The sequence below is a fragment of the Lathyrus oleraceus genome, chromosome 1 (assembly GCF_024323335.1).
Source record: "Lathyrus oleraceus cultivar Zhongwan6 chromosome 1, CAAS_Psat_ZW6_1.0, whole genome shotgun sequence".
NCBI lineage: Eukaryota > Viridiplantae > Streptophyta > Magnoliopsida > Fabales > Fabaceae > Lathyrus > Lathyrus oleraceus.
This window is the reverse complement of record NC_066579.1, coordinates 178482761-178626939: the sequence shown is the minus strand read 5'-3', so window position 1 is coordinate 178626939 and position 144179 is coordinate 178482761. Positions and strand designations below refer to the sequence as shown.

At 39.4% G+C, this 144179-nt stretch overlaps 4 protein-coding genes and 1 non-coding gene across 5 annotated transcripts; 2 read left to right on the top strand and 3 right to left on the bottom strand.

The window, feature by feature from the left end:
• Nucleotides 1-12181: 12181 nt before the first annotated feature.
• Nucleotides 12182-12288, top strand: LOC127116010 (small nucleolar RNA R71). Its single transcript, XR_007801001.1, has one exon. It is a non-coding gene; the product is annotated as a small nucleolar RNA R71 (small nucleolar RNA).
• A 28627-nt stretch (nucleotides 12289-40915) lies between these two features.
• Nucleotides 40916-89275, top strand: LOC127098109 (uncharacterized). Its single transcript, XM_051036616.1, has 3 exons — nucleotides 40916-40982; nucleotides 88536-88712; nucleotides 89028-89275. Exons 1-3 carry the CDS (start codon nucleotides 40916-40918, stop codon nucleotides 89273-89275), a joined length of 492 nt encoding a protein of 163 aa, XP_050892573.1.
• Nucleotides 89276-91221: 1946 nt separating this feature from the next.
• On the bottom strand, nucleotides 91222-93870 carry LOC127098101 (uncharacterized). The gene is made up of 4 exons (XM_051036606.1): nucleotides 93822-93870; nucleotides 93406-93776; nucleotides 92755-93345; nucleotides 91222-91407 (listed from the first exon to the last, which is right to left on the bottom strand). The coding sequence occupies exons 1-4, from the start codon at nucleotides 93868-93870 to the stop codon at nucleotides 91222-91224; spliced, it is 1197 nt and encodes a 398-aa protein (XP_050892563.1).
• A 3494-nt stretch (nucleotides 93871-97364) lies between these two features.
• Nucleotides 97365-98911, bottom strand: LOC127125977 (protein NDH-DEPENDENT CYCLIC ELECTRON FLOW 5). Its single transcript, XM_051054840.1, has 3 exons — nucleotides 98278-98911; nucleotides 97739-98197; nucleotides 97365-97635 (listed from the first exon to the last, which is right to left on the bottom strand). The coding sequence occupies exons 1-3, from the start codon at nucleotides 98794-98796 to the stop codon at nucleotides 97438-97440; spliced, it is 1176 nt and encodes a 391-aa protein (XP_050910797.1). The 5' UTR covers nucleotides 98797-98911; the 3' UTR covers nucleotides 97365-97437.
• Nucleotides 98912-99319: 408 nt separating this feature from the next.
• Nucleotides 99320-105746, bottom strand: LOC127125968 (T-complex protein 1 subunit theta). Its single transcript, XM_051054833.1, has 13 exons — nucleotides 105419-105746; nucleotides 104439-104701; nucleotides 104037-104183; nucleotides 103775-103936; nucleotides 102414-102491; nucleotides 101160-101293; nucleotides 100991-101063; nucleotides 100833-100910; nucleotides 100568-100690; nucleotides 100265-100359; nucleotides 99896-100105; nucleotides 99752-99809; nucleotides 99320-99637 (listed from the first exon to the last, which is right to left on the bottom strand). The coding sequence occupies exons 1-13, from the start codon at nucleotides 105552-105554 to the stop codon at nucleotides 99569-99571; spliced, it is 1626 nt and encodes a 541-aa protein (XP_050910790.1). The 5' UTR covers nucleotides 105555-105746; the 3' UTR covers nucleotides 99320-99568.
• Between the last annotated feature and the right edge of the window lie 38433 nt (nucleotides 105747-144179).

The following is a 144179-nucleotide window of genomic DNA, read 5'->3' as shown; positions in this document are numbered from 1 at the left end:
GAAGGTGCTCGGACCTGCCTGTACGCTCTGCTCTGCTCGGAGAGGCTCGTACCCAATGCCGAATTTGTCTTCTTTCACTGGCAAGTCAACCATCTTGCCCCAGCCTTCAACTTTACCAGAGTCCACCACCTCCTTGGCCTGCTTGTACGATGACATCGAAGCACCAGGCTTCCTCTGCTCAGCACAAGCTACCCCTTCAAGCGCCACAGTCTCAAATGCCTGGCACAGGGTTTCGTGGATCTCGCCATCTACCTCAACATACTTGAATGAGGAGAGATGACTCACCAGAATTTCCTCCTCGCCACACACGGTCACAATCTGACCGTTCCAGACATACTTGAGTTTTTGGTGGAGAGTCGACGAGACTGCCCCAGCGGCGTGAATCCATGGACGTCCCAACAGGCAGCTATAAGCAGGCTGAATATCCATCACATAGAACACGATGTCGAACACCTCCGGACCTATCTTTACCGGCAAAGTGACTTCACCAAACACAGACCGTTTGGATCCGTCGAATGCACGCACAATCAGGTCACTGGGAGTGAGCACGACTCCCTCGACATCGATCTTCTTCAATATCTGCTTCGGCAGGACATTCAGGGACGACCCGGTGTCTACCAGTACGTGAGATAAAACAGCACCTTTGCACTCCATAGTGATGTGCAAAGCTTTGTTATGATTGCGACCTTCAGGCGTTAGGTCTAGGTCAGTGAAACCTACACCGTGCCTGGTACTCACATTGGCTAGTACACCCTCCAGCTGGTTGACTGATATCTCTTGCGGGACGTATGCCATGTTCAGCATCTTCAGCAAAGCGTCCCGATGTGCCTCAGAACACATCAGCAAAGAGAGTATCGAAATCTTTGACGGAGTCTGATTGAGCTGATCTACAATCTTGTAGTCACTCTTCTTGATTATTTTCATAAACTCCTCAACATCTTTTTGAAAAGAACCCTCAGCCTCCTTCTGAGCCGGTTCTTCGTCAACCACTGCTTGTTTGCCTTTAGCTCTTGCGGATGCTTCAGCATTAGCATCCCTCAAAGGCTGAGGAGCAAACAGTCGTCCACTCCTAGTGAAACCTCCTGGCCCTCCAACATTGTCCACCACCGGACTTGCGACCACAGGAGTCCTCACAGGAGCACTGATGGTAACAGGTGCTTGCACAGCTGGTCTTGTCTGGTTACCAGCCCTTCTATCACGGCGATAGTCATTGTCATATCTCCACGGCACAGCATTACGGTTGGCAACCCTTCTGACCGGAGCAACAATGGTAGTCGGTGCACTGATGGTTACCGGAGCTGGAATGGTAACCGGAGTATTACTTGTTGTGGGTGCACTGACAGTCCCTCTTCCTCGTCCCTCAGACGGCTTGTAAAATATGGTGACAGTAGACACTGCCCCATCACCCTTAACGGCCCGGCTGAACTGGAGACAGCCCTCATCGATCAATCTCTGAATACCAGCCTTCAGCTGGTCACAACCATTATCATCTCTTGAACAGCCCGCACAATCTTCATTACAGCCCGGGTCAACACCCCCCTTCAACAAACGGCCCTTCACTACCAACAAAGAAGTCTGAACATCTTCCACATTGTCAATCAAATCTTCAGCTTCTCCTCTTTCAATATTGTTAACCCTATGCCCACCATGCTGAGGCATAGGATTGTTCACTACATTTGGCACTGGAGAGAAATTGATTGCCTTAGCATCAATCAGATCTTGAACCTTATGCTGCAAAGCCCGACATCTTTCAGTATGGTGGCCTGGTGCCCCAGAATGAAAATCGCATCGGACGTTTGCATCATAACCCGGAGGCAGCACTGTAGGAGTAGCCATTGTACGTAGCTCTATAAACCCTAACCGGAGTAGTTCGGGCAGTAGCTCTGCGTAAGTCATAGGCAGAGGGTCAAATCTTCTATCAGGATTCAACCTTTGCCTCTGCTGATAAGGACGTTGCTGCTGTTGCTGCTGTTGTTGCGGTTGTTGTTGAACTCTCTGTTGTTGTTGTGGACGAGGTTGAGGTGCAGGAATGGTCACTGCAGCCACTGGACGATATTGTTCTCTGTTTGCATTTGCTCTGTACACACCCCCTCTGTGCTGTACAGCATTAGTTTCTCCTTCTCTACGGCGAGGTGCCCCAGAGAAGGGTTTCTTGGATGAAGATGAGGAACCTGCATCATGGATCCTCCCAGCCTTGATTAGACTCTCTGTTCTTTCGCCGCAGATAACGACGTCAGAAAAACTTCCGAATGGGCAGCTCCCCATCCGGTCCATATAAACACCCTGAAGAGTACTGATGAACATATCAGTCAACTCCCTTTCCAGCATAGGGGGTTGAACTCTTGCAGCTAATTCGCGCCACCTCTGGGCGTACTCTTTGAAGCTCTCGTTGTTTTTCTGGCAAAGACTCTGCAGCTGAGTCCTGGTTGGAGCCATGTCCATGTTATGCTTATACTGCCTGAGGAACGCCTCACCCAAGTCTCTCCAGCATCTGATGGAATCCCGCTTCAACTCCATATACCAATCCAAAGACGCCCCAGATAGGCTGTCTTGGAAGAAATACATCCACATCTTCTCATCATCAGTGTATGCGGATATCTTTCTGTAGTATGCCTGCACATGGGTGCGAGGGCAGGAGGTACCGTTGTATTTGTCGAATGACGGTGCCTTGAATTTGTGCGGGATTCTCAGTCCTTCAACCAATCCCATGTTTGTAACATCAAAACCGAGGGAGTTTTGACATTCTATTGCCCTGATCTTCTCAGCAAGGGCCTCGACTTTGCGATCTCTCGCATCATTTCTGCCCAAAATGTCGTCGTCTTCGCTGAGCATAGTGAACAAATCCTCTTGTCTGTCAACAATCGGAATTCTGTTACGGGCTGGAACATGAATGACTCTGGCACTAGCAGCGTCTGGAGCAATCGGTTGACCGTCGATTCGGATACCCCTCAACTCTTCACCTACAGCATAATTGTTGACGGGAATAGCAGCAGCAGGAGTGTCAGGAACTGGATTTCCTTCTGGCAGAGCCTGGTTAGGCGGTGGAATAACAGCTTCTTGCCTCTGAACCAGTGCTCGGAGTTCTTCTTGTCCTTGCGCAACCCCTTGCATCATGTGCATGAACTGGGCCATGTTAGCCCTCATCTCAGCTAACTCGGCTTGTACTTGGTCCATGTTGCGTTGATGGTTGAGCCTCGTTGAGTAGCGGTGCGGCCTTTGATCAGCTATCCTGTCTGGACACAGGAATCAAAGTGAGAAGACGGCCTGAGAACACCTGCTTATGCAAAGATGATGCATGCAATGCTTGTGCAAATGCTTTGTTTTCAAGGAACCCTTAGGGTATTATTTGCAATATTTTGAATATTTAAACATTTTAATTGCTCATGGAAATATTTCATTCAATATATTGAGACAAAGAAGTACAGCATTTTTGATTCATTACAAAGAGAAAAGGTAAATGACATCCTATGGATCCCTAGAAGCTCGGGATGCTGGAAGACGAGAAGTGCACAACTTCTTGATCTCCCTCTCATAGGCAGCCTCCATGTCAGCTTTCTCTTTTGCAAGTCGCTCATACTTCCTCTTCCAGAATTTGGATGACTGAGGAAGCAAAGAAGTCCAAGTGTCGTTCGGATCGTCGATCACTCGGTGCTCGAGAAATTCAATCATAGCGTCCTTCTCCTTGAGCTGCTGCAGCAATTCCTCTCTTTCACGGATCCAAGCACGCGAAAGGTCTTCTTCTCTCAACTCCTCTACACGTTGGGTAGGGAGGGTTGAAGGTCCAGCCATATCCAACGGTGTAGGTCTTGGATGATCATACGGCATCAGGTAGGTGGCAGCTCTCTGTCTGACCCAAGAGGTGTAGGGCTCCAAAGCAATGCAGTTCTTTGGACCCAATTCATTCCTACTCTTCTTGTGAATACTGCGCCAAGCACGGACAAATCTGGCTTTCAGGCCTTGGGGATCTTTACCCTCCTGAAAGAACACACGTTCTAACAGAATGTTATTAGGTTTATCCTTCAGGGGGAACCCAAGCTGACGACGTGCAAGAATAGGATTGTAGGTAATCCCACCACATGTGCCAAGAAGAGGCACATTCGGGAATTCCCCACAATAGTCGATGATCTGAACGGTATCATACACGCGATCATACCAGGTGATATCATCATTGGTGAGAGACATGAGTCTCTGAGACCACCGTAGACATCCCTTGTTCTCCTTGAAAGCAACTGTCTGCGGCAAGTGCGAAATAAACCACTTGTACAGCAGGGGTAGACAGCAGACAATGACTCCTCCATTCTTCATATTCCTTAGGTGCATGGAGACATATGCATCACCCAACAAGGTCGGAACTGGATTAAGGACTGCAAAGATCCTAATGGCGTTCATGTCCACGAACTTGTCGAAGTTGGGAAATAGCACCAATCCATAGATGAGCAGCACAAATAGAGCCTCAAAGGCATCCTCACTCATGGCCTTCCCATAGAAAGTGGCTTGGGCAATGAGGAACTCGGAAGGAAAACCCTGAATTCCGCCTTTGGTAGTCAGATTAGCTCTAATCAGATCTTCATCTATGTGCAACAAGCTTGCAATCTCTCGAGCAGATGGAATACTCTCTAAGCCACTGAACGGCACTTGATCCAGAATTGGAATCCCAATGAGGTGAGAATATTCCTCCAAAGTCGGCAATAGCTGGAAGTCCGGAAATAAGAAGCAATGATGCAAGGGATCATAGAACTGAGCCAAGGTACTCATCAATCCTTCGTCAACCTGGGTGGTGAGCAGAGGCAGAAGCTTCCCATAACGAGCTTTGAAACCCAAGGGATCTAATACATACGATGTCAGATTCCTTAACTCTTTTACATCGGGCTGCCTGAAGCTGTACTTCTTTGTATGCCTCTTTGGTCTTTCCATGTCTGAAAATTTTGCAAAATAACCCTTTAAGTTCCTTGAAAATTTCTTTTTCTGATGATGACATGTATGCGGATGAATGCGTGAATGCATGAATGCAACAAGCACACTCAAGGATCAAGCAAGGCACACCAAACAAAGGTCGTGGGAAAGCTCTATGTATCCCTAATATCAATCATCCATTTTGGTGGATTTAGGTTTTCACCTTATCGACACCCAAGTTCCATTGATATTAACGGTACATGAACCGGTTCAGACATTCTTAATATCAACCAGCCGCTTTGATGGATTTTAGGTTTTACACCGGATCCGGGATCCATTGATATTAACAATGTTTGAACGACTCAACCACGAATCATGGGTTTGTTGAGAGTCACGAGCATGGAGTCTCGGTTAAGAACCACCCAAAAGGAGTGTACTAGGGTTTAAACCTGCCAGACATGTTCTATCAGAGGTTCCCATAATCATCGTTCCATCTTTCGAATATTATCGGAGGAACGAATACTCGTATTCCAAGAATATTCTCAAGAGAAACTCTTATGAGTGTAGTATCGCGTGACAATCGTATCAGAACTGACATCTGAACGACTTCCGCACTACGATCCTAAAAATAGGCCAAGATGGGTTTGGTAAACTAAGGTCCTTGGCTTCTGCGGCACATGATTGAAAGAATAATGCCTAACCACAAATAACTTGTGTGACATTATTAGTTCAACATGACCTCCACCAAGTGAATGGACTCGCAAGTCAACTGGCTAAGGAATACTCCACACCAGTCAACATGACTATGCCATTCTCCTATCCTAGAGTGCACTCGAGTTCGGGTACAGAACTCATCTCACAGATCACCAAAGCAAACAGCAATTGTATATCAAGCAATTCACACATTACAATCAATACAGTGATCCCAAATTGTACAAGAATATGTCGAATAACAAATAACAATATAGCACAACAAAGGTGAAAAGTAGGCACTACCGCCAAGGATATGTTGATCCCCAGCAGAGTCGCCACTTTTCTGTAGCGGTGTATTCGTCGCTATATGATTTATCGATTAAACCATAAGCAAAGCATACAATGAAATTTCGAGTCGCCACCGCACTTTTATTTATCCAAAGGATGGGCTAAAAAGCGAACAAAAGCCTAAGAAGTTTTACACGTAGAAAACTAATAAAAGATCAGAGAGTCTGGGTAAGGGGTAAATTACGCAATGGGAAGGTGTTAGGCACCCACTACGTCCTAGGTACTCCTAGGGAGCCCTTTTCACACTTGTTGTATAAGATTGTTATTTGTTGTGACATAAGTATTGTGCAAACATGATTGGGATGATGAGAAAAGAATGTACAAGTTAGTTATTTTTGTGTTTGAACGGATGAACCCGTTGCCTACGTACCTTCCATCAAAGGTAAGGATCAAAACGCCGTAGTTCGGCTAAAAGATTTCCAAAAAGTTGGTGGATTCAATTTTAAACACAAGCACTGAGGCTTTTCATTATCAATGGGAGAAAACTCGACCAAGACCAACATCCACCATGTGAGGATAGCTTCGACGCACTAGAGGGGTTAACCCTGTTTTCAGTACGGAAGTCTTACTGTCGACTCACTAAGGATAGGTAAGATTTACATCAACCACAATGATAATTGAAACCTATGGCTAATGCATGAGAAGATTAACAATGGACAAGGCCAAAACAATTGAATGGGTGAAGTTAATTGATTGTGATTGTGAAAGTAGAGTCAAGGTATGATTAAGATTAATTCAAAAGAAGTATTATGAAATGGAGTTTGAAAAAGTCAAGGACTTGGGGTCCAGGTTTTTAGCTTGGAAAACATGAAGATGTTTGCACAATATCTATGTTAAGTTTGAAATCAAAGTGTGAAAAGGTTTAGGACACAATGAGAGGTGAATGAATGAAGATGGAAAGTAAAACTTCTCAGGAGGTCCACTTCTTGAACTCATATGGAGGATGATTCAAGTGTGTCCTTTGGAATGGGCAATTAAGTAATGATAAAATAAGCAAACAAATGATACCGGATGCCACTCAATGGTCTTACTCCAATCTCACAAACAAAAGCGGATATCGGATACCAATAGCTGGATTTACACCAATCTCCTAAAACAGAAATGGACATCAGAGGCCACTCAATGGTCTTACACTAATCTCCTCAAAAGAAAACAAGAATGAAACATGGAAATTAACTGCCAATCTATCTGGACTTAGGTTAACTCCACATATGATCATAGGAAAGCAAATGCCAACTTGCGGGACTTACAATTGCATCTTCTCATAAACAAAGAAAGCAAAACAAGGATGTCAGATAACAATCTGTCTGGGCTTACTCTAACATACACAGTATGATCCTAGGAAAACAAATGCCAACTTGTGGGACTTACAATTGCATCCTCATATACAAACAATGCAACAAGCAAAGATAAGATGAGTGGCCAATGTGATGGTCTTATACTCACTTCCATATCATAGGAACAAATGCCAAAGCAATGGACTTACAATTGTCCTCAATGGGTAAACAACAATGACAATGTCACACAGACAAAAGAGATGATCAAGCATTAATGGCAATTGATGATGATAAATTCATAACATACAAGCAAACAGGTGCATATGAAGCAATCAATCAATCAATGAGAATCAAACAGCACACTCTATAGCCAAACAAGGGGGCTCACACAAGAGGGTTTGACTATGAAAGTCCACTGTAATAGGTAAATGTCGCTCTTAACCTTGCCATTGAGAGGCTAAGGTGAAGCAGATGAAAGGAGATGAGGGGTGTGCCTCATTGCTTCTATCCCTAATCAGGGAGAGCATGTAAATATAAGAATGTGGGGGAGTTCAGAAAGATGGAACTCTCTCCCCATTATTGACTCGATAGATCTTGGGTTTTTATCTCAATGCTTCAACCATGTAATGGGAGCAAGGAGAAGACTCACTGAATAGTGGGGGATAGGCTACTTATCCCTTATATCCACCAATTGCCTTACTTGAAGGACTTTTCCTGCTTGGGACAATTTTAAACACACACAAGCATGGCCTCTTAAGGAGGACTTCAGACAGTTTGCCCGGCCAAATAACGGGCCGGGTCTCCAGACTACATGAAGAGAGAGTAATTATACCTCAAAAGAAAATTGCTAAATAGCAAAGCAAGCAAATAAAGCAACTAAAGAGTACCTGAAAAAGTCAAACTTATCAGTAAACAGTTCAACAGTTTAAATCAGAAAGAAAGGGATCAAACAGTTAGATCAATAAACAGAAGTGCAAAAGCACAAGATCCAACTATATGAATCATACCACCTACAAAATAAAGGTTAGCACATGATATATAATCAAACTCAACCAAATTTGTATGGTTTCTTTGAAGCATTGATGCTTAACCTGAAACAATGAACTCAACATAAGTCTAAAAGACCACTAGGACAAGCCTAGGGTCAAAAACAAAAGGGAAAGTCAAAACAGCAAACAAATAGTCAAGCAAAGTCAAGTTCAAGCATTTAAGAAGCAAGCACAATTGGATCCAAACTCATATCATGCATCATTATCATCTTATAGACCAAAGAAGGCAAGGCATGGCAAATGAAAGCACACAAAAGGTCAACAGCAAGACCAAGCTCAAAAGCAAACATAATCAATTCCAAAAATTATGAAATAATTCATACTCAATCACAATCCATAACATAGCATGCATATGAAATTTCAGCTCAATTGGATCATGGGAAGATAGTCAATTAAAATCAGGAAGTCAACACAATTTCAAGTGTGCACAAAGAAGTCAACAACATATGTGTCATCTTCAAAAAATCACAACTAAATGAAAACAGATGAGAAAATGGATGGGATCAACACCAATGCAAAGCTCAAGATGTCTAGTATGCACATGTAAAAATTCATGATCATACAATAAAGCATGAGAATTTCCCAAATGAAATGGCAAGACGTGTCATATAAAGTCAACAATTGACTAGGAAGGGAAGAAAAGTCACAAACAAATAGGAAATGGCACAATTAATTTCAGGAAAATTCACACACATACTAGACATATAAGAGATAGATCATGCAAAATTTCACATTATTTGAAGGTCAGAAGGCATGTCAACAAAAATCATGAACTTGCATATCATTGGTGTGACACAAATTGTCACACCCTACTTCAAAAATTTATATCTCACAAACCACATATGATAAATGCACAAACTTTACATCAAAATGAACATGAATGAGTGTAGATTAACCACAAAAAATTTCAGGGTCATTGGATGCATCATCATTATTTCACAAAAGAAATGGAAAAAGGTACAAATTAAGCATACATGTCAAGAAACCTAGAGCTATTTAAAATCCAGCCAACCAAAAATTCAGAAAAAATCATGATAAAATACTAGACATTCAATAGGACATGATGCAAAAAATTCCATGATTTTTGGAGTTGAAACGAGTGAGAAATGAATTTTAGAAGTTGAGTGATCAAATTGGAATAACATGAATACATAGCATGGTATGGCAAGTCAAAGGTGGTTGACCGAATGGCACAAAGGTAATTAAGCGCATCACTAATCTAAACGCATCGTTTAGGGCAAGGCAACCAAATGTTTTCATTGGTTGATGGCTTAATGAAACAGTAACAAGGCCAATCGATGTTCATGTTTTCTGGGTTCAAAACCCTTAGGGTTTATGCAACAGCAACTCAACTTCATGTTATCACCAACATCAAAAACAAAATTCAAACAAAATGCATCAGCAGCATGGCAGTAGAAATGGTGATATCATGCAACAAAAACAACAACAGTAGCCAACACACATGCATACGTGAAACTGGATTTCTGGAAAAATATTAGGGTTTCAACAGCATAGCAGTAACAGCTTCATCACCTTCAGCAAATCGAATTTTTCAACATGCTCAGAAACAGAAATTGCTTACACCATCGTGATCATCAAACAGCACACATACATATTCCATCATTCATTTACATTATAACACTCTAGATAGCATGAATCAAGCAAAAACCATCATGAGCATGAAACTTTGAAGTCAAAAATCTCTCAGCACAAGCAAGCAAAATATACGATTCAAAGCACACAATACTCAGCAATGCAAGGACTACACATGGCATGGCAAAGTTTTGAGAAAAGGATTGGTCGAAACCTTACTTGATTTGGAAGAAAAATGTGAAATCGTTGTTGTTCTGATGATGTTGGCTCGAACAGATGTCCACAATGCTTGATAATGATGGATAGTTGGAGAGGCATTCAAATCCAGCTTAAATCAAGTTTGGCCATTGGAGATGCTTGAAGAAAACAGAACATGAAATGAAGTTACAGCTAAGGTTCGATGCTTGAAAAAGCTTCCCAATGGTGACCAGGTGATGAAGAAATCAGTGAATGCTCGGGCTCTCTTGAGTTTTAACAGAAAAATGCAAGTATGTCAAAATGCAAAATGAGTGAGCAAGAGAGTTTCTGTGCGATGGAGGCTGCTACTAGGGTTAGAATTTGCTGAAAATGTCTTTATATTCATCTGTTTAAGGTTGGTAATGAAGGTGTTAATCTTGTTTAACTTATTTGAACCAATTTGCTAATTTTGCATTTTTGACCAAATGGTGGTATGTGGTAGCAAGCTGCACGAATTTTGGGCCTTGGCAAGTCTCAAATGACATTCTAAATCAATTCCAAATGGCCAAATGTGCTGAAAACAATTAATTCAAAAAGTCAACCTTTGGTCCACTTGAATTTAAATGAGACAAGTCAAAAAACGCCATTTTGATTGGCAAGGTTTCGGTACATGATGTTTATATTTTTGGAAAGAGGAGATGAAATGTGGTTTGTAGGAAAAAACCCCACTAAATTTGGCCTTTTGGTTCATGAGATATGGCTTGTTGAAGTTCAAAAAAATGTGAAAATGAATTGATCATATCTTGCAAACCATTCATGGGATTTGGGTGTTCTTGGACTTTTTGAAAATGGGAGAACAAGATCTTCAACTTTCATGTTGGGAAAAAATTCATTTGAAGCTTGTATCATGATGTAAGTTTGGGATCAAGAAGTTTCCAATTTTGGCAGTTAAAATTACAGGTCCAGTTTCTATTTTTGGAAATTTTCTGATTGGCTTCAAATTCTTCAATGATGTTGATTGCCATGATATATGAGGCCTATTGGGACATGAATAAACTCTCTCAAACCATTTCCATCCATCAAAACCAAAAAATCAACCACAGTTGACCAACTTTGACTTTCTAGGGTTTTTGACTGTCTGTGCATGAACTGATGGCTTCTGAACATCCAACCCTTGACTTAAACACTTAAAATGGACCTCCAAGACATGTGAACATGTTGGACAAACCCTAGGGCCTTGGCTCTTTGAGAAACACCCTTGCTTGATTGGTTGACTGATCTCCTGATCAGTTTGACCTAATTTCTTGACTGGCTTGCACTTGAGGCAACTGGGACAATGCAATGCTATGCAGTGGACCATGATATGCTATGACCTAATATGAGAATGTATGTACAATGATAGGTGCAAATTTGAGGTGCTACAGCGTTTCCAGCATTTTGTTATGGGTAGCCAGGGCATCTACTTTACTTGCTAGTTGTTTAATTTGTTCGCCAGTGTGTACATTCTGGTTTAAGAAATCTTTATTGGTTTGCTGTTGAGAAGCTATGAAGTTCTCCATCATGATTTCCAAGTTGGATTTCCTAGGAACGTTATTGTTAGGCGTAGATGGGATCGGCTTTTGATATCCCGGAGGTATAGCTGGGGCTTGATTCGGAGATTGTCCAGGTGCGTATAAAGCATTATTACTCTTATATGAAAAATTAGGATGATTCTTCCAATTTGAGTTATAGGTATGCGAGTAGGGGCTTCCTTGAGCATAGTTTACTTGCTCCGCTTGGATTCCTGTTAGGAGTTGACAATATGCAGGAGTGTGACCTTGGATTCCACAGACTTTGCAATTCTGAGTTAGGGCAACCACGGTGGCTGGAGGTGATACATTTAAACTTTCAATTTTCTGGACCAGAGCATCCACTTTTGTGTTAACATGATCAAGGTTACTTATCTCGTACATGCCAGTTTTAGTTTGAGGTTTTTCTACCATTGTTCGTTCGCTTCCCCATTGATAGTGGTTTTGGGCCATGCTTTCGATAAGTTGGTAAGCATCAGCATAAGGTTTGTTCATTAGTGCACCACCTGCGGCGGCGTATATTGTTAACCTCGTGTTGTACAAGAGACCATTATAGAAGGTATGAATTACTAACCAGTCCTCTAAACCATGGTGTGGACAAAGTCTCATCATGTCTTTGTATCTTTCCCATGCTTCGAAAAGAGACTCGTTATCTTTCTGTTTAAATCCATTTATCTGGGCTCTTAACATAGCTGTTTTGCTCGGCGGAAAATATCGGGCAAGAAAGACTTTCTTTAACTCGTTCCATGTGGTGACTGAGTTGGAAGGAAGAGACTGGAGCCATCTTCTAGCGCTATCTCTTAACGAGAAAGGAAAAAGACGAAGTCGAATTGCCTCTGAAGTGACACCGTTAGCTTTAACAGTATCAGCGTATTGGACAAATACGGATAAATGAAGGTTTGGATCCTCGGTAGGATTTCCAGAGAATTGGTTCTGTTGTACTGCCTGCAACAGTGAAGGTTTAAGTTCGAAGTTGTTTGCTTTGATTGTGGGTGGAGCAATACTCGAATGCGGCTCATCTTGCGATGGAGCGGCGTAATCTCGAAGAGCACGAGCTGGTTCTGCCATCTCGGGTATCGGCGAAGGAAGAAGATTTTTGAGATCAGGAAGTTCGACAGGAGGGAGATTGTTCGCAGCACGGTATTCCCGAATTCGTCGTAAGACTCGGAGATATAGTTCGATATGGTTGATTCGTAAGTAGAACGGCTCGCCTTGTGAGCGAGTATGTGGCATACAAATCAACGAAAGAAAGAAAAGAAAAGAAAAATAAGCCTTAGTCTCTACAGCGTAACAGAAGAGTTACGATATCGACTAAATAAAAGTCCCCGGCAACGACGCCAAAAACTTGATCGCGACTTAATGAGTCGAATTTGGGGTACAAACTGCAAGTGCACAGTTCTATCGCGTAGTTTTAAAAGATATTGATCCCACAGGGACTTATGAATCGATATACCGTTTTCTAAGGTTACTTCGTAAAGCTAAGGCGGATAATACTTTGATTGTTTGGGGGAAAAGTTAAAACTAAAATAAGATCTAAATTAAATATTAATTAAGCGGATATCGGTGTGTAGTTCGTCGTAATTAGGGAATCAATTCTTCGTTGGTTTCTTGGTTTTAAAACAAATCCTTTCAGTAGACACTATTGATTAAAAGTCTTATCTCAAACTCTCGCTCTGTTGAATAAACTATGATTTTATATTAACGTAGCTGTCACTTATTAGTTAAGTCCAAAATCACTTTTTGAAAACAATAGAATCCGTAGAAACTCTTTTTAAGAAAACACTAAACGTTTAAACATCCTTGTCTCAAACTCTCGCTCTGTTGACTTAGATTATATAATTAAATTCAAATGCTTAACTCTCGTCCTCACATTCAACCTTTAAAAATACTTTTTGAAAAAGATTAGAATTTAATTAACTCTAAAAATTGCTTTCGCCCTGATCTAGAATTAATGTCCAATTTACACTGTCCAGTTAAAAACTTAAACTCTCGTTCTATTGATTTCAACTTCTTTATGTCTTTTACTTTCGTACAAAACCTTGTTATTAAACTTGTAAATTGAGACCGTAAAAAGAGTGATTTTATTTTTAAATGTAATTAAACCAACTTAGTTTTGATTCCTTCATTCCGCTTACTCTACATACCGATACCTAAATAAATTAGCCAGACATGCTTAACAGATCTAAATAATCAGCATGCATAAATAATTCCATCTTAGGCAAATAATATAAATAAACAGTAAAGCAGATCATATATAAATTTAAACAATAATTAAAGAACCTGAATAATTTATAGCAATCTTGAACACTCCACCACAGACCGGTTGGATTTGTTCTTGAATTCTTCAATCGGACAGGAAAATAAAAGTGAAGGAATAAAAATCTAGGGTCTAACGTAAGGTTAGATCTAGTAAAAGATACACAATAGTTTCCGGTGTAGAAACTATTGTGCGAAAAATTAATTAAGTGCTGAAAGATTAACTAAAAAGGAAAGTAAAAATAAGAATTGCAATTAAAAGCAAAAACAGTAAAGGAAAAATAATGGTATGCTTGCACGGCTGGAAGAAGAAAATTGAACGAAGCGGAGTCTCTCGCAGGGTTTTCCAAAAGCTACTATTTATATTGGTCACTTGTTGTAACTGTTTCCAAAGGTCTTCCGTGTAAAGAGTCTTCACGTTGCAAATGGTCAAGCGTAACAATAGGCCTCAACGTCTTTGTTACGCTTCTGAAGCCAAAAATATAGGGGAATGGTGTGATGTCTGTCACACCATGTGTTACGCTCGTAACACAAGTAGGTAGGGCGTGACGCTCGTCACAGCTTGTGTGACACTCGTCACGGGCGCAACGCCTTGCTTTTGGGCTGGGCTTTGGCTTGGTGGAATTTGCTTCTTTTCATTTCTTTTTGCACCTCCTTTTCTTCCTTTTTCACTTGTGCTTCAAATAAGCTACCTGAGATAAATAGAAAGAAAATATCGAGTAATATCGAATAAAATGAAGTAAATTGAAGTATATAATAATATAATTTAATTAAATCGAGTCCTAGAATGTGATATTATTTCATGTTATCATCTGCCAGTGCCCACTTCGCGCCAACTGCTATGCCAGCCGGGTTTCCCTAGGGGATGCCCGCAAACTTTGTTCCTGAGGGTCTCGCCCCAACGTTTGGTTTTCTGCCGGCATCTAGCCCGGTCCTCGCCGTTCCACCTCCGGTCGTGCATACTATGCCAAGAGTAGACGACACCATCTACCACTCTGAGCTGTCTGAGGGCCCAGACGTATATGAAAAGATGGATGCAATGAACGATCAGTTTCTTGAGCTCCGCAAGGAACTCAAAACTCTCAGAGGAAAGGACCTCTTTGGAAAGTCTGCTGCTAAACTCTGCCTGGTTCCGAACGTCAAAATCCTTGTAAAGTTCAAAGTACCTGACTTTGAAAAGTACAAGGGAAATACTTGCCCTCTCAGCCACTTAGTTATGTATGCGAGGAAGATGTCGACTCAGACCGACAATGATCAGCTCCTCATTCATTATTTCCAGGACAGTCTGTCCGGTGCTGCCCTGAGATGGTACATGGGCTTGGACAGTGCGAACATCCGATCCTTCAATGAACTTGGCGAAGATTTCGTCAAGCAATACAAGTATAACGTGGATATGGCTCCCGATAGGGATCAATTGAGAGCCATGTCCCAGAAGGACAAGGAGACTTTGAAAGAGTACGCCCAGAGGTGGCGAGAACTAGTTGCACAGATTGTGCCTCCGCTGGAAGAAAAAGAAATGACCAAGATCTTCCTGAAGACCTTGAGCTTATTTTATTATGAGCGGATGATTGCCAGTGCTCCTTCTGATTTCACCGAGATGGTGAACATGGGGATGCGTTTGGAGGAAGGAGTCAGGGAAGGGCGCCTGACTAGAGAAGAAGGCTCTTCTGCCAAACGATATGGGGCATTTGGAAAGAAGAAAGATGGTAAGGCACATGTTGTGACCTCCCATGTCAAACCCAGAAGATCCTCTGTGAGGAGGAACACCATGCGTCCCGCCGGTAATCAGCATCAGGTGGCTCACATAGCACCTGTTTTCAGAGAAAACCAACACTATCAGCATAATAATAACCAACAACAGCAACATCAACAATATCAACAACAACAACATCGTCCTCAACAGCAGGCCTACCAGCCTCGAAACAATAATCAGACCAGTACAAGCTATGAGAGGAAAATGGTCACTTTTGATCCTATTCCCATGACCTATGCAGAGCTATATCCCTCTTTGATAGAGAGGAAACTGATCACTCCACATGACCCACCGGCTATACCTACCAACCCTCAGTGGTGGTATAAGCCCGAGCTACATTGTGTCTATCATTCCGGTGCCCCCGGACATGACGTGGAAAATTGCTACCCGCTGAAGACCAAGGTTCAAGACCTTGTGAGAAGTGGTATCTTGTGTTTCAAGGACGTAGGTCCCAACGTCAAGAAGAACCCATTGCCAGAGCATGGGAAATCTACTGTCAACATGGTCCAGGGCTGCTCTGGTAAATATAAGGTCAAATATGTCAGCCATATTCGACAATCATTGGTCGAGATGCACAGACTGTTGTGTGAATACAGTCACTATGAGCACGACCATGACAGATGTCGTGTCTGCACTATCAATCAGAGGGGATGTCACCAAGTCCGTAAAGACATCCAAGAAATGCTGGATGAAGGTGTAATTGAAATACTTCAGAATCGCGATGGTGATGATGAAGTCAATGTGATATCACCAGTGTTTCGGATCCCAGAGTCTGTTGTCATTTGATATGATGGCATCAAATAGAAGGCTTCTCCCTCTTTGATAATTAAACCAGCTGGCCCTGTGCCATATTCTTCTGATAAGGATGTCCCATATCGTTACAATGTTGTGGCATTGGAAGATGGGAAGGAGGTGCCCCTGCCCTCTACCTTTGTTGTTAACATCGCTGATGTCAGCGGCCTGACCCGTAGTGGTCGTGTTTTCTCGGCTCCGCCGAAACCCCAAGCTGACATCAGAAGGGATGATATTGCTGATTGTGATGTGCGTCCGATTGGAAATGCTGTTGTTGCTCCGAATCCGACACTTGTTGCTAATAAACCTACAACCACTGTAAGAACTCCTGTCTCTGCTGGCCAGAATGGCACAATGAAAGAAGAATGTGATGAGATGCTGAGGCTTATCAAGAGGAGTGAATACAACGTCGTAGATCAGCTTCTACGAACACCGTCAAAGATCTATGTGCTATCTTTGTTAATGAATTCAGAATCACACCGTGAAGCTCTGTAGAAGGTGTTGGATGTGGCGTATGTAGACCATGATGTCACAATAGAACAATTCGATAGTATTGTTGCAAACATTACTGCTTATAACAATCTGAGTTTTTGTGATGCTGATCTCCCCGAGGAGGGAAGAGACCATAATTTGGCACTTCACATGTCTATGAGCTGCAAGGATGATGCCATGTCTAACGTGCTTGTAGACACTGGATCATCACTAAATGTGTTGCCAAAATCAACTATAGTTAGATTATCATACCAGGGGCCTCCCATGAGGCAGAGTAGGGTGGTGGTAAAAGCTTTTGATGGATCCCACAAAACGGTGATTGGTGAGGTTGAGCTCCCAGTCAAGATTGGACCAAGTGATTTCCAGATCACTTTTCAGGTCATGGATATCCACCCATCATATAGTTGCCTGTTAGGCAGACCATGGATTCACGAGGCAGGCGCCGTGACATCCACCCTACACCAGAAATTGAAATTTGTCAAGAACAAAAAGCTGGTGGTGGTAGGGGGAGAGAAGGCTCTCCTGATTAGCCATTTGTCTTCCTTTTCTTATATAGACGCTGAGGATGAAGTTGGGACGCCGTTCCAAGCTTTATCTATTGCTGAGCCTTCTAAGAAAGGAACTTCTTCATTTGCATCATACAATGATGCTAAGTTGGCCATTGAGCATGGCACAACTACCGGTTTAGGACAAATGATCAAGATAGAAGACAATAAATCTCGGGCTGGCATAGGGTATTCTTCAGGCACCTTCAACAAGCATGGGCTGTTTCAGAGTGGTGGGTTCATCCACACGGTTAAAGATCAGGAAGCTGCTGCTGTTGTGGAAGAGGATGCAGAGGAAGATTCTGGCGACTTTGTCATCTCTAGAGGGGTCTGCAATAACTGGGTCGTTGTTGATGTTCCAACAGTTGTCCATAAGTCAATGTAATGTTCATTGTTTGTTTAAAAACGCTTCTCCCATGCCAAAGGAAGGAGTGTTGACATTGTTGGCTCATAAATACAATGATATTCATTCAATAATTCATGTTAAATGTTTGTTTTTCCAATTATTTTCACTTTTTGCTTTTTGCATGAAATTGGTGATCACATAAAACCCTAAAAATAGAATAAAATCAATCTTTTCATCTGCATAATGATTTGCCTTGTTTGAATTCTAAAATCTCTTTATATCCAAAATCATTATGCAGGTTGATCAAACTCATTGAACATAATGATCCAACACCATCTCCCAACTTTGAGTTCCCTGTATTTGAGGCCGAAAAAGATGATGTTGAAGAGATTCCTGACGAGATTACCCGTCTACTTGAGCACGAAGAGAAGATCATTCAGCCACATCCTGAGAATCTGGAAACAGTTAACTTGGGGTCTGAGGATTGTGTTCGTGAGGTGAAGATTGAGGCACTCTTGGAAGAATCTGTAAAGAAGGGGTTGATTGAGTTGCTACGAGAATACGTCGACGTCTTTGTCTGGTCATATGAAGACATTCCTGGTCTGGATACTGATATCGTGCAACATTTCCTACCGTTGAAGCCTGAATATGTGCCTGTGAAGCAGAAGCTCAGAAGAACTCATCCTGATATGGCAGTGAAGATCAAAGAAGAAGTTCAGAAGCAAATTGATGTTGGGTTTCTGGTGACTTCTACATATCCTTAATGGGTGGCCAATATTGTGCCCGTGCCTAAAAAAGATGGAAAAGTCCGAATGTGTGTGCATTATAGAGACTTGAATAAAGCTAGTCCGAAAGATGATTTTCCTCTACCACATATTGATATGTTGGTAGATAATACAGCTAAATTCAATGTCTTCTCATTTATGGACGGATTTTACGGATATAACCAAATTAAAATGGCACCCGAGGATATGGAGAAGACAACATTCATCACACCCTGGGGAACATTCTGTTATCGAGTGATGCCCTTCGGTTTGAAGAACGCCGGAGCCACGTATCAACGAGCTATGACTGCCTTGTTTCACGATATGATGCACAAGGAGATCGAGGTGTATGTTGACGATATGATTGCGAAATCAAGAACGGAAGTTGAACATGTAGAGCACTTGTTAAAGCTTTTTTCAGCGTTTGAGGAAGTACAAACTTCGTCTGAATCCTAACAAATGTACATTTGGAGTCCATTCCGGCAAGTTATTGGGCTTTATTATCAGCGAGAGAGGTATTGAAGTTGATCCTTCCAAGGTGAAAGCAATACAAGAGATGCCTGCACCCAAAACTGAGAAGCAAGTCCGAGGTTTTCTTGGCCGCTTGAATTATATTTCCAGATTTATATCCCACATGACTGCCACATGTGCACCGATATTCAAGCTCCTCCGGAAAGATCAACGTCATGATTGGACCGAGGATTGCCAAAAAGCCTTCGACAGTATTAAAGAGTATCTGTCCTAGCCTCCGATTCTGTCTCCGTCTGTGGAAGAGAGACCCTTGATTATGTATCTGACTGTCCTTGAAGACTCTATGGGTTGTGTCCTTGGTCAGCAAGACGAATCAGGGAAGAAAGAGTATGCTATCTACTACCTGAGTAAGAAGTTCACTGATTGCGAGTCTCGATACTCAATGCTTGAGAAAACATGATGTGCTTTGGCTTGGGCCGCTAAGCGCTTACGCCAGTATATGTTAAATCATACGACTTGGTTGATATCCAAAATGGATCCAATCAAGTATATCTTCGAGAAGCCTGCTTTAACTGGGAGGATTTCCCGTTGGCAGATGCTGTTGTCTGAGTATGATATTGAGTATCGAGCTCAGAAAGCTATTAAAGGTAGTATCTTGGCTGACCACTTGGCACATCAACCAATTGAAGATTATCAGTCAGTTCAGTACGACTTCCCAGATGAGGAGATTCTGTATTTGAAAATGAAAGATTGCGATGAGCCTACGCTTGTTGAAGGGCCAGAGCCTGGTTCCTGATGGAGTATGGTATTTGATGGTGCTGTAAATCAATATGGAAATGGTATTGGGGCAGTGATTATTACTCCTCAGGGCACACATATTCCTTTTACAGCAAGGCTAACTTTCAAATGCACGAATAACATAGCGGAATATGAGGCCTGTATTATGGGTTTAGAAGAGTGTATTGATCTTAGGATCAAGCATCTTGATGTTTATGGTGATTCGTCCCTTGTTGTTAATCAAATTAAGGGTGAATGGGAGACGAATCAGCCTGGCCTCATCACATATAGAGACTATGCGAGGAGGATTTTAACGTTCTTTACTGAAGTTGACTTCCATCATATCCCTCGAGATGAGAATCGGACGGCAGATGCACTTGCTACACTTGCTTCGATGATCGTGGTGAGACTCTGGAATGAGGTTCCCAATATCAATGTGATGCGCTTGGGCAGACCAGCTCATGTATTTGCAGTAGAAGAAGTGAAGGATGATAAGCCATGGTATTATGACATCAAGTGTTTTCTTCAAAGTCAGATTTACCCGCCTGGGGCATCTGTGAAGGATAGAAAGACTTTGAGAAGATTATCTGGCAGTTTCTACCTCAATGGCGATGTGCTTTACAAGAGGAACCTTGACATGGTTCTGCTCAGATGCGTGGATAGACACGAAGCAGACCTGTTAATGATTTAGGTTCATGAGGGTTCATTTGGTACTCATTCCAATGGACATGTCATGGCTAGGAAGATGTTGAGAGCAGGCTACTATTGGCTGACAATGGAGTCTGATTGTTGCAAATATGTGTAGAAATGCCACAAGTGTCAGATTTATACGGACAAGATTCATATTCCCCCGACACTTCTGAATGTGATTTCATCCCCATGGCCCTTCTCCATGTGGGGAATTGATATGATTGGGATGATTGAGCCCAAAGCTTTGAATGGACATCATTTCATTTTAGTGGCAATTGACTACTTCACCAAGTGGGTTGAAGCGGCATCTTATGCAAACGTGACCAGGCAGGTGGTTGTGAAGTTTATCAAGAATCAACTCATATGCTGTTATGGTGTGCCAGATAAGATCGTTACTGATAATGGATCTAACTTGAACAACAAGATGATGAAATAGTTGTGCAGCGAGCTCAAGATAGCACATCATAATTCTTCTCCTTATAGACCCAAGATGAATGGGGCTGTTGAAGCTGCTAATAAGAATATTAAGAAGATTATCCAGAAGATGGTTGTTATGTACAAAGATTAGCATGAGATGTTGCCATTTGCTTTGTAGGGATATCTTACATCTGTTCGCACTTCAACAGGGGCAACCCCTTTCTCTCTTGTTTATGGCATGGAGGTTGTTCTCCCAGTAGAGGTGGAGATCCCATCAATGAGAGTCTTGATGGAAGCCAAGTTGACTGATGCTGAATGGGTTCAGAGTCAGTTATATCAGCAAAGGATGAAGAAAGCCTTTGATAAGAAGGTCAAACCTCGCGTGTTTCGAGAAGGTGACCTCGTGCTCAAGAAAGTTTTGTCTTTCGCGCCCGATTCCAGGGGCAAGTGGACTCCAAACTATGAAGGTCCATATGTTAAGAGATCCTTTTCAGGAGGTGCTTTGATACTTACAACTATGGATGGGGAGGATTTCACTCGTCTTGTGAATTCATATGCAATCAAGAAATACTTCGCCTAAAAGAAAAACAGAATAGCTCGCTAAGTTGAAAACCCGAAAGGGCGGCTTAGGCAAAAATGAGCATCTCGGTGGATTAAAAAACCGAAAGGGCGATCCAGGCAAAAGTTAGAGACATAAAAAATGAATATATATATCCCGCTAGATTGAGTACCCCACCCTGGGGCAATCTAGGCAAAAGTTAGGGATTTGGCAAGTAACTGCATCCTGACGAGACTTTGTTCTACAACCATCTTCTGTCAAGGAATTTCGCTCGGTCATCGTCAACTAAAGCTTCAAATACATTGGATTCAGAGTTGGTGGAGAAATGGTCATTATGTTCAATGTAGCCCTTTTCCAACATATATCACCAATTTCAAATTTGTAAAGATCCATGGAGTCTTGCCATTTGCAGACTACCATTCCATCAAATAAATTTGAGCCTTTATCCAATTCTTTGCACTCTTATTTGTTTCTATTCAACAAATATTTTGCATATTTTAATTGATAAATATCATTGTTTTAAATAAATAAAATTTTCATAAATTGTTTTTAAAACAAAGTGAACATTCACAATGAAAAAGGATAGTTGGGACGCCTTCAGTGCTCCCCCAAGGATAGTATGATCTCCAAAAGGGTAAGACATTTGTTCATATTCCCAGCATACTTGTATCCTCTTCGTTATCTTTCAGGTTGTCTCCTCCGCGAGCGTAGAAGAAAATTAAGCCCCACCAAACCCCCAGAGAGTCTGGAGTTTGGTCTCAGTTTTCTAACTCCCCAGTTGAGGTTGGATCTAGCATATGTCTTATCAATTATATGGTTGTCATCCCTTGACCGGATTGACCGAAAATCCCTTATAAATTGATAAATTGAATATGCTAATCTTTTCGAAGAAGTTGGTATTTCCCTCACTTCAAGTTAGAAATCTCTCCGCCAGAGTGAGCAGGAAATCCCCAGCATGAGCGGAATTCTCATCAAGTTTGGTTTGCTCCTCGACCATCCTCAGCAGGGTTGATCCCACTTTTACTCTTTAGTACAGACGTCAGCAGTGTTTCCCCAGTGGAGTTGTCTGATCAGAGCCTGTTTGTTATCTTCCTCCTGAGCAGAGCGGGTGTTGAAAATGTTTATCTTTCCATCCCCGGCGGAGTAGTGTTCTCTTCTTCTCGGCAGATATGATTTATTCAGCAGTACGAGGAAATGTGTTGGTGTTGGAACTTTTTGATTGGTTGTTGTTCCCCACAAAGTTTCATCCTTCCCCTGGATAATTTCCCCAGTAGAATGGCTTTCTATGATGGATCGTATCCATGTTCAGTTCCCCAGCCAAGATTTTGCCTGATTTCAGAGTGGCGTTGGAACTTCTGAGGAAGATGTGTTGATTCCTTCCCAGTGGAACGATTGGCTCTCCTTCCCCTGCAAAGATCATTGTTTCCTGGTATCTGTTACCCCCATCAGATTGGATGTTCTCCGGTGGGCCTGGCTTTCTCTTTCGAGATGTAGTACCGGATGTTTATCCATCGATTTTTGGACCAATTTGTGTTAGATATGTTTGTTTGTCAGCATTCATCATACATAAACCGCGCATATACATGCATAATTATAACATTCAAATATTCACGTTGCATTGCTTTGCCATATATCTTTGTTTGTTATCCCTTGCTATTTGGTGATATATATTTCCCCAAAGCAGATATTTGTGTCTGATCTCTCCATATAGAGTTAGCCCCATAGGCAGAAAGTACTTATCCTTTCTTCCATATTCCCCACTGAGTTATGCCCTCGTGGATGATTATTATTTAAGTTTCTCCCCTAAACATGTATTGGGATGGAATTTCTCCCCTGAGTTATATCCTCATTGGGTTGAGTCTTGTTTCATTGTGACTCTCTAGTTTGTTCCTAGATTGACTACTCTTGTTATTTCCCCCGCACTTCCCCGTAGTTTAGATGAATGATTGCTCAGTAACCAGTAATTGTCCATCTTTTCCCCGGTGGAGTATCTTTGTGGCCCTCTACCCAGTAACTGGTAGTTGTAAGTCCTATCTCTGTGGTTTTCTACCCTCATACTGGTAGTTGTAAACCCCATTTTATCCCCTTGCAGAGTTAACCTTATTTTGTTCATCCTAACCGATGACGGTTACTCTCTTCTGTGGTTTTCTACCCAGTACCCGGTAGATGTAATCCCCTCTTTGTCGGTTATCTTTATCCAATATTCGGTATTGATATTCCTTCATTTTTGAGTATACCACCCAGTAACCGGTGATATATCTCCCGGATGATTGCTCTGATAAAGCAATTTATCCCCAGCGAGTAATCTTTCATTTACCCTTGTTTGGTAATGATTGTTTCTCCCCTTTTGATTGGTCATCATTTTATACTGAGTAGTCGGTATCCCGATGTCTTTTCTTTTTGGTTGATCTATCCATTATCAACCCAGTAACCGGTTGTGGATAATCTTTCATGCGAGTATGTTATCTAAGTTCTGACGGTAATAGATAATATATCTCATGCGCTCTTCAGTCGAAGTCTTTTTCTTCCCCAGTCGAGTAAGATTTGTATTTCCTTATGGAATCGGATGTCCATCCTATAATCGAGTTTGCTTTTTCAGCCCTCTTTTCGGATGATGAGTGTCTTGGAAATATTCCCCAATTCACGCCTTGGTTGGTCACCTATTATATGCCCAGTAACCGGTATCCCTGGTGTTCCTTCCTTTCTGCTCCCTATTATGACTTTTGGTCCCCTGTGGAGTCAGATTTCCTGAGTTGAAATATACCTTTTTAGGTCTTCCTCAGATGTTGTGGATGTTTGATATCTCTCACCCTTATACCGGTCTTAGATACTCATTCTTCCTGAGCGTGTTGTTCTCTCACCTTCATATCGGTGTTTTGATCACATTGTAATACCTCAAATTTTCCCCCCTCATTCATGCATTCATTTTTAGGTCATTTAACATTTCATATTGCATTTCATCATGTCAATCAGAATTAGATCCAAGAAGCTTGAATATCATCCAAGACACTTTATGGGTCCTATCTGGGTGATCAGTCAACACAAGGGAATGGCTTGGGATACTTCCAACATGTTCAAATGGGGTCAATTCATCAGTCAAAACGTTAATCTTGAAGGAGCAAAAGTTTGTTCATGAACTGTCATGCTCGCTAGGCGAAGCCCACGCGTTTTGAAAAAAAAAGAAAAATAAAAGAAAAATAAATAAATAAATAAATAAAAGAAAAATCTTGGACTTGGACCTCTCTCTTTTGAGCCCACAAAGTCACAAAAATCAGGTTATAAATTCTAGACTTCCATCTCCCAAAAAACCCTAGGGAAAAAGATAGTGAGAGAAGAGCTAACAGAGTTCAGAGCAGCCTCCGAACACTGAAAGGAACTCATCTGCAAAGAACCTACTCTACCTCATATAAACCCTCAGATTGCTTTGCAAACCCAACCGGACAATTCAATTTCATTCGATCTCTCCAATCAGGTTTGCCCTATTTCCATTACTCTATGCTTTCAATTTGAATGCTCTGAATGTATGAGGTATTATGGGTGAATTTGGAAGAGTGGGTATCGTTAGGTTTTGCATGTGGGCACATGTTTTAGTCTGTATATCATGTCTTGATGTGTGGATCCTTGCCCCCTGAATTTGAATTTTGATACCCTTTTGATGCATGTGTTTGACAAGAGGTTTAGGCCTCTTACACTTGGTTGCTTTTTGTGAGCTCTTTTTGTGAATTTTAATGGCATGATTCATGTGGTTACATTTTTATTTGGGGAAACTCTTGATTGCGCCCCATCTTGTTACTCTAACCTGTTTGTTGAGTTTTTTGTGAGGGCTCACATGACTCCTGAAAGGATAGCTTGCTTGGCATTCCACTTTATTTGTGGGATACCACCTGGAGGTTTATTTCGATTACCTGTACTGACTCGTTTTCTTTGATGGTGCTAGCTTGAGAGATCTCTGGGTTTCTTGCTTCTTTAGCTGTTATTACTTCGGATCTTTATCCGTGTGGTAGATCTCTTGATCCCTTTACCTTTCCCGCATTTTACCGCTTTCTTAGCTGGAAGACCTCAATAGGAGGCAATGTTTTCTTTTGTTTGTTTACTTTTGTGCCCAAAGACCTCCAACAAGAGGCATCAGTGCTAAAGACCTCCCTGAAGAGGCAATTGACGGATAAAAGGGATTAGTAATCAATCCCCCGTTACTCAGTGCGTCGTTCTTTAAGATCACACTACGTGTCGATGCTTCAGAACAAAAGCCCAAGATCTTTTGTCCGGTCAGTCAGTGGAGAGGGTTCCACCTTTCTGAATCCCCACTTTTTGTCATGAGCTCACCCTGGCCAGGGTTAAGAGCTATGAGGTCTTATCCTCATTACCCTTTTGATCTGCTCACCCTGACGTTCAATGTCAGTGGTTAAGAGCCCATTTGATTACCTATTCCATGGCTTGTTTGTCGAGGTTGATATGACCCCTCTTGACTAAAGCCCTACCCATGTATGTTTAAGCCCCCTTGTTGGCATTTTACTTTATGCATGTTTGTTTTGTATAGTGTGATCGTCTCCTCATAGGATTGTTAGGCTTCGTATAGTCTCTCGTCTGCATGTCAATTAAGGTAGCACTGTTCCTTCGTCCAGGACTTTCTTTTTTGCATAATCATTCCTAAAACACAAGCAAACTCATTGATTTTTCTTCTCCTAAGAACACGTTAACTCCTTCTACTACAGGTGAGTAAGTCTCCAAAGGTCGAGCATCCGGTAGATTGCGCAGTAACGTCGTTCACCCATAACCCTTAACCCGTAGGTAGCCGAACTACGGCTTGCTCTGATTCTCATTCCAGATGAGATACATAGGCATAAGACGTGATGTCTTAGCGAGCACACTCCTCTTTAACCCCTAGGTAGTCGAGCTACGAAGACTCTGATTCTCATATTCAGATGAGATACGTATCCAATGGATGCAACATCCGTGCGAGTCATTTTCTTTTGACCCCTCTTTTAGTAAATAGTACATTAGATAAACCCACACCCTTTAGACAAGAACAGCAAGAGTGGATCCCGTAGAGTACTACGGATGCGTAGGGGTGCTAATACCTTCCCTTCGCATAATCGGCTCCCGAACCCAAGATTTTGTTGCGAGACCTTGTCTTTTCCTTTCCTTTCTCCCAGGTTTACTTCGAGCGTTTCCTTTCCCTCCTTTGGGATAAATAACGCACGGTGGCGACTCTTCTGTCATTTCTTTCTCGCCAGTTATTTTTTCGCATCTCCTTTTTCAGGTTGCGACACACATGTCCCTTTGAGATTATTACCCAGTAATCCGTAATACCTCATTTTGTTGTTCCCTCAGCTGAGTCCTCTTTGGACATTCCCCATCGGAGTCCCTCGCTGGATTTTTCTCAGCCTAAGTCCGGATTTTTATCCGAGGTATCCTTTATGGATAGTTTTGCTGTATTGGCTTATTCCCCAATACACGCATCTTTGCGTCAGCTCGAGTTTTTCCATTGATTTATTTTCATGGAATTCCTTCGTGTCTCTCAGCAAATTTAAAGTCATGACCTGCTCGTGCATTTTATCCCCTTTATTCCCCAGTAAAGTCCCCCAGAGTCTCTGTTCCATTTATGAGTGTATTACTCATATGGGTTTTCGGTTTCTCTTGATTTCTTTCTCTTTGTGGACATATATCCCCACAGAGCATTAACTTTTGCATACATACATTTGCATCATTAGGTCTCGTAGGGACCAAAATTCGTCTCTTTGTTATTATTTTAGCCCATTCTACCTCGTCGAGACGAAGATTTTAACCTTCATATCTCCGGCTAGAATGACCTTAAATAGGGGCATCTGTAAGACCCCAATTTTGACCCTAAGATCCCTCATGGTATCATAACATTGCATTTGCATTTGCCTCAAGGATCATAGCATCTTGGCTCCTAACCTTTGGGTGGGAACACTTGTGAGTTGGTTTGAGATCACCAAGCATGCTTAAATTGTATATTATTGCTTTTCTTACTTTTTTTACTAACCAAAAGCACAAAAATATGTCACTAACTCTTTTTGTTGTGAAGCTCAAGTGATCATGTGTGCCCTTGCTCTTATGAGGCTCCTATGCTCATTGAAATGACCAGGTGAAGGTGAAAGCAAGAATGACAATGGTTCACAAAGCTCTCATTCATCATATATGCCTCCCAAGTATCTCAATTCATCATTTTGATCAAAGCAAACCAAAGGGCTTGAGGCTTGTTTCCCAAGGAAACCCTAATTCATCTGTGTATCAACTGTGCCTTGCTCATGAAGCAACCTCAACCCATGATCAAATACAATCAAGGGAAGTGCTTCCATTAATATTTTCATGCATATTTGAGCTTATTTGAGTTTCCTCAATCATCAATTCATTAAGATTTGAGGCATGGACTTGAGAAGTTGATCAGTCAATTCATCTGACTATTTTGAAGTACACTGAGACCTAACTTTTGATTGGTTTATCAAATGGAGATGACCCCAAGAGAAAACATGTTCTTAAGAACCATATTAACAACTTTCATGTTCATCAAAAATTTATTTGAAGCTTGGAAGGTTATCATCCATTTCAAAACATTATATGTCATTTTGACTAAAACCCTAATTTTGGGTCAACTTCCCAAGAACATAACTCATACATTTTTTATGATTTTGAGGTGGGATCAAATGCATTGGAAATTTTAATATGTATAATTCATTTGTTACGTTGGACGAATTTTCATAATCCTAAAAGAAATACATGTGATAATGCAAAACATTATAGGTCACTTTGGACCAAAAGCGTTGAAATGTGAAAAAGTCCAACTTCAAGTGCCCATAACTTTCTCATCAAAAATACAAATGATGCAAACTTTAAGTAAACATTGATTGTCTTGAAAATATCTACAACTTTTATGTTTAAGGTTTTGTAATTTGGAACTTGCATCTGTAACACCTCAAAATTTGCCCTCCTCTCTTGGGACTAGCTTAACATATTGCATATCATTTTTTAGGTCATTAGCCATTGCATATTGCATATCATGTGGCTACATTGAGCAAGTCATCCTCCTAGGTCTTGATCAGAAGATAAAGAGGTTAAGGTGCAAGCTAAGGTTTCATGGACTGACCATTAATCATCTGAGGATGTGTGATTCAAATTAGGGTTTCTTGGTTGTCAAGGAGATTGGGCTTCATCTTGGTTGAAATGATACATCATCATCATCATGGTCTTGTCATCACCAAGAGATTCCTTATGCTTGATCAGATGCTTTGAGATTAGGGTTTTGACCTCTGGTCAATCCTAATCATCTACATTGGTGCCAATCAGGGCTTGTGAAGAAGATGAGGTTTTCAATGGATATGGGGATCATCATATGATTATATTGAGCTTATGGAAGCTAGGGTTTCATCATTGAGCCATGGCATCAGGAGTTTGAGCCTCAAGTTCATCAGTCAAGCTGAAATTCATCTATCAGTCAGAAGAAGTCAATTGTGGTCAACTGTGCCTGAAATGATGGATTTGGAGGAGGGAGAGGGTTAGAGACACTTCATTCATGTCTAAACAAGTTTCATTTGACATTTCAAACATCAAGAATGAAGAAAATAAAGTCAGATGAAAACTTTCCAAAAATAGAAAGTGACTTGTAATTGAAAATTGCTAAAAATGGAAAGTTTTTCTCCTCAAAATTACGTGTCCAAAAATGCTTCAAATGAAAATTTTTTCAACATGAAAGTTGTAGATCTTGCTCTCACCTTTCCAAAAAGTCCAAGAACATGAATTTCTCATTTGTGGTTGGCAAGTTATGGATTGATCATTGTCCAAAAAAAGTTGAATTTCAAAGTGGCATAACTTTTGATTCACAAGGCCAAATGGAGTGAGGTTTCTTTGAGCAAAATTCTTTTGATGTCCTCTATCCAAAACAAGAATTACATGTCATGAAAACTCATCACATAAAAAGTCCATTTTTCAAGTGAACCAATTTTGAAAAGTGGAGGGAAAAAGGTGTTTTTGAGAAATAAGCCTTGTTTTCACATGATTCCACTTGCAATAGCTCACCAATACCATTTGAAACTTGCTGCAACAAAAAAATTCTACTGTTACATTGCATTGCATAAGTGAGGGTGGATTGACTAATTGGCATTTAGCATGAAAACTTGCATTTTCACTAATCATGTGCATTTTCACTAATTAGGATTAGAAACATCATTAACCTCACATATATAAACATAATTGTAACTATTTTCATCTTAATCATAACAGAATTTCAGATCTAGATCCAAAATTGCACAATTCTCTCAACTTTTCATCTTCACTTTTCTTGCAATTTCTTCACAAACCTAGCCAAATTCTTCATTGCTTCATCATCTACAATCATTGAAGAAGCTTTTGGAAGCAAAATCTTGAAGAATTCAAGCAAAATCAAGGACTACTAAAGTGAGGTGCAACAATGGCAAATGGAGATTTCATCAAGAACGTGCGTTATTGAGCCAAGGCCTTGCATCCATTCACTTCTACTAGCATCATAGAACATCTCTTTTTGCTTTTGGAAGCCTGAAACACGCAAATTCGCAACTGTTCTCAAATTAAGGTACATTAGTTGCTATAGTTCCTTGTGAACTTGCTTGTGTTGTTGCTTGGTTGTGTTAACCAATTGAGGTAGAATTTCTTTTCTCCATGTAGTCTGGAAGACCTGGCCTGTTACTTGGCCAGGCACCTGTCTGAAGTCCTCCTTAAGAGGCAATGTTTGTGCTTGTTTATTTTTGTCCCCAAGCAGGAAAAGACCTTTGTTAAGGCAATTGGCAGACACAAGAGGTGTGTAGTCCACCTCCTGCTAATCTGTTGAGTCGTCCCTTGGCTCACATCACATGTTGATGCCTTGTGGACATTAACCCAAGATCCATGTACAGTTGTACAGTTGAGTCAGTGTCATAAGTGTAGAAGGGTTCCCACTTTCTGGACCCACACTTCTTTGTCTGAAGCTCTCCCTGGCCAGGGATAAGAGCTGTGAGGCACACCCCTCACTCCCATTTCATCTGGCTTCACCTTGACTATCAATGTCAAGGTTATGAGCTAACATCACCCTGATACAGTTGACTTGCTTTGGCAGTCTAACCCTTGTTTGAGCCACCTCTGATTGGATATAGTGTGTGCTTTTTGTGATTGTTTGCTTTGATTGCTTTGCCTGTTTAGGATTAGCTTGCTGCTTGTGCAAGTTAGGATAGAAACCATAACATAGGGCAATGATGCATGATAACATCTAGGCTCGAGTCCAGCTCCCTAGTAGTGTGTCTCCCTTTGTATCTGGTTAGAATTTCTTTCCCGTTCAGGGGAACTACGTCGCCCTGATCCTCATACCAGATGAGGTACGTAGGCAGGAGGCCGTGCGAGGTCTCTCCGGGCACTTTTTTTCTTTTTGTGTGCGTTTGCTTGACAGTTGCTAGGCTCGAGTGCCTGACTCCTTAGTAACTTGTTTGCTTGTTTGTTCTTGTGTGTCAGGATATGGATGTAAGACCAGCGATTGGCTGTCCATATCCTGAGTGTGTTTGTTTGGTTCGGAAGCCGATGTAAGTCCAGCGATTGGCGTTCGGGTTCCAAGTTTGCCTGTGTTTGTGTGTGTCTTGTTTGGCGTGCGTGAGCCGAACTACGGCAGCTCTGATTCTCGTTCCAGACGAGATACGTAGGCATAGGATGCGATATCCTAGCGAGCCCTCTCCCCTCTTTCCCCATCTGTGTTGTCTTCAGTGTGTGTGTATGATGTTTGTTTTAGCAACCTTTTTCTATCTTTTGAGTGTGGATCCCGTCGAGTACGACGGATGCGTAGGGGTGCTAATACCTTCCCTTCGCATAACCGACTCCCGATCCCATTCTCTTTGGTCGCGAAACCAAGTTCTTTCCAGGTTTACTTCGAGCGTTTCCTTTCCCTCCTTTGGGATAAATAACGCACGGTGGCGGCTCTGTGTTGTTTTTGTTTCAGCCCGCCGGTTGTTTTTCGCGGATGCGACAGCATCATTGAAACAGAAGGGCTTGAAGTTGGGCCATTTTGGAAATTCTCACATGTACATGTTTTGCACCTTTCACTTTATGATCAATTTTCACCAATTTCCCAATTCCAAATGAAGTTTTGACCAATATAACAATTGATCCTCATGCCAAGAGCTTTCCAACCATTACCCATAAGGCTATGTTTCATTTTTGGAAATGTCATTTTCGAAGAGGAGAAAGTTTTAGTGCATTTTTGGAAAATTATTGAAAACACATTGCATGAGCTCATTACATTACTTCTGCATGTCCACTTTAATTCCATATGATACCAGCATTCATTTCCAATCAGAATTGGGCCCTACATGCGCCTGTACAGGCCCATGCATGGAGGCCCTCTTCATCCATGCACATGCTTTGTTCATGCTTCTACCTTACCAATTGCTATATATAGGAGTGCATAGCTTCACATTTACACAACCTGAAGGCACCTGTTATGCTGCAAGAATCTCTCCATAGCCTCACTTAAAGGAACTCTCTCTTTCTATTCAAAAATTCAGATCTAAATTTCAACTACAATTGGTTGATTTCTAGATCTATAGTTCCTAAACCTTGCTCATCTTCATCACTAGACTACACTGCAAGCAAGAGCTTTGAAGAATCGTGCTCTCAAGATCCACATTTCAGAGGTGGACATCAGAACTTATTTTCTTCGAAACTCTTTATTCATAGCTTGTTTCTTGCATTTACTGGGTTGTCTGAAGTCCTCTCATCAGAGGCAATTGTTTTGTGCTTTGAAATTTGAAATTCCATCAAGTTTCAGTTGAACACCATTTTTTTCAAGCTCTGATTCCTCTCTCCGTGGAAGTCTAGAGTGGAAATAGATGGCACAGGGGTGATGTACATCACCCTAGCTTTCCATTGCTATATAGATCGTGACATTTGGTTGAGGTTGCCATGTCTGCAACTCTCACCGGAGCCGGAGGTCTCGCCGGAGAAGACGGTGGTGTACACCACCGTTCCAACTCCAGATCAAATCTGGACCGTGTAATCTTGTTTCCAGATCTAATCTGGATCATTCCTTGTTATGACTTAATTAATGGTTGCATGTGTCGCCTCAAGTTTTCTCTTATTTTTATTTTCTGATTTTTATTTCTATTTTATTTCTTTTATTCTATTTTATTTCAAAAAATCATATCTCACTCATTATTGGTCCAAAAAATGTGAGGCCAATTGCATTATTTCTCTTTTAATTTCTAGTTTCTACAAAATGATTTTTAATATTTTTTATTTCATCATTTGATATTTTTTATGAATTTTCTCTTTTCTGGTTATTTTTAATTCATTTTTAATAGTTTTTGATATTCAAAAAATACAAAAATATTTTCCCAACCTCTTTGAATGATGATGGATCTATGAAAAATATTCTCATCAATTTATTAATTGATTTGAGAGTTTAATTCAATTAGGTTATTTTTATGCATTTTTAATTGATTAAAAATTGTTTCTGGTTTCTAAAAATGCTGAAATTTTTTGTCAAACTTTGTTTGACCTTGTTGAACTTAGGATGATCCATTTGGACTTTTCAAAGTTGATTTGAAATGGATTTGAAGTTTGACCTTTAATTGTTTATTTTAATTCAAGTATTATTTTAATTTTGAAAAATACCAAAAATATTTTATTTGTTTTTTGACTTCTAATCTTCATCTTGCTTCTGTTTACTAATGTTTGACCTTGATTCCATCTATCGTTGGTCAATGTATGTTGATTACCTCATTTGATTTCCATTTAATGCACTTTCTTATTCATCATCTTCTTCTTCTTTTTCTTTTTTGATCAATGAGTTAAGGAATGGTGGTTAGCCTTGATACATGGGAGGTTTAACCTTCCTTGATTCAAATCTAATTCATCTTGATCATAGATCAAGTGAATGGCTTTGCATTAAGGATATGTTGCTTCCTAATTAAGCAAAGAACCTAAATCAATACAAGATCATTTCTCATCTTCTTTTGGCATGACAAGTTGTAGGAGCTTGATTCACTAATCAAGATCTCTAACTTGTGTTTGTTGCCTATATTTTATTGACCGGCCTCAAATAGGTGTGACTACTACATTAGTCCACTTACGATTGCTTAACATAGCGCTAAATTGCCTTATGGCACACTAACACTAACCATTAACTATTAACATTTAATTCTTGCACTTTACATTTATGCAATTTACTATTCTTGTACATATTATTCATTTGTTTTTTCCCTTTGCTCATTTGAGCACATGTTTATGTTAATGCAATTTGCCTTTTCCTCACTTGAGCACATAATTGTGTATATATTATTGTGCTTGTGTTTTGTTTTGATTGTTGTGAACCAAATGCAAAAATGGACAAAAAGGACTTAGATTTCTAAGACATTCCCTATGCAAAAATGGAGTAAAAAAGGCCTTAATCTTGAAGATGAATTGGAAGGACCAAATCTCTAAGCTCATTCTTGTCCATTCTTTGTTTGACATTATAGAACTTTTTGATGTGTGTGTTCTTGTGCTAGGGGATTCCTATTTGAGCCAAAGTGAAGAACCATTGTCATGTGCATCTAAAGTGAGAGATACAAGAGCCATTGGAAGGTTCCTAAGAGCTTTGCTTGATTGATTGATTGCTTGAGTATACACTTATTTGCTTGCTATTTCCAAAGGATGGGAGCTACTTGGATCATCAATATGATCTCAAGAAGGGAACTCCATGTGTGGTCTTATTTCTTCTCCTTCATCTTTGTATGTTTAGGACTTAGCCATTCTTCTTCTTCCCTCCACTCTAACCCAAGCCAAAACTTTTGTGCAAACATTAACATTTGTTTTCAAACATTAGAAACCTAAGCATTATGCTTTTGATTTTCAAACTTTCTTTTCATAACACTTATTTTGAATTGAATCTTTAAGTCAACTTTGACCATATTTTGTAAATACTTTTCATTGGTAAATATAACTCATTCAAATGCTTTTGTGGTTTCAATGGCCACTTTCTTATCAAAACTTTTCATAACCATTAGCTATTAGGTTTGAGTTATCCTTGAGGTAGATATAATACTCACCTATATCCTTAGTGATGGACAATGAGTCTTCCATGCTTATTATAGGGTTAACCCCTCACTAGCATGTTGAAGTTATCCTCACATGGTGGATTTGTGGTTTTAGGTTGAGTTTTCTCCCTTGGATAATAAAATACCTTAAGGCTTTTGGACCAATCAATCCACCAACTTGTTTTGAGATTTTTACCCCGAACTACGAGGTTTTGATCCTAATGTTTTTTAAGATGGTACGTAGGCAATGGGTTTATCCATTCAAACACAAAAATTGTAAATAATTTGTACACTCTTCTCTCATCTCCCCAATCATGTTTGCACAAACAAATTTTCACAAAATACCAACCTACCTTACAACAATTGTGAAAAGGGCTCCCTAGGAGTACCTAGGATGTTTTGGGTGCTTAAAACCTTCCCATTGCATAACCAATCCCCTTACCCTGATCTCTGACATTTTTATTAGTTTTTGATTCGATAAAACTTCTCGGTTTTAGTTCGCTTTCTAACCTTTCCTTTGGATAAATAGAAGTGAGGTGGCGACTCGACTTGTATGGTTTACTTTTGATTTAGTCAATAAATCTAAAGGTAACGAATACCCCGCTACAGTGGGCATTGGATGTGATTGTAGAAATAAAACCAGCTTCGACGAAACAACAGAGGTATGTTTTGGTCGGTATCGACTATTTCACAAAATGGGTCGAAGTCGTAGCATTGACAAATGTAGATCAAGAGGCTGTGATAGACTTTGTCCAAAGTCACATCATCTGCAAATTTGGTATCCCATAAACAATTAAAACCGACCAAGGGTCAGTCTTTACTGGTCGAAAAGTTCAAGATTTTACAAAAGAGATGGGAATCAAATTACTGACTTCCACCCCATATTACGCACAGGCAAATGGCCAAGTCGAAGCGGCCAATAAAGTGATCATTAGCCTAATAAAGAAACATGTAGGCAAGAAGCCAAGAAATTGGCATAAGACGTTAGATCAAGCTTTGTGGGCATGTCGAACGTCGCCAAAAGAAGCAACCGGAACAACTCCATTTCGACTGGTATATGGGCACGATGCAGTGTTACCAATAGAGATTCAGGTTCATGCAGTCAGAACCCAAAGGCAATACGAAATACCTTCTGAAGATTATTGGAGCATGATGGCAGACGAACTGGTCGATTTAGATGAGGAGAGAATGTTAGCCTTGGATTCACTACAAAGGCAGAAAGAAAAAGTCGCCAGAGCCTACAATAAGAAGGTGAAAGGAAATTATGTTTACTGCCGACGATTTAGTTTGGAGAGTGATCTTGCCTATGGATAGAAATGATAGAGTTTTGGGTAAATGGTCCCCAAATTGGGAAGGACTGTTTAAGGTTTTGCAGGTTTTCTCCAATAACGCCTACGAGGTCGAAGAGTTGGCACCAGATAGGCGAATCTTGAGGGTAAATCGAAAATACTTAAAAAAGTATAGGCCTCTCCTTCAAGAGGTCAAGATTTTGACAGACTCAATGGCTGTCGAATAAACTAGGTTGGAGAAAACTATGTTTGAAACCAGCTATAAAAGTACAGAAAATTAAATGTACACAGTGCTGAAAAATAAAATAATAACATGAAAAATTGGAAAAAAAGCCATTGTTCAAATATTACATAAAAATAAAACCGGTCAAAGTTGGCCGAATCTAGATTGAAAGGATTGAAGCTCAAGGTTGTAGTGGAGAGACGTAGGTTCCAAGTTGTCGGCCTGGACTTTAAGCTGTTCAAGCTTCTTTTCAACGTTGGAAAGTTCTTCAGCTACATCCAAGGCATCGTTGGTGGTCTGCTCCACAGTGTCTTGGGCAGGCTTTATAACCTTGTCAACAATACTCGACTCCTCCTCAGTAATTGACTCCAACTCACTGTCCAAGGCAACAATTTGACGCCGAAGGTTATCAATTTGCTGGCGTATCTCAGCAGTTCTTGTTTGTTTTGAGGCCAATTCCTTTTTCTTCTCCTTAATCATCCCCATCAATTTGGTGACCTCTGCGTCGGCATTCATCACCAATTCCCATCTCTCCTTCACAAAGGCCTCAGTAGTCACAATCTGGTGTTCATTTTCCCTAACGCTGTCGAGATGACGCAGCATGGGAACCATAAGTTTTTCTAAAGAGGCCATTGCACATTTAGCATACTCTGAAAGCTGAAGTTCTTTGAGTTGGGAAAGCACATGCAAGATTTCTGGGCCGGCAGCAGGTTCACTCATAAGCACATGGGGAAGATCTGGATTCAAGGCGTGAAAACGAACCTTGTCCATTAGAGATTTGATTTTCGTCGCTTCAGAACCCATCTTACCAGAGTGGTGAAGCTGCTCAGAATCGGAAGAAGCATCACGTGATCTTACTAGGCTATGAAGCCTAGCAATTGCTTCTAGAGTAGAAGGCTTTATTGTCAGCCCTTGGGAAGATGAAGGAGAAGTAGTTGATAGAGGAGTAGTTTGAGAAGATTGGTTTTTCGTGGTGCCAACATCCCCTGGTCCCCTTGAATCCTGCAAAGGCAAGGAAGCTGAAGAAAGACAAGAGTCAGAACTAGTCGAACTGGAATCCGTGTGCGTTGCAGGTCTAGTGACTAAATCAGAGTCACTATCACTAATCTGGACAGGGAAGCCAATGAACTCACCAGCAGTGTCGACAGAGGGTGCTTGGTGAGATGGAGAAGAAGCCGGTGACGAGGGAGTATAGTCGGCGACATGGTGAGATGGCTCACCAGAAGCATCAGCCTGTTGTAAGAGCAAAAGATGTTTGTAAGAAAGTCCAGTAATTCAAGGGAAAAGATAGTAAAACAAGTGAATACCTGTGTCGGTGTAGGGAGAACGACATCCGGATTTTCTTCCCCCAAGACAACAGTAACGGGGGTGTTGGTCGACTACGAAGCCCCTAAAGCTGGATCAGGGGCTTTATTAAGGATAAACGTGTCGACCACAATAGGGTCGGCGTCTAGAGAAGGAACCTCTGGAGTGAGCACTTTGTGAAATTTCTTCTTCTTGGCTCCACCACTCCTAGAGGGAGAATCATGTTTCTTCCTTTTATGGCCCTGGTGGCCTTTGGATTTGTGGGAATGCTGGGAAGATGGCTGAGTCGGCTGTGAAGTCGGCTGAAGACATGAAAAAAGGTTATAAGCAGATATTCTAGTCAGAAGATCAGACAAGCCAACAAGAAATACCTCAGGTCCTGTGGCAGCAGAGCGTTTATGTTTTTTGGATTTCTTGGAGTAAGAAGAGACAAGTGGGTCTGTCGAACATGGTTGACCCTGCACATAAGTAAGAAGTTAGAGATCACGTATTATTTCCCTTAGAGAAATCACAAGGTTGAGTGAGATTGCTTCATATAGGTGCATACCGAAGAACAGGGTTTTTTTAAAACTTGGGCAATAGGCCACTCATCATCATCAGAGGACTTCTCAGGAGCAACCTGCAAGAAGGGAAATGACGGTTAAGAATAAAAACCGAGGCAAAAGAAAACGGAAAATTAGCCAGAGTCGAACCTGAGTCTCTTGTGTCGAAAGGATAGGTTCATTGGCAGGAACGTGATCCACATGGTCTATGGGGATTGCTGTAAAGAAACATAAAAAAGCAAGTAAGCAACGAAATCCAACTAAAAAGAGGTGTTAGCTTTCTAGAAAAGTGTTACCAATTTGTGTGGAATCGAGCACTCTAACATATTGAGGATCAATATGAAGTGGCCCTAAGTAGTAGGGCAGATAATGCTTCGTCGGTACCACTCTGTTGGCCTTTTTCTTATAAGAATTTTGCACGTCTGAAAAAGGACAATAATACCAATCTGGAATTGAATTGCCAAAGGCCAAAGCCAACGGGCTAGATGGCAAAGGAGGAAATTTGATGTTTCCAAAATGAAGGGCGTAAAGATACTTGTCTTTCGCGTAACCAGGGATTTTAAGTTTTGGGAGCCTGTCGGTTACCTTCTCCTGTAATTCGTACGCGGCCTCAGAGATGGTCCGACGAAGATTATCAGGTCGATACACAACTCGGAAATAGTTCTGAAAAGCGCGAATTTGTTTGGCATGGAGAGCCTTACACTTGGTCGATTTTGCCTGCAAATAAACAAGAGCCTAAGTTAGTTCAGATAATTTGGCCTCAGGAGCACCAACGTAAACAACAAGATACGACTGCCACCAATCATCAAACTCTTTGGTGCAGAAGAAGGCTGATTGAAAGGAGATGGAATGGAGCTTTGGTCGGTTTCCCCAAAGGGTCTCAAGATCTTCTTGGATCATACTCCAGGGTTGATCACAAAGGATGTTTGTGAGTATGTCGAGAGAAGAATACAGGGATTTGGGGATAAACTGACAAAGGCCAAATTGTCTGGCTACCAAGTTGGGTTGGTAAGCAACTAGGCCAGGATTGGTGCCGGAGGTTACAACCGACAGAAATTGGGGAACCAGAAAACGTCTCCAGATGACAAAGGTTTCAGTCTTATGCTCATCTTCAGTCGAGGGAAAAGCCCTGGTGAATCATTCAGGACCTTCAGTTCGACTGCTGAAAGGAGCCATAGAAGGGTGAAAGTCGGCGTGAGTCAGGATGATGGTAAACAAGAGGCGAAACACCTTGACGTCAGGAAAAGTTTTGTTGATGGGCGTCAAAGGGATCAGACGCTTCCAAAGAAGGTGTCGTTCTTCTGGGGGACACGCAACCCTTCTCATCCCATATGATGCTATGTCTTTAGAAAAAGTGGCGTTGAGCCACAGTTGTAAGAACCAAAAAGGGCCGTGGACCAAAACATTATTCTTCTTTGAGTTCTCAGGGTCAAAGAGTTTGATTTGGCAGACAACTTCAGATAGAGATTCATAAAGAGAGGCCAGGATTAATTGGCCCAGAGCGATGTCACGCTCTTGGTGTAGCTGGGTTTCCAGAAGAGCAAAATGTTTGGCTATCTGCATGGATCTAGAGAAGAAAACAAAACGAGACAGCCAAAGAGTCAGGAAGGCCACATGTTCTTCAGTGGTCACAGGGCCTGAAGAGGTGGCATGGTGATAAATAAAATTGTTGTATGTTGGCTTGCGAGAGTCACCAACGTCAAACCTCAGAGAGATTGGTGCTACGGCTTCACAGTCGAAGACTTCGCCAGTCGGTTTTAAGCCTGTGATGGCAGTGATATCCAAGAGTGTCGGTGTAACCATGCCACACTTGGTATGAAAAGAATTGGTCGAACTATCCCAAAATTTGAGGGCAGCCAGTAACATGCCACAAGATTGAGGGGGGCCACAACGGGCAATCTGCAGAAGGGTATAGATACATGTCCATTTCCAATGGTTGATTTTCTTTGTTTCTAAGCGATCCATCCAGGCGCAAAACTTAGGACAGTTCTTGGGAGGAGCAGTCCTAAAATTCCTGTCGACATAATGGAGGGAGAAAGGTTTTTGGGAATAAACCAAAGGTTCAGAGAGATGACTGGTGGGGAAAAAGTAATTTGTCTTGGTTATCTCAGGACGAAGATCTTCTGGAAGTGGACCTAAGAACGCTAAAGGTTTATCATCCAGGGAGAAAGGGATTAATACCTGGGAATGCCAGATTTTTGCTTTCTCTTCAATAAATAGAGGTTCAGGAATGTAATCATTGCCATCAATGGTGAGCGGTTGTGTGAGCTTCGCAGCGGAGGGAAATGTTTTGCTTTTGCTTGAGCTAGCCATGGAAGAAGGTGAAAGTTTGGAGAAGAAAGGTTTTGTTTACTAAAACAGAATGTCGGTTGTTTCGTCTACTGAAGCAAAGGGCGAAAAAAGGAAAGAAGAAGAAGAAACAAGGGTTTTATAAGAGTTAAACCTTAAGAAAAGGAAGAGTGAACGTTTGATTTTCTTTTTCGACACGTGTACTCATGTTCCCACGTCTGCAGACACGTGGAGGCGAAAAGGCAGTTATGGTGATAACCATGTTTCCATCATAAATACGTGAAGTGATGGAGACGTGATTTTGTGTGTCTCGAGGAAAAAGGGAGATGTTTGTCATGATTAGATGATGTCAGCAGCGTGGGACAAACAGGTGTACCATTAAGTAGAAGTGGAAGCGGTGAGGAGCAAGTCGACATCTCAAAGATGCCATTATCTCACAAAAAGTCGACATTCGAAAATGGCATCTCTGGGGGGCATTTTATTACCACAAGAAATCTATAAGGCATGTTGAAGGCGTAATCAATGAAAGTGCCTTATGAATTTTAGGTTTATACCCCACCAAGGGGTAGTTTGAAAGAAAGATGTGCCTAAGATAAGCAAGAGTTGAGAAAAACATAAGTCACCAGGAGATGAAACCGACAGACGAATCATGTTTGGTCGAAACCCATTTCGTCGACTGAAATGAATACTGGGACTTAAGGAATTTCTGGTTGCGCCAAACACATAGGAGACAGGGTCGACCTAAATACCTGGGCGGGAGAAGTTTGAAATTTGAAATGGCTAGCAGTTACAAGGAGAATAAGCGCCAGAATATGGAGCAGTTTGCAGAACGTGTATGGAGCAGTTAGTAGATCGTGTGGCACGACGTCTGTTATTTTTTATAAGTTTTTGGCCTATAGGCAGTTTCTTTAGTTTATTATAAATAGGATATCTCACGAGGGGCTCGGGGTGTTCACTTTGTACCAAAATCACTTGTCAAAAACTTCTCATTCCCAGCACGAGGAAGTAAGAGTTTTTAAGAGTGCTATGCACGTGAATCACCATATTTATTTCAATGCAACTTCCTTATTTTTCAATTGTTCCCGTTGAACACTTTATTTTAATTTCATTTACTTTTGAGTTATCACTTTACGTTGTCGTCTACGCTGTCGAGACTGATTCTATTATGATAATAGAATTCACCAAAAACGTGTTCATCGTGTACGTCTTTTGAATGTTGTAGTGTTGTCGGTCATGAGTCACCCATAGGCTATAGCATCATTATCATTTCGTGTGGAAAAAACCTGTGCTTGTTCAATACTTTGTCATGATCAGTTTCTCACAAAGCTAATTATTTGTCGAATTGAATAAGTCACACACTATCACACTAGCACATGTCTTAGGATCAACTGGTCGATCCTGCAAGTAACTGTAAGAACCCAATTTTGACCCTAAGATCCCTCATGGCATCATAACATTTCATCTGCATAGCCTCAAGGATCATAAGCATCTCGGTTCCCTTTGCCTGTGGGTGGAATCTCTTGTGAGTGGTTTGAGATCACCAAGCATGCTTGAATTATATATCATTTATTTTCTCATTTTATTTACTAACCAAAAGCACAAAAATATGTCACTAACATCTTTTGTTTGTAGCTTGAGCAATCACAAGATCTAAAAGCTTCTAGGTGATCCTTTGTGCAATGATATGGCCAAGAGAAGATGAAGGCAAGCATGACAATGGTTCCCAAAGCTCTCATCCATCAAATATGCCTCCCTAGTGTCTCAATTTATCATTTTGATCAAATCAAGTCAAAGGGTTTGAAGTTTGTGTCCCAAAGAGCCCTAATTCATCTGTATATCACAATGCCTTGTTAATGAAGCAACCTCAGCCCATGGTCAAATACAATCAAGGGAAGTTCTTTAATTCATCCTTTCATGCATATTTGAGCTTATTTTAGTGTCCTCAATCATCAATTAATCAAGATATGAGTTGCGGACTTGAGAAGTTGATCAGTTAATTCATCTGACTATTTTGAAATGCACTGAGACCTAACGTTTTATGTGTTGGTCAAATGGAGATGATCCCAAAAGAAAAAATGTTCTTATGGACATCATGAACAACTTTCATGTTCATCAAAAATTTATTTGAAGCTTGGAAGGTCATCTCCCATTCCAAGACATTATAGGTCATTTTGACTGAAACCCTAATTTTGGGTCAACTTCCCAAGAACATAACTCATTCATTTTTTATGGTTTTGAGGTGGGATCAAATGCATTGGAAATATTAAGATGTCTACTTCAAATGTTATGTTGAACAAAATTCCAAAATCTCAAAATAAATACATGTGATAATGCAAAACATTATAGGTCACTTTGGGCCAAATGCATTGAAATGAAAAAAAGTCCAACTTCAAGTGCCCATAACTTCTTCATAAAAAATCGAAATGATGCAAAAGTTAAGTCCATATTGATTGCCTTGAAAAGATCTACAATGTTCATGTTGGAGGTGTTTCCATTTGAGGCTTTCATCATCAAAACAGAAGGGCTTGAAGTTGTTTCATTTTGACAAAATTCTCAAAGGCATGTTTTGCACTATGAACTTCATGGCCTGTTTTCATAAATTTACACACTTCAAATGAGTTTTTACTCAACATAACATTTGTTCCTTATGTCAAGACCTTTCCAACCATTACCCACATGCTTATGTTTGGATTTTCTAATTGGCATTTTCGAAGAGATGAAGTTTTAGGCACAATTATGCAATTCATGATGAAACTTCATGCACAAGCCTTTGCCTTACCATTTGCACGTCCAAAACTCATTCATTTGTGTTCAGCATGCAAAACTAATTGAGTTTGGGCCTCACATGCGCCTGTACAGGCCCATGCATGGAGGACCCAAGCTCATGCACACACGAGTTTTCCACCTCCTTGCATCACCTTGTGCTATAAATACATGCCATGCTTCATTCATTTCTGATCCCTGAATCAATCTGAAATGCTGCAGAAATCATTCCAAACCATACTCTAAAGGAATTTTGCCTTTTCACTTGAAATTTTCAGATCCAATTCTCAACTTCCTTGGTTGATTATTGGACTCTAATTCCTTAGCCTTGCCTCATTTCCATCTCCAGAACAAAGTGCAAGCAAGTGTGTTGAAAGATCATGCTCCACAGATCTGTATTTAGAAGGTTGATGTTCAAACTTATTTGCTTCGAAACTCTTCATTTATAGCTTGTTTCTTGTGTCATTTTGCTTGGCTGAAGTCCTCTCAATGGAGGCAACTTATTGATGCTTTCAATTTTACAAATCCACGAAGTTTCAGTTGAACACCACATTTTTCAACTTCTGATTTCTCTTACCATGGAGATCTAGAATGAAAATGGATGGTACAGGGGGGATGTACATCACCCCAGCTTTCCAATGATATGAGGATCGCTCGTTTTCATCAAGTTTTTAGAACCTGCAACTCTGGTCGGAATCTCCATGCTCGCCGGAGAAGACGGTGGTGTACACCACCGTCCGTTTGCCAGTTTGAATCTCAGCCGTTGATGATGATTTCCATATTGAATCATGGCTCTTGGATCTTATGACTTTTTTTAATTCCACATGTTACTCAGTTGACTAAGGCCTACCATGAGCGCGCACATGTGGAGCATCTGATCAGCCACGTCAATTAATGAGGTTTGATCAGACGCCTCTCCTTTTTTCTGATTTTCTTAATTTCCATTTTATTTCTTTTATTTCATTTAACTTCAAAAAATCATAACTCTCTCATTTTTAATCCAAAAAATATGGGACCAATTGCATTATTTTTCTTTTTAATTCTAGTTTCTAAAAATGATTTTTAATATTTTTTATTTTATCATTTGATATTTTTTGTGAATTTTCTCTTTTCTGGTTATTTTTAATTCATTTTAAATAGTTTTTTATATTCAAAAAATACAAAAATATTTTCTCAACCTATTTGAATGAAGATAGATCTATGAAAAATATTCTCATCAATTTTTTAATTGATTTGAGATTTATTTGAGATTTTAGTTCAATTAGGTTATTTTTATTCATTTTTAATTGATTAAAAATAGTTTCTGACTTTTAAAAATGCTGAAATTTTTTGTCAAACTTTGTTTGACCTTGTTGAACTTGGGATAAATCACTTGGACCTTTCAAGGTTGATTTGAAGTGATTTTGAAGTTTGGCCTTTCTTTATTATTTTAATTCAAGTTTATTTTGAATAATAAAAATGCCTAAAAATATTTTGTTCATTTCTTGACTTCCAATCTTCATCTCACTTCTGTTTTGGATTGTTTGACCATGATCCTCAATGTCATTGGTCAACACTTGTTGATTGGTACATTCCATTTCATTTAATGCACTTATTTCTTTTCATTATTCATTATTCTTCTTCATCTCCTTCTTCTTCTTTTTTCTTTTTGATCAATGAGTTAAAGGTTGATAAGTTAGCATTGATTAGGGAGGCTTAATCTTCCTTGATTCAAATCTAATTCATCTTGATCAATTGATCAAATGAATGGCTTTGCATTAAGGATAGGTTGCTTCCTAAATCATGCAAAAGACTTAAACCAATACAAGATCAATTCTCTTCTTCTTTTTTGGCATGGCAAGTTGTTGGAACTTGGTTCACTAATCAAGACTTCTAACTTGTGTTGTTTCCTACATTATTATTGTCCGGCCTCAGATAGTTGTGACTTCTACATAAGTCCAATTACGATTGCTTAACATAGCGCTAAATTTGCCTTATGGCACACTAACTACTAACACTAACCATTAACTATTAACATTTACTTTTTGCACTTTACATTTATGCAATTTATTATTCTTGTACATCTTTTCCATTTGCTTTTTCCTTTGCTCATTGGAGCACATGTTTATGTTAACGCAATTTGCCTTTTGCTCACTTGAGCACATAATTGTGTATATACCATTGTGTTTATATTTTGTTTTGATGGTTGTGAACAAAAATGCAAAGAAATTGGACAACATGGACTTAGACTTTAGGACTTTCCCTATGCAAATTTGGAGTCAAAGAGAAACTAGGCATTGGGCCTTTAGAGTGCTATAAAAGTCTAAGAGCAACTAGGCATTGGGCCTTTAGAATGCTTAATGTTGAAAGATGACATGGAAAGGACCAACTTCTAAACTCTTCTTGTCCATTCTTTGTTTGTTTTGCTAGAATCTTTTGATGTGTGTGTTCTTGTGTTTGGGATTCCAACTTGATCCAAATTGAGGAACCATTGCCATGAGCTTCTAAGAGAGAGGGACCCAAGATACATTGAGGAGCTTTCTAAGGGTTCATTTGATTGTTGATTGCTTGAGTTTATGCTTATGTGATTGCTTATTCCAAAGGATGGGAGCTACTTGGATCATCAATATGATCTCAAGAGAGGAACTCCATTTGTGGTTTTGCTTCTTGTCCCTTATCTCTTGTATGTTTAGGACTTTAGCCATTCTTCTTCTTCTCTCCATTCTAACCCAAGCCAAAACTTTGTGCAAACATTTAACACTTGTTTTCAACATTAGAAACCTAAGCCTTATGCTTTTGATTTTCAAACTTTCTTTTCATAACACTTATTTTGAATTGAATCTTTAAGTCAACTTTGACCATTTTTGTACATACTTTTCATTGGTAAATATAACCCATTCAAATGTCTTTTTGTGGTTTCAATGGCCACTTTCTTAATCAAATTTTTCATAACCTCTAGCTATTAGGTTTGAGTTATCCTTGAGGTAGATGTAATACTCACCTATATCCTTAGTGATGGACAATGAGTCTTCCATGCTTATTATAGGGTTAACCCCTCACTAGCATGTTGAAGTTATCCTTACATGGTGGATTTGTGGTTTTAGATTGAGTTTTTTCCCTTGGATAACAAAAGACCTTAAGGCTTTTGGACCAATCAATTCACCAACTCATTTTTTTGAGATTTTTACCCCGAACTACGAGGTTTTGATCCTAATCTTTTTTAAGATGGTACATAGGCAATGGGTTTATCCATCCAAACACAAAATGTAAATAAATTTGTATATTCTCTTCTCATCTCTTCAATCATGTTTGCACAAACAAATTTTCACAAAATACCAACCTTACAACAAGTATGAAAAGGGCTCCCTAGGAGTACCTAGGATGTTTTGGGTGCTTAAAACCTTCTCATTGCATAACCAACCCCCTTACCCAGATCTCTGACAATTTTACTAGTTTTTGATTTGATAAAACTTTTAGGTTTTTGTTCGCTTTCTAACCATTCCTTTGGATAAATAGAAGTGCGGTGGCGACTCGACTTGTATGATTTACCTTGGATTTAGTCAATATCTCTAATGGTAACGAATACCCCGATACAGAAAAGTGGCGACTCCGCTGGGGAAGTTTGCCTAGTGAGTTTTGCCTACTTTTCATTTTTGTTGTATTGTATTGAATTTTGTTTTGTGACGTATTTTTGTGCAATTTGGGATTATTGTATTGTATGTAATGATTGAATTGCTTGAATATTAACTTCTTGTATGCTTGGTGATCTTTGTGAGATGAGTTCTATACCCGAACTCGAGAGCACTTAGGATAGGAGAATGGCATAGTCTTGTTGACTTGTGTGGACTTATTCCTTAGCAAGTTGACTTGCCAGTCCATTCACTTGGTGGAGGTCATGTTGGGATCAATAATGTCACACAAGTAGTTGTGGTTAGACATTACTCTTTCCAATATAGACCTTAGAAGCCAAGGACCTTAGTTTACCAAGCCCATCTTGGCCTATTCTTAGGATGTAGTGCGAAAGTCGTTCAAGTGTAAGATTTGATACGATTGTTACGCGATATTACACTCATAAGAGTCTCTCTTGAGAATATTTTTGGAAAACGAGTGTAGCACCTCAAATTTGCACCTATCATTATACATACATTCTCATATTAGGTCATAGCATATCATGGTCCATTTGCATAGCATTGCATTGTCCCATTTGCCTCAAGTGCAAGCAAGTCAAGAAATTAGGTCAAACTGATCAAGAGATCAGTCAACCAAGCAAGCAAGGGTGTTTCTCAAGGAGCCAAGGCCCTAGGGTTGGCCCCATTTGTTCACATGACTTGGAGGTCCATTTGAAGTGTTTAAGTCAAGGGTTGGATGTCCAGAAGTCATCAGTTCATGCACAATCAGTCAGAAACCCTAGAAAGTCAAAGTTGGTCAACTGTGGTTGATTTTATGGTTTTGATGGATGGAAATGGTCTGAAAGAGCTTATTCATGTCCCAATAGGCCTCATATATCATGGCAAACAACATCATTGAAGAATTTGAAGCCAATCAGAAAATTTCCAAAAAATAGAAACTGGACCTGTAATTTTAACTGCCAAAAATGGAAACTTTTTGATCCCAAACTTACATCATGATACAAGCTTCAAATGAATTTTTTCCCAACATGAAAGTTGAAGATCTTGTTCTCCCATTTCCAAAAAGTCCAAGAACTCTCAATTCCCATGTATGGTTGTCAAGATATGATCAAATCATTTTCACAAAATCTTGAACTTCAAAAGGGCATATCTCTCAAACCATTTGGCCAATTTTGGTGGGGTTTTTTCCTACAAACCACATTTCATCTCCTCTTTCCAAAAATATAAACTTCATGAGCCAAAACATTGCCAATCAAAATGGCATTTTTGAACCTAGCACATGTGAAATTCAAGTGTGGACCAAAGTTGACTTTTTGATTTAGCAATTTTTAACACTTTTGGCCATTTGGGATTTGATTAAGGTGATATTTGAGACTTGTCTAAAGCCCAAACTCGGGCAGACTTGCACACTCCATTTGCCTTTGGTGCAAAATTAGCAATTTTGCAATTTGGTTCATTTAAGCAAAGTTTGATTAACACATGATTAGCATTGCTTAAACAGTCCATATTTAAGACATTTTCTGTCATTTGAAGCAACCCTAGCAGCTGCAAACACTCAGAAATTCACTCTCTCTCAAAATTCATCTTTCTTGCCTTTTCCAAAAATCTGCCAAATTCTCAAAAGAACCAAGCCTTGCCTTGCTCGATTCACCATTCAAGCAACATAGTGAGCATTTTTCAGCCATCATTCTACATCTGGAAGCTCACTTTCCCAACTGTTTTCAAAGGCACTCTACCATGGCAGATCGGATTCAGAGCTAAATTGGTGTGTTTCAAGCCAAAGTTCTTCACACATTCTTCATTTGGGACCTTAAAGGGCAACTGTTGCAGGCATTAAAGACCAAACAACACCTGAATCTTCATCTGCTCTTCAACAGGGGTTGGTTTTCGAATCTTTTGTTTCTCAAATCTTTGCCATGCTTAGTGTAGGTCTTGGTATGCTGATTGCTGTGAACTTTGTCTCATGTGAAGTGGTTAAGTAGTTTGCAAGAAATCTGAAAATGAAGATTGATGGTCATATGCTTTTTTTGCTCGATTCTCTTTCAATAGTGCGTTTCCATGAAAATTGATGTTGGATTTGTCTGTACTATGCTTGGATGAACATATTGATGTACTCATTATTCATTTCTGGAAATTTTTGTTCATGAGCAAGTTTTGGTGTTGAATGTTCTTTGGTTCAATTCATGATGCACAGCATGTTTTAAGGAAAACTGATGATGGATTGTTGCTTGTCTTGCCTTGCTGAACGTTTCTATGTTTTCAATTTGTATTTCTGGGATTTTTTCTGAAATTCGATTTGAAGGTGATGAAGATGCATCACTGTTCCATAAACCCTAATGTTCATAAGCCTTGCCAGCTGTTTTTGTCTTATTCGTCTGCATGCCACTGTAGCTTCATGCACCAATTAAAACATTTCATTTCAGCGAGCAAAACGACGCCGTCCCATTTAGTGGAGTCCCAAAATTACAGCATTGCCATTCTCGGTTATTTTAAATCCATATTAATTCATTTATTTCATATATTATTTCATTTGATCATCAATTTTGAAAAATTCATAACTTGCTCATTTTAATTCCAAATTCAGTGGGAATTTTTGCATCATGTCCTGTTTGATGTCTAGTTTTTTGTCATGATTTTTAATGAATTTTCTGATCATTGGTTTTTAAATGGCCTTAGGGTTTGTATAATGTGACCAAAAATGATACATGTTGCCAAATCTCTTGTGAAATGAGGAGGATGTATCCAATGATTCTGGAAATTTTTGTGGTTGTTCTACACTCATTCACGTTTATTTTGGTATAAAGTTTGTGGATTTGTCATATGTGGTTTGTGAGATATGAATTTTGGAAGTAGGGTGTGACAATTTGTGTCACACCAATGTTATGCAATTTCATGATTTTTGTTCACATGCTTCCTGACCATCAATTAATGTGAAATTTTGCATGATCCCTCTCTTATATGTCTAGTTGACTTGTGAATTTTCCTGGAATTAATTGTGCCATTTCCTATTTGTTTGTGATTTTTCTTTCCTTCCTGGTCAAATGTTGACTTTGTGTGATACCTCTTGCCATTTCATTTGGGAAATTCTCATACCTTGTTGGATGATCATGAAATTTCATATGTGCATACTAGACATCTTGAGCTTTGCATTGGTGTTGATCCCATTCATTTATCATCTGTTTTCATTTAGTTATGATTTTTTGAAGTTGATGCATGTTTGTTTGACTTCTTTGGGCATGTTTGAAATTGTTTTGACTTTCTTATTTTAATTGACCATCTTCCCATGATCCAATTGAGCTGAAATTTCATATGTATGCCATGCTATGGATTGTGATTGACCCTGAATTATTTGATAATTTTTGGAATTGATTATGATTGCTTTTGAGCTAAGTCTTGCTGTTGACTTCATTGAGCATACTCAAATTTGCTTTGACTTCATGATTTTCATTGACTGCCTTCCACTTGTCCAATTGTGATGAAATTTTACATGCTTACCATGCTAGGTGTTAGGATTGATCATGAATTATTTGGTGATTTTTTGAAAATGTTTGAGTTGACTTTTGATGCAAGTCTTTCTGTTGACTTCTATGTGCACCAATTTGCCATGCTTTGACTTCTTTTGTCTATAAAATCATGATGATGAATGATATGCATGTGGGACCAATTGGGATTGCTTCTTAAATGTTTGAATTTGATCTTGATTGGATATGGTTTGCTGTTTTGACTTTCTCATTTATTTTTGACCCTAGGCTAGTCCTAGTGGTCCTTTTGGCTTATGATTGAGTTCATGTTTCAGGTTAAGCCACAAGTGCTTCAAGGAAACTTTTGCAAGTTGATTGGATTTATCTGTTTATCATGAGCTAACCTTTGTTTTGTAGGTGTCTTGACTCATATGACTTGAGTCTTGTGCTTTGCACATTCATCTGATCATGTTGACTGTTAATTCTATTCTCACTTCTGTTTTAAACTGTTGAATTGTGTACTGATTTGTTTGACTATTTCAGGTACCATTTAGTTGCTTAAGTTCTTTGAACTTGCTTTGCTTTGCTATTTAGAAATTTGCTTTGAGGTAATCCCTCTTTCTTCATGTAGTCTGGAGACCCGGCCTGTTATTTGGCCGGGCAAACTGTCTGAAGCCCTCCTTAAGAGGCAATGCTTGTGTGTGTTTATATTTGTCCCAAGCAGGAAAAGTCCTTCAAGTAAGGCAATTGGTAGATCAAAGGGATAAGTAGCCTATCCCCTACTATTCAGTGAGTCTTCTCATTGCTCCCATTACATGGTTGTAGCATTGAGATCAAAACCCAAGATCAATCGAGTCAATAATATGTGGAGAGAGTTCCTACTTTCTGAACTCCCACACTTTCTGATAGGCTCTCCCTGATCAGGGATAAGAGCAATGAGGCACACCCCTCATCTCCTTTCATCTGCTTCACCTTAGCCTCTCAATGGCAAGGTTAAGAGCAATCTTTGACCCTATTCCAGTTGGCCTCAGTGCCTAACCCTTTGTGTGAGCCTCCTTGTGTGGTTATAGTGTGTGCTGTTTGATTCTCATTGCTTGATTGTTTCATATGCACATGTTTGCTTGTATGCTCTATGCATTTATCATCATTTATTGCTCATCCATACATACTCATCTCATTTGTCTCTGCGACACATCTCTGTTTGTTTGCCCATTGAGGACGATTGTAAGACCATCCATTGGCCATTGCTCCTGGGATATGGAAGTGAGTATAAGACCATCACATTGGCCACTCATCTTATCTTTGCTTGTTGCATTGTTTGTATATGAGGATACAATTGTAAGTCCCCACAAGTTGGCATTTGTTTTCCTAGGATCATACTGTGTATGTCAGAGTAAGCCCAGACTGATTGGCATCTGACATCCATGTTTTGCTTTCTTTGTTTATGAGAGGATGCAATTGTAAGTCCCGCAAGTTGGCATTTGCTTTCCTATGATCATATGTGGAGTTAACCTAAGTCCAGATAGATTGGCAGTTGATTTCCATATTTCATTCTTGTTTTCTTTTGAGGAGATTAGTGTAATACCATTGAGTGGCCTCTGATATCCATTTCTGTTTTAGGAGATTGGTGTAAATCCATCTATTGGTATCCGGTATCCGATTTTGTTTGTGAGATTGGAGTAAGACCATTGAGTGGCATCCGGTATCATTTGTTTGTTTATTTTATCATTACTTATTGCCCATTCCAAAGGACACACTTGAATCATCTCCTATATGATCTCAAGATGGTGAACCTTCTAAGAAGTTTTACTTTCCATCTTCATCCATTCATCCCCATTATGTCCTAAACCTTTTCACACTTTGATTTCAAAACTTGACATAGACATTGTGCAAACATCTTCATGTTTTCTAACTAAAAACCTGGACCCCAAGTCCTTGACTTTTTTCAAACTCCATTTCATAATACTTCTTTGAATCAATCTTAATCATACTTTGACTCCACTTTCATAATCACAATCGATTAACTTCACCCATTCACTTGTTTTGGCTTTGTCCATTATTAATCTTTTCATGCATTAGCCATAGGTTTCAATTATCATTGTGGTTGATGTAAATCTTACCTATCCTTAGTGAGTCGACAGTAAGACTTCCGTACTGAAAACAGGGTTAACCCCTCTAGTGCGTCGAAGCTATCCTCACATGGTGGATGTTGGTTTTGGTCGAGTGTTCTCCCATTGATAATGAAAAGCCTCAGTGCTATTGTGTTTTAAAACTGAATCCACCAACTTTTGGAAATCTTTTAGCCGAACTACGGCGTTTTGATCCTTACCTTTGATGGAAGGTACGTAGGCAGCGGGTTCATCCGTTCAAACCCAATAAAAATTGTACATTCTTTTCTCATCATCCCAATCATGTTTGCACAATGCTTATGTCATAACAAATAACAATCTTTTACAACAAGTGTGAAAAGGGCTCCCTAGGAGTACCTAGGACGTAGTGGGTGCCTAACACCTTCCCATTGCGTAATTTACCCCTTACCCAGACTCTCTGATCTTTTTATTAGTTTTCTACGTGTAAAACTTCTTAGGCTTTTGTTCGCTTTTTAGCCAGTCCTTTGGATAAATAAAAGTGCGGTGGCGACTCGAAATTTCATTGTATCCCTTGCTTATGATTTAATCGATAGATCATATAGCGACGAATACACCGCTACAGAAAAGTGGCAACTCTGCTGGGGATGAAACTTCCTTGGTGGTATTGCCTACTTTTCACCCTTGTTGTGCTATATTATTATCTGTTATGTGACATATTTTTGTACAATTTGGGATGACTGTATTGATTGTAATGTGTGAATTGCTTGATATACAATTGTTGTTTGCTTTGGTGATCCGTGAGATGAGTTCTATACCCGAACTCGAGTGCACTCTAGGATAGGAGAATGGCATAGTCTTGTTGACTGGTGTGGAGTATTCCTTAGCCAGTTGACTTGCGAGCCCATTCACTTGGTGGAGGTCGTGTTGAGCTAATAATGTCACACAAGTTATTTGTGGTTAGGCATTATTCTTTCAATCATGTGTCGCAGAAGCCAAGGACCTTAATTTACCAAACCCATCTTGGCCTTTTTTTAGGACCGTGGTGCGGAGGTCGTTCAGATGTCAGTTCTGATACGATTGTTACGCGATACTACACTCATAAGAGTTTCTCTTGAGAATATTCTTGGAATACGAGTATTCGTTCCTCCGATAATATTCGAAAGATGGAACGATGATTATGGGAACCTCTGATAGAACATGTCTGGCAGGTTTAAACCTTAGTACACTCCCTTTGGGTGGTTCTTAACCGAGGCTCCATGCTCGTGACTCTCAACAAACCCATGATTCGTGGTTGAGTCGTTCAAACATTGTTAATATCAATGGATCCCGGATCAGGGGTAAAACCTAAAATCCACCAAAGCGGCTGGTTGATATTAAGAATGTTAGAACCGGTTCATGTACCGTTAATATCAATGGAACTTGGGTGTCGATAAGGTGAAAACCTAAATCCACCAAAATGGATGATTGATATTAAGGATACATAGAGCTTTCCCACGACCTTTGTGTGGTGTGCCTGGCTTGATCCTTGAGTGTGTTTGTTGCATTCATGCATTCACGCATTCATCCGCATTCATGTCATCAGAAAAAGAAAATTTTCAAGGAACTTAAAGGGTTATTTCGCAAAATTTTCAGACATGGAAAGACCAAAAAGGCATACAAAGAAGTACAGCTTTAAGCAGCCCGACATAAAAGAGTTAAGGAATCTGACATCGTATGTATTAGATCCCTTGGGTTTCAAAGCTCGTTATGGAAAGCTTCTACCTCTACTCACCACTCAGGTTGACGAAGGATTGATGAGTACTCTGGCTCAGTTCTACGATCCATTGCATCATTGCTTCTTATTTCCGGACTTCCAGCTATTGCCGACTTTGGAAGAATACTCTCATCTTATTGGGATCCCTATTCTGGATCAAGTGCCGTTCAGTGGCCTAGAGAGTATTCCATCTGCTCGAGAGATTGCCAGCCTGTTGCACATAGATGAAGATCTGATTAGAGCTAATCTGACTACCAAAGGCGGAATTCAGGGTTTTCCTTCCGAGTTCCTCATTGCCCAAGCTACCTTTTATGGGAAGGCCATGAGTGAGGATGCCTTTGAAGCTCTATTTGTGCTGCTCATCTATGGATTGGTGCTGTTTCCCAACTTCGACAAGTTCGTGGACATGAACGCCATTAGGATCTTTTCAGTCCTTAATCCAGTTCCGACCTTGTTGGGTGATGCGTATGTCTCCATGCACCTAAGGAATATGAAGAATGGAGGAGTCATTGTCTGCTGTCTACCCCTGCTGTACAAGTGGTTTATTTCGCACTTGCCGCAGACAGTTGCTTTCAAGGAGAACAAGGGATGTCTACGGTGGTCTCAGAGACTCATGTCTCTCACCAATGATGATATCACCTGGTATGATCGCGTGTATGATACCGTTCAGATCATCGACTATTGTGGTGAATTCCCTAATGTGCCTCTTCTTGGTACATGTGGTGGGATCACCTACAATCCTATTCTTGCACGACGTCAGCTTGGGTTCCCCCTGAAGGATAAACCTAATAACATTCTGTTAGAAGGTGTGTTCTTCCAGGAGGGTAAAGATCCCCAAGGCCTGAAAGCCAGATTTGTCCGCGCTTGGCGCAATATCCGCAAGAAAGGTAGGAATGAATTGGGTCCAAAGAACTGCATTGCTTTGGACCCATACACCTCTTGGGTCAGACAGAGAGCTGCCACCTACCTGATGCCGTATGATCATCCGAGACCTACACTGTTGGATGTGGCTGGGCCTTCAACCCTCCCTACCCAACGTGTAGAGGAGTTGAGAGAAGAAGACCTTTCGCGTGCTTGGATCTGTGAAAGAGAGGAATTGCAGCAGCTCAAGGAGAGGGACGCTATGATTGAATTTCTCGAGCACCGAGTGATTGACGATCCGAACGACACTTGGACTTCTCTGCTTCCTCAGTCATCCAAATTCTGGAAGAGGAGGTATGATCGACTTGCAAAAGAGAAAGCTGACATGGAGGCTGCCTATGAGAGAGAGATCAAGAAGTTGTGCACTTCTCGTCTTCCAGCCTCCCGAGCTTCTAGGGATCCATAGGATGTCATTTACCTTTTCTCTTTGTAATGAATCAAAAATGCTGTATTTCTTTGTCTCAATATATTGAATGAAATATTTCCATGAGCAATTAAAATGTGTAAATATTCAAAATATTGCAAATAATACCCTAAGGGTTCCTTGAAAACAAAGCATTTGCACAAGCATTGCATGCATCATCTTTGCATAAACAGGTGTTCTCGTGCCGTCTTCTCACTTTGATTCCTGTGTCCAGACAGGATAGCTGATCAAAGGCCGCACCGCTACTCAACGCGACTCAACCATCAACGCAATATGGATCAAGTACAAGCCGAGTTAGCTGAGATGAGGGCTAACATGGCCCAATTTATTCACATGATGCAAGGGGTTGCGCAAGGACAAGAAGAACTCCAAGCACTGGTCCAGAGGCAAGAAGCTACATTGCCACCGCCCAACCAGCCTCTGCAAGAAGGAAACCCAGTTCCTGACGTTCCTGCTGCTGCTATCCCCGTCAACAACTATGCTGTAGGTGAAGAGTTGAGGGGCATCCGAGTTGACGGTCAACCTATTGTTCCTGATGCTGCTAATGCCAGAGTCATCCATGCTCCGGCCCGTAACAGAATTCCGATTGTTGACAGACAAGAGGATTTGTTCACTATGCTCAGCGAAGACGAAGATATTCTGGGAAGAAATGATGCGAGAGATCGCAGAGTTGAGGCCCTTGCTGAGAAGATCAGGGCAATGGAATGTCAAAACTCCCTCGGTTTTGATGTTACAAATATGGGATTGGTAGAAGGACTGAGAATCCCGCACAAATTCAAGGCACCGTCATTTGATAAATACAACGGTACCTCCTGCCCTCGCACCCACGTGCAGGCATACTATAGAAAGATATCCGCATACACTGATGATGAGAAGATGTGGATGTATTTCTTCCAAGACAGCCTATCTGGGGCGTCTTTGGACTGGTATATGGAATTGAAGCGGGATTCAATTCGATGCTGGAGAGATCTGGGTGAGGCGTTCCTCAGACAGTATAAGCACAATATGGACATGGCTCCGACCAGGACTCAGCTGCAGAGTCTTTGTCAGAAGAACAATGAAAGCTTTAAGGAGTATGCCCAGAGGTGGCGTGAACTAGCTGCGAGAGTTCAACCCCCTATGCTGGAAAGGGAGTTGACTGACATGTTCATCAGTACTCTGCAAGGTGTATATATGGACCGGATGGGAAGCTGCCCATTCGGAAGTTTTTCTGACGTCGTCATCTGTGGCGAAAGGACAGAAAGTTTAATCAAAGCTGGGAGGATTCATGACACAGGTTCTTCGTCGTCCTCGAAGAAACCCTTCTCTGGGGCACCTCGCCGTAGAGAAGGAGAGACCAATGCTGTACAACACAGAGGGGGTGTGTACAGAGCGAATACAAACAGAGATCAGTACCGTCCAGTGGCTGCAGTGACTATTCCTGCACCTCAACCTCATCCACAACAACAAAGAGTTCAACAACAACCGCAACAACAACAACAACAACAACAGCAACGTCCTTATCAGCAAAGGCAGAGGCTGCAGGCTGATAGAAGATTTGATCCGCTGCCAATGACGTACGCCGAATTGTTACCCGAACTACTCCGGTTAGGGTTTGTGGAATTACGTACAATGGCTACTCCAACAGTGTTGCCTCCGGGTTATGATGCAAATGTCCGTTGTGATTTTCACTCTGGGGCACCAGGCCACCATACTGAAAGATGTCGGGCTTTGCAACATAAGGTTCAAGACTTGATCGATGCTAAAGCGATCAACTTTGCTCCAGTGCCAAACGTAGTGAACAATCATATGCCTCAGCATGGCGGGCATAGGGTGAACAATGTTGAAGGAGGAGAGGCTGAAGATTTGGTTGTTGATGTCGAAGATGTTCAGACTTCTTTGCTAGTAGTCAAGGGCCGTCTGCTGAAGGGGGGTGTTGACCCAGGTTGTAAAGAGGATTGTGTGGGTTGTTCTGAAACTACCAATGGTTGTGACCAGTTGAAGGCTGGTATCCAGAGATTAATTGAGGAAGGCTGTCTTCAGTTCAGCCGGGCCGTTAAAGAGAATGGGGCAGTGTCTACTGTCACCATATATTTCAAGCCGTCTGAAGGACGAGGGCGTGGGGCTGTCAGTGCACCTACAACGAGCAATACTCCAGTTACCATTCCAGCTCCGGTAACCATCAGTGCACCAACTACTATTGTTGCGCCTGGCAGAAGGCAAGTTGAAAATAGCAGAGCAGTTCCCTGGAGGTATGACAACGCCTATCGCAATGATAGAAGGGCTGGTAATCAGACAAGACCAGCTGTGCAAGCACCTGTTACTATCAGTGCTCCTGTGAGAACTCCTGTGGTTGCAAGTCCTGTGGTGGACAATGTCGGAGGGCCAGGAGGTTTCACTAGGAGTGGACGACTGTTTGCTCCTCAGCCTTTGAGAGATGCTAATGCTGAGGCATCCGCAAGGGCTAAGGGCAAGCAAGCTATGGTTGACGAGGAACCGGCTCAGAAGGAGGCTGAGGGTTCTTTCGAAAAAGATGTTGAGGAGTTCATGAAGATTATCAAAAAGAGTGACTACAAGATTGTAGATCAGCTCAACCAGACTCCATCAAAGATTTCAATACTCTCTTTGCTGATGTGCTCTGAGGCACACCGGGACGCTTTGTTGAAGATGCTGAACATGGCGTACGTCCCGCAAGAGATATCCGTCAACCAGTTGGAGGGTGTACTAGCCAATGTGAGTACCAGGCACGGTGTAGGTTTCACTGACCTAGACCTAACGCCTGAGGGACGTAATCATAACAAAGCTTTGCACATCACTATGGAGTGCAAAGGTGCTGTTTTATCTCACGTGCTGGTAGACACCGGGTCGTCCCTGAATGTCCTACCCAAGAAAATCTTGAAGGAGATAGATGTTGAGGGAGTCGTGCTCACTCCCAGTGACCTTATAGTTCGTGCTTTCGACGGATCCAAACGGTCTGTGTTTGGTGAAGTCACCTTGCCGGTAAAGATAGGTCCGGAAGTTTTCGACATCATCTTCTATGTGATGGACATTCAGCCTGCTTATAGCTGTTTGTTGGGGCGTCCGTGGATACACGCAGCTGGGGCAGTCTCGTCGACTCTCCACCAAAAGCTCAAATATGTCTGGAACGGTCAGATTGTGACCGTATGTGGTGAAGAAGAAATTCTGGTGAGTCATCTCTCCTCATTCAAGTATGTTGAGGTAGATGGCGAGATCCACGAAACCTTGTGCCAGGCATTTGAGACCGTGGCTTTAGAAGGGGTAGCTTGTGCTGAGCAGAGGAAGCCAGGTGCTTCGATTACATCGTACAAGCAGGCCAAGGAAGTTGTAGACTCTGGCAGAGCTGAAGGTTGGGGCAAGATGGTTGACTTGCCGGTTAAAGAAGACAAATTCGGCATTGGGTATGAGCCTCTCCAAGCAGAGCAGAGCGTACAAGCAGGTCCGAGCACCTTTACCAGCGCTGGGCTGATGAACCATGGAGATGTCTTTGCTACTGATGGTGAAGACAGTGACTGTGATTTGGATGTCTGGGTCCGCCCTTGTGCACCAGGCGAATCTGTCAACAACTGGACAACTGAGGAAGTGGTCCAAGTTACTCTACTGACAGAGTAATTTTCTTTTGTTTTTCATTTTGCATGAAAACCCTACGTTCCGCCCAAGGCGTAGTGATTCATTGTAGGGCCACATCATGTTTACAATGTTTATAAATAAAGGACGTTTTGCAATCAAATTTTGAGATCTTTGTCTTTCTATTTTCTGTTTTCCACTTCTAAAAAAAAATAAAAAAATAAAAAAAAATGGCAATGTTTTTTGTTTTCTGTGACTTTATTGAAATCTTCTTCTAAAAAACAAAACATTAAACATGCAGAAGTGATATTTTGGCATCCACTGTGAGCGACTCTGTTATGGCTCCATATGATTTTGACAATCCCATCTACCAAGCTGAAGAGGAGAGTGAGGAAGACTGTGAACTCCCTGCAGAATTGGTCAGACTACTGAAGCAAGAGGAAAGGGTCATCCAACCTCATCAGGAAGAGTTGGAGATTGTTAATCTGGGTACTGAGGACGCCAGAAGAGAGATCAAGATTGGGGCTGCTTTAGAAGACTCTGTCAAGAGGAGGTTGATTGAGATGCTAAGAGAATATGTGGAGATATTCGCCTGGTCATACCAAGATATGCCTGGGTTGGATACAGACATTGTGGTGCATCGGTTACCTCTTAGAGAAGAGTGTCCTTCGGTCAAACAGAAGCTTCGCAGAACAAGTCCTGATATGGCTGTCAAGATCAAGGAAGAGGTTCAGAAGCAGTGGGATGCAGGTTTTCTGGCTGTTACAAGTTACCCACCGTGGGTGGCCAACGTTGTCCCTGTGCCAAAGAAGGATGGCAAAGTCAGAATGTGTGTCGACTACCGGGATTTGAACAGAGCGAGTCCGAAAGACGATTTCCCATTACCTCACATTGATGTATTGGTGGATAATACGGCTCAATCCTCGGTATTCTCTTTCATGGACGGTTTCTCAGGCTATAACCAGATCAAGATGGCGCCAGAGGACATGGAAAAAACGACATTCATTACACCTTGGGGCACGTTCTGCTACAAAGTGATGCCATTTGGGCTGAAGAATGCCGGTGCTACCTATCAGAGGGCAATGACGACTCTCTTTCATGACATGATGCACAAGGAAATTGAAGTGTACGTGGATGATATGATTGCGAAGTCGCAGACAGAAGAGGAGCACCTGGTAAAATTGCAGAAATTGTTTGACAGGTTGGTCAAGTTCAAACTGAGGCTGAATCCGAACAAGTGTACGTTTGGGGTGAGATCAGGGAAGCTCTTAGGCTTCATTGTCAGTGAGAAAGGGATTGAGGTAGATCCAGCAAAAGTCAAAGCTATTCAAGAGATGCCTGAACCGAAGACGGAAAAGCAAGTCCGTGGGTTTTTAGGGAGGTTGAACTACATTGCAAGGTTCATATCTCATCTAACTGCTACATGTGAACCAATTTTCAAACTACTCAGAAAGAATCAGGCGATCAAATGGAATAATGACTGTCAGAAAGCTTTTGACAAAATCAAAGAATATCTACAGAACCCTCCAATCCTGATTCCTCCAGTTCCAGGGAGGCCATTGATAATGTACCTATCAGTCACCGAGACTTCAATGGGGTGTGTATTGGGACAGCATGACGAGTCTGGTCGAAAAGAGCACGCCATATACTACCTAAGCAAAAAGTTTACCGACTGTGAAACAAGATATTCACTGCTCGAGAAAACTTGCTGTGCTTTGGCCTGGGCTGCTCGCCGACTAAGGCAGTATATGTTGAACCATACTACTCTGTTGATTTCTAGGATGGATCCAGTCAAATACATCTTTGAGAAGCCAGCTCTCACTGGACGTGTTGCCCGTTGGCAGATGATTTTAACGGAATATGACATTCAGTACACGTCACAGAAGGCCATCAAAGGTAGTATCTTGTCCGACTATCTTGCCGAGCAACCAATCGATGATTATCAGCCAATGATGTTTGAATTCCCTGATGAAGACATCATGTACCTGAAGACGAAAGATTGTGAAGAGCCACCTGTCGAGGAAGGACCGGATCCTGATGACAAGTGGACACTGATGTTCGATGGGGCTGTGAATATGAACGGTAACGGTGTTGGGGCAGTGTTGATCAATCCCAAAGGTGCTCATATACCTTTTTCTGCCAGATTGACATTCGACGTCACCAACAATGAAGCTGAGTACGAGGCTTGTATCATGGGGATAGAAGAAGCCATTGATCTAAGGATCAAAACGCTTGACATATTTGGAGATTCTGCTCTAGTGATCAATCAGGTCAATGGAGATTGGAATACAAACCAGCCACATTTGATTCCGTATAGAGATTACACCAGAAGAATACTGACGTTCTTCAAGAAGGTGAAGTTGTATCATGTCCCCCGGGATGAGAATCAAATGGCTGATGCCTTGGCTACTTTATCTTCCATGATAAAAGTTCATTGGTGGAATCATGTGCCACATGTTGCTGTGAATCGACTCGAGAGGCCTGCGTATGTGTTTGCAGCCGAGTCTGTTGTTGCTATTGATGAAAAGCCGTGGTACTTTGACATCAAGAATTTCCTCAAGACTCAAGAGTATCCTGAGGGTGCGTCGAAGAATGATAAGAAGACCCTGAGAAGGCTAGCTGGAAGCTTTTACTTGAATCAGGATGATGTGCTATACAAGAGGAACTTTGACATGGTCTTGCTCAGATGCGTGGATAGACACGAAGCAGGCATGTTAATGCAAGAAGTGCACGAGGGTTCGTTTGGTACCCACGCTGGTGGTCATGCAATGGCTAAGAAATTGTTGAGAGCGGGTTATTACTGGATGACTATGGAATCCGATTGTTTCAAGTATGCTCGGAAGTGCCATAAGTGTCAAATCTATGCTGATAAGGTGCATGTACCACCAAGCCCGTTGAATGTCATGAACTCGCCTTGGCCGTTTGCCATGTGGGGCATTGATATGATTGGGAAGATAGAGCTTACTGCTTCTAATGGACATCGCTTCATCTTGGTGGCGATCGATTACTTCACCAAATGGGTAGAAGCAGCTTCCTATGCCAATGTCACCAAACAAGTGGTTGCCCGGTTCATCAAGAAAGAAATCATCTGTCGTTATGGAGTCCCTGAGAGAATCATCACTGACAATGGTTCGAATCTCAACAACAAAATGATGAAAGACTTGTGCAGAGATTTCAAGATTGAACATCACAATTCTTCTCCTTACAGACCAAAGATGAATGGTGCTGTAGAGGCAGCAAACAAGAACATCAAGAAGATTGTGCAGAAAATGGTCGTTACGTACAAAGATTGGCATGAGATGTTGCCTTTCGCTTTGCATGGATACCGTACATCAGTGCGTACGTCGACCGGGGCAACCCCCTACTCCCTTGTGTATGGTATGGAAGCAGTCCTACCAGTTGAAGTGGAGATCCCTTCTCTGAGGGTATTATTGGATGTCAAGCTGGACGAAGCCGAGTGGATTCGAACAAGGTTTAATGAGTTAAGCCTTATCGAAGAGAGACGGTTAGCAGCTGTTTGCCATGGGCAGTTATATCAGAGAAGGATGAAGCGAGCCTTTGATCAGAAAGTGCGTCCTCGGACATTTCAAACTGGCGATCTAGTTTTGAAGAGGATCCTTCCTCCCGGTACAGATAATAGGGGCAAGTGGACTCCTAATTACGAAGGTCCATATGTTGTGAAGAAGGTTTTCTCTGGTGGAGCCTTGATGCTTACAACTATGGATGGTGAAGATTTTCCTTCCCCTGTCAACTCAGATGTAGTCAAAAAATACTTCGCATAAATTGACCCGCTGGACAAAAAAAGAATAAAAGAGTCCAGGCAAAAATGGGTATCCCGGCGAACCAAAAACAGAAAGAAAAGGTTCGGGCAAAAGTTAGGGATAAAAATGAAAAAATTGTACACCCGGTAAGTCGAAAACCCGCAAGGGCGGCTTAGGCAAAAATGGGTATCCCGGTGGATTGAAAACCCGAAAGGGCGATCCAGCCAAAAGAGGGATTAGAGCGAAGACTACAGTCTGAGTCATCTGTACTTCACCATGCTTCGTCAGCTTCCATCTCGAAAGATGTGATCGGTCCAGTCAGTCTTCTCAGAAAGCAAGGAATTGGGAGGAAACTGATGATCTATGAGTTATAACAGAGTTGGGAAACAGTGGATGCCGTGTTCACGTTGCCATTAGGATAGTTTATTTTTCCTTTTGTGCGCAATTACCTCTTCCTAGGAATTGCTTCCCAATGTATTTGCCTTTTCAGGCACACTTTCAATCAATAAAAGTCGTTATTCAGATAAATTGCTCTCTTGTTTTTACTTTTACTGTTTTGTTCGCAAGAACGTCCGAATTTTTGATAAACATTGCATATGAAAACATGAAGCCTAAACAATGACGTGCAGAAAGATTAAAACATTCGAAAATCATTTTGAATGTTGAGGACACTTGAGCGTATCTTGTCCAAATGTACCCCCCGGGGCATCTGTTATTCCGTTGTGTAGGTCGTCTCCTGTTGAGCATTCCCCAGCAGTGCTTTCCCTAGACAGAGTCATTCTCCTAAATATGTTTTGTTTTAGCCTTCCCCAGCGAAGCAATTATCTCTCCAGCAGAGTTCATCCTACCAGTGGATTGGACGGGTGTCCATGGTAGACGGATACCTACATCCCCAGCTGAGTCGTTTCTACTTGTAAACATTGTGGGTCGTCCCCGGCGGAGTAGCGGTTATTCCCCAAAGCAGGGCCTATTTTATCTGAGGTTTGTATGAGCCTTACCCCCAGAGGGTTGCCTGGTTTAGTTTCCCCCAGCGGAGCTTTCATTTCCCCAAGCGGAATTTTTGTGGATTGATTGGGCTATCCTCAGCAGGTTACCTTTGTTTTCCCCTAGCAGAGTTGCTTTATTACTCCCCAGCGAGTTGCCTTGTCTTCCCCTAGTGGATTGGTATTGTTGGTTCCCCAGCAGTTGATTTGTTTCCCCCAGCGGAGTTGTATTGAAGATTCCTCAGCACAGTCGTCCTGTATACTTCCCCGCAGAGTTCTCATCATGCCGCATTGCATATAGTAATCATTGCATCCTCAAACTGCGTAGCATTTCCATCCCATATGGAGCATTACGCCATAGAAAAATTCAAACATATGCATTCATGTGTTCGAAACCACGTCAGACTGTATCCCCGACAGAGGCGGATCGTTTTGTTCAACATCAGCACAGCAAATCAGCTACAGTCGCTTCGACAGCATTCAGAATTGATTATCCCCACAGAGGTTTATTTCCTCACCCGATGGTGACAGAAAGTTTGTTTCTCTCCAGTGAGACCCCCAGCAAGTGATCAGTCTTGCTTTGACATATCTAAGATGTTGTTCTTGTGATACCAGTGAGTGTCATGGCAACACCCGCGTGTGTCTCATCTTTGGTGTCGGTAAACGCCATTGTTTCGGTGTCGGTAAACATCGAGTCTCACCCAGTCATCGGTAAATGTCTGGTCATTTTTGGTGTCGGTAAACGCCATTGTTTCGGTGTCGGTAAACATCGAGTCTCACCCAGTCATCGGTAAATGTCTGGTCATTTTTGGTGTCGGTAAGCACCATTGTTTCGGTGTCGGTAAACATCGAGTCTCACCCAGTCATCGGTAAATGTCTGGTCATTTTTTTGATGTCGGTAAACATCGAGTTTTTCCCTCAGTCATCGGTAAATGTCTGATAACTCCCCAGCTAGAAATCCCCAGTAGAGTCATCGGTAAATGTCCTACCTGGTTTTCAGTTGCGAATATTTGTTTGTCTCTTCCCAATAAATTCCTCATCCCCAGTCATCGGTAAATGTCTGGTCATTCTTTTTGATGTCGGTAAACATCATCTTTCGATGTCGATAAACATCGTCTCTCATCCCAGTCATCGGTAAATGTCTGGTCATTCTTTGTTCTCTTGTTAATAAAATCAAAATCCCCAGAAGTCGTCGGTAAACGTCTTGTCTGGTATCACCACAAAGATTTTGTTCCTCCCCAAGCGGAGATGCCATCGGTAAATGGCCCGGTTTTCTTCGATATCGGTAAATATCGAATTCCCAGTTGCAGCAGCCATCGGTAAATGGCCTTGATGTCGGTAAATATCAGGTTTGCTTTGAAGCCACCATCGGTAAATGGTCTTGCTTCCTTCCTACATCAAATGTTTTCCCACCAACCATCGGTAAATGGTCTGGCTGACGTTGATATCGGTAAATATCAAGTTTTAACCATCGGTAAATGGTTTCGCTCTTCAGAAGTTGTTTTCCCAGCGGCCATCGGTAAATGGTCTGGCTGAAGTTGATATCGGTAAATATCAAGTTTTTAACCATCGGTAAATGGTTCTGTTTTTCTCAAGTTGTTTTCCCAGCAACTATCGGTAAATGGTCTTGCTGAAGTTGATATCGGTAAATATCAAGTTTTTAACCATCGGTAAATGGTCCTGTTTTTCTCAAGTTGTTTTCCCAGCAGCCATCGGTAAATGGTCTCGCTGAAGTTGATATCGGTAAATATCAAGTTTCCAGTTTTTTAACCATCGGTAAATGGTTTTGCCTTTCTGAAGTTGTCGTGCAGTTGTCATCGGTAAATGACGTGGTTCTTCTTGTATTATATCCAGTCGGTGCAAATTTCTACGGTTCTTTTGTATTCAATCCCTGTTTACCCTGAAAGTCTGACAGCAATCGCTATCATCCGTTCGGGTTCCCAGCTGATTGAATAGGGGCAGCTGTAGCACCTCAAATTTGCACCTATCATTGTACATACATTCTCATATTAGGTCATAGCATATCATGGTCCATTTGCATAGCATTGCATTGTCCCATTTGCCTCAAGTGCAAGCAAGTCAAGAAATTAGGTCAAACTGATCAGGAGATCAGTCAACCAAGCAAGCAAGGGTGTTTCTCAAGGAGCCAAGGCCCTAGGGTTGGCCCCATTTGTTCACATGACTTGGAGGTCCATTTGAAGTGTTTAAGTCAAGGGTTGGATGTCCAGAAGTCATCAGTTCATGCACAATCAGTCAGAAACCCTAGAAAGTCAAAGTTGGTCAACTGTGGTTGATTTTATGGTTTTGATGGATGGAAATGGTCTGAAAGAGCTTATTCATGTCCCAATAGGCCTCATATATCATGGCAAACAACATCATTGAAGAATTTGAAGCCAATCAGAAAATTTCCAAAAAATAGAAACTGGACCTGTAATTTTAACTGCCAAAAATGGAAACTTTTTGATCCCAAACTTACATCATGATACAAGCTTCAAATGAATTTTTTCCCAACATGAAAGTTGAAGATCTTGTTCTCCCATTTCCAAAAAGTCCAAGAACTCTCAATTCCCATGTATGGTTGTCAAGATATGATCAAATCATTTTCACAAAATCTTGAACTTCAAAAGGGCATATCTCTCAAACCATTTGGCCAATTTTGGTGGGGTTTTTTCCTACAAACCACATTTCATCTCCTCTTTCCAAAAATATAAACTTCATGAGCCAAAACATTGCCAATCAAAATGGCATTTTTGAACCTAGCACATGTGAAATTCAAGTGTGGACCAAAGTTGACTTTTTGATTTAGCAATTTTTAACACTTTTGGCCATTTGGGATTTGATTAAGGTGATATTTGAGACTTGTCTAAAGCCCAAACTCGGGCAGACTTGCACACTCCATTTGCCTTTGGTGCAAAATTAGCAATTTTGCAATTTGGTTCATTTAAGCAAAGTTTGATTAACACATGATTAGCATTGCTTAAACAGTCCATATTTAAGACATTTTCTGTCATTTGAAGCAACCCTAGCAGCTGCAAACACTCAGAAATTCACTCTCTCTCAAAATTCATCTTTCTTGCCTTTTCCAAAAATCTGCCAAATTCTCAAAAGAACCAAGCCTTGCCTTGCTCGATTCACCATTCAAGCAACATAGTGAGCATTTTTCAGCCATCATTCTACATCTGGAAGCTCACTTTCCCAACTGTTTTCAAAGGCACTCTACCATGGCAGATCGGATTCAGAGCTAAATTGGTGTGTTTCAAGCCAAAGTTCTTCACACATTCTTCATTTGGGACCTTAAAGGGCAACTGTTGCAGGCATTAAAGACCAAACAACACCTGAATCTTCATCTGCTCTTCAACAGGGGTTGGTTTTCGAATCTTTTGTTTCTCAAATCTTTGCCATGCTTAGTGTAGGTCTTGGTATGCTGATTGCTGTGAACTTTGTCTCATGTGAAGTGGTTAAGTAGTTTGCAAGAAATCTGAAAATGAAGATTGATGGTCATATGCTTTTTTTGCTCGATTCTCTTTCAATAGTGCGTTTCCATGAAAATTGATGTTGGATTTGTCTGTACTATGCTTGGATGAACATATTGATGTACTCATTATTCATTTCTGGAAATTTTTGTTCATGAGCAAGTTTTGGTGTTGAATGTTCTTTGGTTCAATTCATGATGCACAGCATGTTTTAAGGAAAACTGATGATGGATTGTTGCTTGTCTTGCCTTGCTGAACGTTTCTATGTTTTCAATTTGTATTTCTAGGATTTTTTCTGAAATTCGATTTGAAGGTGATGAAGATGCATCACTGTTCCATAAACCCTAATGTTCATAAGCCTTGCCAGCTGTTTTTGTCTTATTCGTCTGCATGCCACTGTAGCTTCATGCACCAATTAAAACATTTCATTTCAGCGAGCAAAACGACGCCGTCCCATTTAGTGGAGTCCCAAAATTACAGCATTGCCATTCTCGGTTATTTTAAATCCATATTAATTCATTTATTTCATATATTATTTCATTTGATCATCAATTTTGAAAAATTCATAACTTGCTCATTTTAATTCCAAATTCAGTGGGAATTTTTGCATCATGTCCTGTTTGATGTCTAGTTTTTTGTCATGATTTTTAATGAATTTTCTGATCATTGGTTTTTAAATGGCCTTAGGGTTTGTATAATGTGACCAAAAATGATACATGTTGCCAAATCTCTTGTGAAATGAGGAGGATGTATCCAATGATTCTGGAAATTTTTGTGGTTGTTCTACACTCATTCACGTTTATTTTGGTATAAAGTTTGTGGATTTGTCATATGTGGTTTGTGAGATATGAATTTTGGAAGTAGGGTGTGACAATTTGTGTCACACCAATGTTATGCAATTTCATGATTTTTGTTCACATGCTTCCTGACCATCAATTAATGTGAAATTTTGCATGATCCCTCTCTTATATGTCTAGTTGACTTGTGAATTTTCCTGGAATTAATTGTGCCATTTCCTATTTGTTTGTGATTTTTCTTTCCTTCCTGGTCAAATGTTGACTTTGTGTGATACCTCTTGCCATTTCATTTGGGAAATTCTCATACCTTGTTGGATGATCATGAAATTTCATATGTGCATACTAGACATCTTGAGCTTTGCATTGGTGTTGATCCCATTCATTTATCATCTGTTTTCATTTAGTTATGATTTTTTGAAGTTGATGCATGTTTGTTTGACTTCTTTGGGCATGTTTGAAATTGTTTTGACTTTCTTATTTTAATTGACCATCTTCCCATGATCCAATTGAGCTGAAATTTCATATGTATGCCATGCTATGGATTGTGATTGACCCTGAATTATTTGATAATTTTTGGAATTGATTATGATTGCTTTTGAGCTAAGTCTTGCTGTTGACTTCATTGAGCATACTCAAATTTGCTTTGACTTCATGATTTTCATTGACTGCCTTCCACTTGTCCAATTGTGATGAAATTTTACATGCTTACCATGCTAGGTGTTAGGATTGATCATGAATTATTTGGTGATTTTTTGAAAATGTTTGAGTTGACTTTTGATGCAAGTCTTTCTGTTGACTTCTATGTGCACCAATTTGCCATGCTTTGACTTCTTTTGTCTATAAAATCATGATGATGAATGATATGCATGTGGGACCAATTGGGATTGCTTCTTAAATGTTTGAATTTGATCTTGATTGGATATGGTTTGCTGTTTTGACTTTCTCATTTATTTTTGACCCTAGGCTAGTCCTAGTGGTCCTTTTGGCTTATGATTGAGTTCATGTTTCAGGTTAAGCCACAAGTGCTTCAAGGAAACTTTTGCAAGTTGATTGGATTTATCTGTTTATCATGAGCTAACCTTTGTTTTGTAGGTGGCTTGACTCATATGACTTGAGTCTTGTCCTTTGCACATTCATCTGATCATGTTGACTGTTAATTCTATTCTCACTTCTGTTTTAAACTGTTGAATTGTGTACTGATTTGTTTGACTATTTCAGGTACCATTTAGTTGCTTAAGTTCTTTGAACTTGCTTTGCTTTGCTATTTAGCAATTTGCTTTGAGGTAATCCCTCTTTCTTCATGTAGTCTGGAGACCCGGCCTGTTATTTGGCCGGGCAAACTGTCTGAAGCCCTCCTTAAGAGGCAATGCTTGTGTGTGTTTATATTTGTCCCAAGCAGGAAAAGTCCTTCAAGTAAGGCAATTGGTAGATCAAAGGGATAAGTAGCTTATCCCCTACTATTCAGTGAGTCTTCTCATTGCTCCCATTACATGGTTGTAGCATTGAGATCAAAACCCAAGATCAATCGAGTCAATAATATGTGGAGAGAGTTCCTACTTTCTGAACTCCCACACTTTCTGATATGCTCTCTCTGATCAGGGATAAGATCAATGAGGCACACCCCTCATCTCCTTTCATCTGCTTCACCTTAGCCTCTCAATGGCAAGGTTAAGAGCAATCTTTGACCCTATTCCAGTTGGCCTCAGTGCCTAACCCTTTGTGTGAGCCTCCTTGTGTGGTTATAGTGTGTGCTGTTTGATTCTCATTGCTTGATTGTTTCATATGCACATGTTTGCTTGTATGCTCTATGCATTTATCATCATTTATTGCTCATCCATACATACTCATCTCATTTGTCTCTGCGACACATCTCTGTTTGTTTGCCCATTGAGGACGATTGTAAGACCATCCATTGGCCATTGCTCCTGGGATATGGAAGTGAGTATAAGACCATCACATTGGCCACTCATCTTATCTTTGCTTGTTGCATTGTTTGTATATGAGGATACAATTGTAAGTCCCCACAAGTTGGCATTTGTTTTCCTAGGATCATACTGTGTATGTCAGAGTAAGCCCAGACTGATTGGCATCTGACATCCATGTTTTGCTTTCTTTGTTTATGAGAGGATGCAATTGTAAGTCCCGCAAGTTGGCATTTGCTTTCCTATGATCATATGTGGAGTTAACCTAAGTCCAGATAGATTGGCAGTTGATTTCCATATTTCATTCTTGTTTTCTTTTGAGGAGATTAGTGTAAGACCATTGAGTGGCCTCTGATATCCATTTCTGTTTTAGGAGATTGGTGTAAATCCATCTATTGGTATCCGGTATCCGATTTTGTTTGTGAGATTGGAGTAAGACCATTGAGTGGCATCCGGTATCATTTGTTTGTTTATTTTATCATTACTTATTGCCCATTCCAAAGGACACACTTGAATCATCTCCTATATGATCTCAAGATGGTGAACCTTCTAAGAAGTTTTACTTTCCATCTTCATCCATTCATCCCCATTATGTCCTAAACCTTTTCACACTTTGATTTCAAAACTTGACATAGACATTGTGCAAACATCTTCATGTTTTCTAACTAAAAACCTGGACCCCAAGTCCTTGACTTTTTTCAAACTCCATTTCATAATACTTCTTTGAATCAATCTTAATCATACTTTGACTCCACTTTCATAATCACAATCGATTAACTTCACCCATTCACTTGTTTTGGCTTTGTCCATTATTAATCTTTTCATGCATTAGCCATAGGTTTCAATTATCATTGTGGTTGATGTAAATCTTACCTATCCTTAGTGAGTCGACAGTAAGACTTCCGTACTGAAAACAGGGTTAACCCCTCTAGTGCGTCGAAGCTATCCTCACATGGTGGATGTTGGTTTTGGTCGAGTGTTCTCCCATTGATAATGAAAAGCCTCAGTGCTATTGTGTTTTAAAACTGAATCCACCAACTTTTGGAAATCTTTTAGCCGAACTACGGCGTTTTGATCCTTACCTTTGATGGAAGGTACGTAGGCAGCGGGTTCATCCGTTCAAACCCAATAAAAATTGTACATTCTTTTCTCATCATCCCAATCATGTTTGCACAATGCTTATGTCATAACAAATAACAATCTTTTACAACAAGTGTGAAAAGGGCTCCCTAGGAGTACCTAGGACGTAGTGGGTGCCTAACACCTTCCCATTGCGTAATTTACCCCTTACCCAGACTCTCTGATCTTTTTATTAGTTTTCTACGTGTAAAAATTCTTAGGCTTTTGTTCGCTTTTTAGCCAGTCCTTTGGATAAATAAAAGTGCGGTGGCGACTCGAAATTTCATTGTATCCCTTGCTTATGATTTAATCGATAGACCATATAGCGACGAATACACCGCTACAACGAGTAGTCGTTTATCCGATAATATCCGAAAGATGGGATGATGACTATGGGAACCTCTTGTAGAACATGTTTGGCAGGTTTAAACCCTAGTACACTCCCTTTGGGTGGTTCTAAACCGAGACTCCATGCTCGTGACTTGCAACAAACCCTTAATTCATGGTTGATCCGTTCATATATCCTTAATATCAATGGAACTTGGGTGTTGATAAGGTGTAAACCATAATCCACCAAAATGGATGATTGATATTAAGGATAATATGATTTATCCCATGACCTTTGTTTGGTATGCTTTGCTTGATCCTTGAGTGTGATTGTTGCATTCATGCATTCATGCACCCATTTGCATCTAATCATCAAAACAATAAGAAAATTTTCAAGGAACTTAAGAGGTCTATTTGCAAATTTTCAGACATGGAAAGACAAAGAAGGAATACAAAGAAGTTGAGCTTCAGACAACCTGATCTGAAAGAACTAAGGAATTTGACATCCTATGTATTAGATCCCTTGGGTTTCAAGGCTCGTTTTGGGAAGCTTCTTCCTCTTCTGACTACTCAAGTGGGTGAAGGATTGATGAGTGTATTGGTATAGTTTTATGATCCTTTGTATTGTTGCTTCACATTTCCGGATTTTCAGCTTTTGCCCATGCTTGAAGAGTATGCCTCCCTAGTGGGTATACCTATTCTAGACCAGTTGCCATTCAGTGTCTTGGAGAGTATTCCTACTTCTCGAGAGATAGCTGACATGTTGCATATAGATGAATCTCTGGTTGGTGCTTATATGACTACCAAAGGTGGAATTCAAGGTCTCCCTTCTGATTTCCTCATTGCTCAAGCTACTGTCTATGGGAAGGCCATGAGTGAGGACGCCTTTGAGGCCATATTTGTACTTCTCATCTATGGGTTAGTGTTGTTCCCCAACATCGACAAGTTTGTGGATGTGAACGCTATTAGGATTTTCTCTACCCTTAATCACGTTCCGACTCTGTTGGGTGACACTTATTTGTCTTTGCATATGAGGAATGCAAATGGTGGTGGTGCCATTGTGTGCTGTTTGCCTCTATTGTATAAGTGGTTTATTTCTCACTTATCGCAGACGGTCACCTTCAAGGAAAACAAGGGATGTCTACGGTGGTCCACGAGACTTATGTCTCTCACTAATGATGATATCTCTTGGTATAACCATGTGTATGATGGCGTGCAGATTATCGACTATTGTGGTGAATTCTCCAATGTGCCTCTTCTTGGTAGATGTGGTGGGATTACCTACAACCCTGTTTTGGCACGTCGTCAGCTTGGGTTCCCCCTAAAGGATAAACCCAATAACATTCTGTTAGAGGGTGTGTTCTTTCAGGAGGGTAAAAATCCCCAAGGCTTGAAGGGCAGGATGGTCCGCGCTTGGAGCAAGATTCATAGGAAAGGAAGGAAGGAGTTGGGTCCTAAGAATTATGTCGCCTTGGAGCCTTACACTGCTTGGATTAGGAAGAGAGCTTCCGAGTATCTCATGACGTACGAATATTCGAGACCTACACCTTTGGTTATGGCTGGGCCGTCAACCCTCCCTGGCCAAGGAGTAGAGGAGTTGAGAGACGAAGACCGTTCGCGTGCTTGGATCCGTGAACGAGAAGAGTTGCTTCAGCAGATCAAGGAAAAGGATGCTTTGATTGAGTTTCTCGAGCATCAGGTTATTGATGATCCTGATGATGCATGGACTTCTCTACTTCCTCAATTTTCTAGGTTCTGGAAGAGGAAGTACGATCGACTCGCCAAGGAGAAGGCAGATATGGAGGCAGCCTATGAGGAGGAGGTGAAGAGGCTTCGTGCATCTTATCTTCCTGTGTCTCGACCTTTAGATGATTGTTTCTAGGGATCCATAGGATGATTATTTTCCTTTTCTCTTGTATTTGGTTACCAATGTTGTACTCCTTTGGTGTAAAAATATTTTCCAGATATTATTGATAAGATGTTTCCATATGTGATAAAAATGTAATATTTCCCAAAATTTGCGTATAGAACTCTAAAGTTCCTCTGAAATAAAAAAACAAATCATATGCACAAGCATTGCATGCATCATGTGCATAAGCAGGTTTTGCTCCAGGCTTCTTGTCCTATGGTCTAACTCTGTGTTCTTCATTTATTTCAAAGACAAGCTGACTCACCGATACTACACCAGAGCCAATTCCTCGAGACTGATGGATCATTTGGAACAAGAGAACCGCGAGCTGAAGGAGGAAGTTGCCAGATTGACTGCTCTGATGGAGTCATTCTTAGCCGCTCAGAGCCAGTCTTCTCCAACACCCTTAACTCCTCCCCAGAGGACGGTCATTTCTGAGGTCGTAACTTCTACTGTGCCTGCTGCAACAGCTCACTTTGCGCCATCTATGTCAGCCGGGTTCCCTTGGGGAATGCCCTCCAACTTTGTGCCAGAGGGTTTTTCTCCTACTCTTGCTTCTTTGTCGGCATCTAGCCCGGTCCTCTCAGTGCCACCTCTCGTTGTGCACACACTACCAAGGGTTGAAGATACCATCTATCATTCTGAGCCATCTGAGGGTCCATACGTTTATGAGAAGATGGATGACATGAAGGACCAATTCCTTGAGCTTCGCAAGGAACTGAAGACTTTGAGGGGGAAAGACCTCTTTGGTAAGAGTGCTGCTGAGTTGTGCCTTGTGCCCAACGTGAAAATCCCTGTTAAATTCAAAGTGCTTGACTTTGAGAAGTATAAGGGAAACACATGCCCTCTCAGTCATCTTGTGATGTATACTCGCAAGATATCGACACAAACTGATAATGATCAACTGCTCATCCACTATTTCCAGGACAGTCTGTCCGGTGCCGCTCTCCGGTGGTACATGGGTCTGGAAAGTTCGAACATCCGCTCTTTCAACGATCTTGGCGAGGCCTTTATCAAGCAATATAAATATAATATGGATATGGCTCCTGATAGGGACCAATTGAGAGCAATGTCGCAGAAGGATAAGGATACCTTCAAAGAATACGCCCAGAGGTGGCGCGAATTGGCAGCTCAGATAGTGCCTCCCCTTGAGGAGAAAGAGATGACCAAGATCTTCTTGAAGACCTTGAGCTCGTTCTATTACGAGAGAATGATAGTCAGTGCTCCTTCAGACTTCACCGAGATGGTGAATATGGGGATGAGATTGGAAGAGGGGGTCCGTGAAGGACGCTTAACTCGAGATGAGGGCTCTTCAGCAAAGAGATATGGAAGCTTTACAAAGAAGAAGGAGGGAGAGGCACATGATGTGTCTTCCCATGTCAAGAGAAGACTCTTTGTAAAGAGGAAGATTGCTCGCCCAGCCAATAATCAGCACCAGGTGGCTCATATAGCACCTGTTTTCAGGGAAGCTCAACATTATCAACAACCACAAACTCAGCAATATCAGCAACAACAACAGCGTCCACAACAGCAGCCTCGAAATAACAACAATAATGTCAGCACCAGCTATGAGAGGAAGAGGGTCACCTTTGATCCAATTCCGATGACTTATGATGAACTCTATCCATCTCTGATTGATAGAAAGTTAATCACTCCGCGAGACCCTCCCGCTGTACCTGCTAACCCCCAATGGTGGTACAAACCTGAACTTCATTGTGTGTATCATTCCGGTGCTCCCGGACACGACGTAGAGAACTGTTATCCCCTGAAGACCAAGGTGCAAGACCTTGTGAGAAGCGGGATTCTGTTTTTCGAGGACGTAGGTCCGAATGTGAAGAAGAACCCATTGCCCGAGCATGGGAAATCTGTCAATATGGTCCAAGGCTGCCCTGCCAAGTACAAAGTTAAATATATCAGCCATATTCGACAATCACTAGTTGAGATGCATCGCTTGCTGTGTGACTATAGCCATTATGAGCATGACCATGATAGATGCAGAGTCTGTTTTGTCAATCGGAGAGGGTGTCGCCAGGTGTGTAAGGATGTTCAAGAGATGTTGGACAAAGGAGTCATTGAGATCCTTCAAAACAGAAATATTGACGAAGATGCTCTCGAAGTCAACGTAATTTCTCCAGTGTTTCGGATACCCGAGCCTGTTGTCATCAGGTATGATGGTAGCAAGCAGAAGGTTTCTCCAGCTCTGATTATCAAGCCAGCCGGACCTGTGTCGTACTCCTCCGAGAAGGCGGTTCCTTATCGCTACAATGTTGTAGCAGTGGAAAGTGGGAAAGAGGTGCCCTTGCCCTCTTCGTCTGTCGTAAACATTGCTGACGTCAGTGGTTTGACCCGCAGCGGTCGTGTATTTTTAGCTCCGTTAAAGCCTCAAGTTGATACTCGAGGAAGTGTTGATGCTGGTTTTGTTGAACGCCCGATGGGGAATGCTGTGAGCACCCCGAATCTGGCACTTGTTGCTAAGCCCTCCTCTATGTTGAAAAATCCTGCTTCTGCTGGCCCGAGTGGCAACACGAAAGAAGATTGTGATGAGATGCTGAGGCTTATCAAGTGAAGTGAATATAACATTGTAGACCAGCTTCTACAAACACCATCCAAAATATCTGTACTATCATTGCTTTTGAATTCATAACCACGCCGAGAGGCTCTGCAAAAGGTGTTGGATGTGGCGTACGTAGATCACGATGTCACGATAGAACAATTTGATAGCATTGTTGCAAACATCACCGCTTGTAACAATTTGAGTTTTTGTGACGCTGATCTCCCCGAGGAGGGAAGAGACCAAAACTTGGCATTACATATATCTATGAGTTGCAAGGATGACGCCATGTCCAATGTGTTGGTGGACACTGGGTCATCATTGAATGTATTGCCGAAGACCACTCTCGCGAATTTGTCATATCAGGGGCCTCCCATGAGGCAGAGTGGAGTAGTTGTGAAGGATTTCGATGGGTCTCGCAAAACTGTGATTGGTGAGGTTGATCTCCCAGTCAAAATCGGACCAAGTGATTTCCAGATTGCCTTCCAGGTTATGGATATTCACCCATCGTATAGTTGTCTCTTAGGCAGACCATGGATTCACGAGGCAGGTGCCGTGACATCCACCCTACACCAGAAACTGAAATTTGTAAAGAATAAGAAGCTGGTAGTGGTAGGGGAGAAAAGGCTCTCCTGGTTAGCCATTTGTCTTCCTTCTCATATATAGATGCTGAGGATGAAGTTGGAACTCCGTTCCAAGCTTTATCTATTGTTGAGCCTATTAAGAAGAGAACTCCCTCATTTGCTTCCTATAAAGATGCGAAGTTAGCCATTGAGCATGGTGTAACTGCTGGATTGGGGCAAATGATTGAGTTGGAAGACAACAAGTCTCGGGCTGGCATAGGCTATTCTTCTGGGGTCTTCAACAAGAAAGGTTTGTTCAGGAGTGGAGGTTTCATCCACAATGGTCAAGACGAAGAGGCTGCTTCCATTTTGGAAGAGGACGAAGAGGATTCTGGCAATTTCATCATCCCTGGAGGGATCTGCAATAATTGGGTCGCTGTGGATATTCCAACAGTTATCCATAAGTCAAAGTAATGTTCATTGTGTTTGAAAACCCTTCTCCCATGCCAAAAGGAGAAGTGATGACATTGTTGGCGCATAAATGCAATGATACTTTCATTCAATAAATTCATGTTAAATGTTTGTTTTTCCAATTATTTTCCTTTTTCGCTTTTTGCATGAAATTGGTGATCACATAAAACCCTTTAAAGATAAAATAAAATCAATCTTTTTTCATCTGCATAATGACTTGCCTTGCTTGAATTCTAAAAAGCTCTTTATATCCAAAATCATTATGCAGGTTAATCAAACCCATTGAACATAATGATCCAACACCATCTCCCAACATTGAATTCCCTGTATTTGAGGCGAAAGAAGATGATGTTGAAGAGATTCCTGACGAGATTACCCGCCTACTTGAGCATGAAGAGAAGATCATTCAGCCGCATCTTGAGAATCTGGAAACAGTCAACTTGGGGTCTGAAGATTGTGTGCGAGAAGTAAAGATTGGGGCACTCCTGGAAGAATCTGTTAAGAAGGGGTTGATTGAGTTGCTATGAGAATATGTTGACGTCTTTGCCTGGTCATATGAAGACATGCCTGGTTTAGATACTGATATTGTGCAACATTTCCTACCTTTGAAACCTGAGTGCGTGCCTGTGAAGCAGAAGCGCAGAAGAACTCATCCTGATATGGCAGTGAAGATCAAAGAGGAAGTTCAGAAGCAAATTGATGCGGGGTTTCTGGTGACTTCTATGTATCCTCAATGGGTGGCCAATATTGTGCATGTGCCTAAGAAAGATGGAAAAGTTTGGATGTGTGTGGACTATAGAGACTTGAATAAAGCTAGTCCGAAAGATGATTTTCCACTACCACATATTGATATGTTGGTAGATAATACAGCTAAATTTAAGGTCTTCTTATTTATGGACGGATTTTCCGGATATAATCAGATCAAAATGGCACCCGAGGATATGGAGAAGATAACATTCATCACACCTTGGGGAACATTCTGTTATCGAGTGATGCCCTTCGATTTGAAGAACTCCGGAGCCACGTATCAACGAGCTATGACTACCTTGTTTCATGATATGCTGCACAAGGAGATCGAGGTATATGTTGATGATATGATTGCTAAGTCAAGAACGGAAATTGAACATGTAGAGCACCTGTTGAAGCTTTTTCAGCGCTTGAGGAAGTACAAGCTTCGTCTAAATCCCAACAAGTGTACATTTGGAGTCCGTTCCGGCAAGCTATTGGGCTTTATCGTTAGTGAAAGGGGTATTGAGGTTGATCCTGCAAAGGTCAAGGCAATACAAGAGATGCCTGCGCTTAAAACTGAGAAGCAAGTCCAAGGTTTTCTTGGCCGCTTGAATTACATTTCTAGATTCATATCCCACATGACTGCCACATGTGCGCCGATATTCAAGCTCCTCCGGAAAGATCAGTCTCATGATTGGACCGAGGATTGCCAAAAAGCTTTTGACAGTATTAAAGAATATTTGTCTGAGCCTCCGATTTTGTCTCCGCCTGTGGAAGGGAGACCCTTGATTATGTATCTAACTGTTCTTGAAAATTCTATGGGTTGTGTCCTTGGTCAGCAAGACGAATCAGGAAAGCAAGAATACGCCATCTACTACTTGAGTAAGAAGTTTACTAATTGTGAGTCTCGATACTCAATGCTTGAGAAAACATGTTGTGCTTTGGCTTGGGATGCTAAGCGTTTACGCTAGTATATGTTGAATCATACGACTTGGTTGATATCCAAAATGGATCTGATCAAGTATATTTTTGAGAAGCCTGCTTTAACTCGAAGAATTTCCCGTTGGCAGATGTTGTTATCCGAGTATGATATTGAGTATAGAGCTCAGAAGGCTATTAAAGGTAGTATTTTGGCTGACCACTTGGCACACCAGCCGATTGAGGATTATCAGTCAATTCAGTATGACTTCCCGGATGAGGAGATTCTGTATTTGAAAATGAAAGATTGCGATGAGCCTACGCTCGATGAAGGGCCAGAGCCTGGTTCTAGATGGAGTATGGTATTTGATGGCGCTGTAAATCAATATGGAAATGGTATTGGGGCAGTGATTATTACCCCTCAGGGCACACATTTTCCTTTTACAGCAAGGCTAACTTTCAAATGCACGAATAATATGGCAAAATACGAAGCTTGTATTATGGGATTGGAAGAGTGCATTGATCTTAGGATCAAGCATCTTGATGTATATGGTGATTCAGCCCTCGTTGTTAATCATATTAAGGGTGAATGGGTAATGAATCAGCCTGGCCTCATCCCATATAGAGATTATGCGAGGAGGATTTCAACGTTCTTTACTAAGGTTGACTTCCATCATATTCCTCGAGATGAGAATCGGATGGCAGATGCTCTTGCTACACTTGCTTCAATGATTGTGGTCAGACTTTGGAATGAAGTTCCCAATATCACTGTGATGCGCTTGGACAGACCAGCTCATGTGTTTGCAGTAGAGGAGATGCAAGACGATAAGCCATGGTATTATGATATAAAGTGTTTCCTTCAGAGCCAGATTTACCCGCCTGGGGCATCTGTCAAAGATAGGAAGACGTTGAGGAGATTGTCAGGCAGTTTCTACCTCAATGGCGATGTGCTTTATAAGAGAAATTTTGACATGGTTTTGCTCAGATGTGTGGATAGACACGAAGCAGACCTGTTAATGACTGAGGTCCATGAGGGTTCATTTGGTACTCATTCCAATGGACATGCCATGGCTAGAAAGATGTTGAGAGCAGGCTACTATTGGATGACAATGGAGTCTGACTGCTGCAAATATGTGAAGAAATGCCATAAGTGTCAGATTTATGCGGATAAGATTCATATTCCTCCGACACTTCTGAATGTGATTTCGTCACCATGGCCCTTCTCCATGTGGGGAATCGACATGATTGGCATGATAGAGCCAAAAGCTTCCAATGGACACAGATTTATACTCGTAGCAATTGATTACTTCACCAAATGGGTTGAAGCGGCGTCATATGCGAATGTGACCAGGCAGGTGGTTGTGAAGTTTATCAAGAATCAACTCATATGCCGATATGGTGTGCCAGATAAGATCATTACTGATAATGGATCTAACTTGAACAACAAGATGATGAAAGAGCTGTGTCGTGAGTTCAAGATTGCACATCATAATTCTTCTCCTTACAGACCCAAGATGAATGGGGCTGTTGAAGCTGCTAATAAGAATATCAAGAAAATTATACGGAAGATGGTTGTCACGTATAAAGATTGGCATGAGATGCTGCCATTTGCTTTACATGGATATCGTACATCTGTCCGCACTTCAACAGAGGCAACCCCTTTCTCTCTCGTTTATGGCATGGAGGTTGTGCTCCCAGTAGAGGTGGAGATCCCATCAATGAGAGTCTTGATGGAAGCCAAGTTGACTGATGCTGAATGGGTTCAGAGTCGTTATGACCAGTTGAATTTGATAGAAGAAAAGAGATTGACTGCCATGTGCCATGGTCAGTTATATCAGCAAAGGATGAAGAAAGCCTTTGATAAGAAGGTCAAGCCTCGTGTGTTCCGAGAAGGTGACCTTGTGCTCAAGAAAGTCTTGTCTTTTGCGCCCGATTCCAGGGGCAAGTGGACTCCAAACTATGAAGGCCCATATATTGTTAAGAGAGCCTTTTCAGGCGGTGCATTGATACTTACAACTATGGATGGGGAGGATCTCACTCGTCCTGTGAATTCAGATGCAGTCAAGAAATACTTCGCCTAAAAAATAAAAACAGAATAGCTCGCTAAGTTGAAAACCCGAAAGGGCGACTTAGGCAAAAATGAGCGTCTCGGTGGATTGAAAACCCGAAAGGGCGATCCAGGAAAAAGTTAGAGACATAAAAAATGAATATGTATCCCGCTAGATTGAGTACCTCATCCTGGGGCAATCTAGGCAAAAATTAGGGATTTGGCAAGTAACTGCGTCATGACCAGACTTTGTTCTATAAACTCTCATCCGTCAAAGATTCTCGCTCAGTCATCGTCAACTGAAGCTTCAAATACATCGGATTCAGAATTGGTGGAGAAATGGTCATTATGTTCAATGTAGCCTTTTTCCAATATATATCACCAATTTCAAATTTATAAAGATCTATGGAGTCTTGCCATTTGCAGACTATCATTCCATCAAATAAATTTGAGCCTTTATCCAATTATTTGCACTCTTATTTGTTTCTATTCAACAAATGTTTTGCATCATTTAATTGAAAAGATATCATTGTTTTAAATAATCAAATTTTTCATAATTTGTTTTTAGACAAAGTGAACATTCACAATGACATAGGGATATTGGGAATGCCTGCAGTGCTCTCCCAAGGATGGTAAGATTCTCGACAGGGTAAGGCGTTTGTTCATATTCCTGGCATGCTCATGTCCTCTTCCTCCGGAGCCTCTGGTGGTTCTTTCTCTCAAGAAAAGTGTTGGGTAAGATTATTCATCTCTCCCTCCTCAGCAGATATGATCTCATTGGTAGGATAGTATCTGGTGATCTTTAGAAGCTTCTGGTTTATGGTTACTCCCTTTCAGAGATCCATCCTCCTCTTTGATAACTTTCCCGGTAGAGTTGCTTCTACGTCGGAGTTCATCTATGCAACGACTTTGCCCCAGTTGGAATGACGGATGCTCATTCCCCTGCGGAAATCTTTGTTTCCTAGTATCTCCTGCCCCTCGTCAGATTGGATATCTCTCCACTGGGCCTGGCTTTCTCTCTTGAGATGTAGTACCGGATGTTTGCTCCTTATTCTTTGGACCTGTTTGTGTTAGAAATGTCTGTTTGTCAGCATTCATCATACATAAACCATGCATGTGTGCATATAATTTTCAAACATTCAGATATTCATGTTGCATTCTTTGCCATATATTTTTGTTTGTTATCTCTTGCTAGTGGGTAGTATGCTTCCCCAAGCAAACGTTTGTGTTTGATCTCTCAATGTAGAGTCAGCCCCATAAGCAGAAAGTGTTTATCCTTTCTTCCGTAGTCCCCATCGAGTTATATCCTCGTGGATGATGGTTGTTTCTGTTTCCTCCCAACACATATATTGGGATGAAATTCCCCATTGAGTTATACCCTCATAGGGACAAATCTTGATTCAGCGTACCTCTCTAGTTTGATCCTAGATTAGCTTCTTGCGTCTTTTCCTGCGCTTCCCCGTAGTTTTAGATGAATAGTTGCTCAGTAACCAGTAATCATTCATTCTTTCCGCGGTGGAGTATGTGGTCTCCTACCCTTATACCGGTAGTTGTAAACCCTATTTCATCCCCTTGCAGAGTTAACCTTTTGGTCATCCTAATCGATGACGGTTACTTTTCCGTGGTTTTCTGCCCCGTATCCGGTAGATGTAATCCCCTCCTTGTTGGTTATCTTTATCCAATATTCGGTATTTAATATTCCTTCACCTTTTAAGTATATCACCCAGTAACCGGTGATATATCTCTTGGATAATTGCTTTGATCAAGCAATTCATCCCCAGTGAGTCATCTCTCATTTACCCTTGTGGGTGATGATTGTGTCTCCCCTGGATCGGCCATCATTATATGCCTTAGTTTCGGTATCTCGATGTCCTTTCCCTTCGGCCGATTTATCCTTTATTAACCCAGTAACCGGTTGTGGATAATCTTCCATGCAAGTATATTATCTATGTTCTGATGGTAATAGATAATATATCTCATGCACTCTTTGGTCGAAGCCTTTTGCTTTTCCCCAGTCGAGTAAGATTCGTATCCCTTTTATTTGGAATCGAATGTCCATCCTATAATAGAGTTTGCTTTTAGCCCTCTTTTGGATGATGAGTGTCTTGGGAATATTCCCCAATTCACGCTTTAGTTGGTCACCTATTATATGCCCAGTAACCGGTATCTCTGGTGTTTCTTCCTTCTGCTCCCTATTATGACTTTTTGTCCCCTTGCGGAGTCAGATTCTCCTAAGCTGAAGTTTACCTTTTTAGGTCTTCCTCAGATGATTTTCGGATGATTGATATCTCTCACCTTTATACCGGTCTTAGATATCCATTCTCCCAGAGCATGTTGTTCTCTCACCCTTATATCGGTGTTCAGATCACGTGTCTCTTTGAGCTTATTACCCAGTAGCCGGTAATACCTCATCCCGTTGTTTCCCCAGAGGAATCTTGTTTGGGTGTTTCCCCAGCGAGGTCCCTTAGTGGATTCTCTCAGCTTGAGACCGGATTTTTATCCGAAGTATCCGTTACGGATAAGTTTTTGCTGTATTGGCACATTCCCCAATACATGCATCTTTGAGTCAGCTCGAGTCTTTCCATGGATTTATTTCATGGATTCCCTTCGTGTATCTCAACAGGTTTCAAGTCGTGACCTGCTCACACATTTTTATCCCTTCGCTCCCCAATAATGACCCTAGAGTCTCTGTCCCATTTATGGATGTGTTACTCCAATGGATTTTCAGTTATTCCTGATTTCTTCCATTGTGGATGCGTATCCCCACAGAGTGTTACCATTGGCATACATACATCTGTATCATGAGGTCTCTTAGATCCCTCATGGCATCATAACATTTCATTTGCATAGCCTCAAGGATCATAAGCATCTTGGTTCCCTTTGCCTGTGGGTGGAATCTCTTGTGAGTGGTTTGAGATCACCAAGCATGCTTGAATTATATATCATTGCTTTTCTCATTTTATTTACTAACCAAAAGCACAAAAATATGTCACTAACATCTTTTGTTTGTAGCTTGAGCAATCACAAGATCTAAAAGCTTCTAGGTGATCCTTTGTGCAATGATATGGCCAAGAGAAGATGAAGGCAAGCATGGCAATGGTCCCCAAAGCTCTCATCCATCAAATATGCCTCCCTAGTGTCTCAACTCATCATTTTGATCAAAGCAAGTCAAAGGGTTTGAATTTTGTGTCCCAAAGAGCCCTAGTTCATCTGTATATCACAATGCCTTGTTAATGAAGCAACCTCAGCCCATGGTCAAATACAATCAAGGGAAGTTCTTTAATTCATCCTTTAATGCATATTTGAGCTTATTTGAGTGTCCTCAATCATCAATTCATCAAGATATGAGTTGTGAACTTGAGAAGTTGATCAGTCAATTCATCTGACTATTTTGAAATGCACTGAGACCTAACGTTTTATGTGCTGGTCAAATGGAGATGATCCCAAAAGCAAAAATGTTCTTAAGGACAATATGAACAACTTTCATGTTCATCAAAAATTATTTGAAGCTTGGAAGGTCATCTCCCATTCCAAGACATTATATGCCATTTTGACTGAAACCCTAATTTTGGGTCAACTTCCCAAGAACATAACTCATTCATTTTTTATGGTTTTGAGGTGGGGTCAAATTAATTGGAAAGCTTAAGATGTCTACTTCAAATTTTATGTTGAACAAAATTTCAAAATCTCAAAATAAATACATGTGATAATACAAAACATTATAGGTCACTTTGGGCCAAATGCATTGAAATGAAACAAAGTCCAACTTCAAGTGCCCATAAATTCTTCATCAAATATCCAAATGATGCAAAATTTAAGTCCATATTGATTTTCTTGAAAAGATCTACAACTTTTATGTTGGAGGTTTTTCCATGTGAGGCTTGCATCATCAAAACAGAAGGGCTTGAAGTTATTTCATTTTGACAAAATTCTCAAAGGCATGTTTTGCACTATGAACTTCATGGTCTGTTTTCATAAATTTCCAAACTTCAAATGAGTTTTTGCTCAACATAACATTTGTTCCTTATGTCAAGACCTTTCCAACCATTAGCCACATGCTTATGTTTGGATTTTCTAATTGGCATTTTCGAAGAGATGAAGTTTTAGGCACAATTATGCAATTCATGATGAAACTTCATGCACAAGCCTTTGCCTTGCCATTTGCACGTCCAAAACTCATTCATTTGTGTTCAGCATGCAAAACCAATTGAGTTTGGGCCTCACATGCGCCTGTACAGGCCCATGCATGGAGGACCCAAGCTCATGCACACACGAGTTTTCCACCTCCTTGCATCACCTTGTGCTATAAATACATGCCATGCTTCATTCATTTCTGATCCCTGAATCAATCTGAAATGCTGCAGAAATCATTCCAAACCATACTCTAAAGGAATTTTGCTTTTTCACTTGAAATTTTCAGATCCAATTCTCAACTTCCTTGGTTGATTATTGGACTCTAATTCCTTAACCTTGCCTCATTTCCATCTCCAGAACAAACTACAAGCAAGTGTGTTGAAAGATCGTGCTCCACAGATCTGTATTTAGAAGGTTGATGTTCAAACTTATTTGCTTCGAAACTCTTCATTTATAGCTTGTTTCTTGTGTCATTTTGCTTGGCTGAAGTCCTCTCAATGGAGGCAACTTTTTGATGCTTTCAATTTTACAAATCCATGAAGTTTCAGTTGAACACCACATTTTTCAACTTCTGATTTCTCTTACCATGGATATCTAGAATAAAAATGCATGGTACAGGGGTGAGGTACATCACCCCAGCTTTCCAATGATATGAGGATCGCTCGTTTTCATCAAGTTTTTAGAACCTGCAACTCTGGCCGGAATCTCCATGCTCGCCGGAGAAGACGGTGGTGTACACCACCGTCCGTTTGCATGTTTGAATCCCAGCCATTGATGATGATTTCCATATTGAATCATGGCTCTTGGATCTTATGACTTTTTTTAATTCCACATGTTACTCAGTTGACTAAGGCCTACCATGAGCGCGCGCATGTGGAGCGTCTGATCAGCCACGTCAATTAATGAGGCTTGATCAGACGCCTCTCCTTTTTTCTGATTTTCTTAATTTCCATTTTATTTCTTTTATTTCATTTAACTTCAAAAAACCATAACTCTCTCATTTTTAATCCAAAAAATATGGGACCAATTGCATTATTTTTCTTTTTAATTCTAGTTTCTAAAAATGATTTTTAATATTTTTTATTTTATCATTTGATATTTTTTGTGAATTTTCTCTTTTCTGGTTATTTTTAATTCATTTTAAATAGTTTTTGATATTCAAAAAATACAAAAATATTTTCTCAACCTATTTGAATGATGATGGATCTATGAAAAATATTCTCATCAATTTTTTAATTGATTTGAGATTTATTTGAGATTTTAGTTCAATTAGGTTATTTTTATTCATTTTTAATTGATTAAAAATAGTTTCTGACTTTTAAAAATGCTGAAATTTTTTGTCAAACTTTGTTTGACCTTGTTCAACTTGGGATAAATCACTTGGACCTTTCAAGGTTGATTTGAAGTGATTTTGAAGTTTGGCATTTCTTTATTATTTTAATTCAAGTTTATTTTGAATATTAAAAATGCCTAAAAATATTTTGTTCATTTCTTGACTTTCAATCTTCATCTCACTTCTGTTTTGGATTGTTTGACCATGATCCTCAATGTCATTGGTCAACACTTGTTGATTGGTACATCCCATTTCATTTAATGCACTTATTTCTTTTCATTATTCATTATTCTTCTTCATCTCCTTCTTCTTCTTTTTTCTTTTTGATCAATGAGTTAAAGGTTGATAAGTTAGCATTGATTAGGGAGGCTTAATCTTCCTTGATTCAAATCTAATTCATCTTGATCAATTGATCAAATGAATGGCTTTGCATTAAGGATAGGTTGCTTCCTAAATCATGCAAAAGACTTAAACCAATACAAGATCAATTCTCTTCTTCTTTTTTGGAATGGCAAGTTGTTGGAACTTGATTCACTAATCAAGACTTCTAACTTGTGTTGTTGCCTACATTATTATTGACTGGCCTCAGATAGTTGTGACTTCTACATAAGTCCAATTACGATTGCTTAACATAGCGCTAAATTTGCCTTATGGCACACTAACTACTAACACTAACCATTAACTACTAAGATTTACTTTTTGCACTTTACATTTATGCAATTTATTATTCTTGTACATCTTTTTCATTTGCTTTTTCCTTTGCTCATTGGAGCACATGTTTATGTTAACGCAATTTGCCTTTTGCTCACTTGAGCACATAATTGTGTATATACCATTGTGTTTGTATTTTCTTTTGATGGTTGTGAACAAAAATGCAAAGAAATTGGACAAAATGGACTTAGACTTTAGGACTTTCCCTATGCAAATTTGGAGTCAAAGAGCAACTAGGCATTGGGCCTTTAGAGTGCTATAAAAGTCAAAGAGCAACTAGACATTGGGCCTTTAGAATGCTTAATGTTGAAAGATGACCTGGAAAGGACCAACTTCTAAACTCTTCTTGTCCATTCTTTGTTTGTTTTGCTAGAATCTTTTGATGTGTGTGTTCTTGTGCTATGGATTCCAACTTGATCCAAATTGAGGAACCATTGCCATGAGCTTCTAAGAGAGAGGGACCCAAGATACATTGAGGAGCTTTCCAAGGGTTCATTTGATTCTGTAGTGGGGTATTCGTTACCATTAGATATATTGACTAAATCCAAGGTAAATCAATCAAGTCGAGTCGCCACCGCACTTCTATTTATCCAAAGGAATGGTTAGAAAGCGAACAAAAACCTAAAATTTTTATCAAATCAAGAACTAGTAAAAATGTCAGAGATCTGGGTAAGGGGGTTGGTTATGCAATGGGAAGGTTTTAAGCACCCAAAACATCCTAGGTACTCCTAAGGAGCCCTTTTCATACTTGTTGTAAGGTTGGTATTTTGTGAAAATTTGTTTGTGCAAACATGATTGAAGAGATGAGAAGAGAATATACAAATTTATTTACATTTTGTGTTTGGATGGATAAACCCATTGCCTACGTACCATCTTAAAAAAGATTAGGATCAAAACCTCGTAGTTCGGGGTAAAAATCTCAAAAAAATGAGTTGGTGAATTGATTGGTCCAAAAGCCTTAAGGTCTTTTGTTATCCAAGGGAGAAAACTCAACCTAAAACCACAAATCCACCATGTGAGGATAGCTTCAACATGCTAGTGAGGGGTTAACCCTATAATAAGCATGGAAGACTCATTGTCCATCACTAAGGATATAGGTGAGTATTACATCTACCTCAAGGATAACTCAAACCTAATAGCTAAAGGTTATGAAAATTTTGATTAAGAAAGTGGCCATTGAAACCACAAAAAGACATTTGAATGGGTTATATTTACCAATGAAAAGTATGTACAAAAATGGTCAAAGTTGACTTAAAGATTCAATTCAAAATAAGTGTTATGAAAAGAAAGTTTGAAAATCAAAAGCATAAGGCTTAGGTTTCTAATGTTGAAAACAAGTGTTAAATATTTACACAAAGTTTTGGCTTGGGTTAGAGTGGAGAGAAGAAGAAGAATGGCTAAAGTCCTAAACATACAAGAGATAAGGGACAAGAAGCAAAACCACAAATGGAGTTCCTCTCTTGAGATCATATTGATGATCCAAGTAGCTCCCATCCTATGGAATAAGCAATCACATAAGCATAAACTCAAGCAATCAACAGTAACCCTTAGTTTAAGGCCTAGGGAGGACCAGCGGTTGTTTACCAATTTCCACAGTAAACACATCCTAACACAATGAATTATACATATTTAACAACTTGTAAATATCTGATATAGACTTCAAGTCTTTGGTAGAAAACTATGGTTTTGAAAAAATCTTAGAAATGAGATTGTGAATGTGAAAAATGTTTTCTTAGCCATGAGGGCATTATGGTCAAATTAATATTAATGTGGGGGATGTCAGGTTCAAGTGAAGGGGTGGGGGTGCTAGGTAGGTTCCTCAAAATTTAAAATAGCATAGTAACCGTAATTGTTTCAAGTCAATAAACCTGGCTAAAAATTGTTTGAAATAACACATAGATATATTTTAGCGATGATATATTGCATAGACAACGACCTTTGCTTTGACATCTAGGTATATTAAAACTTTTAACTACACAAATTTCCTACTACTTTTTTTCACTTTTTTATTTTTTTTATTTATAAATTTGAATAATTTGTTACTAATATCGTGTTACCTTGTAGATTTAGATATATCTAAAGATCAATTGAAGATATATGCATGGACCGATATTAAAATTTTGTTACAAAGTAATGGTAGAAGCTTAACGGATTTTCCTACAATGCCTCATCCAAATATGTCACTACTCCCTGAATATCGAAACAGATTGGCAGATGATGAATTAAATGATGACACAGAAAGTTTGGCAGATGAACATATTCGATTGATGTTGACAATGAATCGAGAACAAAGAAGAGTATACAAAAAAATAATAGACAAGATAAATGAAAAAAAATTGATATGTTTTTTCTTTATTGTTATGGTGGAACATGAAAAACATTTATTTAAAGGGTCATGTCTATCGCAAAAATATCAAAAGGGGATATTGTTCTTACTAATACTTGAAATTACTATATTACTAATACTTGGTGGAAGAAATGCATATTCAAGATTTTGTATCCCTATAAATATTATCGAGTTTTTAACATGTTTCATAAAACTGAAATTTGCATTAGCCAATTTAAAAGCAAAGGCGAAACTAATCATATGGGATGAAACTCCAATGATGCACAAATATTGCAAAGGTATGGATAGAAATTTTAGAGATATTCTTCGATTTTCTGATGAAGGTAATATGAACACTACATTTGGTGGTAAAGTTATGGTATTCAATGGTGATTTTAGTAAAATTCTACCTGATATACCAAAAGGAACCATGTTGGAAGTTGTGCACGCTACAATCAATTTTGATGGGTCATCATGAGGGGGAATCATTTGCATTGGGTCAAAGACTCACCTAAAGGTCAAAGACTCACCCAAACAAGTGAGAGAGATACTAGATATTCACCCAAAAACTTAAGATGATAGATATATGGGACATCTCACTTATAAAATGTCCAACCTCCACTTTTCTAAGCAATGCGAGACTTAGAACTCACACTTGTTTCTCTATACAACTCATACTTGCTTCTCAATAATATCCCCTGATGACTCTCGACAAGTGTGCTGATAATATTACAGTAATAAAATAAGATCGAATCCACATGGACTATTATTTAATAAGAAAAATTTGTGCAATGCTTATAAAAGAGTATATTGGGGGGGTTTTCAGGTTCAAATGCGAAAAGAAAATAAATGTGTTTGGCAATAAAAAAGAAAGCAATTGATATTCACTATGTGTCTAAAATCAGATTAAAAGAGTATCTCACACAAAAAATATTAAGAACAAGGTGCAATTGAATAGAATTATACATTAAGTTACTCATACAATATAAAAAATTAAACATATGTTCCAACAATATCAAAATAGGTTCATCAAACACCACATAACCTAGAGAAAATTAGATACTCATAATTCAAATTACAATACCAAAATCAATTAAGGATGTCTTCATAAGAGATCCCTTGAAGGATTTACCTCCAATGGCTCCAAATGCTCTCAAAAATCACTTATGGTGTTGTAAACTCGTACTTCTCGTGTAGAAATTTGCAACCCTTGAAAAAGTGCAAAAAGTCTCCTTAAAAAGCCTTCAGAATGAACCAGAACGCGTCAGAAAAGTCCAAAAAAATAGGTCATCGTGTGCATGATGACCTGCATCGCATGCGATGCTGTGCGTGATTATTCTAGTAGTTGTATGCTTTTCCTCACTTTTTCACATGATTTTCACTAAGTCCTTATTTCTTCACACTTATCTATTTTTTCCTCATTCTTTGATCTTTATTCTTCATTTTTTTCTCCTCTTTAACTTGTTTTGATTTGTTCCTTCGATCTAAATCATGCAATGACGGAATATCATCACAACCCCAAACTTGAATCGTTGCTTGTCCTCAAGTAACTTGTTGGCACTTCCAATTCCAAACATAAAACAAGTTGCACAATAACAATTGAACATCACCATATAAAATTTTCTTTACCTAACCATCGTTCTAGCTTCCAACTTCTATCTGGAAAATTTGGAAAACGTCCTCAAACTTTGACAAGTACTCAACATGTCTCTCATCTCACCTTGACTCACTCGACAAATAAGGTACTCTCTCAATCGACATGAAAAATATTTTAAACTCAGCTTAATCATGTTCTAATATAATTTATCAAAGAAATCAAAACACACACATTTGAGGTCCTTTTTGGTTGTATCTCGACTTATATTTTGATAGGATATTTTTGGGAAAGTAGTTTTAAACCTTTGGAGTTAGGTGCCTAGTTATCCTTCTATCATCATACCTCTTTGTTCCTTCTTGATGACACTAGAGATTTTTCTATTGTGGTCCTTATTATGATTTGCATTCTTTTAATCATTTTTTTGAAGAAGCCTTTTTTTCCACTTCTTATGTTCTCACAATATTTTTGAATGCTTGGCCAATTTTAGTACCCCAACACCAAACTGAAAAATTTGTTCGCGTCCAAGAGCAACCCCAAACTTAATCTTTTTCGTAACACTTAATAACTACACTTCTATCTAACTCCAAAGAGAGGGTGGAAAGATAATATCTTTCAAGTTATACTGTTAAGAATTAAGGCTAAGTCACTGAAGACCATTTCTTCAACTGTTGCAAATTTTCTCTTAAACTTTGAGTAGACATATGATCTTCTTGCTGATTATAGAAGTCTCGAAACACAGGAGCGAATCTCAGAGATTCAACATACAAAGTGGGTGAAACTTCCGTTATCCACCTTATAACCCCCATTGCGTGAGATTCCATTCTTCTTTAAAATTTTGAAGCTTGTTGACTTTGCATTTTCTCTGGTTGTTGCTGCACTTGTGGTTGGTAGAATCCTTTGTCATTTCCTGCTTGATTATCCTCTAGTTGTTCCAGCCTCCTTATAGCTGAAGCGTTGACAGGTGCTTTTGGGCAAATTATCTCGTCTTCGGGGTAAACGGTCACACTGCTCTCCTGCACAGTTCAATAATAACACAAAAATTCTTACCAGCTCTTTGTGTAACGCTAGCCTTGCATTTTATATTTTCATAAAATAAACGCCCCAAACCAATAGGTTTCCCCCTCAAAAGAGTTAAAATTCCTAAACATCGATTAACAATAAATTGTGATTGGTTAGACGCAGCTTCTAAAGACTGATAAAAAAATGAGGCTTAAGTCCTTGGAAATTTGCAGAATTCAGCAGTTCTGAGTCGTATGGCTAAGCTACGCTTAACCAACCATTATGCCCATGGCCTACAAAAAGATTCTATCATCTTGGGACATTGCCTTGTTTATTATGCTCACGTCTATATGCCCTAAGAACACATACAAAAGGAGGTTTCAAATTAAAAAGATAATTGATAACACTAGTAGAATTACAACATACTTACCTCGCACATAAGAAATGGTGTTGCCTGCCTCACCAAATGTCGCGTTTGCATAAAATTATAAGCCTATGTTTTTGTTTGCTTCACAAATCAAATTGTTGAAACTTACCCAACGCCTTTGTTGCAACACCTCCCCTACTTCTCCAAAACCTTGAAGTTCTTCACAAGTGAATTCCCTCTCTCTCTCACAATATGGCAATCCACCAATTTTAGGTACTTTTCAGCATGAGCCTCGGAAAAAATATGAGATTGGGGATGGTAAGAGCATTAGGAGCGGGGGCAGCCCATGGGGATGAACCTCTAGTCAATCTTCCTCTCTTTGAATCCATTTGTACCTACAGCAACTCAAAAAAAAAAATATTGCACCGAGAAAAGAAAATAATTACGCAGAAAGTATGCTTATATGAGTTTGTGAAAAGTAGAAAGAGAAGAAAAAGAATTATGGGGAAAGTGATTTGAAAAATCACTATTTATAGGCTAACTAGTCGTTGCCCATCGCGCGAATTATACATCCATTGTACGTGCGATGGAAACGGTATTCCCCAACGTATATATCGTGTGTACTATGCTCTCATCACGCGTTCGATGCTAATTATACTCAGATTCTCTCCAACTTCTCTATCACGCGTGTTACGCACATAGCGCACGCGTGATGGAGCTCTATCACACGTGATAGCATGCGGGATCATTCCAGGGGCTTCAACTTTTTCTTTATTATTCTTCTTCTTTTCTTCTCCTTTATTTTATTTTCTTCTTTTCTTTTACCTGTTTTCTTTTCTATCAAAATAACACACACATTGTAAATGTTTTAAAAATTAAAATTTAACGTAAAAATTAAATGGATACATATTAATAGTTTTTCTCCCATTAAGCGCTTATTTTCCATCATTAGCTTTACGGTTCATGCCTAAGGCACGTCAGGCGCAAGAGATACCCTAACGCCGGTCAATTCACGTTCACTTTCTCCTTTTTCAACTTTGTTACCTTTTTCTTCGAATCGATAACATGTCTCCAAATCCACTACATGTGGTGCCCATTCATACACATTAAAAATCACTTTTTCCTTGTTGAACTTCAAGCTAAGTTCATCAGTTTCCACATATATTAACGCCTTTTCAGTTTTCAAGAATGAGCGCCCGAGAATAACTGGACCTCTTGAGTCTCTGCTCTTATCAATCACCACAAAATTTACAGGAAAAACTAAACCATCGACATGTACTAACACGTCTTGTAAGATACCAAGCGGATGGGTAACAAATAAATCATCCAAAGTGAGAGTCATATTACTCGATATGGTCTCTTCCAAGTTGAATTCCTTAACCTTATTCAGTGGTATCACATTAATGCTTGATCCTAAATCACACAAAGCGTGTAGGATCTTTACTCCACCATTAGTACAAGCGGTGTTGAACTTACCTAGATCCTTTAGTTTTAGTGCCAATGTTGGAGACACTTCCGTCTCATCTTTCTCGGTCATGTTTACATCTTCCTTGACTGACTTATGCTTTATATCATTTAGCAATGCCTGCATAAATTTAGTAAACTTAGGGATTAGTTCTAAAATCTCATGAAACAAAATACTTACCTGAAGTGTAATCAACATCTCTTTAAACTTTGCAAACAATCCTGCCTCATTTTCATGTACTGGTTTCTTCTTAATTATAGGATAAGGCGGTTTTATGTAATATGATAGTTCTGGATTGAGATCATTAAGGATTTTCTTCTTCGTCCTTCTCCAAGGGGAAATTTTATCTTTTAATTGTTCAATGGTGACTCCTTTCTCCTCTTGGTCACCCAGATTGTTACTCTCCTTTTTTTCAATCCTAACTTCTTCTTTTTCTATCAAATCCTCTTCAACTATTTCATTTTCACCCTTTTTGGTGATCACTTCAAAACCTTTTTCTATAGCCTTGCAAGAATCATTCTTAGGATTATCTACCGTATCACCTGTAAATCCTTCACACGCGCCATGTAAGGCAACTATTTGTCAAGATAACTGACCAATCTGCACCTCCAAGTTCTTTATGGACGCATCATGGTTCTTGCTCATTGTTTCATATTACTTTTTTACCTGAGCAAAGCTACTTTGAGTTGCTTGGATGAAGTTTTGCAGAGTCTCTTCCAGTTGAGACAGTTTCCTTTGGTTAGGAGCTTGTTGACTTTGTTGAATCCCTTGATTTGCACCTGAGTTGTGGTTATTACTTCATCTGAAATTCGGTTAATCTTTCCAAACAGGATTGTTAAGTGTTGGAATAAGGGTTATTTCTATGGAAATTAGCAAATTTTTCCTCTTCACTTGATCCTTCCAAAGAGCATCTTCCACTTTCATGTTCCACGCCACAAAAATCAGACCTAAGGGCTTGTGCCTAACTCACGTTAGCCTTACCCAAGCTGCTTTTTAGCTAGCTTTTTGTTTAATAATTCAATTTGGGCTAAAAGTGAAGTATAAGTATCAATAACTAACATACCTTTGATGTGCCTACAGTTTCAATTTTCACTGACTTGTCGCTCTTTGAACGATACACATTCAAGCACATCTTCTCAATCAGGTATTTAACTTGTAGTTCGGTCATTAATCTGATCGTGCCTCCCGCGGAAGCATCTAGCAGCATATGTGTCTGACTCCTGAGACCTTTGATAGAACTTTCATTTGCTCCATATTATTCATATTATGATTTAGGCACATGCGCAATAAAAATTTAAATCTTTTCCAGTTCAGTTTCATGCTGTTCAAAATTTGTAATTTCTACTCTTCCCTTAGAAAACTAAGTGGTGGTGAAGAATCTCTCTAAGAATTTATCTGCTAGCTCTTTCCATGTATGAATAGTTCCATTTAAAAGGAAAAGTAATCAATCTTTGGCTCTTCCAATTAGCGAGAATCCAAACAACCTTAGTATAACTTAGTCTTCTGTGATGTCAGTTGGTCTGCATATCGAAGTTGTTCCATAGAAGGGAGCAAGATGCTCCCACGGATCTCTAATTAAGCTCCCATCAAACGGTTTGTCTCTTATACCTAAAAGCACATAATTTTTAATATCAAAGGTAGATGGGTTTGCTGGTACAAACCCTCTAGAAACCTATCCTTCGTCGATCCTTTTGCAATAGTCCCCCATAATATGTGATGATACGACTGCCATGGTGATCTCTTCTTCTGCGTCCGAAGAGATTAGTAGGTTGTATTTTACTAAGATCCGTTTAACTAAAGTTGCTTCTCTAATTGCTCTCTTGTTAGCATGTGCAGTTCTTTCAATTTTTGGATCAAACGGTGCCAATGCAGATCCTGAGCTACACATACACAAACAAGAAACAACGCAGTAGTACGGAATTTAATGAAAAAAAACAAAAATAAAAAAATAAATAAACAAATATTGCACAAGTATTTCCTTGTTGAAATTATCAATAGTCCCCAACAACGAAGCCAAAAAAGTTGATGACTTCTCGGCAAGTGTACCGATAATGTCGCAGTAATAAAATAAGATCGAATTCACATGGACTGCTATTTAACAAGAGAAACTTTATGCAATGCGTATAAAAGAGTAAATTGAGGGGGGTGGGGTGTTTCAGGTTCAGATGTGAAAAGAAAATAAATTTGTTTGACAATAAGAAGAAAGCGGTCAGTATTTCCTATGTGTCTAAAATCATATTAAAAGAGTATCTTGCATAAAAAAAATTAAGAACAAGATGCAATTGAATAGAATTATAGATTAAATTACTCATACAATATCAAATCAAACATATGTCCCAACAATAGGTTCATCAAACACCACCTATCCTAGAGAGAATTAGTTACTAATAATTCATATTACAATACCAAAATCAATTAAGGATATTTTCATAAAAGATCATTTAAAAGCCTTAAGAATGGACTAGAACACATCAGAAAAGTCCAGAAAGAAGGGTCATCGCGCGTGTGATGATATGCATCGCGCGCGATGCAACTTTTACTTCTCTATCGCGTGCGCGATGTTGCGCGTGATTATTCCATTAGTTGCATGATTTTGCTCCCTTTTCACTAAGTTCTTATTTCTTCACACTTAACTATTTTTTCCTCATTTTTTTGTCTTTATTCTTCATTTTTGAACTTGCTTTGATTTGTTTCTTCGATCGAAATCACGCAATGACGGAATATCATTATCCTCATCAAGTGTGAGTCCATCCACTATGCCCCCCCTCAAGCATAAGCTCTTTCATACACATGTTTGTACTGCCGGTGAGAGACACTTTTATCTTGTAATGGGCACTTCAACGGAACACGCTATCTGACCACCATGTCAGAAAGACTTTCGATACAAGGATTCAGTCGGTTTACTCGAACCATCGGCTTTGATACCACTGATGGGTCATCATGAGAGGGAATCATTAACGTTGGATCAAACACTTATCTAAAGGTCAAAGACTCACCCAAACAAGTGAGAGAGACACCATGTATTCACCCAAAACCTTAAGTTGATAGGTGTATGGGTCCTCTCACTTATAAAATGATTAACCTCCACTTTTGTAAGCAATGTGGGACTTAGAACTCACATTTGTTTCTCCACACAACTTATACTTGTTTCACAATAACTCATACTCATGAAATTCATGTGAAGATCTTACATTGACCAAGAATATGAGACTTTTAATTGGTCAACCAAATTCAAATAATGATGAGTTAAAACAGTTTTCTGATTGGGTTTTGGGTATTCATGATGGTTCAATTAGAGATTCCAATGACATTGATATTACATTTGAGATCCCACACGACTTGCTTATTACAACGTATAGCAATTCTTTTGCCGCAATTGTTGAAAGCACATAACCTTCTATTTTAAATAATATTTTCGAGGTATCTTTTTCCCAAAGCATGACTATATAGGCCCCAAGTATTCATTCAATTCAGAGATTGATGTAGTAGATGACATTCATACACCAAAATTCTTGAACACAATTAATACTTCTCGACTTCTAAACCACAAGTTAAAATTAAAAGCTGGGGTTTCAGTAATGTTATTAAGATGAGAAAATACGTTGTCGAAGGAAAGGTTACCTCAGAGAATAATATCAGAGATTTTATACCTCGATTGTCCTTGACACAATCCGATGTTAGAATTCCTTTCAAATTTTAACGAAGATTGCAATGACAATTGATAAGAGTTAAGGTTAATCACTTAAGAATGTTGGAGTTTATATTCTTTCGCCAGATTTTTCACCCGATCAATCATATGTGGCAATTTCAATTTCAATTTTAAGAGTCATTTCAAAAGGATGATTGAATTGTTGAAAATTCATAAGATAATCAATGTACTAATTCGACATCAAACATTATTTATAAAGAAGTTTTTCGAAATGTGTGACATGAATAATGTCAATATCATGAAAGCATCTGTATTTTATTTTTTTATATACAGCTAAGATAATTTTATCTACTTTTACATCAATTTTAATCAAATATATATATTTCGAACCAGACCCGTGCAACGCAAAGGTCAAGTGTTGCCCGGGTCATGAGTCTAGTTTTCATAACTTTTGTTTAATATATCTGATATACACTAAACTTTATGAGAGTGAGTTAAACTTTGCAGATAAAATATTTTTGAACATTCTGTTGAACTAATTTGTTCAAGACAATTAGAAAACATCATAGATTTGGATTGTGTAGATACTGTCCTCCTTTCCATACATTTTGTGAACTTAATACTATTGGCTGGAGGACAGCAGCTTGACCAACACATATGTAAGCATACTTGCTATAACTTTCAATGCCGGACGAGCCAGGACTGAACAAGTAGGTTTCATCGAATCCATTCCTTCCAACTAAAACCGAGTTTCTTCGACCCTGATTCAAAAAAGGAAACAATTATTCTTACGAAAGAAGTTTGATAAGCGCTTACGCTATAGGTTTATCGATAAGTCTATCGTTTAGGATGACGATTGCTTACCCTGTCAATCAGTGTAAAACTTCGAGGCGCGTCCGTGTATACGAGACTTATTCTTTCTTTCAACTGTTTGTAACTATCTGTTTCTTCACCAATTGTATCTTCACTATCACTTTGACTTCGTTCCACTTCATTGTTTTGATTGTTAGTTCCCCAACCAGGAAATAACTGCTTAACAGAAGATTTCCATGTTTGTCCTAATCCTTTGTCCTTGCTCGGAGGACTCAAAATAAATTCCGATTCAAAAGGCGGTCGGATATAGTAGTTTGATCTCTCTAGTCCTATTGCATAAGTTGCTTCTGGTGTGCTTACTGTCAAATGAATCAAGATAGAACCTGTCATCTGAAGAGGCGAAGAGTTTGAGTTCGAGATTTCAAGCTCTGAGCCTAATCCGTCTTTTTCCAATGTCACAATGTATTTCAATCCAATCTTACTATCCGGTCCTTTGTTTATTAATTCTACCTGCATAAAACATCGTAGCCGAGTTCAAATTTCATCAGAGACGATTCTAAAATGGTGATTAGCGCGTACAAATATTATACCTGAATGGATTCTTCGGCATTGCCTTTAATGTTATGCAAAACCCAATTAGTTGGAGACCATGAAACTTTATCGCCATCGTCGTCGTTAACTTGAAAGTTGAAGTTTAAAGAAACTCCACCTTGAATAATGGCATCACCAAATTCACCTTCTGATACAGCAGTATGAAGAAGCTCAACTTTTCCACCATGCCACATAGGTGCTTTGTAGGAAGTAATCAATCCACTTGGTATCAAAATGGTAGCAAGGCTTCCATTTTTCAATTCCATTTTGGCCATACAACTTCCACCAACTTCTTCAAAAGTGACTCCATGTCCATTGAATTCTTGTTGTAGATAATCAAAGTTGATTGGTTGGTAAGGCACAGAAGCTACTTTTGGAAGTGGAAAAAATCTCTTGTATTGATGATTGTATTGAATGTAGCTAGAAAAAGGTAAACAAAATTGTGATGGTAGTAGTGTGTTTCTAGTGGATTTTGGAATGAAGAAATTGGAGCAAAAAAGTGAAGTTGAAGAAGCCATGGTTATGCTTCATAAACAAATGAGATGTTGTTTCATGCATTAAGGAGGAGAAAAATTTCCTGCTTGAAATTGATTCATAAGTAGATAAGGTTTTTGATACTAGCCTTTGTATTTCATAGTACTATTTAGCATCATAAATATTTCAAGATATTATTCTAGTTTTTGTCCTTTTCTATAAACTTTGGTGTTTGTTTGTTAAACCAACTAAAAATTTGTTTACATTATATTATTGTATTAATATTGGAACCCACTTTTACCATATAGATATTCTTCAAAAATTTAAATGTTCATGCTTTAAACTAAAAAAAAGTATTTATAGGATTAAATAAATCCTAAAAATGTTTAAAACAATATTACTAGGTAGATAAATATGTTACTACTATTTTATTTTATGAGAATGTATTATTATAAATCAATTCAACACATTAGTCAGTCTTATTTAATTGTTTTAACAACAATAAATAATATGAATTCCTTAAACTATCTTTTGTTTTATAATGAAAATGAGATTAAACAGCAAAGATTAAATATAATGATATAAAATTAATCAGCTCATCAAACATGAACTTTTTTTGTTTCTATTCAAAATAATAGTCAACTACACTCTACAATATTCCCAAACAAAAGCTGTATACATAGCAAAAAAACCAAGGAAATGATAGAACTGAACACTACTAAAAAAGAGGAATGAAATTAAATTTAGACTATAATCTCTTTAAATTTAAAATTCAAAATTTCTTAAGCTGATTTGTTAATGCAAGGAAACAATCAATTAGTCTTCATCCATGCCAGGAGCAGGTTGATTTCTCCTTGGACCACCAGCAGGTTTTGACATTATAATCTGAAAATATCAAAATACAATTTCGATAAATTTATGCAAAGAAAAAGTGCTTCCAAGGTGCCAATTAGGAGTTGACAGTGAATAATCAATTACTATTTACTTCTAGTTGATTACCTGATCGACTCGTAGAACGGTGCATGCGGCATCTGCGGCATATTTAAGAGCAAATAACCTGAGAAGAAAAAACAATATCATGAAACTAGTATTCCATATAAGTCTATTTCAAACATGGAAAAATGATTAGAAAAAATAGCTTACTTTGTCACATGGAGATCCCAGACCCTCATGGTTGAGACATCCTTACAAACGCCTGGTTCCAAATCAATGCCAACTTTGGTATTTCCAGATGCATGTTCTGCATAAAGAGAAGATATAATCTCCATTGCATTTAGCCCAGCATTCTCGGCCAAAGTTCTTGGAATCATTTCAAAGCTTTCAGCGAATTTCGCTATAGCATACTGATCCAATCTGTAGAGGCATCAAAAAAGATTATTGAATAAACAAAAATAAAGCCCAAAAGCAGAGATGCAGTAGTGTCTAATTCCAAAGCAATAATCTTGAAGATACAGTTTAGTGTTAAAAGTTACGTCAACTTTATAGTCAAAACTTCAGGGAAATTCAATGTACCCTGTTTCCTTGAAGGAAAAGTCTTTCACCCTTTTAGCTAACTCAATTTCAGTTGCAGCGGCTCCAGGCACAATGCGGCTATCCCTGCACATGGCCTGACAAATAATTGCACAGGGAAATAAAGATTAATCAACATTTAATATTACAATTATTGCGAGAAAAATGCATCAGAAACAAGTGTAATTCAAATTGATGTAATAGGAAATCTTTAGTTTGCAGAGGCCCAAATTTCACAGGGGTAATGTGGAGTTGTTCTTTTATTATTATTCCCTTGTTATGAAGGCGTGCAACATTGGAAATCACCTTGTAAGTGTTGACTCCATCATCAACTGCTCTTTCAAGATCATCTAGGATACTATCGGTACTTCCTCGTAAAACAACAGTGGATACAGAATTTCCTTCAACTTCATTTTTCACAATGGTTACCTGCATGCCATATCATAGAGAGGAAAATTATATGCCACACATAGATATGAGAACAAAAAGAAGGAACAGAATACGCCAATACATATAGAAATGAATAAAAATCAAGGAAAGAACTGAGAACAAAAATATCCCTTCAACTTACCCTGGCACCACCAATTTCCTCGACTGAAACAGAATCAACATGTCCAAGATCATCTGGGTTTGGTTGGCTAAGTTTCAGCTGTTGAAGGAAAAAATATGGATTAGACAGAAGGTAGGTAACAAAAGTCTATATGGACCCAAAGAAGCAACGATAGTAACCTTCGCGACAGCACCAGTTGTTCGGCAAAAACGACGTAATTCAAACTTTGAACTGATTTTCAGAACCATAAGCCTACAGGAATATTCAAGTTAGAAAATAACTATACCCATACCACAGCTTCAAATTGACAATATTAATACAAATTCAATAGCATTTGATTTTACACACTTGTAACGTTCACAAAAATGCAAAGCCATCTCTCCTACGGCTGCACCACTGACAATCACTTTGGCACCAGAGTCCGCTACTGCCTTGATAAGCTCCTCTACTTTAGCTTCTTCAGTTTTTGAATAGTTTTCTAGCTATACAAATCAAAACAAGTAGAATAAATCCACAATAACCAAAACCATCAAATGATTTAAAAAACATGAGCAGTTTTTTATAAGTTATGAAAAGAAAATATTGGTAGAAGCCTTACACAGTAAGAAATGGTTAAAAATCAATAGCACAATTTGTCCTAAAAACTATTCCATATTGCGTAACAAGTTCGAGCTTTGAATATTTGAAATAGTCCAAGCAAAGGCTCAAGCAAGAAATTCACAACAAATCACCAGAGAAGTCCAGCACAATCAGAAACAGGTGGACGGTGGGCGCACAAATAAAGGCATAATTTGAAATTTCCCACATTGGTGTGCGTTAAAGAAGAAATAAGACAGTCCATGTTGTTAGACTTATAGCAACCTGCCAGACCTCAAGCTTAAGCATCTAAAATCTAAATGATATTTTTTAAACATAAAACGGAAAAGAATAATATTGCACTCAGTTTTTTTAAAACAAATACAAAGCTGATTCCATTACAAAACTGAAAAATACTGAGCTTATCCTCAGTTGTTTATCAACTTGAATCAACTAATAACCAAATTCTTGTACTTGAGACTTTAGGGCTTTTGCATATTAAGCAAAAAGAAGAAAGTGTAGATACAATAAAGCAATTCCGTCCAACAAATATCTCACACAAAAATGAACATAGCAACAACAAAAATGGCCTGCTAAAAATTAATAAGACAAGGATGTAAAATTTTGGTAGAAATTAACTTTGTTTAAACAAACAATAATAGACAAGTTTAGGATCATGAACATTATATAGTTTCGTTATCCTACAATAAAACCTGATTTTAACCTTTATTTGGGAGGGGAGTAGAGCTCTAGCCTGTATCACTAATCACTAATCACAAATCAATAGGCCTCCTTACTCAAAACCTATGTAGCACCAACACTTCATATTGAAGACGAGTACCGACACATTGGTTACATTCAATAATTCTATTTTCTCAGAGTTAGTAGTGTCAACATGTCAATACTATGTCCAGTGTTCATGCCTGTCAGTGCTTCATAACTCAAAACAATGAATAAATTTCACAGCCAGTTTAAATGAAAAGAGAAAAGATATGTAACCAAATTAAATAGTCAATTTGCCTATACCTGCTCGGCTGAATGTATGAGGACAGTTCCTTTAGTTTCAGTTGCAGAGGTATCAACACCACCAACAAACACAGCAACCTATAATAACATTAACAAAAATCTCAGTAATAGACAATATGAAAATCTGCCAGTAAAATTTCATGGAGAGAAAAGGTAAAAAAATTGATGCACTGATTTGATGATTTCTAATCATATTCAAATGAAACAAACAGAAAAACATACTTTGATCCATAATGGTGAAAAACACTAGAATTCAACAATAAGTGAGAGAGAACAAATAAATATTTTTCATAATTACTTGCTGGCCATTTGGTTTCAAAAAATGATTTTTAGTTCATTTCTTCTCATTTTTAATTACAAAATGCCACCACTTTAACTTATGCTGCTTTCAAAGATTTGTACAGGAAAAATAAATAAAAAATGTTTTAAAACGGTTTTATGCACAAATATTTGACAACAAGAAAATTAATGGAAATAAGGTGAAATATTTGCAATTAAAAATGAAAACAGCTTCATCAGAGCCTATAATTATGATTAAGAAATGCTTTTAGTGATTCAGCCTACCTGGCCACATCTGACAAAATTCACATTCACAACCACAGTAAAATAAAAAGTAAACCACAACTTCACACATCAATTTTAGAAAATAGAACTATATCAACAATCTTGATCCTGGTATCTCAGTTATTCCATCTTTAAACAAAGCAACAACTCAAGAAATTTGTTTTATCTCATGGTATTTCAGTTATTCCATCTCATCTACTTTGCTCACTATGTTGGTTGGTTGGTTGTTGTTATGTCTTTTATTTTTTATACTTTTTTTAAAAGTATAGTTATAGCATGTAAGCTTTAAGGCATTATATGGGCCATGGGAGAATATGTGAAAAGCAAATTCGATGGGCCTACATCAAAAGTACTGCCTACATATTACTAAAAAAAGTGGGCCAAAACTAAAAGTGTAGCCTTCACATTAATCAAATTGTCAAAATAATGAACAAATGAAGAGTACACATGATAGAGTATGTGATATACTTCTACTTATATTACTGATATAGGTAATATGTATTCTAGAATACTCGGTGTTGTTCTAGTTTGTTCTAACTAGTTAGATCAACAGTTTTCATAACTGTCCATCTGTTTGATTGTTAGCACTGTAAAAACCTAACACGTACTCAAATCATGAGATCCATTAGTACAACTCAGTTTACAATTGAACCTTTCCTCTCTCCCAAATTTCTATTTTCTACAAACTCTATTAACTGCATAAAGGAAAAGATAAATACAGAGTTGTGAAGAATTCAAACAAATGAATTGCATAATAAATACCCTTTCCAATAAGACAGAATGTATGAAGGTCTAACCTTTGCCTTTTCAATATGCTTTATAGTTCCGACAGCATCATTTCTCAAAACCATTCCAGGAACAACAGCACTGTTATGCAATCCCCCTCCCAAGAGCTTTGCAACACGAACATTGTCCACGTTAAAGTTTGCAGGGTTTGGGGGGCAAACTTGGATGCACGCCTGTATTGTGGAAACAAAAGTAAGAATGTTTAAACTTTGTGCTGCTACTAAAGCATATTATTCCTAACATAATAAAATGAGGTAAGCGGAATATACTAACATCAGCAATAAGTGAGCATAGGGTATCCTCTTGACCAAATTGCTTGCTAGCAACTGCTGCTCTCATTCGAGAAATAACTTGTTCCTTATCACGCACATCCATACTTTCTGAGCCTGCCTCCACCAGCTCATCTAATATTTCAACTGTCTAAAACATGACAATGAGTGAGAGTGAGAGTGAGAGAGTGAGAGAGTGAGAGAGAAACATTTAAAAGTGAGTCACTACCAATGTTTTAAAACCAGATGAAACCGACTAGTTCAACCGCTTAAACCAGGATCCTGCAAAATTTGCCGGTTGATTAGATCCCGATTGTATTTTAGTTTTGTACAACCGGGTTCTATCTACAATCCGATTTTTAAAACATTGATCGCTAGTGAGACTCTCATCAGAAAAATAACAAACCTTATTGATTGCTTTTGCATATCCACTAATGATCTCACTCGGATGCAAGCCCATCCTAATAAGTTCCTCCGCGCCTTGCAAAAGCTGCCCAGCAAAAGAAATAACCAAATTTGCTCCATCCCCAATTTCCTCCTGTTGAGCCTTACTAGCCAAAACCAAAATCTTGGCAGCAGGATGCTGAACTTCAAGTTCATTCACAATCGTCGCAGCATCATTTGTGACAAAAAGCTTGTCCAAATGATTTATAACCATCTTATTCATACCTGAAGCAGAACAAACAACACATAATAAGTCCACCAACACCATTCTAAATCTAGCCAAACCAAACCAAACCAGTTCATTTTCCAATCCTATTCACTTTCTCTTGCAAACAATATGCACTGCGAAAATTCACTCCCGCAAAAACTTTTCAATCATAGATCCCAAGTTCTCTTCATAAATATAAGTATTTTTCAGTTCTCCACAAATTTGTCAAGCACAAAGGTTTTTAAAAGAGTCTGCGACCGCGAAAATGGCCGCGACAAAACGGTATTGGCAGGTGCCGATACTGTTATTCACCACCGCTTTTATGTTAATGAACAAATTGAGGTTAATTCAGACCGTAACGACCGCAACCTGTACCGACCGAAATCACAAAAGCCTTTACGCGATCACATCACAATCCTTTTTTAAAAGACATTCCAATTTCCAAATATGAACTAAAATTAACTCTGAGCATTACATTTACATCAGTGGGAAAAAATCACTCGTGAACAAGTAAACACTCTTCATAGATCCCAAATACTCTACATAAATGAAAAATAAACAAAAAACACAAATTTTCAATTTTATCCACAAATTTTCATATGAACTAAAATTAACTCCAACCACTGCATTTCAAAATCAAAACTTCTCGAATCTGAAGGAACATTAATCAATTGGAATAAATATATAAAATGCACAACAACAAAAAAAGAAATGGTGAATGTGATTATTGTTACCATTTGGGCCAAGAGAAGTTCGAGTAATGGTAGAAAGTTGTTTGCAAGCATCGATGTTCTTGAGAACAGCTTCGTCGAGACCAGAAAGGTGTTTGTGACCTTCCTTCAACATTGATTGCATTCCGTAAGAACCCATCTTGTTGAAATTGAAATGACAAACCCTAACCCTAAAACTCAGAAATTGGGGATTTGAAGATTTTTGAGGTTGACACTCTCACTCTCAGTCTCGGTGAGGGTATGAAATTTTTTCAACACAGAAGCTCTTAGAAGAGAGTGAGAAGGGAAATAATATAAATATACGATATTATTTAGTTTAAGTTTTAGGGCGACTATTATTTTCTGGTACAATGAGGCAATTGGTATTTAATAAATATGAAAATTCGCTTACAAGAAATGTGTTTAGATAATTTATCAAAGAAAATGAAAAGAGAAAAGAGGGATTCACTAACCGTGAAAATTTATTTTACACTATCAATCAATGAAGATCATGTATCCTCTTAAATCAGATTGAAAATTTTAAAATACTTGTATTACATGGCAAAACTATATATTCTTATTGGATAATAAGGTAAAACTTATTTACATTGTCAGTGCATCACCATTAAACTCAAATGAAAAATGCATTGTCTCGTATAAAAAAGTTTTATATTGTCATTTAATAAATAAATTATTTTTTAATTGTAAAATAAATATATTAATAAAATCGTAAATCATAAGAGATCAATTGAAAAATAAGAAGAAGAAAAAACACAATTGCTATAGAATCACTTCAGAACTTTCGGACTAGAGCACAAACTAACCAGAACTGCCATTACAGACTAGATCAGAGCAAAAAAGAAGCAAAAGATCCACCACCACACTCTGAATCAAATCAAAACACTCGATATGTTACAGGTTTAGAGTTATCTCTCAACCTACCCAAAATCCAAGCCCAAGTCAGAAAAATATTTGTCTCATCCACTTCTTTTATTGTTTTTTGACTCCATTAAATATAACATCATTTCAGTATTTCCAAATAGACCAAATAGCAGCATGTCAAACCATGAGGTAATCTCTCGTATACTTAGCATTCCCTTCTAACGAATGAAAAAATTCAAAAAGCAGCATAAGAACCTGGTGGATCACTACCTGTCACCTCCGACCACCTAAAAACTCTAAACAACCCTGACAATGCTAACTCACAAGTAACAAAAAGGTGTGACTCAGTCTCAATCGAAAACCCACAAAAGGGATAAGTGAGGCTACTGGTGTCTGATAACACCTCCTCTCTTAAACAAATTGATTATTGAATGGAATTTATCCTGCAGAAGCTATCAAGAAAAAACTAAGATCTTAGACGGATCCCAACACTTCAGAGGAAGAAAAGAAGATGACTCTGACACGAAAGAGGTACTAAAGAAGAAGTTAAACTTCCTCTCTAGACTAGATAGGTGGAGGCCACTGGAAAAAAATACAATCACTAGAATACTTCCAAGTCCACTTATTCGTCCTGGATCAGGATAACATATCTAAGTAAGGTATAAAACTCATCAAGAACGTGCAACTCTCTAAAGAAGAAGGAACTCATCCATCTAAAGTCTCAGGTCGTGGGCTCATTTATAACCTCATATATCTTGTCTATTAACCCTTTTGGATGGAGAGAATTAGAGAACAAACCAGAGAGTCAATAAGAGTTACAATCCTCTTTTGTCCCAATCAGAGATGTATATTTCACTGGGACGAAGAAAAACAAAAATCCATAGCCCTAACTCCAATATGTGAGAAGATAGATATACATTCATACCTGGTTATTTCAATATCCCTGCAGAACCTAGGATCCCCTAGAGCAACATCATTTCCACTTAGCCATAAGAGAAATATTAATCAGTTGGAGATCTCTCACTCCTATCACTCATCTACTTTTAGACTTACAAATATCATTCCAAATCACATAGGGAATCTTAGCCAAACTCTTCAACCCCCCCCCCCCCCTAAGAAATCTTCTTTATAATGCCACAATCTTCTCATCCACTTCTTTTATTGTTTTTTGACTCCATTAAATATAACATCTTTTCAGTATTTCCAAATAGACCAAATAGCAGCATGTCAAACCATGAGGTAATCTCTCGTATACTTAGCATTCCCTTCTAACGAATGAAAAAACTCAAAAAGCAGCATAAGAACCTGGTGGATCACTACCTGTCACCTCTGACCACCTAAAAACTCTAAACAACCCTGACAATGCTAACTCACAAGTAACAAAAAGGTGTGACTCAGTCTCAGTCGAAAACCCACAAAAGGGATAAGCGAGGCTACTAGTGTCTGATAACACCTCCTCTCTTAAACAAATTGATTATTGAATGGAATTTATCCTGCAGAAGCTATCAAGAAAAAACTAAGATCTTAGACGGATCCCAACACTTCAGAGGAAGAAAAGAAGATGACTCTGACACGAAAGAGGTACTAAAGAAGAAGTTAAACTTCCTCTCTAGACTAGATAGGTGGAGGCCACTGGAAAAAAATACAATCACTAGAATACTTCCAAGTCCACTTATTCGTCCTGGATCAGGATAACATATCTAAGTAAGGTATAAAACTCATCAAGAACGTGCAACTCTCTAAAGAAGAAGGAACTCATCCATCTAAAGTCTCAGGTCGTGGGCTCATTTATAACCTCATATATCTTGTCTATTAACCCTTTTGGATGGAGAGAATTAGAGAACAAACCAGAGAGTCAATAAGAGTTACAATCCTCTTTTGTCCCAATCAGAGATGTATATTTCACTGGGACGAAGAAAAACAAAAATCCATAGCCCTAACTCCAATATGTGAGAAGATAGATATACATTCATACCTGGTTATTTGAATATCCTTGCAGAACCTATGATCCCCTAGAGCAACATCATTTCCACTTAGCCATAAGAGAAATATTAATCAGTTGGAGATCTCTCACTCCTATCACTCATCTACTTTTAGACTTACAAACATCATTCCAAATCACATAGGGAATCTTAGCCAAACTCTTCAACCCCCCCCCCCCCTAAGAAATCTTCTTTATAATGCCACAATCTTCTCATCCACTTCTTTTATTGTTTTTTGACTCCATTAAATATAACATCTTTTCAGTATTTCCAAATAGACCAAATAGCAGCATGTCAAACCATGAGGTAATCTCTCGTATACTTAGCATTCCCTTCTAACGAATGAAAAAACTCAAAAAGCAGCATAAGAACCTGGTGGATCACTACCTGTCACCTCCGACCACCTAAAAACTCTAAACAACCCTGACAATGCTAACTCACAAGTAACAAAAAGGTGTGACTCAGTCTCAGTCGAAAACCCACAAAAGGGATAAGTGAGGCTACTAGTGTCTGATAACACCTCCTCTCTTAAACAAATTGATTATTGAATGGAATTTATCCTGCAGAAGCTATCAAGAAAAAACTAAGATCTTAGACGGATCCCAACACTTCAGAGGAAGAAAAGAAGATGACTCTGACACGAAAGAGGTACTAAAGAAGAAGTTAAACTTCCTCTTTAGACTAGATAGGTGGAGGCCACTGGAAAAAAATACAATCACTAGAATACTTCCAAGTCCACTTATTCGTCCTGGATCAGGATAACATATCTAAGTAAGGTATAAAACTCATCAAGAACGTGCAACTCTCTAAAGAAGAAGGAACTCATCCATCTAAAGTCTCAGGTCGTGGGCTCATTTATAACCTCATATATCTTGTCTATTAACCCTTTTGGATGGAGAGAATTAGAGAACAAACCAGAGAGTCAATAAGAGTTACAATCCTCTTTTGTCCCAATCAGAGATGTATATTTCACTGGGACGAAGAAAAACAAAAATCCATAGCCCTAACTCCAATATGTGAGAAGATAAATATACATTCATACCTGGTTATTTGAATATCCCTGCAGAACCTAGGATCCCCTAGAGCAACATCATTTCCACTTAGCCATAAGAGAAATATTAATCAGTTGGAGATCTCTCACTCCTATCACTCATCTACTTTTAGACTTACAAATATCATTCCAAATCACATAGGGAATCTTAGCCAAACTCTTCAACCCCCCCCCCCCCTAAGAAATCTTCTTTATAATGCCACAATCTTCTTCCAAACTATGATAGGTAACTTAAAAAAGGACAAGAAGAAGATAGGAATATCATTAAGTACCAAATTAAGTATCATCAATAGTTGAGTTCTTTTTTTGACAAGTCAACCAAAGGTACCAAATAGATGTGTAAGCTGTCAAATCACGTGTATATTTTAAAAATAGTTTAATGACATGGCCGATTGTTGGTTTCTTATTAAACGACATTGTAAAACTATTTTGTATGGTTTGTGCATGTCCATTAAACTTTTGATATAAATTATTTTGGATCGGCCAAAGGCCCAATGGACCAAGGACAATCCATCTTAAATCCATTTCATTTGACCCAAAGTATAGAAATAGTTCATACGCTAAGATCAAGGTTTAATCTTTGATCTCCACTTTCATTATACTCATCTTAATTTTGAACTGAATTGGTTATTGGAGTGTTAACCATGCAGGTCCACTTGTGCCATCGTAAAGGAGATTGGATTCACCGTTCAAGATCAACAGTTATCTAATTATCTCCAATTATGATTCCTAAGTGGAGTTAGAGCATTCATTTATGGTTCCCAAACACATAAAAATGCAACAAAAAATTGGTAAATGTGATATATTGTTATCATTTAGGCCAAGAGAAGTTCGAGTCGTGGTAGAAAGTTGTTTGCAAACATCGATATTCTTGAGAATGGCTTCTTTCAATATCATAAAGGTCTTTATCACCATACTTCAACATTGATTGCATTTTGTATGACCCATCTTGTTGAAATTGAAATTGAAATAATAAACCTTAACCCTCAAATTCAGAAATTGGCAATTTGACATTTTTTGAAGTTTACACTTTTAGTGTCGGTGAGGGTGTGGATTTTTTTAAACACCAGAGCTCTTAGAAGAAAGTGAGAAGGAAAATAATATAATATTATTTAATTGGCAAAAAAAACCTTTTTCGTCCCGGATATTTAGCGTTGGATTCATTTTGGTCCCTTAATTTTTAAAAGGCTCATTTTCGTCCCTCAACTGTATTAAATGTACCACGTCTATCCTTTGCATACAAAACACAATAACGCTTTTAAACATGAAAGTGTTAACATCCACGTCATCTCCATGTAGGATGTCTTCTTCATATGAATTAGGGTTTCGTGCATAACTCTCATTTGTGCCTACCTTCTCCGTTCTGGGTTTTCCATTTGTGCATAAGTTGCCTTCATCTTCTTCAGTAGTCATCGTCTTCACAAGTTTCCTTCATCTTGTTTCTGTAATATATGAAGATCAAAAAAGAGGTTGGAAATCTTAGCAAAATAGAATGAAGATCAACATCATAAATTGCTTAAATCTGAAGGATTAATTGAAGAACTTGAGGGGGCTCTCAATAACACAATGAAGTGGAAGACATTTTGGAAAAATTCATTTTTTGTTGCTTTAAGTGTATTAATTTACAATTTGTTAATGTAATTATACATTAAAATGGAATTGAATTGTTCTATGGGATGAATGAATTGTATTTCTACCTGGTATATATACTGGTTTAATTTGTTAATGTAACATGTGCAATGTTGTTTATCACCTGGTATAGTTACCAATTTACTTTGTCTACCAATCTGGTATAACCTAACTGGTATAATTTGTAACTGAATTCTTATATAAGGGTTTCAAAATATAATTTGTATATTTGGCGACAACAGTAAGGTTTGTAAAATATGTCTTTCATTGCACCATAACAGAATTCCCATATAAGGGTTACAAAACATAATCACATTACAGACCTAAGACAACACATTGTACCAAAACATAAGTGACATAAGTGACATTACAAACCTAAGACATCACATTGTACCAAAACATAAGTGACATTATGACCTAAAACATCATAACATAAGTGAGCCTAAAATATATATTTCTTCTTCTTGCTTGCTTGAGATGGAGAAAGCCTAGTTGTAGGGTCTGCCACATCCATTGATATAGATAACCTAGTTGTAGGGCCTAGTGATCGCACGTTTCTTGTTGGCCTCCTAATGCTTAACTTCTTGACTGAAGTCCTAGAACCACTTACTTTAGCCTTTGTATGAGCTTGAGTCTGAGCCTGAGATTGAGATGATTGTGTCTGAGCCTGAGGTTCATGTGTCTGAGACTAAGCTAGTTGTGTCTGAGATTGACCTTGAGTTCCCTGAGTCTGAGATTAAGCTGGTTGTGTCTAAGATTGAGCTTGAGTTCCCTGAGCTTGAGACTGAGTTGGTTGTGTCTAGGATTGAGACTGAGTTGGTGGAAACTTGTAGGTAAGCTTGTTATGACCAGTTTTTTTGCACTTACTACATTTAATATGTAGTCCAGTCCTCCTCAGTTTGCGACCAGTGCCATCAACTTCGCCTTGCTCCAAATTCCTTTTCTTTTTTGGCCTTCCTGGCATTTTTCTATATATTGGTGGCTGCATATCATTATAGATTGTCCTTTCCCAAAGGTTGGAGCCATTAACAGGGTAGATGACATGGTTGTATACCTCTTGATATTTTTCTTTTTGTACATATCTGGTATGTAACTCTCTACCTTAAAATTTATGTTTTTCATAGAAGAAATTGCATGCACACCTGGCAAGGCTATTATAGCGGTGCATTCGTGACCATCGTGCTATGGATAAACCTGACGTCAATTGAAAAATCCAAGTCGTCGCTGCGCCTTATTTGTTTCCAAAGGAAAAGGGAAAAGTACGAATAAAAACCCAAAGATAATAAGTTTTCAAATTAAAACTAATAAAATGTCAGAGATTACAGGTAAGGGGGTTGGTTACATAGAGGGAAGATATTAGCACCCAAAGTGTCCTGGGTACTCCTAGGGAGCCCTTTTTTCTGTGCAAGTGTTTTTGTTGAAAAGATGTTTGGTAAAAATGGAATGGGGGGATGAGAAAAGAATTCATTAATTATATTTTTGTGTTTGACAAGACCTTTGGTCTTATACCGACGTACCAACATAAAAATGAGGGATCAAAACCCCGTAGTTCGTGGTAAAAATTTCAAAGAAGTTGGTGAATTGATTTTAACAAAAGTTTTAATGAAAAGGGCACAAAATGGCCGAAAGATTTGAATGCAGTTGTTAGTTATTTTTGTCTTTTTGAAATTGAGGTCAATTTGATTAAATTTATTCACAAATTTGATCTAAGAAAACGTTTGAAAATTCATTGGCATAAGACCAAAGTTTCTAATTATTAAAACATGTCTAAGTTGAAAACACAAGCAAAGAAGATTTTTTAAAAGAGAGAGAGATTTTAAAATTAAAGAAGTGGGAGGAGATGAAGAGGCTACCCTAGATAAAAATTAAAAGTTAAGAGATGAAAAAGATATGACCAATGGATGCAATCCATAAGACAAGAACGTCAAATAGAAACTCATTTCCTTTGGACTTCTGAGCAAACCATAAGCATAAGCAAACATCCAAGCATATAATAATGAAAACCAAGGCATCAAATAAAGATAGCCATAACATCCAAGCAAGCACTCCAATAGCAAGCAGTCTTCAATGTCTTCAAATGTATCAGATGAAATATTTCCTTGGCAAACTCACAGAAACAATCACCAAACATCAATTAGAACAATATCATAACAATTAAGCACATAGACAAAGTAACAGATGAACCAAGAGCACTCAAGGTTTGTATCAGATGAAAGGCACTGAAAATGATATCTCAATCTCAAAATGATGGCATTAGGCAAGTCCTTTAAAGCATAGGGAATGTTGTCTAATTTAAGTCCAAGAGTTCAGATAAGTCCAACTGTCCACCAACATATTTTTTAGAGTTTTTGTTGTTATTAATTATTTTAAGGTCTCAAGACCACAAACAAAATCATAAGCACACAATATATACAATCACCAGTTATGGCTCAAGTGAGCAAAGAGAAAAATACTGAAACATAAACATCTTGCGTGAAAATGTAAATGGCAATGAATGATAAAGATACTGAAATTAAATTGCATTAAGTAAATGACTTGAAAGTAAAGCAATGTTAATGAAATGTTAGTCAAATGTTAGTGAAGAGTTTCAATTGTTTAAGCCATTATTTGTAGAACACTTAACCATTCATTCACAAGTATGAAGTCATTGACCAAGACATCATCCATGAGAAGGGCTCCAACTTGAATAAATCAACAAGTATGCCACTAGCTCTCATGAATGGAAAAAACAGGCCAAGTCTTCACACAATACCATGAAGAATGGGAGACTTACAATCTCACTTACTAGAATGTTGTGCCTTGCGGGACAAATTTAGCTATATGTTAAGCAATCGTAATTGGACTTATGTAGAAGTCACAACTATCTGAGGTCGGGCGATAAAATATTGGCGTTAATGCATGTTAGAGATTTGGTACAAAGAACCAAACTCCTAAAACATACCACACACAAAAATAAAGGGGGGAATGACTTATCTCAATCCAGCTCATGTTGATTCATTTGACACAAGGTCATTGATGAATCAACTAGCATTTGGACATTAGAGAAATCATTGGTCAATGATGGATTGGGAAAGAATAGGGATGAATATGAAGAGGGGAAGGGAAATAGAAACCAAAATTGATCACAGGAGGAAATTCATCTGATCAATAATAACCATTCATCTTATCAATAATAACCATTCATCTTGAGGGATGAAATATATATTTCATCAACCCCCTAAATCTAATAGTATTAATCAAATAAAAGTTCAAATCAACCATGATCAAGGCCAAACATAAAGTCAAACATCACAAGGTCAACCAAATGGCTCAACAAAAATTTCAAACAATTAATCAATTAAAAAACAATTTAAAAATGAATTAAAATGCATTTTTAAATGGACAAAACCTCAAATCCCTTCAGATTCCTTTAAATCACCAAATAAATGGCCAATGGATTTATCCTAGGTCAAACAAGTTCAAAGGACCTTAGACAAAAAAATATAATTTTTGGAAAGTCAGAAGTATTTTAAAATATTTAAAAACAAGTAAAAAATAATTAATTCACAAAAAATATCAAAATTAATCCAAAAAATGATTTTAATTCAAAATATGGAAGAGGAAATTATTTAAATATTTTTGGTGAAAATCCCATATTTTTTGAATTAAAAATGAATTTATTATGAATTAATCAAAATAGGGGTATTTAAAATAAAATCAAAATTTAAAATAAAATAAGAAAAGACAAGGGTCATCAGATCTTCCTCATTAATTGAGGTGGCAGATCTGATGGCCACACGTGTGCTATCCACGATGGAACTTAGTCAACGCGATGCAACAATGGTAATTGAATTCAATGGCCATGATTAAAACATTTAAACATGATCAGATGGTTGGAAGGGCGCCAACGCACCACCAAAGCCCTGGCTTCAGTCTTCTTCTCCGGTAGACCTCACTGGACTGGTCCACCACCAACCTCCAAGAAAATGAAATTTGAGTACACTAATTTAAAGAGAAAATCACCAGGAATCCAAATCTAACCTCAACTTCTTCCAATTCCAAGTATATTAAAAGATACATGGATTTGATATTTAAGGAGTATGAACTGAGTTGCTTCGATTTGACCTCAAAGCAACTCAATCTTGTTGCCTACATTAGTAGGTCTTCAAACAACCAAAGATCAATCAAAATGGTGGAGAAATGAGGGAGAATCGAAGAAGAGAAAAATCTGAAATTTCACCTTCGTTTTGCTTCAATCGAGCTCGATCTTGCTTTCAATTTGGCTTGCCTTACTTCTATCCACTTGCAGGAGATGATTTGGATGCAAAAATGGCTCGAACCCTTGGAGTTTCAATCCCAAAACAGAAGGGGAATTCAAACTCGATTTCAAGAGAAATCCTCAAGGTGTTCTATCAATGGAAGGTGAGGGTGCTTGCAGGTCAAAGCTTGGGCCAAGGGTCCTTGATTCTGAGCAGCATGGCATGTATTTATTGGCTTTAAGATTCATTTCTACACACTTCCAAAAAAAATGTCAAAAATAGAAAGGTTAGTGTGCATACTTGCATGGGCATGTGATAGGCCCAAAGAATGATTGGAAAAGGTTTAAAATCGTGCATGAGTGATGTTGAAGCCTTGATATGAGACCATGTAATATGGAATGGAAATTGGTCATGAAAATCATCCAAATGGGACCATGCAATGCAACCATGTGAAAGTCCTTCAAAAATGCTCCAAATACCATGATCTTTGACTCTTTGGAAAGGTAACATGAAGGGGAACAACTTTGATTTTTAATACTTTTCCATTTGGAGCTTGGATAATGATGAAGTTTTAGGTGGAAGTTGGATAAATCAAACATAGTTGAAAATTTTCTAAGTTAAAAGTCAAATAACCACTTTTACCACCTTGAATAACTTTTGCTATGAGCTTCAAATGAAAATGGTTCCTTTTTCAAAGTTGTATTTCTTTAATTCCTCTTAAATTTGGTCACAAATTTGAAAACATTTGAATCTTGCATGAGGGAGTTATGGATTTTAGAATTTAAGGAAAATTGTTTGTTCAATGATGATGGCCCAAAATGACCTATAATGTTTCCTCTAGGTACATGCCCTTGAAATTTGAATTTGACATTTCTTAAAGAATAAAGGTTGGAGAATACATCTTTAATTAGATCATGAAACTTGTATGGTCTCCATATGATAAAAATTGAGCAAGTTATGGTCTTTGGGAGTTGACCTCATAACTAGGGCACAAACAAAATGACATATAATCTTTCACCATAAAAAATGTCTTTCCAAGAAAAATTGGCTCTTTATGACAACATGAAAGTTGTTTTTAATGTCATAAAGAGTAACTTTTCTCTTGTAATGGCTTTCACATGACAAACATTGTAGGAGATAGGGCCTAGGGAACCCTAGTTTTGACCAATTGGCTTTCTCTAGTCAACCTCTTTGAACCAACTTGCAATCTTGAAGTTACTTTGCTTTGTGGGGATCATGGAGTATCATATATGCATAATATGATGTATCATGAAGTATCCCTTGAAATATTTGGCCAATTGTTGGAGAAACTTGCTGAAGAAGTCACACAAGATACCCAGATGAATTAGGGCTTCCAAGGAAAACAAACTCCAAACTCTTGATGAATTCTTGATAAAATTGACAAATAAAGAACATGGGGATCCATATATGATGCTTAGAACCATGGTGAACCTTTTTCCGATTGATCTCTTGCATTGAGGGTCTCAAATCCTAGACGTGAGCTTGATGATGCATATATGGACACACACACACACACTACCTACAAAAGAAATAAAGCTATACTAGACATATTTTTGGTATTTTGGTTAGTAAAAAGAGGAAAATAAAGTATGATATAATCAAATGTGCTTGGTGATCTCTCCCAATGAAAACCCAATGAATTAGGGGTAAGGAGGATACCAAGGTGTGATCCTAAAGCCAATGTAAAATAATGAGATAACATGAGGGATCTTAGGGTGAAAATTGGGGTCTTACAGCTGTCAACTTCCATTTTCTACATGTACAACTTTGATCTTGAAAGTTGACATTGGACTTATCTCCAGCATTTTCAAGGTGCCTAACCTCAAAGATATGCTCAACAGATATTTTGGAAAACAAGAGATAATCTCAACAAACATAACATTATGAGTATACATAACATGATATTATGAGTATACCTTACAATCCACATGTTGATTTATTCACTAATCCTTGCAATCCTAATAACCAAAATATTATGAGTATACATAACATAATAGTTTATAAAGTATCAGCATATAGCAGTTTATAGAGTATCAGAACATAACAGTTTATAAAGTACCTCTTTAACATCTCTCATTTCTCTCATATACCTTTCCCAATATTGTGAATATGTTGACTTAACAACTTTCCATATAATCCTTTCAACTTCTCTCTAGGAAATCTCTTCCTAAAATTGTTGTACAAATGTCGTACGCAAAACCTCTGTTCCACACCCGATAAAAGCTCATCCATATATGGAAAGAGACCCTAACAATTAAATACAAGAGATTCATTATCACAAAATCAAAACATTATAATCATGCATAATATAAATACAAGAGATCAATACCTTTTGTTGGTCTGATACGAAGGTATGTTTACAACACTGGCTTCTACCTCCAATATCCTCAATCAATAATTCTAGAAACCATGTCCAACTGTCCTTTGTTTCACCTTCAACAACTTCAAATTCTATTAGCATCATTTGGTCGCTTGGATTTGTTCCTATGGCTGCCAATATTTGACTTCCACATAGGCCCTTCAAAAAACATCCATCAAGCCCAATTATAGGTCTACATAGTTTGAAACTCTCTTTGCAAGCTGCATAACAAATGTACATCCTTTGGAAGTAAGGCATATTGTCACTTACATTGTCTAGAAAAGGTTGGACATTAATCTTGACAGTTGAACCAGGATTTTTTTAAGGATCCCATGTGCATAGTCATAAATTCTTGTATACTGTTCTAGAAAGAAGTCGTCAACCAATCCTTTTGTTGCACACCTAGCCCTAACAACTTTAGTCTTGTTTACACCAACATTCCACTTCCTTTGGGTTTTTTCCTTGATGTCCATGATTTTCATATTTGGATTATCTTTCAAATAGTTTTGAATTATTTTACTTAACCACTTTGTAGTCACGAGCTTCACATTATATGATCTACTATAGTTATGCTTATCCGCCAATTTCCTTAATTGCCAAGAATCTTCATATGGTAACTTCCCACAATATGCATTCTAATCACACCCTTCTTTACATATCACTCTTACCCTTTGTTTATCATTTTCAGAGAACCTCAAATCCCTTCCTGACTGAACTACATATGAATTAATTGCCTCCTTAAAATCATTCTTTGTTGCAAAATAAGTTCTTAATTCCCATTTGTAGTCTGACATGTTTTTGGGCATTTTGAAAATAGGATACTTCTTCCTATGACAGTTACTTTCATCATCAGTTTCACACCCACTCTCCAATTCATCAATAGCACCTTCACATTCCTCACTAGCACCTTCACATTCCTCAATATGTTTTTTTACATTTACCTTATGTCTCCTTGTCATAACCCAATAGATGTGTAATATCCTCTTCCACTAAACCATCATTATCTTCATCTGAGTCTTGAAAGGCAACATATAAGGCATTATCATATGGAAACTCACATCATCACTATCACTCATATCCTCAACCCCATTAACATCAACATTATTATCTCCTACCTCATCCTCACTCATATCCTCAGCCCCATTGACATCAATATTATTATCTCCTACCTTACCCCCACTCATATGATCAGCCACATTAACATCAACATATGTGCCTCCAACCTCAGCCTTATTCAAGTCACTTAAATCGTCTGCTTTACCATTGAGAACGTCTTCAACCAGTTTTCCTATGACATCTTCAGTTTCATCAATATTAATTACAACCTTAGCTATGTTATTAGTTTCATCATCTATAGGTCCATCATAGTAATCAGGTTGAGAAACCGAATGCTGCACATACAAATGAACACTTTTATGTACCTTACATAAATTAACAATCTCTTGGGCACATTTATCATCACTAAAAGAAAATAAACCAACTATTGTGTCGTTGTATATTACTATTCCAGATTCCTCATATCCTAGTTCTTTAACAATCCCTAACACCTCAAAATAACCCCATTTATTAACATCACACTTCACCTTAGCAACCGAATCCCTATAACTTGACTCATCACCACCTTCGGAAAAAATCCCATGGTGTATAACTATGTGCACATATTATCCATAATATACCTAAAAATTACAACATTTTGAATCAGAAACATAAAACCCTAAAATGCAAACCCATATGAACCCTAGAATAGAATTGGGCGAAGATTAAAACAAAAAAAATGAACATTACCAGTATTATAGAAAGATGAGAAATATGGGTGCTTTGTTCGTTCTTTCTACGTTCTTCGTTCTTCATGCTTTCTTCGTTCTTCATTTTGGGTTTGAGAAAGATGATGTATGAACTGGATTTGGGAAAGATGATACATGTCCTGGGTTTGAGAGACATTTGAGGATAAAGGTGTTGCCTTTTATGTATTACATTGCCATGTCATCATAAGCGCATACACGTGTGTGCCACATATGCATCTCAATTGACTTTGACTATCATTTTGGACGGTAGGGATAAACGTGAACCACTTTAAACAACTGAGGGATCAAAATGGTACTTTTTAAAATTAAAGGACCAAACTGAACCATGAGCTAAAGATACGAGACAAAAAATGGTATTAAGCCTATTTAATTTAATTGTTTTAGGCAATTATTATTTATATTTTTTGTCCAATGAGGCAATTATTTAATTGAGTTTGATTGCTAGACATGGTTAGTGTAAAAATAATTTACATCTAAAATGTTTAGTTATAGGAAGTTAAAATAAAAATAAAACATCTAAAATAAATCAATTATTCTTATCTCTTCAAATAAAAAAATCAACTGTTGTAATTAATGTGGTACTTTCCATAAGTTTTTCTAAAAATATGTTTAGTTATATCAATTTAAAATTCAAGATGGCATTTTTAATATTACATGACTTTATTTATTCTTATCTCTTCAAATAAAAAAATCAACTGTTGTAATTAATGTGGTACTTTCCATAAGTTTTTCTAAAAATATGTTTAGTTATATCTATTTAAAATTCAAGATGGCATTTTTAATATTACATGACTTTATTTTTATTTTGACAACCATAATAGTAATACAAAGTCATTTTTCTAATTGTAAGAAAAAAAGTCATTTTTCTATTAGCAGATGATTGTGTATCGTTGATTCATCATCAAACTCTAGCTTTCAAAATAAGAACACATGCAAGCGGTTTAACACCACTAATTGAATCACATTCTCACGAAATATGAATTTGTTACTTTAGTAGTACATGTTAAGGGCTGAAATCATGTTTCCTTCATGAATCATGAATGATTCATCACTAGGTTTGTTATTTTGCTTATAGTAATCACATATTATTTGTTTCATTTCAACTTCGTTTTTACGGGTGTTACTATAAGACCCCAATTTTGACCCTAAGATCCCTCGTGTTATCTCATCATATGCATTAGCTTTGGGACCACACCTTGGCATCCTCCTTACCCCTCATTCATTGGGTTTGTATTGGAAGAGATCACCAAGTACATTTGATTGTATCATACTTTGTTTTTCATTATTTACTAACCAAAATACCAAAAATATGTTTATGTATAGTTTACTTCTTTTGTAGGTAGTGTGTGTGTCTACCCATGCTCCATCAAGCTCACATCTAGGGTTTGAAACCCTCAATGCAAGGAGACTAATCAAGAGATGGTTAAAATTGACTCTAGACATCATATATGGATCCCTATGATCTTCACATATCATTTTGATCAAGAATTCATCAAGAGTTTGAAGCTTGTTTGCCTTAGAAGCCCTAATTCATCTGGGTATCTTGTGTGACTTCGTCAGCAAGTTTCTTCACCATTTGATCAAATATTTCAAGGTATACTTTATATTACATCATATTATACACATATGATTCTCCATGAGTCCAAGAGATCAAGAGAACTTCAGGTTTGCAAGTTGGTTCATGGTGGTTGACAAAAGAAAGTCAACTGGTCAAAACTGGGGTCCCCTAGACCCTATCTCCTACAATTTTTGTCATATTAAAATGATTCCAAGCTTAAAGATACTCCTTATGAAATTACAAACAACTTTCAAGTTGACGCCAAGATCTAGTTTTGTTTGGAAAGTCATTTTTTACGGTGAAAGATTATAGGTCATTTTGTTTGAACCATAGTTAGGAGGTCAACTTCCAAGGATCGTAACTTGCTTAATTTTTGTGATATGAAAGCCATTCAAGTTTCATGATTAAATTCAAGATGTCTAATTAAACTTTTATTCTTGGAAGAAATTCAAATTCAACTTGCAACTGCAAGTGCCAATAGGAAACATTATAGGTCATTTTGGGCTATTACCGTTGAACAAGTGATTTTCCTCAACTTCTAAAATGCATACTCCTTCATGCCAAATCCAAATTGAAATTCTGGTATCAGATATGAGATGTCGAAGGTAATTTCACGACACTAATATCTGAATAATACAAACATGATCAAAGATAGAGAACAATAATGCAAGAGACACAAGTAATTGTTAACCCAGTTCGGTGCAACTCACCTACGTCTGGGGGCTACCAAGCCAGGAAGGAAATCCACTAAATAGAATCAGTTCAAAGACTCTCGATAAACAACATAAGTTACAATAATTTTCACCTAATCTCTACCCGTGTGACTTCTACCTAAGAACTCTTAGATATGAGATCCCACTCACTCCCCCTCAATCACACCAGTGATATTAAACAAGAATTACAATGAAAAGAAGACACTCTTCAAAGACACACACTTGATCTTACTTAACAGCTTCAATCAAGTAGACACACACTCATGCTTAAAAGCTTTGAGTGACAAATTACAACTTAAAAATCAGCCCAATTCAATCATCTATGGATGAATTGAATGGCTTACACAAGACTAAAACCCTTATTCTCTCTCAATATTTCGCTCTGTATTTCTTGTGTATAAAATCAGGTTTTCTATGTCCTTTTTATAGAAGCAATTTGCTGGGCTTGGACATCATAAAACCCTAAAATTAGTTTCCATTATGACAGTTGATTAGATCTCTTTGGAAAATAAGTTAATCATGTTGTAATTATTGATTGATAGCGTGTTCAAATAACTCATCAATCATACACAGATTTCCATTAAAGCGCAATCACATAATACATAACGTTCAGACTGAATGTTCTGTATACAGATGTCATGACATCGGGTTTGACATCTTGGAACAATCCTGCATAATTCCATTTTAAATATCCAGCAGGTACATGATATCAGATGTCATGACATCGGGTATGACATCCTGAAACAATCCTGCATAATTATATTTTAAACATCCAGCAGGTACAAGATATCTTATGTTAAGACATCACATGTAACATCTTGTGAACACTCTTGGTTTTACCAAAATTGTTGCCAACACCTAGAACCAACAAACTCCCCCTTTGGCGATTTTTGGCTAAAACATATATCAGTCCATTTTGTTCACAAGAAAAAAACACATCAGCAATTAAACAACATAACAGCAGTTTAAGCAGCAGCAAATACAATTACTAGCTATAATAGCAACTAGTAATACACAAATGCACATGGGTACTTCTTCTCCCCCTAAGTCTGTTCACCTATAGACATCTCCTTCAATAACAACAGCACCTGTAACAATAAGAATATCCTTCTAACATCTCCTTCAACATCTGTAACATTCAGAATCACATTCTGACATCTCCTTTAACATCACCTGTATAACCACTTGTACTACACATAACATTCTTCTGTTCAACATCTGACATCTCCTTCAACATCACAGAACAGAACATCATAGAACATCATTCTGTTCAACATCAGTTGTCACCTGTTTAGCCTAGCTACAACAACACATAATAACTGCAGTTCTCCATATCTCCTCACATTAACTACAACTCTCCACATAATAACTTCTCCCCCTTTTTAGTCAAAATAGACCAAAGTGACCAATTAGACAAAATAAATGTCAATCAGTCCAGCAGAGAATGTCACAAAGGATGTTATAACATATAAAATGTTAAAACACAATGTCAGGTGGTACAAACCATAATTATACACAGCTGCAATAGCTGAGATAATTAGAAATCCAGGGAACTCATAAAGAGCCCAAATATTACATCATGGCATCAGAAAAGGACTGCAAAAAATTACAAATATCAAACAGAAAAACAACAACTCATCCAAGCATCCAAAACAGCATCTAGAACACACATCATTAATAGGGGGACCTGTAACACCTCAAAATTTGCCCTCCTCTCTTGGGACTAGCATAACATATTGCATAACATTTTTTGGTCATTAGGCATTGCATATTGCATATCATGTGGTTACATTGTGCAAGTCATCCTCCCAAGTCTTGTTCAGAAGATGAGGAAGTCAAAGTGCAAGCTAGGGTTTTATTGATTGATCATTGGCCATCTGAGGATGGGGCTATGAATTAGGGTTTCATGATTCTCAAAGGATATTGGTCTTCATCTTGATTGAAGTGATACATCATCATCATCATGGTTTGTTATCATCAGCAGAATCAAGTGTTGGATCAGGATTCCTTGAGATTAGGGTTTTGACCACTGGTCAATCCTAATCAGTTGCATTGGGCCAATCAGGGCATGATCAGGAGACGGGGTCTATGATGGATATGGGGGTCATTATTTGATTATATGGAGGTTATTGAGGCTAGGGTTTCACCCTTGAGCCATTTCATCAGAGGATTGGAGCTCAGATTGATCAATGCATTGCCAAATTCATCTATCAGCTGAAAAGTCAACTGTGGTCAACTGTACATGATCTGATGGATTTGGAGGTGGAAATGAGTTGGATACACTTTATTCATGTTGGAACAAGTGTTATATGACATCTCAAAGCTCAAGAATGGAGAAAATCAAGTCAGACAAGAAACTGCCAAAAATAGAAAGTGACTTGTAATAGAAGTTTCCAAAAATGGAAAGTTTTTGACCTCAAAATTACATGTCCAAGGAAGCTTCAAATGAAAATTTGTTCAACATGAAAGTTGTAGATCTTGTTCTCACCTTTCTAAAAAGTCCAAGAACTTGAAAATCCCATGTATGGTTGTCAAGTTATGGTCCAGTGAATTTCAGAAATGACCCATAATCAGGAGGGCATAACTTCCACATGGAGTGTCCAAATTGGATGTTCTTTATATGCACAAACTCCATTTGACATGTACTTTCATGGTGCATAATTGGATTTCTTCAAAAATGGTCAATGCAAAAAGTCAAATTTCAACTGTACAGTTAAAATGACCAGGGGCAAAATTGTCCAACTTGAGAAATAATGGGAATTTTTGGATGGGGATTTTTGCAACACCTCACAAATGGCATTTGAAACTTGTTGGAATACTCATAACATGCCAAGGCTTCATGGTTTGGAAATTGGCTTTTAAAATGAACTTGAACAAATGAACACATAAGCCATCACATAGTGAAAATGAGAAATATGCATCCAATCAACATGAACCAAGTTGCAACAGCTCACACATGTCATTTTGAGAGTGTGTGAGCTGTCCATGAGCTGTCATGAGCTGGCATGTGAAAGTTCAATTTTGCCCCTAGCTTGAAAATGACATTATGCTAAGCATTTTGCATTTGGCTAATTAGTGTGATTAAGCATGGATTAATCAAGAGTATATATTCCTAATCACAACTAAATCATAACAGAATGGCACCATTCCCAAAATCAGATCTCAAATTCATCACATTCTCTCAAATTCTCAAGAACACATAGAACTTCAATTGACAAGAACTCTCTCAATTCTTGCTCAAATTGCGAAATTCTTCTTGCTGCCAATTCCTCTCATCATCATCATCAACTGTTTTTGGAGATTGAATGGAAAAGAGCTATGAATCGTGACTGTCTCACATGAAGCATCCATGGTGAATTGGAGAATTCAAGCACTAGGAGCCACTACAATTGAATCCAACTCTTCTACTCATCTTCCACAAGCTTATACTACCTCTGTTTGAGGAGAAATCGCGCGAAGAACAGCAAGAACCACATTGCCATTGCCAGGTTTTCAATTTTTCGAATATCAAGATTTGCTCAATTGTTGTATGCGTTCTATAGTTTGTTGAATGTATAGTCCAGTGATGTGATTGGTTTCGCAAATGGATAACTGTAGGCTGAGATATCTTGATTTGAAAGTATGATGTGAAACCCTAACTCGATCGATCCGTAGGATTTAGAAACTTGTAGGTTAAATCATGGACATATTTGGATTCCTTGTTCTTAGACGGTTCCAACCATGTGTGGATTGTGGATTTTTGTGAAGTTTCGTTGTTCTTCATGTTCATGCTGTTCCTGGAAAATTCTGAGCGAAAACGATGAGGAAAGGCTTGTTTGATCCAAAATCCTGTTTGAAAATTTGAATAAGACGTTTACCGCGTTACTGTTCATGTTATTTACGGATATGCCATTAGTGAATTCATTTATTTAATTTAATTCAATAATTATTAAAAAAATCATAAACATCTTAAAAAATTCATAAAAAATAATAAAAAATCAGAAAAATATGTGGATTTTTTTGTTGACTTCCTAATTCCCTGTAGAATTTTATTGACCTATTGATTGAAGTTGTGCATGGTGAATTTTTAGATTGACTTAGGGTTGGTTAACATGTGTGCCATTTTGATACATTGTGCCATTTTGATTGTGAAATCCTCATGTTTACAAAGAAATGCTTGAAATTTTTTGTGATGATTGTGGACTGGCTAATGGTGATTTACATGTAAATTTCATGAATTTTGGATTCCTGGTGTTTGAGTTATGAATTTTGGAACCTAGGTGTGACAATTTGTGTCACACCTCATTATGTCAACTTGCTGGATTTATTTGAATGACCTAGGCTTGTTGAATTGATATGAAATTTTGCATGCATGTTCATTAACATGTTAAGAAGCTATGTGAATTTTTGTGGAATTTTATGTGGCAGTTTCAATTTGATTGCTATTTTTCATCTCTGTTGGTCAAATATGCAAGTCCATGTGGTACATGTTTGTAATTTGGATGTGAAATGCTCATATGGTATTGGATAATCATGAAATTTGGTATGATTGTTGTAGACACATGGTATGACATCCCTGTTTTAGTCTCATTCATTTCTTTATTGTTTTCATGGACTTATGAATTTTTGAAGTGAATGCATGTGTTGATGTTGTGATTTGGAGCATGTAATTGTGTCTGTTTTTGTTGATTTTCATTGACATGGTTTCCTTTGTCCAATTAAGCTAAAATTTGACATGCTGGACCTTGATTATGTCCTGTTTAGGTGTAAATTATTTGAGGATTTTTGGAATTGTTTTGATATGGAATTGAATGCAATAGTTCTGTTTGGATGTTTGGTGTTCCATTTGAACTAGTTTGATTTGTTTTGTGCATAAAAGGAACATGATGAATGATATGGACATGGGACTAATTGTGTTGGCTCTTGTTTGACATTAATTTGAGTTTGGTTGAATATACCTTGCTGTTTAGGAATTTTTCTTACCTTTGGACCCTAGGCTTGGCCTAGTGGTCTAGTTTCTAACATTTGATTGATTTTTCAGGATGAAAAGGTGCAATGTTTATGGAGAATGATCCAAGTCAATTCAATTGATGTTGTTTGATGTTTGTACACTAACATAACTTTGTTTTGTAGGTTGTGAAGTTTGGGCTTGAGCTCATAGCTTGCCTTTGTTGTGCATTAGTTTGTATAGTCTGACTGATTAATATTTGCTGTTTATTTTTGTCTGTCTGAGTACTAACTGTGTTTGACTGTTTCCAGGTACTTTTAGTTGCTCAGTTCCTTGTGAACTTTTGCTTTGCTTTGCTTAAGCAACTTGCATTGAGGTATAACTTCCTAACTTCATGTAGTCTGGAGACCCGGTCTGTTATTTGACAGGGCAAACTGTCTGAAGTCCTCCTTAAGAGGCAATGTTTGTGATTGTTTAATATTGTGCCTAAGCAGGTAAAGTCCTTAATCAAGGCAATTGGTGGAAGGTAGGGATATGCAATCTATCCCCCACTATTCAGTTGAGTCTTCTCCTTGCTCCCATTACATGGTTGTAGCATTGAGATCACAAGCCCAAGATCTTGTGCAGTGCACATTGTGTCAGAGTCTCTGAGTATAGAAGGGTTCCCCCATTCTGGACCCATGCTCATTTGTCAGAAGCTCTCCCTGATCAGGGATAAGAGCTGTGAGGTCTGATCCTCACTTCACCTTTCATCTGCTTCACCTTAGCCTCGTAATGGCAAGGTTAAGAGCAAACACAGCCCGTACAGATGACTTGCTGAGGCAGTCAAACCTATTGTGTGAGCCCACTTGTTTGGTTATAGTGCGTGCTATGTGGATATCTGTTTGAGATGCTTGTTCTCATTTGATGTATGCTTAAATTATTTTGTATGCTTGTATGCTTGCTTCTTTCCTGGATAGGAGTAGTTTGCTTATGCAAGTAGGATAGAAAACTGAACTTAGGGTAACGATGCATGACAACACTAGGCTCGAGTCCAGCTCCTTGGTAGTGTGTCTTCCCCTGGTTTCTGGCTAGTAATTCAGTCCCTTTCAGGGGAACTACATCGCCCTGATCCTTGTTCCAGACGAGGTATGTAGGCAGGTGGTCGTGCGAGACCACTCCGGGCAACCTTTTTCTTTTTGTTTGTGTTTGCTTGTTATCTGATTGTGTATGTTTGGGTTCGGATGCTGACGTAAGCCCAGTGATTGGCAGTCGGGCTCCACGTTTGCCCTTTTGAGTGTGTTTTGGTTCGGATGCTGACGTAATTCCATCCAGTGGTTGTCGGGCTCCATGTTTGCCACCCTTGCTTGTTTGTATGTTTTGTGTTGTTTGGCGTGCGTGAGCCGAACTACAGTGGCTCTGATTCTCGTTCCCGACGAGATATGTAGGCATAGGATGCGATGTCCTATCGAGCTCCCTTCTCTTAACCCCACCTGCGTTCCCTGTGTGTGTGTGTGTGATGTTTTAGCAACCTATTCTTTATTTTAGAACGTGGATCCCGTCGAGTACGACGAACGTGAGGGGTGCTAATACCTTCCCCTTGCGTAACCGACTCCCTTACCCTTTCTCTTTGGTCGCGAGACCATTTCCTTTCCAGGTTTCTCTGAGCGTTTCCTTTCCCTATCTTGGGATAAATAACGCGCAGTGGCGGCTCTGTGTTGTGTTTTTATTTCAGCCCGCCGGTTGTTTTTTCGCAGGATGCGACAGCTGGCGACTCAGCTGGGGATACGCTGAAGTAGACCTGTGCTGGTCCATCGTCCCTAAGCGAGTCCTTCCTAGCGTTTTAGGATAGTGTAGGTTGCTTGTTTTGTGTTATTTATTGCATTTATTATTCTAACCAGTGTATATTTGCATTAATGTCTGCATGCATCATACTATCATGTTGTTGCCGTCCTCTGTGCAGGTGGTTCCCTCTGTTTGGGGTGGGTGTTCTGAGTGGGGCTAAAACCCAGGCCCGAGTATACACCTAGGATTAGCGTGGTCTCGTGTCGCTCACATGTCGGTTGGGCATGATGTTGCGATGTGACATACCACAAGCCGGACGAGGTTCATCTGAGAAGTGCTCTTCCAGTGGGGTTTTCCACTTTGGTTGGGTTATCTTTTTTGAGCCGTTGACTCTGGTGACCGATCATTTCCCGGATCTTTGGTTTAGACGATCTCAGGAGAGCTACAATGGCACACCCGAAAGGGCAAACCCATTGAGTATCTCTGCCTGATTGTCGAGACCATTATCCGCCTTAGGATAACCTGTTTAGAATTTACCTGTGAGGGGAGGGTGATTCTTTCAGATGCATGTTCTGTTGGTGACTCAGATGGTGACTTTTTGTTCCGTGGATCAGAGTCCTATTTATAAGTCAGATTTATGGCCATTTATTGCCGTGACGACGGAGTGCTGTCCGTGGTATTTATCAGTGGGGATCCGTTTATTTCAGGATTCCCCGGGCCGAGTTACTTATCAGTGGGGATCCGTTTATTTCAGGATTCCCCGGGCCGATTCAGATAATTATGGGTATCTGCTCAGAGATTGTCTGATGATGATGATGATGTATCTGTCTTCCGTTTATTTCGGAACCCGTGGGTCGGATTGGTGGTTACTTGTTTCCTCAGATGGTTATGAGCAGTTCAGAGATCAGGCTTCAGTGCAACAGATGATCAGATGACTTGGAGGATGGCCCAGTACATTGCATTACATCTGCATCATTCTCATTTTGCATTCATCTGCATCAAACCTACGTCTGGCCATATGGGGAGTATTATGGATCGAGAATCTGGTTGAGAGACATCTGGATGTCAAAATGTTATTGGTGAAATATTATCTGTCTCGATGAAACCAGAATCAAAGGACAGAAGTTTCCTCATATGGATAGACGTTGCATTCATGCATATTAACCTGTTTGCTGTTTTGCAGGAATCATTGCTCGCGCTCGTAGAGCTGTACTTTTGCACTCAACTCGTCCTCACAGATACTTCACCAGACGCAATACTCCCAGACTAATGGATCTCCCAAATACAGATATCCTCGAGCTGAAGGACAAGATGACTGAACTGATCAACATCATGCAGGGTTTTGCAGTTGGTCAGAAAGCTTTGGCTGACAAAGTTGAGAAGCTTGAGCGGGCTTCAGCTGCTAACAGTGTTGTTAACCTGGATGGAGTCTCCAACCAGGGGCAGGGGTCTAGAGATGGTGGAAAGAGGACGACTGTTGGTGTTGTGAATAATGCCGGTGGTTTCGGTGTTGGTGGTCAACCTGGGCCCGGTCTGGGGCATAATCTGAAGGACGGTCTGTTGCCTCAATTCTACGGGTTTGACGATGACAGGGAGGAGGACCGAGAAGCTGATCAATTCTCCATGCACAATGAGCCATTCGGTCAATATGGTGTCCAGCCACAGAGCAAAGAAATTCAGTTGCTGGCAGAGAAGGTAAAGGCTCTGGAAAGCCATGCTACTCCGGGGTTTGTCAACATGTCCAACATGGGGCTGGTCGAGGGGATTGTGATCCCACAAAAGTTCAAGGCGCCCGCATTTGACAAATATAATGGGAGTTCCTGCCCGGAAACTCATCTACAAGCCTTTGTCCGCAAGATCTCGGCATACACTACAGATCAAAAGCTTTGGATGTACTTCTTCCAAGACAGTCTGTCTGGAGGATCCTTGGAGTGGTACACCAAGTTGAAATCTGCTGACATCAAGAGTTGGCAGGATCTGGGAGATGCATTCTTTAAACAATATCAGTTCAATGCTGATATGGCCCCGAGTCGTACCCAGCTGCAGGGTATGTCTCAGAAGAATAACGAAGGGTTTAAAGAGTATGCACAAAGGTGGAGGGAGTTGGCTGCCAGAGTTCAACCTCCACTGGTGGATAGAGAGATGTCTGATCTCTTCATGGGTACCCTGCAGGGGGTTTTCGCTGAAAGAATGGTGGGTTGTCCTGTCACGAACTTTGCCGACATTGTGGTGGCTGGAGAAAGAATCGAAAGTTGGCTGAAAATGGGGAAGATTCAAGGTAATGCTTCGTCATCAGCATCGAAGAAGCCTTCTAGCAATGGTCAGCCCAAGAAGAAGGTTGAATCAGGTGGTGTGCAGGCCAAAAGAGAACGCGGTAAGGATCGTTATCACCCATATGCTGATACGGTAACAATCCCTACTAGTAATCAATCTGCACAACAACAGCAACCACCACCTCAACAGAGGACCCAAAGAGCAGTGGGCCAAGTGAGAAGGAGGACGACAGATCGTCATTTCAATAAGCCGCCCGTGACTTACGCCTCTTTGTTTAAAAAGTTGAAGGATCTTGGATTGGTGCAGCCAAGGATGTTGACTCTGTTGAAACCTGATCAGAGGCCTGCCAGTTATGATGAGAATGTCAGGTGTGAGTTCCATGCTGGGGCACCCGGACATCACATTGAGGATTGCAAAGCTTTTAAGCATGTGGTCCAGGACTTGGTGGATTCTAAGACAATCAGCTTTGCACCGATGGCAGATGATAGTGTTAACCCCGTGCCAAGGCATGGTCCTGTAAAAGCGGAAATGATGTTGAAGGACAAGAAAGGGATAGAGGTGACTGAGAGGGATCAGTTAAAAATGCCAATGTCTGTGGTCCCAAAACGCCCGACGAAAAATGGAGCTTTCCCTCGTGTTGATGATTGTTGTGCATCCATCGCTACAAAGGGGTATGTAGTAATTGGGGAATCGGTCCAGAGAATGATGAAAGCAGAAATGGACGATGCAAGGTGTAAAGCACTCAGTCTGGCAGTTGAAACCATCAAGGTGGACAATGCCATTGGTGTTGAGAAAGAGAAAAAGCCGTCCATTTCTTCTTATAAGCAGGCATTGGAAGTGGTGAGAAATGGAGGGATCCCAGGCTGGGGACAGATCGTAGGCATTGTGGTAAAGGCGGATATGTTTGGGATTGGTTATCATCCAGGTCAAGACTCGTCTGAGCAGAACAGAGGACGTCGTCCGTCGTTCACCTTTGTCAGTGCCGGAATGCTAGATTCAGATCACGCCTATACAGTGGGTAAAGAAACTGACAGTGACTGGGAGATTGATCAATGGATAAAATCGTGTGTACCAGGAAGCTGGAAGGCCTAAACAAGATCATCACTGTCACTCATCCGGAAGAGTAATGATTTCTGTCTTGATTTTATCTGCATGAAAGCCATACGTGTTACCCGACACGTAATGGTTCATTGTAAGGGCCACCTCATGTTTAAATTTGCATTTTCTGCATCATTAATAAATGGATGTTTTTCAGTCAAAAAAACGGTGTTCCCTGTTTTTCATTTATTTTTACAGTTTAAAAAAAAACAAATAAAAATGGCAATGTTTGTTTTCATTTTTCTTTTTTGAATTGTCTCGTCCCAAAGTCGAAAAATAATTCTCCGGATCTCATTGATAACAACTTGGTTACACCTCATATGACTTCGACAATTCGATCTATCTTGCTGAAGAAGAAGACGAAGAAGATTGTGATCTGCTGGAATTAACCAGGTTGTTAAAACAAGAGGAGAAGGTGATTCAGCCGCACGCGGAGCGAATTGAGATTGTTATTCCGAGCACCGCCGAGGTCAGGAAGTGAAATTAGGGCCGCTTCAGAGGCAAGCCGAAAGCAGAATGGTAGTCCTGTTGAAGGAGTATGTAGATACTTTCACCTGGTCATGTCAGGATATGCCAGGGTCGGATACCGATGTCGTTGTGCACACGCTGCCATGGAGAGAAGACTGTCCTCTAGAGGAGCAGAACGCCGGTGCTACTTAGCAGAGAGCCATGGTGACTTTGTTTCATGATGTGATTCGTCATGAAATCGAATGCTATGCTATGACATGATAGCAAAGTCCCAAACAGGAGAGGGGCATCTGGCAGACCGGGGCAAGTCGTTTGACCGGTTGAGACAATTCAAACTAAGGTTGAATTCAAGTGGGTGCACTATCAGAGTGCGGTCCAGTAAGCTGTTGGGGTTCATTGTAAGGGAGGAATCGAGGTTCATCTTGCAAAAAAAAAAAAAAAAAAAAACCAATAAGAGAAATGCCTGAACCGAGAATGGAAAGAGGGGTTCGTGGTTTCCTAGAAAGATTGAACTACCTGTCATGGTTCACATCTCATCTAACAGCCACGTGCGAACCTATATTCAAGATGTTGAAAAAAAAAGAAAGATCAAACGGTCAGGTGAAATAATGATTGCCAAAGGGGCATTGAAAATAAAAGAATAAGTTGCAGGAGCCTCTGATTCTGATGTCTCCTGTGGAAAGAGACTGTTAATCTGTACTTGACAGCCTTCGAGGGGTCTACGAGTTGTATTGGGTCAGCATGACGCGTCTTGTCGAAAAGAGCATGCAATTTACCTTAGCAAAAAGTTTACCGACTGTGAAACAATACATTCACTGTTCGAGAAAACTTGATGTACTTTGGCATAGGCTGCTCGCCGACTGAGACAGTTTATGCTGGTTCATACCACTTTGTGGATTTCCGAGATGGATCCGATCGAGTATGTGTTTGAGAAGCCAGCATCGACCGGATGGGTTGTGAGAGTGCAAAATAATGTTGACTGATTTGGGATACTCTCAGAAAGCGATCAAGGGGTGTATTGTCTGATTACATCGCTCCGCAGCCCGTTGAGGATTATCAACCGATGAAGTTTGAGTTCCCTGATGAGGACATCTCGAGGTGCTCCAATCAAAAGATTGAGAGTAACCGATCCCGGAGGAGGGGCTTGACCCTGAATCCAAACGGATTCTGATGTCTGATGGGGTTAATGTGAAGGAGTTAGTGCTGCTTTGATAAAGCCGAAAGGATCCCATGTTCCTTTTGTTGCCCGGATAACATTTGAATGCACCGACGGTGATTGTGCAGAAAATGGTGGTAACCTACAAAGGCTGACATGAGATGTTGCCGTTTGCATTGCATGAGTGTCGAACTTCGATGCGCACATCTACTGGGGAAACGCTTTTCTCGTTGGTATATGGAATGGCAGCGGTGCTACCAGTTGAGGTTCAGATTCCCTCTTTAAGAGTCCTGATGGACGTGAAGTTGCAAGAGGCTGAATGGGTAAGGACCCGGTACGAAGAGTTGAGCCTGATTGAGGAAAAGAGGCTAGCAGCCATCTGTCATGGGCAGTTGTACCAGCAAAGGATGAAGCGTGCTTTTGACAAGAAGGTGCGACCTCGGGTGTGTCACGTAGGTGATATGGTGCTGAAAAGGATCCTTCCTCCTCAAAACGATCGTAGGGGCAAATGGACACCGAATTATGAGGGTCCAGTCGTGGTCAAGAAGGTTTTCTCTGGTGGAGCCTTGTTATTAACGACCATGGATGGCGAGGATTTTCCATCCCCTGTGAATGCGGACGCAGTTAAAAAATACTTCGTGTAAAGAGACCCGCTGGACAGAAAGAATAAAATAGTCCAGGCAAAAATGGGCATCCCGGCGAACCAAAAACAGAAAGAAAGGTTCGGGCAAAAATTAGGGATAAAAATGAAAAATGTACACCCGGCAAGTCGAAAACCTGAAAAGGCGACTTGGGCAAAAATGGGTATCCCGGTGGACTGAAAACCCGAAAGGGCGGTCCAGGCAAAAGAGGGATTGAAACGAACAACTGCGTCTGGCATGAGCGTTTGCGCTTTGGTTAAGGCATCATGGATAATTCCCGGTAGGGATCAGTCGGAATCGTCTTGTTCAGAAGGCAGAATGCATGGAGAGTCTGAGGACATATGGGGTATAACCGAGTTGGAACTCGATGAGATCACGGGTTTCACATTGCCATTAGGATAGATTTTTCCTTTTGTGCGATTACCTCTTTTCAGGAATTGCTTCCTTTTGTATTGCTCATTTGAGCCACACTTTTTCAATCAATAAAATGCATATTCAGTCAAATAATTTTGTTTTTGTTTTTCATTACCGCTTTGATTGCAAAAACATCCAGATATTTTTGATAAAGAATTTTGCATTTTAAGACATACAGGTACCTTCCAATGCATGTTTATAAGATGGAAAGCTTGAAATCTTATTTGGAAGGTTGAGTGACCCAAGTGTTGAAATCTTGACACGCCTGGGGCACGGTTTTATCTAACGATCTGTTTTGCAGGAACTGTTAGATATTCTTCACTCACTTGCAGGTTGTGATGTGGAAGCTTTGTAACAGATCCCCAGAGAGTTCGCTCAGGAAAGAATGACGAAGACGTCAAGACGTCCGACGACCTTTGGAATTAATCAAGAAGACTCTTCAAAGTCGGAAGATTTGAAAGTCTGTGGAAATTCCCCGCAGGGTCCAGTCAGGGACGAGAGACGATGAAGGGATGAATGAATGGGTAGAAAAGTGATGAGAAGACGTCGAGACGTCCGACGACCTTTGGAATTAATCAAGAAGACTCTTCAAAGTCGGAAAATTGAAAAGTCTGTATAAATCCCAGGAGTACGTTCTCCGTCGAGCGCGGCGCGACTTGGAATACAAGATGATGGAGCAGAAAAGGTCCAGACGAGTCTGTGAATTCTCAAAAGTGGAAAGCTGATACGAGATTGAGAGGTGGATACCATGGTTCGACGAGTCGACGGGTGTTTTGTACCAACTTTTCTCATTTCCCGGCTAGGTCCCCAAGTAGAGTCAGAGGACTAGCTCCCCAGCAGATCCAAGTTCTGTGGACTTCTCCAGCCGAGTCAGGATGGTTACCCGGCAGGTTTACAACGGTGTTTCCTCAGCAGCCAGGAGTTGAAGGTTGCTATTCCCCGAGTGGAGCGGGTTTCAATGATATATATCTCCAGTAGTGTTCATCCTACCAGTGGATTGAACAAGTTCCCGTAGCGGACGGATATCTGCATCCCTAGCTGAGTTGATGCTATCTATGGATCGCATGGGTTGTCCCCAGCGGAGTAGTATGCGGTTCCCTAGCAGGGTCAGGATGGTTATCCCCAGCCGGTGATAGATTGATGTTTCCCCAGTCAATGAGCCTGGAGATTGCTATTTCCCCAGCGGAATTGCTGTGAGCATTTTCCCCAGTAAAGTCGTCAGGTATCTGTGAGGGTTCTCAAAGCAGAGTCGAGATTGATATCCCCAGCAAGTCAAAAACTGTTGTATCCCCACAGAGTGTTGGTGGTGCTTATCCCCAGCAGTTTCCCGAGCGGATTGGGTGCAAAGGAGGTTCTTCCTCAGCAAGGGTTACCTTTTCCCAGCAGCAGTGGTATTCCCCAGCGGGGTGGAGATTGGAGTAATGACGAGTTCCTCAACGGAGTGTCTCGTGCTCCCCAGCAGAATCCCTTAAGGGGGATACTTTTTATGCATTCATCATGTAAATAAGCATAGCATATTGCATAGAAAAAATAATAAATCGCGTAGCATTTCCATAAGTATGGAGCATTACGCAGAAAAAGATCATGCATCATTGTTGCAAGCATAGAGCTAGTCTCAAGCCGTGGTTACCGTTTGAGAGGTGGTTGTGCCAGAAAGCGAAGATGTTACTCTGATGGGTTTAGCATCACGACGTCAGATCAGCAATGTTCCCCAGTAGTGCGATATTGGAGGAATGTTTCCGTCGGACAGAGATGGAAATAAAATCAGAGGACGTTACGCGATCAGCGCGATTCAAGCCGTGGTTACCGCTTGAGGATTGGTTTTGCCGGACAGTGAAGACGATACTCCGAGGAGTTCAGCAGCGGGATTTTGGAGCAGCAGTATTTCCCAGTCATCAGTAAGTGCCTGGTCGAGTTTTCTTTGGTGTCAGTCAACATCATCATTCGATGTCCAGTCAACGTCAAGTTATTTCCCAGTCATTGTTTAATGTCTGGTCGATCATTGTTTGATGCCTGTCAACATCATTGTTTGATGCCTGTAAACATCATTGTTCGATGTCCTGTCAACATCCTTGTTTGATGTCCTGTCAACATCATTGTTTGATGCCTGTAAACATCATTGTTTGATGCCTGTAAACATCATTGTTTGATGTCCTGTCAACATCCTTGTTTGATGTCCTGTCAACATCCTTGTTTGATGTCCTGTCAACATCCTTGTTTGATGTCCTGTCAACATCATTGTTTGATGCCTGTAAACATCATTGTTTGATGCCTATAAACATCATTGTTTGATGTCCTGTCAACATCCTTGTTTGATGTCCTGTCAACATCCTTGTTTGATGTCCTGTCAACATCCTTGTTTGATGTCTGTAAACATCATCGTTCGATGTCCAGTAAACGTCGAGTTTCTTCCCAGTCATCAGTCAGTGTCTGGTTGAAAGTGTTACTCTGAGGAGTTTGGTATCATGACGTTAGATCAGCAATGTTCCCCAGTAGTGCGATATTGGAGGAAATGTTTCCGTCGGACAGAGATGGAAATAATATCAGAAGACGTTACACGATCAGCGCGATTTCGGGGTTCAAATGGAGAAAAGGAGATACTGAGGTATTTTCTGGGGTTCAAATGGAGAACGGAGTTGAAGATTGTATCCGGGATGAGGTCCTCAGGATTATCTTCTGTTCATGTGTCACCTTAGACTCTGGCTGAGGTCAATGGAGGTCGTTATAGGTGTCTTCTGAGGAGGAAATACACATGCTACCTTCTTTTATGAAGGTTTACCCTCTGACATGTCGCCCTCAGAGTGGTTGGTGTTAGTTCCGACGTTGCCAGCGGAATTATCACAGGAGACTGGAGATACTGAGGTATTTTCTGGGGTTCAAACGGAGAAAAGAAGATGTTGAGGCATTTTCTGGAGATGGGGTTCAAACGGAGAAAAGGAGATGTTGCGGCATTTTCTGGAGAACGGGGTTCATATTGGCGATCGCGAGTTATCGTTAGGCGACTGGGGTTCAAATCGGAGAATGGGGTTCATTATTTTGGCAAACAGGAGAGCGGGGTTCAAATGCGGTGATCTGAGGATCATTTGCGCCAGAGAAAATTTTGGGGTCCAAGAAAATAAAAAATAGAGAAAATTTTGGGGTTCAAGAAAAGCAGAAAAAGAAAATAATAATCCCGAGCGGATGAGTGGTGTTTAGGCCATGGTTATCCCTGCGTTACCATTTATTTTGGTATCCAGGTCGACGTTGTTGTTGCGGTGATCAGGTCGACTTTATCCGTACCAGTCGGATTTTTGGTTTCAAGATTTTGTTTCTTCGCCGATGCTGACGGGTGTTGTTAATTATATCCCATCAGAGTGCAAATTGTTCGTCTGTTCTTGGTATTCAATCACTCTTCATCCTGATCATCTGAAAGCCGAGGCTATTCATATCGACAGGTTCACAGTGGATTGAATAGGGGCAGCTGTAACACCTCAAAATTTGCCCTCCTCTCTTGGGACTAGCATAACATATTGCATAACATTTTTTGGTCATTAGGCATTGCATATTGCATATCATGTGGTTACGTTGTGCAAGTCATCCTCCCAAGTCTTGTTCAGAAGATGAGGAAGTCAAAGTGCAAGCTAGGGTTTTATTGATTGATCATTGGCCATCTGAGGATGGGGCTATGAATTAGGGTTTCATGATTCTCAAAGGATATTGGTCTTCATCTTGATTGAAGTGATACATCATCATCATCATGGTTTGTTATCATCAGCAGAATCAAGTGTTGGATCAGGATTCCTTGAGATTAGGGTTTTGACCACTGGTCAATCCTAATCAGTTGCATTGGGCCAATCAGGGCATGATCAGGAGACGGGGTCTATGATGGATATGGGGGTCATTATTTGATTATATGGAGGTTATTGAGGCTAGGGTTTCACCCTTGAGCCATTTCATCAGAGGATTGGAGCTCAGATTGATCAATGCATTGCCAAATTCATCTATCAGCTGAAAAGTCAACTGTGGTCAACTGTACATGATCTGATGGATTTGGAGGTGGAAATGAGTTGGATACACTTTATTCATGTTGGAACAAGTGTTATATGACATCTCAAAGCTCAAGAATGGAGAAAATCAAGTCAGACAAGAAACTGCCAAAAATAGAAAGTGACTTGTAATAGAAGTTTCCAAAAATGGAAAGTTTTTGACCTCAAAATTACATGTCCAAGGAAGCTTCAAATGAAAATTTGTTCAACATGAAAGTTGTAGATCTTGTTCTCACCTTTCTAAAAAGTCCAAGAACTTGAAAATCCCATGTATGGTTGTCAAGTTATGGTCCAGTGAATTTCAGAAATGACCCATAATCAGGAGGGCATAACTTCCACATGGAGTGTCCAAATTGGATGTTCTTTATATGCACAAACTCCATTTGACATGTACTTTCATGGTGCATAATTGGATTTCTTCAAAAATGGTCAATGCAAAAAGTCAAATTTCAACTGTACAGTTAAAATGACCAGGGGCAAAATTGTCCAACTTGAGAAATAATGGGAATTTTTGGATGGGGATTTTTGCAACACCTCACAAATGGCATTTGAAACTTGTTGGAATACTCATAACATGCCAAGGCTTCATGGTTTGGAAATTGGCTTTTAAAATGAACTTGAACAAATGAACACATAAGCCATCACATAGTGAAAATGAGAAATATGCATCCAATCAACATGAACCAAGTTGCAACAGCTCACACATGTCATTTTGAGAGTGTGTGAGCTGTCCATGAGCTGTCATGAGCTGGCATGTGAAAGTTCAATTTTGCCCCTAGCTTGAAAATGACATTATGCTAAGCATTTTGCATTTGGCTAATTAGTGTGATTAAGCATGGATTAATCAAGAGTATATATTCCTAATCACAACTAAATCATAACAGAATGGCACCATTCCCAAAATCAGATCTCAAATTCATCACATTCTCTCAAATTCTCAAGAACACATAGAACTTCAATTGACAAGAACTCTCTCAATTCTTGCTCAAATTGCGAAATTCTTCTTGCTGCCAATTCCTCTCATCATCATCATCAACTGTTTTTGGAGATTGAATGGAAAAGAGCTATGAATCGTGACTGTCTCACATGAAGCATCCATGGTGAATTGGAGAATTCAAGCACTAGGAGCCACTACAATTGAATCCAACTCTTCTACTCATCTTCCACAAGCTTATACTACCTCTGTTTGAGGAGAAATCGCGCGAAGAACAGCAAGAACCACATTGCCATTGCCAGGTTTTCAATTTTTCGAATATCAAGATTTGCTCAATTGTTGTATGCGTTCTATAGTTTGTTGAATGTATAGTCCAGTGATGTGATTGGTTTCGCAAATGGATAACTGTAGGCTGAGATATCTTGATTTGAAAGTATGATGTGAAACCCTAACTCGATCGATCCGTAGGATTTAGAAACTTGTAGGTTAAATCATGGACATATTTGGATTCCTTGTTCTTAGACGGTTCCAACCATGTGTGGATTGTGGATTTTTGTGAAGTTTCGTTGTTCTTCATGTTCATGCTGTTCCTGGAAAATTCTGAGCGAAAACGATGAGGAAAGGCTTGTTTGATCCAAAATCCTGTTTGAAAATTTGAATAAGACGTTTACCGCGTTACTGTTCATGTTATTTACGGATATGCCATTAGTGAATTCATTTATTTAATTTAATTCAATAATTATTAAAAAAATCATAAACATCTTAAAAAATTCATAAAAAATAATAAAAAATCAGAAAAATATGTGGATTTTTTTGTTGACTTCCTAATTCCCTGTAGAATTTTATTGACCTATTGATTGAAGTTGTGCATGGTGAATTTTTAGATTGACTTAGGGTTGGTTAACATGTGTGCCATTTTGATACATTGTGCCATTTTGATTGTGAAATCCTCATGTTTACAAAGAAATGCTTGAAAATTTTTGTGATGATTGTGGACTGGCTAATGGTGATTTACATGTAAATTTCATGAATTTTGGATTCCTGGTGTTTGAGTTATGAATTTTGGAACCTAGGTGTGACAATTTGTGTCACACCTCATTATGTCAACTTGCTGGATTTATTTGAATGACCTAGGCTTGTTGAATTGATATGAAATTTTGCATGGATGTTCATTAACATGTTAAGAAGCTATGTGAATTTTTGTGGAATTTTATGTGGTAGTTTCAATTTGATTGCTATTTTTCATCTCTGTTGGTCAAATATGCAAGTCCATGTGGTACATGTTTGTAATTTGGATGTGAAATGCTCATATGGTATTGGATAATCATGAAATTTGGTATGATTGTTGTAGACACATGGTATGACATCCCTGTTTTGGTCTCATTCATTTCTTTATTGTTTTCATGGACTTATGAATTTTTGAAGTGAATGCATGTGTTGATGTTGTGATTTGGAGCATGTAATTGTGTCTGTTTTTGTTGATTTTCATTGACATGGTTTCCTTTGTCCAATTAAGCTAAAATTTGACATGCTGGACCTTGATTATGTCCTGTTTAGGTGTAAATTATTTGAGGATTTTTGGAATTGTTTTGATATGGAATTGAATGCAATAGTTCTGTTTGGATGTTTGGTGTTCCATTTGAACTAGTTTGATTTGTTTTGTGCATAAAAGGAACATGATGAATGATATGGACATGGGACTAATTGTGTTGGCTCTTGTTTGACATTAATTTGAGTTTGGTTGAATATACCTTGCTGTTTAGGAATTTTTCTTGCCTTTGGACCCTAGGCTTGGCCTAGTGGTCTAGTTTCTAACATTTGATTGATTTTTCAGGATGAAAAGGTGCAATGTTTATGGAGAATGATCCAAGTCAATTCAATTGATGTTGTTTGATGTTTGTACACTAACATAACTTTGTTTTGTAGGTTGTGAAGTTTGGGCTTGAGCTCATAGCTTGCCTTTGTTGTGCATTAGTTTGTATAGTCTGACTGATTAATATTTGCTGTTTATTTTTGTCTGTCTGAGTACTAACTGTGTTTGACTGTTTCCAGGTACTTTTAGTTGCTCAGTTCCTTGTGAACTTTTGCTTTGCTTTGCTTAAGCAACTTGCATTGAGGTATAACTTCCTAACTTCATGTAGTCTGGAGACCCGGTCTGTTATTTGACCGGGCAAACTGTCTGAAGTCCTCCTTAAGAGGCAATGTTTGTGATTGTTTAATATTGTGCCTAAGCAGGTAAAGTCCTTAATCAAGGCAATTGGTGGAAGGTAGGGATATGCAATCTATCCCCCACTATTCAGTTGAGTCTTCTCCTTTCTCCCATTACATGGTTGTAGCATTGAGATCACAAGCCCAAGATCTTGTGCAGTGCACATTGTGTCAGAGTCTCTGAGTATAGAAGGGTTCCCCCATTCTGGACCCATGCTCATTTGTCAGAAGCTCTCCCTGATCAGGGATAAGAGCTGTGAGGTCTGATCCTCACTTCACCTTTCATCTGCTTCACCTTAGCCTCGTAATGGCAAGGTTAAGAGCAAACACAGCCCGTACAGATGACTTGCTGAGGCAGTCAAACCTATTGTGTGAGCCCACTTGTTTGGTTATAGTGCGTGCTATGTGGATATCTGTTTGAGATGCTTGTTCTCATTTGATGTATGCTTAAATTATTTTGTATGCTTGTATGCTTGCTTCTTTCCTGGATAGGAGTAGTTTGCTTATGCAAGTAGGATAGAAAACTGAACTTAGGGTAACGATGCATGACAACACTAGGCTCGAGTCCAGCTCCCTGGTAGTGTGTCTTCCCCTGGTTTCTGGCTAGTAATTCAGTCCCTTTCAGGGGAACTACATCGCCCTGATCCTTGTTCCAGACGAGGTATGTAGGCAGGTGGTCGTGCGAGACCACTCCGGGCAACCTTTTTCTTTTTGTTTGTGTTTGCTTGTTATCTGATTGTGTATGTTTGGGTTCGGATGCTGACGTAAGCCCAGTGATTGGCAGTCGGGCTCCACGTTTGCCCTTTTGAGTGTGTTTTGGTTCGGATGCTGACGTAATTTCATCCAGTGGTTGTCGGGCTCCATGTTTGCCACCCTTGCTTGTTTGTATGTTTTGTGTTGTTTGGCGTGCGTGAGCCGAACTACAGTGGCTCTGATTCTCGTTTCCGACGAGATATGTAGGCATAAGATGCGATGTCCTATCGAGCTCCCTTCTCTTAACCCCACCTGCGTTCCCTGTGTGTGTGTGTGTGATGTTTTAGCAACCTATTCTTTATTTTAGAACGTGGATCCCGTCGAGTACGACGGACGTGAGGGGTGCTAATACCTTCCCCTTGCGTAACCGACTCCCTTACCCTTTCTCTTTGGTCGCGAGACCATTTCCTTTCCAGGTTTCTCTGAGCGTTTCCTTTCCCTATCTTGGGATAAATAACGCGCAGTGGCGGCTCTGTGTTGTGTTTTTATTTCAGCCCGCCGGTTGTTTTTTCGCAGGATGCGACAGGACCATCAACACCACAACTTAGTTTGAGGAAGTAGCATCTTCTTCACCTTCAGATTCAGAACTGCCACTAGATTGATCTTGAGAATTAGACCTCTCACTTGAGGTATGGGCATCTGAATCCTTGGCTTCACCAACCTTATCCATCTCTTCTTGCTCCAAGCTACTAATGAGAACCTCTAAAGCCTCTTTCCTAGCCTTGGAAACCCTAATCCCAGTTTCCAACTCCTTACAGGTTTCTTTTAATTGAGCAATCAGGCCACCTTGTGAGGCTGGCTCCTTCCTTGCAGATGTCATGACAATATCATTGACATGATTACCCTCAAATAACTTGTAATGAATGGACAATGGAGGCTTCCTTCTACTGGGGATATCACTTGTTTTTAGAATACCAGGTTGCTGGCTTAAAATAATTCCACAAATGATAGAGGGAAAGGCAATTGGCAGCTTTACTGCATTAGTGGAGGCATGTCTAACAATTTGTTCAAACATGAACCTTCCATAATCAAAGTTGAGATTGGTTCCAATAGCATATATAATCCTTCCAAGAGCATTAGATATAGTTGAGATGTGGTTTGTTGGCACCCAGTTGGTTGAACCTATCTTATGCAAGATGACATATTTTACAATTAGTTTGCCAGCTGATAGATGCTTTTTGCTAGGCCATTCCTTGACTTGGCCAACAGTGATTGTCCTACAGACTTCATTGTCCGTGGCTTCTAACTCAACAGCTCCTTCAGTTTCTCTTCCTAGGAATTTATTGATTACAGTTGGGGAGAACCTTACACATCTTCCTTTCACAAACACCTTGCAGGATTCTTTGCTATTCTTGTCAGAAATATCCTCTGGGATATTCACCACAAACTCCTTCACTAAACCTTCAAAACATTGGGGTAATGCAACCACTGTTTTCATTAAACCTGCAGACTTGATCAACTCCATAACCTCCTTCACTTCCACAACATCTTTCCCTAGTTCCCTCTCCACAACAACTCTCCTCTGTATAACAAATTTCCATTTGGTTGCACCATCTTCCAAATGAAAGGAAATGTTATCCAAATGCACAGCTGCAACCTTAGTTGGAGACTTTCTAACAGTTTGCCTTTTGGCAGGAGAGATGTATGGGACATCGTCTTTGACATCATCTTCAGAGTCAGAACTTTCTCTGACCTTTCTCTTCTTGACCTCTACTTTACTCCATGATTTAGAAGGTCCTACACCAGCAGCCTTCTTACTAGTTCTGGCTGTCAACAACTCAGCCACAGACTTGCCTTTCCTTGTCTTCATTTTCTTTGCAACACTTGGTTTCAAGTGATGAACCAAGGTGTCATCTTCGTCTTCTGAACTCTATTCCTCCAAATC

Excerpts from the sequence above, each read along its gene's own strand:
- LOC127098101 (XM_051036606.1), bottom strand. The coding sequence starts at position 93,870 with ATGAGCAAGAACCATGATGCGTCCATAAAGAACTTGGAGGTGCAGATT. Across the intron at positions 93,346-93,405 it reads AGATGTTGATTACACTTCAG|GCATTGCTAAATGATATAAA; the intron begins GTAAGTATTTTG and ends AAATTTATGCAG. Across the intron at positions 91,408-92,754 it reads GTGAATTGACCGGCGTTAGG|GAGAGCAGTGTGACCGTTTA; the intron begins GTATCTCTTGCG and ends TGAACTGTGCAG.
- LOC127125977 (XM_051054840.1), bottom strand. The coding sequence starts at position 98,796 with ATGGCTTCTTCAACTTCACTTTTTTGCTCCAATTTCTTCATTCCAAAA. Across the intron at positions 98,198-98,277 it reads ATGCCGAAGAATCCATTCAG|GTAGAATTAATAAACAAAGG; the intron begins GTATAATATTTG and ends TGTTTTATGCAG. Across the intron at positions 97,636-97,738 it reads GTTTTACACTGATTGACAGG|GGTCGAAGAAACTCGGTTTT; the intron begins GTAAGCAATCGT and ends TTTTTGAATCAG.
- LOC127098109 (XM_051036616.1), top strand. The coding sequence starts at position 40,916 with ATGGCTAGCAGTTACAAGGAGAATAAGCGCCAGAATATGGAGCAGTTT. Across the intron at positions 40,983-88,535 it reads TGCAGAACGTGTATGGAGCA|ATTTAGATATATCTAAAGAT; the intron begins GTTAGTAGATCG and ends GTTACCTTGTAG. Across the intron at positions 88,713-89,027 it reads ATTAAATGATGACACAGAAA|CCAATTTAAAAGCAAAGGCG; the intron begins GTTTGGCAGATG and ends AATTTGCATTAG.
- LOC127125968 (XM_051054833.1), bottom strand. The coding sequence starts at position 105,554 with ATGGGTTCTTACGGAATGCAATCAATGTTGAAGGAAGGTCACAAACAC. Across the intron at positions 101,294-102,413 it reads TCATACATTCAGCCGAGCAG|CTAGAAAACTATTCAAAAAC; the intron begins GTATAGGCAAAT and ends TGATTTGTATAG. Across the intron at positions 99,810-99,895 it reads TGGGATCTCCATGTGACAAA|GTTATTTGCTCTTAAATATG; the intron begins GTAAGCTATTTT and ends TTTTCTTCTCAG.